A 102,673-nucleotide genomic window follows, 5' to 3' on the forward strand; every position below is an offset into this window, starting at 1 on the left:
TAGAATCAGCTGTCTGTATAGGGGATTTGGTCTCATGGGGCAAGGAGGTGCCTAGGGATAGGGATGAGAGTCCCTGTGGCCACAGTCTCCTCTGTAGCTTGAACTTGAAGGAAAGGCCACAAGACCATCTTACCCAGTCCCCTGCCTCCAAACCTTTAAAGGCAGGGACTTCTCTGTTTGACAAATCTCCAGGAAAGGAGATTCTCCAGCCTCCCTTATATGAATACCCTTGTGTCCTTATTCTAACACTGGTAAATTCCTTCTGGTGTCTAGCCCTAATTCATATCCCTGCAGTTTAAACTAATTTCTCTTGCCCAGAGCTCAGTGGAAGCGGAGACTTTGGGCCACCAAGAACACATATAGTTAATTCAACCTTGCAGATTTGTGGAGCCTCAGAGTAAAGGAGGAAAGGGCATCAAGTGGCCCCTCCCAAGTCCCCCCAGAGACAGGAGTTACTGGCAAAGAGGGGCCCGTCTGATGAGGGGAGCCGGTGGAGGATGGGAGGCGTTTCCCTGGAGAAAGGCGACCGAGGCAGCCCGGCCGCCCTCCTCAGCTCCTCTCCCTTCTTCTCAACCTCCACGAGGCCTCTGGGCCATATAAGGAGGTGCATGAGTCTCTGTTATCTGTTCACAATCAGTCCTTTCTCTGTGGAGGCCCCTTCCCCAGACAGAAGCAAGTAGACATTTAGATCTGCACACGTTACACACACACACACACACCCTTCCATGCTCACACCTCAGGGATATACACTCACAGGCACAGATTCATACACACAAACCCCAGCCGCGTCAGCACTCTCTCCCCAGTGCACTCAAATACACACGGCCTTCTTCCCTCCTCTTCTGCCTGGCCTCAGGGATGGCCGCCTCCATAAAGGAAGGCCAGGTAAACAGACGGGACGCTAAACTTCAGGCTGATGACGGTCCCTTGCCACCACCCAGCAGCTCTCCCCTGGCGTTACAGCAGCGGGAAAGGAGCACGGACAAGTGGAAGTCATTCCCGGGTGGCAAAGTCCCAGGCAAAGGGGCAGAGCCATCCGTACACCTAGGCCCCCGCTCTGGTCCTTCTGCGGTCGCGTCCCTCCACACAGAGCCAAGGGGATGAACGCACACAGATTGATGCCTTGGCCCTTGGAGATCACACTACGGGTACGTGCCCAGCTCTGACCGTGCTTCTAGGGCCTGTGGGTCTCTTACTCAGGTTCTTTCTCCTGTTCAGATAGCAGCACCGTGTATGGTGTGAGCACAGTAGGCCAAGGGGCTACAAGGGGCAGTCATGGGAAAGGGATGCACACAGCGGCGACAAGCTGCAGTGCCTGCACCCACACGCTGGAGGCCCTTTGTGGTGTGGGGGAGGCCAGGGCTGCGAAGGGGAGGGGAGATGGCCCGGGGCTGGGGGTCAGGGAGAAGTTTTCTGCAGGCTTCCATGTTCTGAGAAGGAGTCAGAAGTCTGAATGCCAGCCTGGCTTTCAGGTCACGGTGGAGGTATACTTGGCAAGGCGTATGTTTTTTTTGTTTTTTTTTTTAACAAAAGAACATTTATTCTTCTCTTCCTTATTACAAAACATGTTAAGTATAAAAAATGAAAAAGAATCAGCTATATTCCCATCATAGTTAAATAATCGCTGTTCATATTTTGTTGCGTATATTTCCAGCATTTTCTCTAAGCATTTTCACGTATCCATTTTTTCTTTTTTTTGGATTATAGTTGATTTACAATGTTGTGTTAGGTTCAGGTGTACAGCATAGTGATTCGGTTACACATATACATATATTCATTCTTCTTCAGATTCTTTTCTCATATAGGTTATCACAAAATTAGTAGAGTTCCCTGTGCTATACGGTAGGTCCTTGTTAGTAATAAGGTGTACCTTTGAACAGTTAGCTTGACTTGTAACTTATGTAGATCTATGTCTGTGCAACTCCGTTTGCACTGCTGCCCCTTTCCACTGCCCCTGGCATTTGGGTGAGGGGACTTGCTCAGGGTGACCCCTTCAGGCCTGGGGAGAGGACATTGGCTACAGAAGAGTCTCCCAAATGCTCTGGCTGGAGTGGGCCCAAGCATCGCCAGGAGTGGGAACAGGGCAGGACGGTGCAAGGCCCCAGAGGTGAGGGTGGGTGTGCTCCTGCCGTTTTTGCTCGCCTTTGTCCAAGGGGAGGAACCTCAAGGCCAGAGGCTGCCCACGGCCTGGCCCAGTGGGTGTGTGCCCAGCCGGCCTGGGGAGGGCTCTTAATAGCAGAGGTAGCTCCAGCCACACTTCCCAGCGAGGCGAGGTGTGTGGGCGGGGATGGAATGTCAAAGGGAAAACAGGGAGACAAGAAAACAGAGATAGGATGGGCCAGAAATAGCACGGGCCAGGGCGAGATACCAGGGGCCAGTGGTGGTGGACGGAAAGGCTGGAGGAGGGTCAGGACCTCTCCAGAGAATGTCCATCTCCGAGCGGCCCCCTCCTCCCCCCTCACCTACCTCAACCGTCCCAAAGTACGATTTCAGGGCTTCAGGAGCCCAAAAGGCAGGGCCCCAAGCACCAGGATTCTATTCTGGAGCTGGGTCTCCCTGGGTCTCTGAGCAACCTTCTCCCCGTCCTGAGTGGGTTGGGGGAAGGGAGGGGACGAGGCCTTGCCGCTTGAGTCACCCCGCTTCCAGTTCCTGGCCTGGGCGACTCCACTCACAGGCTTACACAGCTGGGGCCCCACCCGCCTTGCCAGCCTGCCTGCCTGCCCCTCCCTCCCCCAACAAGCCAGGGGCGACGCCTGCCCCGACAGGTACCCTTCCCACCGAGAGGCCACCCCTCCCCGGCCCGCATGCGTGCATGCGTGTCAGCGCGCGCGCGCGCGCGCGCGCACACGCACACACGGCAGGAGTTTCTCTCCCACCTGTTGAGAATCCTTGGGAAGAGGGAGGAGTACTCATTAATAAGAGTCCCCTTCCTTGTATATTTGGGGACACTGAATTTGGAGCTAGGAGAGGAACTTCCCCAAGGTCACACAAGCAAACTGCTGGCAGTTGTGGGGAGGGGGGCAGATGAGAACCAACCTTGGGAGAAGTCAGCTGGAGGTGTGACTTCAGGCAAACCTCCGGATTAGAGAGCCAAGGCTGGGGGAGGGGTGGGGCAGCCCGGGGCCGGCCGGCCCTCCTCAGGGACTAAATCAGTACCTTCCCTCACTTCCTCTAAACCGTCTAAGCCGGCGAGGGCCCTACACAGACCCACTGCCATCGATTATGCAAAGAGACCCTTCCCCCACCTCCTCCCGCGCATTGGCCTTCCCGGTCTCCCTGACCTGGACTCCACCTCGGTGGGAACTAGGGCCAAGGTTTGGAGGCCCCTAGCCTTGTACATTAATCCCAGCTTCCCTAGTCCCATCCTGCGGCCACCAGGGAATTTGAGAGTTGAGATCCTTGAATATTTCATCAGCACTTCAGCCTGCAGTTGAAGAAGCAGCCAACGTACAGCTCATGGATAATTTATGGCCCCAGCAGAGAACCTGGAAGTAGTGAGGGGGAGGGGCAGGGAGAGTGGGGGCTGTTGAAGCCTGGACCCGGCTGTGAAGCCAGCTCTATCCAAAGTATGTGCTGGGGGCCGGGGAGGAGCTCCAAGGCCAGGGACATTTCCATTTTTGAGGATATCAGGGTATTACCAAAAACAAACGGTTATCAAAATAATTATGCTAAAGGTTAAAGTTACATGACAAGCATTTTCTGACTTCATTCCTGTGTCTCTGTAACTGTGTGCATAACCTCACTTGGAGATAACAAAAAATTTATGTTATCTCCTTCATGGCTGTGAAACCTCCAGAAAGACCCCCTGCTTCCCACACCCACCCAGGGCCAGGGAAAGAGGCCACACTCCCCAGTTAGACTGTCTGAACCTCACTCCTTCCTAGCCTCCTCCTCCAGGAAAGCCACCAGGATTTAGCCAAATGCTCAAAAGAAAAGAATCTCAAATGGCCACCACTTACTTTGCTCCAGGAACATAACACAGCGCTCTTCTTGTTAAAGGAAAGCTGAAAAGATGACCCCAAATAGAAAATGTCAAGTTCTCTTGGCCTCTTCTTTTTTTTTTTTTTTTTGGCCTCTTCTTTACCAAGGGACATACCTTAGTGAGTTCTTCCACAGATTCAGAAGATCAAGTATATGGGGCGGGGGAGGGGGGTAAACAAGCAGCCATGTCCCCCTTTTACCTCAGTTCCTCCACCTGAGTTATGGGCATGAAAGGTGCTCCCACCACAAGGGCTTTTTGGGGGTCAGAAGAGATGCTATGCGGGCACCCCGGCGCCAGCTGGCACCCAGGCAGGTGGTGATTATGGGGTGATGTGTCCCCAGTGTGGGCTCGGGCTGGCTCCAGTGGGCAGCCCCAGTACTCAGCATACTCCCATCTAATCCCCAAGTCATCTTGGAGTTTTATCATGCAGCCCTGGGAGCCCAATCTAGTCTCTCTGGGCCTCAGTTTCCCCATCCATGAATTTGGGGCCATCTGCTGGAGCCATCCTTGGAGAGAAGCTGCAAGAGGAGGCCTGGATGAAGGCCCCTGAGTGGGGAAGCTGCACAGGGCTTGGGCCCTGTGGCTGCCAGGACTCCTCCAGTAAGCTTATGAGGTTGGCCCCAGTGCCAAGTGGACACAGCTTTCTGACACAGGAGCGCGAGTCAGGGGGACCGTACTCTCCCTGAGGAGGACACTAGGGTGAGACTTCAAGAACTAGTTCTCAAACCTAAGCGGGGACTTTCTTCCTCTGGAATTTACAAGAATTTGGGGGAATCCCATGGGACCCTCCCTCCCCTGCCTCTATTGGCCATCACCTCTCAGGATTCAAGAAAAGGCTGGTCTAAATGACCCCAGCGAGTCTGTCCCCAGGCCCTCTAACATCTGGTCCAATCCCAGGGAGCCAAGAGCAGGAAGTGGGACTGGGCTATGGAATCAGGCCTGAGAGTGAGGCTTGACTGCCTGCCCTTCCTCCCCTTCCTGCTTTCCTCCCTTCCTCCCTACCCTTCCTCCTTCCCCCTCTCCCTTCTGGAACTCTCTGCCTCCCTTGGTGAGCTGTGGCAATGTGTGGGCTTTGTCTCCACATCTGGTCCTCACCTTCCTCTCCCCAGCCCCAGCTGACAGCGTAAAGGGACAAAGCCAGCTCCGGGGACCAGAGAGAGGAGACCACGATGTTCTCTGCTCTCTCCCTTCTCTGAGTATCATGGATTTAGGGAGAAATGTTTCAAACCCAGCTCAGGCACCCCCCGCCTTGAGGGACCTTGGACAGGTTGCTGTCATTCCTCAGCCTCACCTGTGGCAGAAGGGAATTGATATCTATGTTGCAAGACTGTTTTTTGTTTGTTTTGGCCGCGTGGCATGCGGGACCTTAGTTCCCGGACCAGGGATCGAACCCTTGCCCCCTGCAGTGGAAGCAAGGAGTGTTAACCACCGGACCGCCAGGGAAGTCCAGGAACCGGAAGACTGTTTTGAAGGCTGTAAAGCACCTGAAAAGTGCCCGGCACACAGTAGGTATTCAATACATCGTAGCAGTGATGCTTTGCTTGGGACGGGGTCTTTCTGGATCCAGAACACCTCTGTGACATCTGAGTCTGGCTCTATTGTGTGAGGTCATCATCCCCAGTGCCCTTTTGGCTGTCTCTAACCTTCTAGCCATTTTGCTACAGATGCTAGGGCTGCTGAGGTGCTGGGTGGGTAGCTGGGAGCGGGGTAAGGAGAGGACCGAGTGAGACAGAGACGTGGAGGAGGTAAAGGCGTCTGGGCTGGGTGGGCTTGGGAGAATGGGCTGGAGGGCCCCAGAGGGCCCACGCTGGGACTCGCTGGGACTCGCTAGAACTCGATCTCACCGGTTTGGGGAGCTGGCCGGGCAATGGGGAGACACTGACATCAGAGACAGGTGGGAGTGGCTGGTGTCTGCCAGGGATGGAGAAGCTGAGTAAGGCCCACTGGAAGGGGAGGGCCTGGGCTAACGCCGGGGTGAGTACCTAGAGAGGGGCGGCCTTCTGTTCCCAGGACACACGCGCGCACGCGCACACATACACACACACACCCTCACCCTCAGATGCCACCCTCAGATGCACACTTGGACACACACATCAACACACTTCTTTTTTTTTTAACACACTTTTTTAAATTTTTTATTATTTTTTTGGTACGCGGGCCTCTCACTATTGTGGCCTCTCCTGTTGCGGAGCACAGGCTCCGGGGGCCCAGCCGCTCTGCGGCATGTGGGATCTTCCCGGACTGGGGCACGACCCCGTGTCCCCTGCATCGGCAGGCGGACTCTCAACCACTGTGCCACCAGGGAAGCCCTAACACACTTCTTAAACCGTACCCCCATTCCTGCCCTGTTCTCCCGATCCTCTCACCCTGCTCTATTTTTCCAACGCACTTATGTTAACATAGCCAGATAACTCATTCATTATAACATTTGTTTATTGCCTGTCTCCCCGCTGGAATGCAAGCTCCAGGAAGGCAGGGGGTGCTTGGCTTGCTTTGCCCACTATTGTATGCCCAACACCTGCGACGTACCCGGCTCGTAGGTGCCCAATACATAAGCGTTGAGTACAATCACATATTCTAGGGTTAGGGTCACGAATGCGCGCACCCTCAGGGACGCATGCGCAAACCCGCACTTTCGCCCACGACGCTGCCACGGACATTCTCAGACACGTGCACGCAGACACTCGCTCACATCCACACCAACACACAAGCACACAGGCCTTCTCGCTCCCGCACACAGGCGCTTTCAGACTCAAACCCAGCGGTCCAGATTCCAGAGCTCCTACTCACGCAGGCATGCTGGAGCGCGTCCCCACGCCTCACCCTTAGGAGGGCCAGCCCCGGAGGGCAGCCCCTCCCAGAAACAGGGGGCGGGGCCTCGGTGAAAGCTGACAACACAGCAGCTTGAGAGGGGTGGGGTGGGGCAGGGCCGCCCTGGTACCTGGGAGCTCTTTGGAGACGCTGCCACTGCAGACCCACCTACGGGAGGAAGGGAGCAGTGAGGTCACCGGCGTCCCCAGCTTTGACCCCGCCCGTGCTCCACACTCCGCCTCTGTCCTTCCTTTCTTCATCTTCACCAAAGGCCCAGGAGAAGGGCATGAGGTGGGGCAGGGAGTCCTCCTGGACACAGTGATGGGCAGGGCCCAGGCCACGTCAGCTGGCACATCTGGGCAGGGGTGTGGACGGTGAGAACTGGGCTTACCAGCTTTCGCTCCACCTTCCAGTAAGAGGAGAAAGGTCCTCCACCACCCTACCGCTGGGAGAACAGAAATGTGGGCAGTGGGCCAGAACTGTCACCTGGCTGGCCCTAGCCCGGTGTCCCTCCCCAGACAGACCCCTTTTGCCCCTACTTCCCTGCTCGGGAACATGAAGTGGGGGGGAAATCACAGGGTGGGTGGTAGCCACCTCCAAACTCTCTGCCCCCCCAGAGCCAATGCAAGATTGGGCAAGATGGTCTGGCAGTCCCACTGCCACCACAAAGTCTCATGTTATCAAGCCGTATCCCTAGGGTTCCTCTGGCCACTAAGAGGGTCTGTTCCCTGCCGTGGAATGAATGGGAGAATGGACAGAGAGGGCAGCGCAGGGCATGCTTGCTCTCAGTAAACGCTTGGAAAGCAAAAACCGGAAGTAAGTGTCCTTGCCCCCCCCCCACATTCCCTGAGGGAAGCGATGCTGAACTAGGAAAATACAGGACATACCACCTTAGAAATCTGAAACCACCATCTTGCCAGGACTCAGGCAGAACTGCATCCTCACGCCCCCTAGTGGCAGATTGCAATGGCAGGCTGATGCTCCTCGTGGTTGCAAACACCCAGGGTCCATCCACAGAGGCCAAACTGTGGCCCCTCACCTGTCTCCACATTTACTGATGAGGGGAGATGGGTGCAGAGGGAGGGAGGGAAGGACCTGCCCAGGGGAGTCTGGACCCCAATGCTGTGATTCATTCAACAAGAAATGTTTATTGAGCACTAACGGCCAATGTGCCAGGAACCGCTGGACTCCTGGTCCAGTGCTCTTCGCGATGCCAGCTGCCCCTCTGCTGTGTCTGCAATTCAGCTTGAGACCCCGACTAGGAAGAGCTAGCATCTTCTCCTCCAGGAGACTGTCCCACTGGGTGGGGAGGACACTGGGAGGAGGACAGGCCGGCAGCGGCTGCGGCACCATCATCCAGTGGTCCAGAGACCCAGAGAGGAGGCAAGAGGGGTCTGGGGAGCAGTGCTCACAGTTGGGACAGGACGGGGCCTGGTCAGCTATGTCCATTTACATGTTTAATAAATAGTTGTTGTTGCTGCCCAGGCTGGTGGGGGTGGTGCCACTGGGCCCGGGATTCCCAAAGCTCTTGAGGGGTGCCGGGGGCCCTCTTCTTATGCTAGTTCAGGCTCCGGCTCTGAAAAATGAAAGGAGAGAGCATTGGGGTTAGCTGCCCATCCCCAACAGGTTTCTGGGTGCTGTCCTCGGGGAGGTGGCGCAGGCAGGAGTGAGGGTCCCCAGGAACAGGTCTCAGCTGGTCCCTGCTCCAGGAAGGATGTCACCCCCACCCCTCTACCAGGTGGGACAGGGGTTGCTAACAGGCCGGAAGCCCCCAGAAGAGGGGTGCCAGCACCCAGCACAGCTACTCCACAGCCTCTGCAGCCCAGTGCTTAGATCCTCCTGTCCCTAACGTCCAGCCCAGGCTGCATCCCCGCCCCTCCACCAGGACTCAAGTCGCTGACCGGCCTCAGCCTCGTCGCCCTTGGCATCTGGCTCCTGCCACCAGTCGGCATAGATGCTTTCCTCGTAGTCGCCCTCCCCTTCAAACTCGGCATCAGACGGGGGCTCCTCAGGCTCCACGGGCGGTTCTGTCTCCTTCAGCTCCATCTAGAGCAGCCCCAGGATGGGAGGATAAACCAGGTCATAGCAGGCACAAACCCAGATCGGCTCCCTTCCTGGCCAAGGGGCCCTCCCATCCCATCTTGGTCCCAAACCCCTCCTTCCCAGTCACACTCAAGACCTCACACAGGAATAACTGGAGGGTTTCTCCCTAAGTCCTGTTCCCAAACTGCCCCTCAATGAACTGATGCATGGGGCTCCACCAGCAGAGCTTCAGGGTTGGTGTAACGTTCTTCCTCTCCACAGCCCACCTTTTAAGCGTAAATACACAGGCAACACTGCTAGTCCATGAATACTGTCTGCTCATGCTGCTTCCTGGCCAGGAACACCTTTACTCCCCTGTGCTTGGATAGCTTTTGTTTATCCCTCCAACATCAGCCATCAGCTCCAGGATGCGGCCCTTGCTGATGACCCTAGCTGGGTCTGGAGGCCTCGTCCAGTGCCCCATGCTGACTTCTCCCATTGCACTGAACTAACGGTGATCTGATTGGGCGAGGGACTGTGCCTTTCATCAATTTACCACAGCCCCAAGCACGGTGTCTGGCAAACAGCAAGCAACAAATAACAGTAATCAAAATGGCTACCACCCCCTGAGCACCTACATGCGCCAGCTCTACACTAAGTGATTTACATACTAGATCTCATTGAATTCCCACCACAGCAGTGTAAGATGGCCATTATTCTCTCCATCCCATGGATGAAGAAATGGAAGTTAGAGGGTTACCTAACACTTGCCTGGAGGCTATCCAACTGGGAAATGGTGGAGCCAAGTCTGGTAAGCACCAAAGCCTGGGGGCTCACTGTGCAGACCTGGCCCCCTGTTTGATGAGGGGGGGCATGGGTGCATGAACAATGGAGGGGATGGATAAATAAGCACTGGGCGGCAACACCTCAGAGAATTCAGGCTCTCAAACCCTCATTTAGAATCAATGTAATAACACACTGTGGTCCTTCCTTCCTGGCGTCCTGTGTTCATTCATTCACTCACTGGTTCATTCAAGCCCAGTTTCTGAGGGCCAGCTCTGTGCCAGGTGCTATGGGAGAGCTGGGAATAACCTGGTCCCTGTCCTGGAGCCCAGTCCTCTAGGAGACTGGCTGGAGAAAGGGGTGGGGTGAGACAGACAGGGCTGTAAGTAACTCCGGTCCAGGGAGGTGCAGACGGTCAGAGTAGGCACTGCAAGCCCAGAAGACAGAGCCAGGACGTACAGCAAGGGCTTCTGGAGGAGGCGCCACCAGAGCTGGGCCCAGGAGAAGCGAGATTCAGACATGTAGAGAAGGGGGGTGTGAGGACACGGAGTGGGGAGAGGGCAGGTGTAAACAAGGGACAGGTGAAATCCCTCTGCTTCCCAATGGCTGCCTGCCACGAGCAGAGGCTGAGATTTGGCACAGCGGCCCCAGGAAGAGGATCAAGGGGTGTCCATCACCACCCAAGCCAGGAGGGCAAGGGGCCACTTACCTCGTCATCTGACTGCAGGTACATGTGCGCAAACTCCAGCAGCTCCCGAAGCTCAGCTGTCTGGTTGTGGTAGAGCATGGCCTCCTGGGAGGAGGGAAGGAAAGTGAGGTGAGCCAGGCCCTGCTGCCAGATGGTGGAGGAGCCAGAGCTCCTAGGATCTGGGCCCTCTGGCCCTTTCACGGCTCGAGGAGCAGGGAACAGGTATCAGTTCCCATGCTGGTCGAAAAATCACAGCTGCTTGAAGCGCCGGGTTAAGAAGGATTCTGAGGGCTCAGCGAGAATGAGTGCCTAAATCGATTCGCAATGTCTGCTACTGACAAGGAAGTCGGGAGTGGTACCACGTGTCCCATATTTGCCAGTCTTGCCCTAGAATTCCAAGGGGTTCCTCAGTTGGTCCAGGTTATGGGGTCCCTGAGGAAGGAGGGCAAAGGCCAGCAGTGAGCATGGTGAGAGTGGGTTAGGGAGCAGGCAGGGACAGATATTTTTTACCTCCCACATGCCAGGCACTGTGCTGGAGACGTAGGCTGTTCCACCCCCATTTTGCAGGTGAGGCAACAGATTCAGAAAAGGCCAGTAGTGTTCCCAGGACCACACAGCTGCTAGGTTTGAACCTAGGACTCCAACTACAACCCAAATTCTTTCTCTTTATTTCTCACCCTGCCTTTGGAGGAAGCCAGGTTTGTTTGTTTTAATCAAATCGCATATCCTGAGAATGCCTCGGCAATGCCCACCTCCCTGGGCTGGAAGTCCTCCTCCTCCAGGCCCCAGCGGGCCCTGTGGAAGCGATAATACACCAGGTTTTGCTGCATGACATTGTCTTCGGGGTCAAAGAGCATGTAGCTGGCGGCACTGCGGGCGGCCTGGCGCACGTCGTTCACTGCAGGCAAGACAGGAGTGAGTAGTGGCCCTGGCACTTCCCCACCTTCAGGGATAACCCTCAACTAACCCACCCCTATCTCCCAATTTAGTCCAGTGCCCCTGGTTCCCCAGCTGCCTCCCAGAATACCTGTTGGGCGCCTCACCCCACCCAATAATAATACAAGCTAGAATGTATTGGGCACTTACCTTATGCCCCATGTAACTCATTTAAGCCTCACTGTTACTGTCATCCCCATTTTACAGATAAGAAATCTGAGGCACAGAGAGGTCAGGTAAACTGCTTGAGCTCACACAGCTGGAGAATGATGGCACTGGGGAACCAGAAGCCGGTGGCCCAGCCCTCAACCTGTTTGCCAACTAGAACACAAAGGGTCTCCTGGCCCTTGGTCTTCAGCTCCTCCTCTCCAACTCCAGCCTGTCTGAATCTTGGCATCTCTGCATTGCAGAAACCCTGGAGATTGACCATCTTAGCCCCGGCTGATGCCAGAATCCCCCGTAAGTGAGGACAGCCTTAAGTGCTAGTGCTACTTTTTATTAGCCACGTTAACTAATGGCCCCTTACCCTCTGTGAGCCTCGGCTTCCTCATCTGAAAAATGGGTCCAGTAACGCCAGCTACCGGTTGCTTGTGAGAGGCTCAAGTGAGATAAACAGATGTGGCAAGGCTTTGTAAACTGTCAAGTGCTGTGCAGTTGTTGACTATCTAGTCATTTACCCAAGAGGCCCTGGCATTCTCCCCCGAGGCTGCTCTCTGTTCCCCGCCACAAGCTTCTCACCTGCCTCACCACCCGCAGCCTTCCCTCCCATCACCAAGGGTCCTCAGTTCTGGCTCGGCTTCATTCCCAGTGCAGTGCTCTCCCCCACCACAAGCCCCCCAGGAGGCTCACACTTGTAGTAGGCAAACTGCAGGTAGTGATACATGGTGGCCACGAACTTCTCCACGAAGTAGCCGCCCACGTTGGGGGTCAAGTTGGCCTCACAGTCCACCTTGCACTGCAGGGATTCTGCAAAGAGATCTGGGGGTGGGGGTGGCAGCGGTGAGGAGCTGGTGTACTGAAGAGCTCCATCCCGCTGACGGGGATGACGGCCGATGGCTTCCAGTCCCAGCTCTGCCTGCTGATCCCACGAGACAGTTGAGGGACAAGGGATGCTGCGGAAGCCTACAGTGGCCCGGGCTGACTTATCACCCCCACAGCTCACCCACCACCCCAAAGCCAGAGGAAGCCAGGGCACACTGGGAGGTTGGCAGGTGAGGCCTGGAGGTGGGACTGAAGCCCAAAGAGAGAAGCTCAGGACAGTCCCTTCTGCCCCTGCTGAGGGACTCCGACCTTAGGGATCCCCAGACTAGATGTGATTTCTGGCCACAAACTGCTATCTGCACACACATGCTGGGTCGTTTCCCACCTCAGCAACTTTGCACCTGCGTTGCCCTCTGCCTGGAAGGCCCATGAACCCAACCTCCCCAGACCCTTTTGGGATGTCACCTCCTCTCTGCACTGATGCCCAGCACCTTGGACACTCCCTACCGCAGCCCCCTGCACCCAGCGGCAGGTGTTCTGTTGGTTCCTCTCAGCCAACGCCGACTGAAGGGTCTGAGGGTAGGGATAACACCTCATGCCTGTCCGCCTCCCAAGCACTTAGCAGGCGCTCCATAAATGTGTATGGAATGAATATTTGTGTTAAGGTGCCTTAGAAGTTCTGGGAAGCAGGGCCCTGCGGATGAAAGGGATGCCCACCGGGGTAGATACCTGCTATGGCTGGATAGAAGTCCTTGAAGTCCACCTGCTCGTGGGCCCCCTCGCAGCCAGCCAGACACCGGGCAAAGACGGCCATGTACTCGGCCAGGGCCCGCTCCATGTCCTCGGTGCTGCTACGGAAATCTCCGCTGTTGTAGAGCTTCACAGCCCGGAGGAACACGGCCTAGGGGGAGGGGACGCGCGGCACAGGGGTCAAGGGGACCCCCACACCTCCCCTCCCCCACGGGCCCTATGGGGGACTCAGAGAATTGCGTCAGGGCTGGCCCTACCCTGGCACCCCACCTCATAGGGCTGGGCCTCCAAGTCCGTGAGGGGCTCGTCGGCGGCGTCCAGCAGCCCGCGATAGTAGTTGAGATACTTGGCGGTGAGCTCGTGCTTCGGGTTCCTCTGAAGGAAGGTGTAGGCCGCGGCCACCGCTTTCTCCAGCCGGTTCGCCTGCGGCGTGGGGACAGGGCCGGTCAGCAGGGCCAGAGCCCGCAGCCCCGAGCACACGCGAGGAGCCGCGCTCCCCCAGACCCGACTAGGAGGCGCCGCCGGCTGCGCGCACCTTGAACTGCGCGTAGTGCAGGTACTGGTAGGGCAGGCGGCTCTGGAAGTCGCGCAGCAGCTGGCGCGGCGGGTAGGGCACCTGGAAGGCGGGCAGCGAACGCTTGCAGCGCCGCAAGCAGGCGGCACGCTCCAGGACGTGGCCGAAGAGCCGCAGCTCGCGGGCCCACTCGTCGCCGCGGCCGCCGTCGGGGCCGGGGGGCGCGGGCCCGGGGGGCGCGGCGGCGGGCGGCGCGGGGCCGCTGCAGTTGGCGTGGCAGAAGGCCTCGCTGTCCCGCAGCAGCCGGTGCAGCCGCAGCGCGGCCTCGAGGTAGCGCGCGCTCTCGCGCCAGCTCTCGCCCTCGTACTGCTCCAGCGCGTGCCCGTAGGCCGCGGCCAGGGGCATCAGGTCCTCGGGCGGGAAGCCCCGGAAGCTGTACTTCTCGTACTGTGCCCCAGCGCTGCCCAGCAGCAGCCACAGCAGCCCCCACGCCGCCCGACCCATAGCCCCCTCCGCGCCGCTGTCTCTTCCCTCCGCGAGCTGGCGTCCCGGCCCAGCTGCCGGGCCGGCTGGCGGGCTCAGGGGCCCGGGACTGGCCGGCGCGCCCGCTGGGTCTTAGCGCCTGGTACCGGGGGCAGCGAGGCGGGGTCGTGGCTTGAGTCAGATCCCCCGAGGGGCCGAGGGCTGTGTCTCCACTCTTTTAAGAAAGCCAACACTATCCTGAGTCTCCGATCTCCTGCCCTTGGGGGTCCTCCCCTTGGCAGATGGTGAGAGGGTGGAGGAACAGTTCCCGCAGGGATGCGGAGCCCAGAAAGCCCCTCCCACACAAAGACAGTCCCCCCCGCCCCCGAGACCTTAATATAGAGAAATTGAGGGAAATGCCACCTCACTCTACTTTACCCAAGCCCTGGAACCTGCTCTTCCATCAGAGCGGTCCTTCTGCTCACTCCCCACTCCCAGCCCCGAAAAGGTTCCTGCAAGTGTCCCCCCAGCCCGCGACGGGGAGGCACACCCCCGGTTTTACCCCGCACATCCTCCACTCTCACCACCTCCCACTCGATCTCCATCCCCACGTCAGAAAGTCCTCTGGCAGTCCAGCTTTTGCAGGACAAAGCAGCCCGTCCCTGGAGAGGCCGTCCCTGGGGCAGAAGGGGTGGGAGGGAGCACTGAGATACCCCTCCGATTCTGGAGCCTCACCAGCCACCTGGAGAGACCTAGATTTGGGGTTGCCAGCCAAAGAAACAAGGGATGCTTCAGTCCGGCTTTAGGACCCGGGGGGCTCCAGAAAAAAGACTGAACTTTTTTTTTAAGTCGGCTCCGACTTTCCCAACTTTCCGGAACTTCCCTACCCCTCCCAGGTCTCTCAGCCCCAGGGTACGGGTGGGGGAAAATCTGGAGGGCTTTGTGGTGCTTTCCTCGTACTCTAAAGCTATCAGCCTGGCCCTCCTCCTCCAATTCCACACCCCTTCCCCCCACTCCCACCCCGCCAGCTCAGCCTCCCCAGCCCCCATTCCACGTGGACCAGCCAGGGCGGGGGTGAAGATGGAGGACAGGAAGAGGGGGAGCCAGCTCTGGGAGGAGGGGGGCCAAGGAGTCTGGCGGCGGCGGCGGCTCTCTCGCACGCCCTCACTGCCGGCCGTCCCAGCTCCAGGCACCATGTTCCGCGCGGGGCGCCCCAGCCACATCGTCCTCCGGTCGCTGCTGCTGCTACTGCTGCAGGCCGTGGGGAGGGGGCTGGGCCGCGCCAGCCCGGCCGGGAGCCCCCTGGAAGATGTGGTTATCGAGAGGTACCACATCCCCAGGGCCTGTCCCCGGGAAGTGCAGATGGGGGATTTTGTGCGCTACCACTACAACGGTACTTTCGAGGACGGCAAGAAGTTTGACTCGAGGTAATGGCTTGGGTGCCCCCAGACTCACCATTTCCTTTCCCGGAGCCCGGGACCAAGCTCTCTCAGTCCTGGGGTTCCCTCGTTGCTGCTTTTAAGCTGTGTCTGCATGCTCCCTACTCACACCGTGATCCCCTAACCTCAAACACAGCACCCTGGGTGGGGGGACTCCTAGACGTCCATCTCCCCAGACATCCCTGCCCTCAATTTCAAACCTTCGCCTCTCAGAAGACCCCTGTTTCTTTCACACAAACTCCCTCTGTCTCTCAGAGTGCTTGAGAATCAAGGTGAACTGCTCTATTTACTTACCAGTGCTCTATTTAAAGACATAGAGGGGGTTTTCTGGTCCACAGAGTTGGGGGGAAGGGCATGGTCCCTGCTGCATGTGAATCCTCCAGTGGTCTCAGCCCAGCACCCTCTACCTTTCCATCCACCCTGACTCCCTTTCTGGTTCCAGCCACAGGTTTCAGTGCCTTTGTGTTTAGAGAAGAAGAAGTAAGTAGAGTTTGGGGGGGAGGGGGAGGGGGGTTTAGCAGCCAGTGGGGTAAAGCAGGTGGGCACTCTAAGACAGCAGGATGGATCAGGGAGTGCAGGGCATAGCTTGGTGTAAGGACCCTGTCTGCCTTCATGTCACACAGTCACACATGCCACCCTGGGCTCCTCCGAGGGTTTTCATGCCTCCCTCTCCCCGTGATCCCGCACCCTCATCTCCCTCCATCTTAGCTCGACCAAGTCAGTGCTGCCGCCCATCTTGCCAGCCTTGGGGTTTGAGAGATGGGTTTCTGGTCTGTGTCCAGGCTTTCCGTCTGCTCTGGCAAGTCCATTTCTCTCGGTGGGGGCAGGGCTGTACGCCAGGCCAGCCTCAGTTAAACCTTGGGTCCAGGTCGCACACACAACTCGGCCTATAGAAATTAGTGGCTTTGGAGGCAGGAAGTTTATTGGGTAAGAACACGAACTCCTGAGACCAAGACCCTGGACTCAAACCCAGGCTGTGATCATGGACAAGGAGTTTTGCCTCTTTAAGCTTTACTTTCCTCATCTGAAAAAAAGGAGATTAAAAAACAGTCTGGACAACTGCATCCCTACTTCCTATGGACAACTGCGTCCCTACTTCCTATGGACAACTGCATCCCTACTTCCTAAGGCTGATGTTAGGACTCAAGATGATGAATGAAAGTGAACGTCACACAGTACCTTACGGTCTGCAAGCGGGCTCAGTACACATTAATTAGCCTTGACTCTGGGGAGAACTTTGGTAGTGTTTAACTGGTAGAAGCTTCTTGCCATGCTTGGGCTCTCACAACGGCACTGTGGAGGAAGCAGGCCGTACAACCAGCTCAGTGGGCAAAATGCGGCATAGGCAGTAGACAGGAGTACAGCTGTGAGCCTGTGGCCACCAAGGAGTGGAGGAGGGGTTGGGAGTTGGAGAATGACCTCCCTATCGGGGATTCTGATGGGGACTCTTGGATCCAGGTTGGATCCAAGCAGTGCTGAGCTTGGAAAACTTTCACAACCCATGACACCTTCCATCAAAATAATAATCTCCCATCTTTCCTTAACTGCTTAAACTTAAAACTAACTAAATCAAGTAAAAGCCATGGCGATTTCAGAGTAGCCTTTTTCAAAATTGAAAACCAATCCCTATCCCCAGCCAGCTCTGCTTTCCCTTCCTTTTTTCTGTGAATTGATGGTGCAGTGGCCCAAACATGGGCTTTGGAGTTCAACAGACCAAACATTAGCTGTGTGACCTTGGCCAAATCATTTGGTCTCTCAAGTCTCAATTTTTCTCGTAAGAAAAATGAAATCAATAATGCCCGTTTCGGGAATTCCCTGGTGGTCCAGTGGTTAGGACTCGGCACTTTCACTGCTGTGGCCCGGCTTGGCCCGGCTTTGATCCCTGGTGGGGGAACTAAGATCTCACAAGCTGCATGGTGCGGCAAATAATAATAATAATGCCCACCTCACAGGGGAGAGAATTAAATAAGATAATGAATGCAGGGACTTCCCTGATGGTCCAACGGTTAAGGCTCCGCGCTCCCAATGCAGGGGGCCCGGGTTCGATCCCTGGTCAGGGAACTAGATTCCGCATGCCACAACTAAGAGCCCACATGCCGCAACTAAAAGATCCCGCATGCCGCAACGAAGATCCCAAGTGCCACAACTAAAGATGCGGCGCAGCCAAATAAGTAAATATTTTTAAAAAGATAATGAATGCAAAATGCCAAGAATTTCTTCGGCCTTATCATTTAAGTGCTGGATAGCTGGTCTCCCCACACCCCTCCCCCCACCCCGCCCTGGGTCTGCACTTCCCACTCCTTTTCTGTCAGCAGATAGCAGCAGCAGAAAGGACTGCTGGCACCATCCCCCCCACCCCAGGGTAGATAAAAGCCCCTGGCCTCCTGGAGGACTTCCTTTTGTAACAGCCCATCCTATTAAGGTGGGAGTCACGGCCCACCTAGGAGGGAGGCTTGAAGAGTTGAGAAGCCTGTGGATCTACACCTTTGTGTAGGGAGGGGGATGGTGTGGGTGTGTGTGTGTGTGCACTTGTGTGCACCTGTGCATGTATGGGACCATGGGCAGAGGCCACTGTATCCCATCTGTCCCCTCCCTCCCCAGCTATGACCGCCACACCTTGGTGGCCATCGTGGTGGGCGTGGGGCGCCTCATCACCGGCATGGACCGAGGCCTCATGGGCATGTGCGTCAATGAGCGGCGACGCCTCATTGTGCCTCCGCACCTTGGCTATGGCAGCATCGGCGTGGGTGAGGAGAGCTGGGGCCCAGGCATGGGGGTGGAGGAGACCAGGAGGCAGAAGCAAGGGCCCAGGGCCAGAAAACTGAAGCTCAGAGAGGGAGAGCGGCTTTCCAAGGTCACACTGCATGCGCAGCAGAATGAATAGCGCGGCAGGTCTGGGACTAAACTTTTCCGTCTCCTGCCCCTGGGGCGGGAGGAAGGGCAATAACAGGGCCCTGGGTAGGATCCTAGCTTGACCTGGGAGAAGGGGAACTAAGAATGGTGGAGCGGGAGGCCAAGCAGGATGCTCAGACCTCCACTCCACCCCCCACTCCGGGGGGCTGCACCAAACACAGCGGGGCTTATTCCCCCGGATGCCACCCTCTACTTCGATGTGGTCCTGCTGGATGTGTGGAACAAGGCGGACACTGTGCAGGTGAGCACCTTGCTGCGCCCGCCCCACTGCCCCCGCATGGTCCAGGACAGCGACTTTGTCCGCTACCACTACAACGGCACGCTGCTGGATGGCACTGCCTTCGACACCAGGTAAGGGCTGGAAGGAGCCCTGGGGCGCCAGGGACTGTGGCATGCAGCGGAGAGTCGGGGGCCTTCCTGCCTCTCCCACCAACAGCAGCCTCACCCCTCCCTCATTCTCTGCAGCTACAGTAGAGGTGGCACTTACGACACCTACGTGGGCTCTGGCTGGCTGATCAAGGGCATGGACCAGGGGCTGCTGGGCATGTGTCCTGGAGAGAGAAGGAAGATCGTCATCCCTCCATTCCTGGCCTATGGCGAGAAAGGCTATGGTGAGGGCGAGCAGGGACTTGGGGATTCTCTAGAAGTGGGCTGCCACATATAGTTGTTCAGCCCTTGGTGATCACCTCACTAAGAAGGGGTGCTTGGGTGGTTAGGACTCGGCACTATCACTGCTGGGGTCCGGGTTCAATCCCTGGTTGGGGAACTGAGATTCCGCAAGCCTCGAAGCACAGCCAAAAAAAAAAAAGGTGCTTTATTCGGATTCACACAAAGGCTCATATGGGCTGGTGCTGGCCCGGGGGAAAGCTCAGCTCAGGCCTCACAGGGGAAGAACCGGGGCTGCTGATGGGCGTCAAAGGCTCTGGAAAGCAGGGTTAGCACCTTTTTGCACGGTGCTCACGTAGGCCTTCCTGAGTGGAGAAGAGCCCTGCTTTGCTCTCCACGTGTATGGTTCAAGCCTATCCCTTCCCCAGGGACTGTGATCCCCCCGCAGGCCTCCCTGGTCTTCCAAGTCCTACTGATTGACGTCCACAACCCAAAGGACGCGGTCCAGCTGGAGACACTGGAGCTGCCACCTGGCTGCGTCCGGAGAGCCGTGGCTGGGGACTTCATGCGTTACCACTACAATGGCTCCCTGATGGATGGCACCCTCTTTGACTCCAGGTCCGGGGGGTCCTGAGGACGACGGTGGGGGCCGGGGGCGGCTCTGTGCTGCGGGAAGGGCGGGGCCGCTGTGACTCTCTTGCCCGCCTCCCCGCCTTGTATTGCAGCTACTCCCGAAACCGCACCTACAATACCTATGTGGGGCAGGGCTATGTCATCCCAGGGATGGACCAGGGGCTGCAGGGCTCGTGCATGGGGGAGCGCCGGAGAATCACCATCCCCCCGCACCTTGCCTATGGGGAGAACGGGACTGGTAGGCATGCTCCCTGTTCCCCAAGCCAACACCTCAGTTCCTCCTGACCTTCCCCCTGATGGGCAGGGGCGAAGGGGGTGGGTTCCAGCCATTGCTCTGCCCCTCCCGTCGAAAAAACTGGTCCCCCACCCAACTCCTGCCACAAGGACTCCATCCTTTTCTCCAGGGGGCAGTCCCCCACTTCTCCCCTTCCACACTGGAGAAAGGCAGCCGACTCCTGAGCTTGGGGAGGGAGGGTGGTTATGGAAGAACAGAAACAGCATAGCCCTGGGAAGCAAAGAGACCTGGATTTGAGTCCCAGCTTTGCTGGAAGCCTTTGTGTGCTCACCTGTAAAATGGAACTAATCACATCGATCAGCAGGGTGAGTTATTGGGAGGTTGCAAGATACATATGGAAAAGGCCTTCCAGCTGGCGTGCCCCTCCCCTCGCCTGCCTCCTCACCACCACAGAGTATATTACAAGAGTTGACTATGTGGACAAACATCCCATCCCATCCTTGTTTAAAACCCCAGGATGGGGAAGGTCTGGGGCCTCCATGGAGACCTAGAGCAGCCCCTCCTAGACTCCAGCTGATCCACGCCCCCATTCTGGCCCCAGGAGACAAGATCCCTGGCTCTGCTGTGCTGATCTTCGACGTCCACATCATCGACTTCCACAACCCTGCAGATCCAGTGGAAATCAAGACACTGTCCCGGCCCCCGGAGACCTGCAATGAGACGGCCAAGCTTGGGGACTTTGTTCGCTACCACTACAACTGCTCTCTGCTGGATGGCACCAAACTCTTCTCCTCGTGGGTCCGGGGCAGGGCCAGGGCTGGGCAGGTGGGGGGGCCCAGGCGTGGGGAGTCCTCCTAGCGGCACCCCTGACCCTTCCTCCCTAAGTTCCCATCTAAGCTGAAATTCTTAAGTCCACAAGCAGAGGGAGGGTGAAGTAAGCAGTAGGGGAGCTGCTCGTTCCACTCAGTGGAGGGAAACGAGCAGGGAGAGATGAGCCCCCGGCCACATGGCAGGGCAGTTACGAGATAAGGGGATTGATCCTATCTCTGCACTGCTGGGTCCCCGCCCCCTGCCCTGGACCTGCCAGGGACCAGGATGAGCACTGACCCGGGAATCTGCTCTCCCCCCAGCCACGACTACGGGGCCCCTCAGGAGGCGACTCTGGGCGCCCACAAGGTGATCGAAGGCCTGGACACGGGCCTGCAGGGCATGTGTGTGGGAGAGAGGCGGCAGCTGGTGGTCCCCCCGCACCTGGCACATGGAGAGAGCGGAGGTGAGCAGAGGCTGGCCTGATGGCTTTCCTCCTCCCCTCTGCCCCTGCCCCCTGGAGCCTGGATGGCTGCTGGCAGGAGTGAGGCCTTCCCGATGCTTCCCATTCCATGCCCCACTCTCCAGCTCCCAAGGCAGGAGCCGAGGCCTGTAGGCTGGAAGCGCACTGGGCAGGCAGTGAAGCCGGGCCCAGACCCTTCCCTCTCTCTACTCCTCTCCTCCCTCCAGCCCGGGGGGTTCCTGGAAGTGCTGTGCTCCTGTTTGAGGTGGAGCTGATGTCCCGGGAGGATGGGCTGCCCACAGGCTACCTGTTTGTGTGGCACGAAGACCCTCCTGCCAACCTGTTTGAAGACATGGACCTCAACAAGGATGGCGAGGTGCCCCCGGAGGAGGTGGGTGAGGAGTTCGCTCCTAGTAATCCTTCCCACGCTGTCACCTGGCAGGAGCCACCTTGCACGGTGGCATCTAACGAGAACACAGTGTGTGTCCGCCATCCTGTCTGCACCCGTGTTGCTGCCCCTCTGCGGGTCCGTGTGCCTTAAGCCCCTCATCCCGCCTTCGCCTCTGGCACATGCAGCCCACTGCCCCGTGGCTGCCCGACGCTGGGCACGCCCTCCGCCCCCACCCCCCTCAGGACGCAGCCCCAACCAGCTCCTCTCCTCAGTCCTCGCTGGAAGGCCTCCGCCTGGGGACCCGTCCCAAGGTGAGCACAGCTGCTCAGGCAGGATGCTCTCTCCCCCTCCCCTTGGCTCTCCTCGCTGCAGTTCTCCACCTTCATCAAGGCTCAAGTCAGTGAGGGCAAAGGACGCCTCCTGCCTGGCCAGGACCCTGAGAAAACCATAGGAGACATGTTCCAGAATCAGGATCGCAACCAGGATGGCAACATCACCGCCGAGGAACTCAAGCTGAAGTCGGATGAAGACCAAGAGCGGGTCCATGAGGAGCTCTGAAGGGCAGAGGCCTGGGCCCAACTGCAAAGGTCGTCGAGGGGGACAGCGGGCAGTGGGGCTGACTTCCCAACAGTCACCCTCCCCTCTGCTGGCATGAGGTCTGGAAGTTTCTAGAAAGTGGTCAGAGGGGACAACTCTGGTTTTCCCATTGCCCGAGAGTAAAATCCACAGCACAGATCTCTATTTGGTTTTTCTCTCCCAGCCCCAAACCCCTTCCTTAAAAGTTTTGGAATTACAAAGCCAATCTGGGGATTGGTGGAGTTTGGGGGTTGGCTGGGGTCATTGCTGGCCCCTTGCTCAGACCTCCCCTCCGTGTCACCAGACACTGAGGAAGGCCAAGCTCATAATTTCCTTCTCTCCCCAAACTTCCCCTTTACCTGTACTTTTCCTCACCATCCTCAACCCACACACCCCCCCCGCCCCTGCCCACAGCCCCCATTCCTCTGTCCTGGCAGCTCCCCAGGAACATGAACCCCCAGCTTTCCTCCCTCGGCTCCAGCTGGTTCCTAGGGAAGGGGACGGTTCCGGGGGGGCAGCCCTACCTTACCTGTCCGGTTCCCTTCACCTGTCCCACGCCCCCTCGCTGCCGTCCAGTGGTGGCTGAAGAGCCCCTAGGGTGCTGCACTTCAGGGCTGGGCTTTGTGTCTCCTTTTATCCCTAAAGAAGGCTGCCTTCTCTAGGGACCAAAGAACAAGAGAAAAATGAAGGGGGGTGGTATGAGGAAACCTACTTGGATGGATCTTAGGGCTATGAAATCCTTGGTTCGGGGCTGAGATAAATGTGGAAAAGGGGCTCATTATTGAGGGGGTGGGGGGGGGTGGGCAGAGCTCTGCACACTCAAAAGGCTAAACTGGTGTCAGACCCCCTTCTCCTTTGTGCCAAATAAAACACGTCCGAAACCAAAGTCCTCGGGATGCAGTCTTTCTTGATTGGGGGCGGGAAGCTTAGACCTAAGTGTTGGGAGGAAGGGGAGCAAAGCAGGCCATCTCCATGGCCCTTCTGCTCAAGACCCTGTGTCCCTAGGTCTCAGCCTCCTGCCTCCATGAGGCCCTCACCATGGAGGGAGGCTGGGGGGTAAGTGTCCACAGAGAGAGGCCTGCAGGGGAGGCCTGGAGACATGATCCTGATCTCCTAAGGGTCCCAGTTGAATGGAAAAACAAGTTCCCTGAACTCAAACACAACATGCAAAGCTCAAGGGTTAAATTAAACCACACAGGTCAGATTCCCCTTTCACACAGATCGTTTCTAATATGGCGATGTTCCCACCTCTCCCTGCTCCTGGCCGCCAGCTGTTACCACCTGCCTGGTGCTTCTCCCTCCTGCCAGAAAGAAAGGTAATGGAGTTCAAACCTCTGGTGTCTTGAGGAAGGAGTTGCTTCAGCCACTAATCAGGCCATCTGCCCTCACCTGCCTGGCTGGACTCTGGCCTGTGCGACAGAGATGACCCAAGCCATCCAAGGAGGTGGGGTGGGGGGGATGCTTGGGAGAGAAAATGACTGGATTCACACCCCAAACTGCCCCCACAAGCACCGAGCTCTTGCCCAAGATCCCCCGAGAGACGGAGCTGCTCCCCACGGTCGCCAGCGTCTGATACTCCCTGGTCCCAAAGCACAGAAAGCACCTCGGGGTCGACAGAGGTGACAGCCTCAGATGATAACCACCCTCCCCCAAGCCTAACAGGACAGCCTGAACTAAGTCTGTGTGGAGGCAGCGTGATGCAGAAGAGAAGGCTGGCTCTGTCGGAAACACTGCAACCCCAGCTTGAGCTCCCAGCTCTGGCCTTTGGGCAAAGGACTGGTCCTTTCTAAGTGGACCCATACCTCCTGCAGGATCCCTGTGAGGATGAAGCGGCACCTGCAGCACCTGGGTGCACACAGCTGGCCCTCAGTCAACACTCCCATCACTTTCTCCGCTGAGCTGCAGACAAACACAACTTACCAGCCACCAGGCAGGCGGATGAGGGAATGAATCCGACTACCCTGAGCACCGGCTCCCTTCAGGTCCCGACTCAACCGCCCTTAAGTCATGCACTTTAGTGGCCGTGGAGGAGGAGGAAGGACAGGAGCCAAGGGCCCCAGTGAAAATCCACACTCATATGGATCACTTTAGGGACCCATAAAGAGGGGGCTCTGCATACAGGGCCGGCCAGATTCAGCTGATCCCAGCTGAATTTCAAGTTTAACGGCTGCAATGAGAATCAAGTCAAACCATTCCAGGTCAGAAACACACCCTTCCAACCCTGCCTGCCCACCGTGATGCCCACAGACACACTAGGCTGTGCTCGCTGTGCTCAGAGTCTCCTGGGCTAATTCAGGGGTTTTCAAACTGTGTTCCATGGAGCTCTAGCAGCTTCTCGGAGGTTCCTGAGCCTCCAGAACCAGGAGGTACAGGCTCTGCCCCACCCCAATCGGAACAGCTCTGTGTTTTCCTTTTTTTATTTTGATCTGTTTCACATATTAGATTTGTTTGAAGAGCAGCTTCCCATGTTAAAAAATACTGGAAAAAAGATTCCCAGGACCAAATGATTCCTAAAGTGCTAACACTGTGTAGGTCCACAGTTCATCTGGAATGGCTTTTGCTGCCCTCTGGGCTGGCAGGGCTCCCTCAAGGCTCTGGAGAACACAAACCACGAAGCCGGGGGAAGGGGGAGGGAGGGGCGTGGGCCAGCAGCTCCCGGCCGCCCGGACTCTTCTCTGCAGCACAGGCAGGAGCAGTGCTCAGAGCAGAGTAGCCTTCCGGTGAAGCCCGTCCGCACCACAGCCCGCGGGGCCTGACCCCGGCCGCCCTCAGGAGCCCTGCATCTCTGTCCAGTCCCTCTGCCGCAGGACGTGCTGCAGCAGCCCGTTGACCACGTCCAGCGTCTCATCCTTCTCCAGCACGATGTCATACGAGTCCATGTAGCGCTCCCGCCGCTCCTCCACCTGCCGGGGGAGCAGAGACCGAGAGTCCCCCAGCGCCCTGCCCTCCGCGTTGCCCACCCGGGGCTGGGGAAGAGGACATTCAAGCTGCGACTCCCCGGGAGGAGTTCAAGGTTACCGGGACCTGCCCTTTGGAGACACAGATGGCCATGGATGCAGGCTGCCACAATTAACCCTTGGGTCAGTGCCAAAAGGACCATCACAACGATTAGAAACAAAAACTATCAGACGTTACCTCCAATCTACCTGGATCGAATCTTCACGAGGCTTCAGCACCTGCTGGCTGAGGGTGAGAACTGGAGGCCTTCTAGCCTGATGCCATACTGTGCCCCTCTGTGACCTTATGTTTTCACCCCTGTTAACCTCTGGTCTGCTCCTATGCTTTCCTTCTCTAAATTATAAACCCACATCCTGAATACCAACATCTCCCATCTCAGTCATGCCTTACTGGTATGATTTAGGAGGACCGGTAATCAGCCCAACCACTTTCTAAACTATGTCACCTTGGGCAAGTTACTTAACCCCCTTGCCTCAGTTTCCTCATTTGTAAACTGGGTATAACAGTCACTACCTCAGAGTATGACTGTACAGATGAACTGGGTTAATGTGCGCGGCACTCGGTAAGTGTGGGCTCTGATGACGTGCTCTGACCTCTGGGTCACGCCGTGTGCTTCGTGCACAGCTGTAACCACTGGGTATTTCTTTTGTTTCCTATGAGACTATGGCTTGTGTCTGACCTCTGTGCCTCTCATACTTCACACAGGGTCTAGCCCACAGAAGGTGTTCAATAAGCACTCGTTAACAGGAATGAAGGAGAAGCCGGCCATGAAGAACCCGGGTCTCCTACCTACCTTGTCATTTAGGAAGCCAATCTTGAGAATGTTCTCCACGCCAGGAACCCCATCAGCCATAGTGAGGTCCCCCATGGAGTCTCCCAGCAGGAGGATGTTGGTTTTGCCCTGAAGCTGCTCGAAGTAACCAGAGTTCTCGCACACGGAGCTGTTCTTGTTGTAGGTGTGTATGAGCTGGCCCTTGAATCCCTTTAGGAAGCCCTAAATAATCAAGACAAGAGACAGACAGAAGGACTACAAAGACCCATTCAGGACCAGTGTTCCACTGTCTCTGCCACAGAGGAAAGGGAATCCTGAAAGCCACAGACAATGCCAAAATTTCATTGTGATCCAACTAGGGCTCAGCAAGCTAAGGCCCGTGGACTAGATTTGGCCTATTTTTGTAAATTGCTTTGCTGGAACACAGCCAGGTCCATTTGTTTACATCTTGTTTACCGGCGCTTTTTAGTGTGACAGAGTAGCTGCGACAGGGATCATATTGCCCGCAAAGCCCGAGATACTTACTACCTGGTCTTTCACAGAAAAAGTTTACAACCCCTGGTTTAAATTAACAGGAACCATCAAATATTGTTGATCACCTACTCTGGTGAAAGCATGAAGCCCGTGATACAAGCGCTGCCTGGCTACATGTGCGCTAACCTCAGCTGTGGGCCACACCCTAACCACAGGTCAAAGGGATGAAAATTCCAGCCTTGGTTTTAAGGGGAAGAAGTCAGAACACGGGTGAGTCAGAGCAGCCCACCTCTGGCTCAAGAAAAACAAGTCCAAGTCCAAGCCCTTGAGTACCTAGGATGGCACACGAGCCATGACAGTGACACGGGGCCTGGCTGAGCCCTAAACTCAGTCCTCCCTGGCAGAGTCGACTGTCAGCCAAACACCCAAGAGTGGGTCCTTCAAAAGCGACTGTCTTTAGCTGGCACTAATAAATAAATAACTGCTGAGGGCAAAGAAGCTGGCATGCCTTCCCTCCCCCCTCCCCCATCAGGGTTAACATTTAGGGTGAAACACCCTGGCTGGCGGTCCCCACGCCTCTTCCAGCCCCAGCTCACATCTTCATCAAACTCCATGTAGTTAGAGACGATGTGGATGTTCGGGTGGAACACTTTCCTCTGCCGCATGATTTCTTCCAGGATATCCCCAACGCCCGCGGAGAAGATGAAAAGGGGAACGCTGTTCTGGGAGAGGGTGTTGAAGAACGTCTTGTATCCATCCCTGAAGTGACATGAACGGTTCTGAAATGGCACTGCCTCTGCGACTGTTCTTTATTTTCTATTTGGGTTACATCTTTAACATTTTTAAAAAACATTTTAAATTGTGGTATAAAATACATACAGTAAATTATTAAAGTGAACTAATCTTAAGTGTTCAGCTCAGTTAATATTTACATATGTTCACACACATGTACTTACTAATCAGGTCAAGATTCCCTCATGTTCCTTCCCAGTCGATGCCATCGCCCCCATTTTGACTTCACATCACCATTGATTTGCTCTCTCTGCCCCTGAACTTCATATACACCATATAACCACATTTTTTGTTTGTTTGTTTGTTTGTTTCTGTATTATTTTGCCTGAGCAAAATACCACCAGGCAGCTATCCTGAGGCAGCTTCACTGGGGAACACCTCCAACCCACCCAGGCACTTACTGGGTCTGCACGTGTCTACTCTCCTGGCTTTCCACGAGCTAGCCTCTCTCGCCAATCAGGACACACAATCCTTGAGGGAAGGCACCCGTGTTGACTCCTTCCTCTACGTGCCCTCATCCCTCCTCCAGTAAAGAACGCTCCAGCAGACAGCTGCACTGTGAAGGCCACGGATGATCAAGGGCCCTAGGTCAGCCAACTCCCACGTCTGGATAAAGAACACCAGTCACCATGGGGACCCCAAAAGTCTTTTTATCATTGGGAAGAATGAGCTAGACGCTGTTTGCTCTAGGAGATGGAGCCCTGGTCATATTCACACCACATCCACTACCAGCAGACTGCATCCTAGGACACACCCAAGGATAGAAAATTCTCTGGCTGTGTCCAGAGAGGAAAAGCAAGACCTTCTCCACGTCATCTACTCATGGTGCTACATCGCTTCTGACTCTCCCAGCAACTGACTCCTCTTCGATTCTTCCCAGCCTCTCTTTTGTGACCAAACCCATCGCAAACAGTCTGGCGGAAACATTTTCCAGAGCAGGCAGCTCACCTAAGCATTGCGTTGGACTCTCTCACCACCTGGGCTATCTGAAACTTCTGAATCTTCTGCTGGCACAGGAGCTCATGCGCTTTGGTCCACCTGGAAACAGACACCCCACGAAACCCCAAATTCAAACCACTAAGTAAAGTGACCTTTCCCATCTCAGGGCCGAGTCTCCTCTGGAAGTACTGACAGCGGAGGCCTCATCCTTTTCCCCAGAGCCATTTCCTGAAGGACCCTGCTTGTCCCTAAAGGAAGAGGGTGAGACAGCAACACAGCAGCAACACAAGAGCTGGGCAAGTTGCTGCTGATGTCAAAGCTCTTCTGAATCCCTTCCTCTGTGACCCCACTCTATGGAGAACTGGGGCTTTGCCCAGTGATACTGGTTTCCTTAGGAGGGTTATTGCCCCAAAGCACTTATTGCCCCAAACTAAGGGGCTTCTAACTCATTCCAAGGATACTTGGTGAGCCCTCTACTCTAGCAGTAGCCACACGTAGCCTGGCTTTATCTGGACAATTTGTTCTAGCAGCTGCGCTTGTGGCCTTCAGTTAAGCATTCAGTAAGGTAAAGGAGCCTGCATCTGACCAAAGCTCAGGAAAAATACGCCCCCGTCCAGACCAAGCATCGTGAGGGCCAGGGGCGTTTCACCACCACCATCACTTACCATTCCACCATGTCAGGTAACTTCTCTTTGATGGTCCGGTGTGGGTCAATCTCAATTGGGTAATAGTGGTGGAGGAGCGCTTTGAGCTGTGACATCGAAATGAAGAGAAAAGCCGTTTAGTCCACATCAAGTTTTCCCCAGCAGAGTCCTACAGTCCAGCATGAGAAAAAAGTCACCTAGAAGATGCAACTCCAGGTAAGGGAGTGACTGGAGCTGCAGAGCCGGCCATCCCTCTGCACTCCCGCTTAATCAGTAAGAACTGATTTAACGCTGTATTTCCCAAAATGTGGTACATTCTCTCAGGTGGTAGGCAAGATAACTTTGGCGGGGGGCGTACATGGATAAAAACACTTTTCATTTTAGTGGTTTGGGATTCATTTTAATGTATGTCGGAAAAAAAGAAAACTAGAATAGCACACTCATGCTTTCATAAAGATTGCTCCTTTCTTTTGCAAGTTAAATGCATTCAGATCTTTAAAGGCAGGGTAATTTACACAGATCTGGCAAAAATCATTCAAGTGAACTAGAAGACTGGAGCTTGGGACACAGCATGTTAGGGGATAACTCCATCGCACTGCCAACGTCAGGTGGACAACCTCACGGGGAGCATCTCTGTGCACCTCCTCTGGCTAAGGTCACCTTCCACATGCCAGGACCTTCCACAATCTAGGGAGGCTGCTTCAGGGATCATGTGTCACATGGGCTCAGTCAGTAACAGTGCCCAATAAAAATGAGAATTGACTGAGTAAAACATTTTAATACGTGCATGGTCTTGGAATATTATGAGATCAAATGGAGTCCCTGACCATCAGTCCAAAAGAGGGTTAAATACAAAGAGTGACAGAGACAGAAAGCTCCTAAAATGTGTTAAGATTCTCAATGTTTCCTTGAGTGTGAGAACATTTTTCTGAAAGTATAACAGAATTCAACAGAATATACATTTCTTTTCTTTTTTTAATTTATTTATTTTATTTTTGGCTGTGTTGGGTCTTCGTTTCTGTGCGAGGGCTTTCTCTAGTTGTGGCAAGCAGGGGCCACTCTTCATAGCGGTGGGTGGGCCTCTCACTATCGCTGCCTCTCTCGTTGCGGAGCACAGGCTCCAGACGCGCAGGCTCAGTAGCTGTGGCACACGGGCCTAGTTGCTCCGCGGCATGTGGGATCCTCCCAGACCAGGGCTCGAACTCGTGTCCCCTGCATTGGCAGGCAGATTCTGAACCACTGCGCCACCAGGGAAGCCCCCAGAATATAAATTTTTAAAAAGAAAAAAGATTTCTTACATAAATTTTGCTTTGTTAATTTCTTCAGGAACCCATCAACGCCACAAATCTTAATGTTCTCTAGCTTCTTTATCCTAGAGAGGGCATCCAAACCTATTGTCTTATTTGTGGACGTAGCTCTCTGGAAGCTGCTATGATCAGGGATGTGAGGAACCAAAAAAAGTGACCTGCCAAAGGTAATCAGTGGTGGAGCCAGAATCTACCTTAAGCTGCAAGTGGCATCACCAGAGAGACAGGTGTAGAAACAGAAGAGCTGTCTATAATTCACTGTCCATCTTAATAACCAGTAATCATGACAGAGTATTAGAAGATCTGACCAATATGGCAGACCAACAGACCACCTAGTAACCAATTTGGTGAACTTCATAATCAAGTGGAACTAAATGATATAGCTATTTAGCAGAAAGAGCTCAGCAACCTGCAGAGAAACGAGGGGCTAGCACAGCTCTGCTCTGGCAAAGAGGACACTGACGGGAAGAACGCGTAGCGAAGTAAAATGAACTCCAAGGCTACAGGGATTGCTTTACAGTATCTGTATGCATCTTATGGAAACGGGAGTTTCATACACAGACATTAATTCAGAAGTCTTTCTTGGTACCTGCTGCCTTACCAAGAAAATTTATACTATCAAGGAAAGAGCATAATATAGAGGAAAGAGTTCGGGAACAGAATCAGATCTATGGGAAAACCAAGCTCTGCATCTTGCTGTATGACCTCGGGTAAGTTGCTCAAACCTCTCCAAGCCTCTGTTTTCCCATCTGCTAAATGGAGACAGTAATGATTCTAGCCACCTCTCGGAGTTGTGGGAGGCTTAAACAGCAAACATCGCAGTCTCCTATTAAGTTCTACAGATAGCAGTAAGCATATTCCAACCATCTATCATCACGTGTCTTGGCCAATAAGGAAAAGCTGTTTCAGTGTATTAAGACTAGGTCCACCTGAGCATAACAACAATTTTTTTAAAAATTCATCTTCTAAGGTCTCAACCCTGGAATCTTTGGTCCTAACCAAGAACCACCGGAAGTCGTATATGATAGCCATTTCTGAGCAAAGAAGGGAGTAACCCACCTCTTTCCGGCACTCCTCACTGATGATCTTGCTGTTATCCAGAATGTCTGCAAAAACACAGAACTCCTTTTACTTGCCCCTTATAAGCCATCGTCCCGTGCAGCCCAATAAAGCTAGTATGTGACTTACTGTAAGAAGAAGGGCATTGCTTTCCATTATATGCAAACCTGCTCAAGGTCATGTCAAAATCAGAAATGACCTAAAATGCAAAAGAGAGATGAAGCCTAGACAGGCTCCTTCCAGGGTGGCCCTGTGCCAGCCAGGGAGGATGATTATGGAAGTCCAAACAGCTCAGTGCCCGTCTGCGGGCAAAGCCCTGGGGGCAGTCAGGAAGCGCCGAAGGAAGAACTAATCCTAGTTAGTACCTGTGCTAACCCAGAGAAGACCCAGCCTCTCTGAGGATAGGGGTGGGGACTGCAGAATCAGGACCCCTTCCACTCTGTCAATAGCACCCATCTCAATGCCCTGGTCCTTCGTAAGATGCCCCCACCTTTTGGCCCATCTACACATCTGCGCCTTCTTGGGGAGCCCACCAACCTCGGCTAGTGAGGACAAGACCCGGAGGCCTGGTGTGGGGTGCGTTCTGTCTACAGCACGACCTTACTGAGAAATTTGAAATCTAGGTTTCTGGGTAGGTGGGCTCTCCCCCAAGGCAAAACAGGCTTGCCCTCGGGCAGCCGGCCATTTCTAGGGGCTGAAGGCATGCTTGCCGGTGTCCGCAGCAAAGCGGGAAGGCGCACTGGGCAGGCCACATCCCCAGCCCCCCCCCCCGCGGTACCTGTAAGCGGTCTCCCCCGCCCTTGCGGAGGGCGCCCACGATCTCCTGCACCCGCCCGGGCTGCCGCATCAGAACCGTGGCCTTCATCAGGGTGCTCACCTGTCCCGAGACCCGAGAGAACCACTGACCCCGGCACCGCGCTGCGCCCAAGGGGAGGCCGGCGAGGCCGGGCCGGGGGCGCGGGGGACGAGCGGGGGCTCCGGCCGGGCCTGGGCGCCTACGGGCCGCAGTGGCGCGGCGAGGCCCAGGAGGCCCGGTGGGGGTCTCGGAGCGCCCGGGGGTTCGGGGCCCGCCCCACGCCGGTCTCCTCCTCCCGCCTCACCTCCTCCGCCATGGCGCTCGCCGGCCTGTTGGCGGCGTGGGCACAACGACCGCCCCGCGGCCCGACTGCGCAGGCGTCGCTTCCGCGGGGCGGGGTGGGGGTGAGGTGCGGGGATGGGGAACGGGTCCGGGGCGGGGGGTGGGGGGGAGAACGGGGAGTGTCCCAAGAGGCTGGGGTTACGTGGGTGGGTGCCAGTCTTTTTAGAACAAAAACCCTAACCGGAATGGACGTTTCCAGGCTTAAGGTTTGCATGACCAAAAGGCCGCAGATGGGAGGGGGTGTGAAGGAGCCATAAGTGAGTTCTGTTGAAGATCCAGAAGTTGCTTCCTTCACGGGCCTCGCTCCTCATCACAGAAGATGAGTGACTCAGTCCAGAGGGCAGGAGGGCCCTGGACATCTGGGCCAGAATGAAAACCCATCAGCTTTACTTCTCCCTTCTGCCTCCTCTGACTCGGTTTCCTTGAACTCCGTGTCTCGGGAGCCAAGGGCCAAGCTGCGGAAGAAGGTAGATGGTTGCTACAGAGACGCCAAACTGAGCACCGGCAGTGGGCAGCAGGAGCTAAAGTGAATCAAAAGTCTTATGTGATGTTAGTGGTCACGTCCTGCTCCTGGTTGGTTGCGGAAGATGTGGGGTGGTCTTCAGCCTGAGTGATGCCATGGGGGAGGTGGGCGGCGGGGAGGAATGAGGACAGGGACAGGAGAGAGTTCCAGAGCCTGAGATCACAATCCTGAGAGTGATGTCACAGCGGGCCCAGGATTCTGGAACTTGGGCTGCCTGCTGGGCCCTATGTGAAAGGTGTAGTAGGAAGAAGGAGTGACAGCTGGCTGAAGGGCCCCTACAATCCTCCCCGACACCCTAGGAAAGCAGCCTGGCTCCACTTGTCCCAGGGTGCCATGGAGTTGGAGAGCGCGGCGGCCTCCACAGGTTTCCACCAGCCTCACATGGAGAGGAAGATGAGTGCGATGACCTGCGAGATCTTCAACGAGCTTAGGCTAGAGGGCAAGCTCTGCGACGTGGTCATCAAGGTCAATGGTTTTGAGTTCAATGCCCACAAGAACATCCTCTGTAGCTGCAGTTCCTACTTCAGGTATAACAGGGTTGCTGGACTAAGCCAAAAGGGGGAATGGGGCTCATTCTGAGACATTTTGGTTCATTTCATATCTCCCAGCCCATTATCTTAAGTTTAGGGACACTGTCAAAGCCCTGGGCTCCTGTAGACTGGCTCCTTTGTCTTCTGAAGAGGCACAGCTAGGGGCAGAGCCTCTTCTGTCTCATTTTCAACTAGATTTCAACCAACTATTGGTGGGCCAGATGCTTTTTTTCTTTGATTTTCACCCAAACCAACCTTTGGGAAGGTTGGACACCTGTAGTGGGTTTCCTACTTAAACCTAGATGACAGTGCCACTTCAGCCACCCCTTAAGCCCCTATCTGAGACTATCTCAAATAGTGGGTGACAAATTAACAAGGACTGAGAGGGTGGGAAGGGGGATGAGGGGAAAGAACCAAGGAAATATTTTTCAGAAGAAAAAAGGAGTTTGAGCCAAAACTATTGGAACCCAGGAAGTAAAAGACCTATTTTGTTCATGAGCTGAAAATATTTGAGTACTCGGTTCCAATGAAGATATGATAAGTGCGTGCCACCCGTTGCTAAAAATTCTCACTCATCTAGACCTAGAGCAGGGTATACAAAAAGACCAAATAGTGACTATTTTAAGCTTTGCAGGCCATACAGTCTCTGTCACAACTACTCCACTCTGCTTTTAGTAGGAAAGCAGCCATAGACAATACTAAATGAAAGGGCATGGCTGTGTTCCAATAAAATTATTTATGGATACCGAAATTTGAATTTAATTTCCAGGTGTCACAAAATATTTTTCCCCCAAAAGGAAAGAAAAGAATTTTTTCCCCATTTAAAAATGTAAAAAATATTCTTAGCTCACGTGCAGTACAAAAACAAGAGTTGGCCTGAATTTGGCCGAGAGGCTGTAGGTTTTCAGACCTCTTCTCTAGAGAATTTGACCTCTGAGCCCACATTCCCTTAAACTTCCTAGAGAAAGGAAGGAAAAATATATTAGGGCAGGGACTTCTGTCCTCTGCAACACCTAGAGAAGTACCTAGCTACATAGTAGGGACCCAATAAGTTGTTGTGGAATAGTAGTCATTTTACTCATTCAATAAGTATTTATTGAGTGCCTATTTTGTGACAGGTACTGGAAATAAAACAATGTATAAACATTCCTGTTCTCGTAAAGTTTACCTTCCAGTAGGGGGAACAGGCATTTAATAAATAGAATACATATTAGGTCATAAGTGCTAGGGAAAAAAAGGAAGACAGAGAGTGGTCAGTGGTAATTTTAAATAGGATTATCACTTTGCTGACAAAGTGACATTTGAGCAAAGACTTCAAGGGGCTGCGGTCTTGGGAAATAACGGAGATCTTGGGGGAGCCTTCCAGGCAGAGTACAAAGCAAAGTGCACAGATGGAAGCATCTCTGGTGTATTCAAGGAAAGCAAGGCCAGCAGGGCTGGAGCAAGGTGAGGAGGAAGGTGAGAGGAAATATGGTTAGAGAGGTATTCATGGTCCAGATCTCAGAGGTCTTTTGTAGTCCCTGGTAAGGACTTTGTATTTTACTCTGAGTAACAAGGGAAGTCAGTGGAAGGTTCTGAGCGGAAGAGGAGCATAAACTCATAAGGATCATGCTGGTGTCTGGGATAAGACTATAAACTCTGGAGGTGTCAAAAGCAGAAGCAGAGAGATCAGTTGGGAGGTTTACTTCCAATAATCTAGGCAAGAGCTGGTGGTGGCTCACACCAAGAAGGTAGCAATGAGAGAGGTGAGAAGCGATCAGATTCTGGATATGTGTTGATTGAACAATACTTGGTTTTTTTTGTTTTGTTTTTTTGCGGTACGCGGGCCTCTCACTGGTGCGGCCTCTCCCGTTGCGGAGCACAGGCTCCGGACGCGCAGGCTCAGTGGCCATGGCTCACGGGCCCAGCCGCTCGGCGGCATGTGGGATCTTCCCAGACCGGGGCACGAACCCGTGTCCCCCCAATCGGCAGGCGGACTCTCAACCACTGAGCCACCAGGGAAGCCCAATAATACTTGTTTTAAAAGCGTATTTGCTCAAGTTTAATTTCCTTAATTAAGATAGAATTTGGTGGGCAATGGGCTGAGACAGAAAAAGACCTGGGTCTTACTCCCAGCTGTAGATACCAGTTTCTCCATCCACCAAATGGGAAAAGGCCTACTTATCATGAAGATAGGAATAAAAGTGACCAAAGTCAAAGTTCTTGGAAAGGTTCTCTTGACCACTGTATAAAACCTACCCTCCTTCCCCCGCTTCCTCACGCCAATTTATTTCCAATTCACTGATCGTGCACACTATTTGGAAAATGTCCAGATTTTCCACAACAAGAGAAGGTGGCGGGGGTAGGGAACATGGCAAACTAGAGAGAAATATTTCAGTGACTGCTAGTTTCTTTCTTTCTTCCAGAGCTTTGTTTACAAGTGGCTGGAACAACATTGAAAAGAAGGTATACAACATCCCTGGCATTACCCCCGACATGATGAAGCTAATTATCGAATATGCGTACACCCGGACCGTCCCCATCACACCAGACAACATGGAGAACCTGCTGGTTGCTGCAGACCAATTTAACATCATGGGTATTGTCAGGGCTTGCTGTGAGTTCCTCGAGTCGGAGCTGTGTTTGGATAATTGTATCGGCATCTGCAAGTTCACAGACTACATCTACTGCCCTGAGCTGCGGCGGAAGACCTACACGTTCATACTGCACAACTTTGAGGAGATGGTGAAAGTCTCAGAAGAGTTTTTAGAGCTCTCAGTCACTGAACTTAAGGATATCATTGAGAAAGATGAGCTCAACGTCAAACAAGAAGATGCTGTATTTGAGGCCATTGTAAAATGGACTTCTTATGACCCCCAAAATAGGAAGCAGCATATTTCAGTCTTGCTTCCCAAGGTCGTTTAGTTATTCTTTTGTGGGATGCTTAACTGCTTTTTTTTTTTTTGCCTGTGCCACATGGTTTGTGGGATCTTAGTTCCACAACCGGGGATCGAACCCATGCCCCTGCAGTGGAAGCTCGGAGTCCTAACCACTGGACTGCCAGAGAATTCCCTTAATTGCTCACTTTTGATTCATTTATCCCAGAGGGATTGTCCCAAGAGCCATACTCAGATGTTTGACAGATTCCGAGGCTGTAGTTATACTTACATATACTTACATATGTACATCTACAGAAGGCATCCCCTGCTATTCTCTGGAATTTTGCAATTTTCTTTGCCCTTGACATTGCTAGTTCCTTCTGCTCCAGTTATATTCTTTGACCAAGATCCTCCCTGGTAGTGGGGGAAGGAGAGGGCAGGCCTTCAAAAGAATTCTAAAGGGTCCTCCTCTCACCCCTTTCCTTCTGTGAGTTTCCCCAACCAACCAAAACAGGAGTTGGACAAGAAACCAGATCATGAGTATTGCACTCAATTGTAGCCATTTGGTGCTAATTCATGTTATTTTACATATAGAGACATAGATATCCAATTACTGAACAATGACCACAGCTTTTTCTGGTCTAATAGTCCTGTCCAGGGGCCAAGGAATGGACTAGCTCTGTGACCATTTGAGGTGGCTTCTATCTCGCTCATTCTCAGCATCCAATGTATACCACCTCCAAAACACAAATATTTAAACTGTGAGCTGTAAATTACAAAAACAAAACAAAACATGGTCCTACTGCGTTCAGAGGAGACTGTAAAACTGCGGGCTTAAGGACGTGGGTTTTCCAGACACCATACCTCATCTGAATGACTTTCTCTATTTCCTTCTTAGGTTCGCCTGGGTCTAATGCATGCTGAATACTTCATGACCAATGTTAAGATGAATGACTATGTCAAAGACAGCGAGGAATGCAAGCCAGTCATCATTAATGCACTGAAGGCCATGTATGACCTAAACATGAACGGATCTTCTAATTCTGACTTCACCAACCCACTCACCAGGCCCCGCCTGCCCTACGCCATCCTATTTGCAATTGGTGGCTGGAGTGGTGGGAGCCCCACCAATACCATTGAGGCATATGATGCTCGGGCAGACAGATGGCTGAATGTCACTTGTGAGGAAGAGAGTCCTCGTGCCTACCACGGGACAGCTTATTTGAAAGGCTATGTTTATATCATTGGGGGGTTCGATAGTATAGACTATTTCAATAGTGTCAAGCGTTTTAACCCAGTCAAGAAAACATGGCACCAGGTATCCCCGATGCACTCCAAGCGTTGCTATGTCAGCGTGACAGTCCTCGGTAATTTTATTTATGCCATGGGAGGATTTGATGGCTATGTGCGTCTCAACACTGCTGAACGTTATGAGCCAGAGACCAACCAATGGACACTCATTGCCCCCATGCATGAACAGAGGAGTGATGCGAGTGCCACAACACTCCATGGAAAGGTAAGACCCCGGGGGAAGCTGGGGTTAGGAGATGTGAAAGCAAACAGGCCTGGAAATAATGGATGGAAAACAGAAGTGGCAGTATTGGCAGTATTCACTTTGCAAATACTAACTCCTTCATCAAATGACTATCTTTTCTGATTTTACTTATTAAAAAGCGATGCATGCACATGTGGAAAAAAGAAACTCAGACTGAAGACTGGCATCAGAAGTGTCCCCTGCCCCCAGCCACCACCATATACACACCCTTTCTTTCTACTCCCCAGTTTTAATAATCTTGGAACTCTCTTCACACAGGTCTACATATGTGGCGGGTTTAACGGAAATGAATGCCTGTCAACGGCAGAAGTGTACAACGCTGAGAGTAATCAGTGGACAGTCATAGCACCCATGAGAAGCAGGAGGAGTGGAATAGGCGTAATTGCTTATGGAGAACACGTATATGCGGTGAGTTCCTTTTGTACAACAAAAATTATAGCCCTAGATTTCCTATTAGCAAATAGGTTTACACTACCACTGGGAAGAATCTGAAAGCTTCTTTCCATGGAAGATAGTGGAAGAGGGAGGTATGAAATGACTGGTGCCCCGCCAAGCCCCGAAGAGGGCATCCTCAGCCAACAGAAGCGATGGTTAACAGCCAGCTGTGTTTCCTCTGCTGTCCACAGGTAGGCGGCTTTGATGGAGCTAATCGACTTAGGAGTGCAGAAGTCTACAGCCCAGCGGCTAACATCTGGCGCACAATCCCCACCATGTTTACTCCTCGTAGCAATTTTGGTATCGGGGTGGTAGACGACCTCTTGTTTGTGGCGGGTGGCTTTAATGGCTTTACCACCACCTTTAATGTTGAGTGCTATGATGAAAAGACCGAAGAGTGGTATGATGCTCATGACATGAGTATATACCGCAGTGCTCTGAGCTGCTGTGTGGTACCAGGGCTGGCCAATGTTGAGGAATACGCAGCTAGACGAGGCAACTTCACAGGATCAGCACTGCGTGACGAAGTAAGGCATTCCGCCTCGACAAGTACCCTACCTGTATGAGCCTCTTCACTTAGCTAATAAAAAGTCTAAGCAAGCAATAAGAATTCTTTCTTTTAAATAAATGCAGTGTTTAAACTTGTAAGAGTATTGGAAAATGTCCAACTTAAGGGAGCCAAGGGTTGCATGACTGAAGGGAATAAGAGGGGAGGAAGAAAGCAATTATATTCAATGGTGCAGAGTTAAGAAGGAAAAATCACAGTGCAAATCAGCTCTAAAGAAATACATTTATTTAAAACTTACATTGAGATGATTAGTAGCTATAACACAGAACAAGATAGCTTTAGGAACATAAAACAAGCTATTTTACAATGTAATGTCTCAAAGTGTCCTAAATTCTACATCTCCTCTGACTTAAGGGGGGGGCAGTCAAGATTATACTTGCAGTAGATAGGGGCTTGATACTGTCAGCCCAGAAAACTCACTATATCAACTGGAACTAAATATTTATTTTACAAATAACTCAAAGAACCCCAGCACATGGATCATAAGATCTTCAACCATGTAGCAAGCACTACTTTTCAGGAGTGCATTATGCAGGAGGATTAAGTTAACAAGTGCTCTATTGTATGTGCTTCACTGTCAGACATTTCCAGTAATGGTCATGGAGAGTAAGACAAAAGCCCTACGAAGGTAATCAACAAAGAGTGGTTATTTGGCTATCTAATTAAATTCCTTGAAGCAAAATGACGATTATGTTATTGTATTACATCACGACTATGAGCTGTTTTGTTTCCAATGACCAAAACATATTATAATAGTAAGCATTATAACAAAAACAAAAATGGACTATTCTCAAGAAAGTAACAAACTGGAGTGATGAACTGTGACAGAATGTTTAACAGTTTAAAAAAAGGAGAGACTGAATTGTTTCTCCAAATATTCTACACTTAAATGACAACCTATACACACCCTATGTTTCTAGTGTAGGCAGAGAACTTGCTTCACAATTCTACATATTTGGAAAAGATGTGAAATGTGGCCGATACACTTAGTTTGAGGCAAGTACAAAAAAACCTCCCTTTGGTTATGCTCGATTAGGCCAAGTAACTAAAATATACAATTCAGCTTATGTGTCTACCAATAGTATAGTGTTCATATTAGAATTATGAAGCAGAGAATGAAGTATTTACACATACCACGTCTACACTAGCAAGAAACATAAAGACGGAAAAAAAGTGTGCCCTAGAAACTGCCTTACCAGCAGCCTGAGGAGTTTAATATACAGAAGAACAGAAATCTGCCATAAACACTATCTTTCTATCTCTTCAAACTTCTGTCCTACATAAAAAAAGATTTCAAAATTTTTTTGGTCCCAGAAATACAATACAAAATCAAGTAATCAAGACAAAACTGATGTCAATGAATTTTGAGGGTTTTTTTTTTTTTTTTTTTTTTAGCAAAGTAGTTTTGAGTTGGCACAGCAAAAGCAAAGTTGGGTATCAAGATACACAAGACATCATGCAAACAACTGCAAGTGAGATGTATTACTTAAACACTAAGCTCATGACTGACATTCTCAATATATACACTGATTTTTTTTTTTTTAAACCGTGGTGGGGTAGGTATAGTTAAAGGATATCCATTCTAAGATCTAAGCAGCCTCACTCATAGAGTTATTACTTTTTGGTATAATCAATTCCTCTCTTTTCCTTCTACAAAACAAAAACAAAAGCAAAAAAGGTTTGCTTGAATACATATTAAGCTGTCTTTTTAAAGCTGTATTTTTAACTTCTTAAGTTATCAAACACCATCTTTAAGTTTTCATCGAAAAGGAAATTTCTTTCCCAGAGAGCCATTTTAGGCTGGTCACCATAATCAGAACCTTTCCAAATACTGTAGGAAGTTATTTCCAGTTTAGAATTTCAGAATGTCAGCCTTGAACAGATTTAAGCAAATCTGGTTTCTTTCCTTATTAACAAGTTAGTTAGGATATTTCAGAAACACAAGTTACTGATGTGAAATCACACATGTGAATTCAAATATGAAAATTAGGAATTCAGTAGTCAGGAACCCTGCACACATCATCATGCAAGGAAGGAAGGACTTACCCTCTCTTTCCAGCCAAGGCCTAGGCTGCCTGCCGAGTTAAAAAACAACAGTTTCAATCACGTTTTCAAAACCAGATTATACCTAAATCTTATGAGTTATGACTTCCGCCACATCATGTGAAAAAAAGATAACCCTACAAATAACTTGGTAATGACTGTCTCAGAAGACAACTCTGAGACAAAAAAAAAAAAAAAAAAAAAAGGCAATCAAAAACCTTACACCCTTCTGGAGAGAAACTGGCACCTTAGTGAGCTACTAAATTATTTCAACAGCACCAAGAAAAGGCAGTTTGCTAGCACAGTCTATCAGAGAGAAATGAGAACTTCATTCAATGAGCTTTTCTGTCTTACTTGCATAGACCTCTCACAACTACTTAGCACTTCTCAGAATCCAAATAGCTTTTATTAAAATAACTACAAATAAATGGAAATTAAGAAACCAGTAGAGGTGGGGTAGGATAATATATCCTCATATAGAAATAGACTTGCAGGGCTTCCCTGGTGGCGCAGTGGTTGAGGGTCCGCCTGCCGATGCAGGGGACACGGGTTCGTGCCCCGGTCCGGGAAGGTCCCACATGCCGCGGAGCGGCTGTGCCCGTGAGCCATGGCCGCTAGACTTGCAGTCTCCCATCCCTACCCCAGCCTAAATTAAATGGTTTTAAAGCAGATTTCCAACACATTATTGAAAAACTTTGTCCTAGGCAGGGATACCAATTCAGAAATTTCAGTTAAGTTCTTAGTATAGAGTCTAAGGGCTAAACATCAATAGTCTCACAGCACACTGAGAGCCAAAATTCCTGGTTGTGCTTTTTTTCCTTTTGATGTTTGATCCAACTAATAAGATTAACTATAATGGACTAGGGGAAAAAAAAAAAAATCACTGTACTTGGAATTCACCTTCTAGAATGGTATTCCAGAATGTCTAAGAAGGTAGAGACATTCTGAAAGAAACAAGAAAAGTATACTGGACCCACACTTCAAACCGTTAGAGCAGGAGTCCCTTATGTTAACTGAGTGCTAAAAGTCAACCTAAGTGCTAATTTGCATAAAGCCTGGGCGCAGATAAGAATATCAGAAGAATGCATAAAAATAAATAAAAGATAACCACAGTGATAAATTTTTAAGAGCCATAATTATGCGCCCAAATGTAGTGTTCTAGGCTCAGGCAAAGTTCCAATGAAAGTCTAGGGCAACTGGATAAAACATTGTAATAATCCAGGCTGAGAAATAATAAGGCTTCTCTTCAGCAACATTTCTCTAAATTGTTACTGCCTTCCCATTTTGAAAAAAGTTTCTTTTAGAAAGGAATGGTAAGGATTCCATACAATATGCATCACAGCAAAATTTAAAATTGAAGGCATTGTGTCGATTGTCCTTGGCATTATTTACACTCATTAATTTATCTTCAAATAAGCCTGCAACTCCCGAAAAAAGCGTTTTTAAATTTTTCGGTGCCTTTGATTTCTTACTCTAGACTAATAATACATTTCTTCTTAGAGAAATAAATTTCACAGATATAACTTCCTCTGTATTCAATCAGTCAGCTAAAGATCAGTACTCTTGCCAACTACCACTGTCTCAGAGTGATGACTTGAAGCTGCTAAAGAAATGAAAAATACTCAAAAAATGCATGAGCCAATCACAAATTTCTTATCAATCATCTCTTCTAGAAATAAACAAGACAGCTTTTGTAGATAAACAAATATAAAAAAGTATCAATGCAAACATTCTGAAATCACCTTGCTGAAATATTGTGCTTTTTCCTTCAAATTTCAATCTCACTATTGCACATACCTCCTGTAGATGACGGCTCAATGCATAAATTCTGATCTTGTCAAAACCAACCATTCGGGAAAAGAATGAAAAAGATTATCAAAGTAAATGTGCAAATATAACTGGTGCTTAAAGCATGTTCAAAACATAAGACCCTAAGACAAAGGAGTTAAAACTTGCTGGCAGACAAACAGTCAAGTAACCACACCTGGTTTTTCCACTTATCTTTAGTAAGATCTTATTCAGCTAATACACACACAAACCAAAGATGGATAAAGACTGCAAACTAACAAAAATTACCATGTATTGAATTGATCTTCCCATTCTTCAGTTTTTGACTATATTTCCTTTATATGGGGCGATAATCAGTTCATGTAGAAAATAAGTTATTGACATACTTTTTCAAGTAACAGTCTGCGTATCTTCAGCCTCATGAACAGGTATAACTGTTTTGAGCTGCGCATATCAGAGAACCTAGCATTCTATCTGAGAGCTTGGCACTCGTCGCATGTTTAGGGCGTGTCGATGTATTTCTTGCATCTGTCTGATCCGGTCCTTCTGCCACATTAAGTTCTGAGGCATAGGATATCTCTGAGTGCCATGCAAGTACCGGTATGGGATTCTCACATGGCAGGCAGTGGCTCTACAACGAGGCTGTGGCATGGGAGGAAGAAGCATCCACCTCTTTCTCTCGGCACAATATCGGTAAGCTTCTTTCCGATACTGTTTGTCAATATCATCACTGTTTTTCCAGCCTCCAATAATGAAAACGTCATCTTTGTAATAGCAAATGGCCGCTCCTTCGATGCTTAGGACTTCTGGAGGTAAGCTTTCAAGGATCTCATCGGAAACCTGGCTGGCAATTTTTCTTACTGCCTCTTCATTTTCTAAAGAATAACTCTTGGGACAGCATGAGGCTGTCTGATAAAAGTTTGAATTGACCACAGACATTTGGAAAAAGCAGTAATTGTCAATAAGTGGCAAAGATTCCACATCTTGCCACTGTCGAGTCTCCGTATCATAACAAGTGATGACAGCCTTTAATCCATCTTCAGTGTCCCGGTCCACAGGAGTGCGGGCAGCGATGTACACAAACCGGTCTTCAATGGCTAGTGCTTTAACATCTCGAAGAATCTTTGGTGCTGATTCCAAGTTGTGCCATTTATCAAGCTCGGGATTATAAACAGTCACATCTTTAAAACCAGGACTGAAGTTGCCATGTCCTCCAATGCTGTATAGCTTCCCTTTGACTTCTGTTAGTCCAAAAGAATGCTTCCTTGTCATCAGACTACAAACGTGTTCCCAGGTATTCAAGTTTGGGTTATACCTTTCCACAGTTTTAGCAAACCCTGGTTCCATTGACCCAGCAACATACACGTAGGATTCTGTTACTGCAACAGCATGTCCATCAAGGTGATTATGAATATGGGGTAGGTTTACCCATCTGTCCTCATCGACAAAATATCCCACACATTCACTTAAATAGTCCCCTCCTTCTGACACGCCTCCAATAACCATGATCACGTCCATGTTCTGCCCATAGCGAGGTAATAATGAGACATGAGAAGCAGGATGCTGGAACGTGCCAGACTGTATATTCTCGGCTCTAAGAGCATGCCTCTCCACTGCATCGGCCACTAACTTGACACAAACTTCATTATTGGCCACCAGCCTCTCTGGTTTGACATGACGAGTAAGGTAAGTAGGTTTCATCTGGGACAATCTGAGCAATTTAAAGAGTTCTTCAAAGTATCTCTCTCTCTCTTCAGCATTTCTCTGAACCCATTTCAAAACTGTTTCAAATAGAACCTCTTCAGAATCAACTGTAATCTCCAAGTCTGACAGCCAGTCTCGAATGAGGTGGAAAGGTAAAGTATAAAATTCCTCATCCTGAATTACTTTGTGGAAGTTTCTCCGTATCATATCCGCAGCTTTCAGAGCAAGTTGGCTTAGAGTATACATGTGAGCTAAACTATGAATGGCCACACAATTAGACAGATGAAGTTTTTTCTTGAGAAATTCTCCACAAAATTCTTTTAAACGAATTAATAGGAACCTAAAATCAAGAAAAAGAGAAAGAATTTTCAAATGTGCATATTTTATGTGGCTGTACTTTCGAGAGCATCTGAATTATAAACTGAAATGTAAGCTTCATCTCACTTCATGCACAACACCTGAAAAAAGCATAGCCTCCCAAATTAAAAAGGATTGTGCTGAAAAGTAGGTTTAAAAGCATATATAAAAATCATCTTCATATATTTTAAATTATTACCATTAGATAGTTTATATGTATTATATATTACACAAAGTATGTATAATACACACACACACAGAATTTTTGATTATGTAAGGTGTTTCAGAACATATCCTTCAATAAAGTACAACAGTCCCATACTTTATTTCCACTTTAACTTGCCCTTGGCAAAGGCAAATCCCTATCCAAACTTGTCTCTGCCATCCCGCCCTAGTCCTTTGCCAGCAACCAGCCTCTTCTTAGATGAGGCTGGGTCTCAGTGAAGAGAATTTCTTTAGCATCAGCTACATGGTACAGGAACTGTGACTCCTGGGAGGCTGTTTGGTCAGCTCTCAGAGGGAATGGCGGTGCAGGCTTTGTGTCAGAGGTTTTAATCTTCTCTTCACCAGAGCTTTCTCCTTGAGTAGCCCAGGGGTGGGGGCGGGGGTGGTGCTCAGGGGTTTGTCCTGAGCTGGGTTCTCATTAAAGCAGGTGAGGCAAGGCAAACGAAAACATCTGAAGAAGCCAGGAACTAAAACAACAACAGAAAACGTGTAGGATGGTCCACGTTACAAAAGTAAAGAAAGTAGTTTGGCATGTAGCTGACTAGATGTTGTTTGCTCACATAAATTAATCTGGCAGAATTCAGCCCCAAGGGTGGCCAATTTGAGACCACTGCTAAAGAGTAAGTCCCCAGGACTGAGAACATTAAATAATGTAAGAACGACTTCATCGGGACTTCCCTGGGGTCCAGTGGTTGAGACTCCGTGCTTCCACTGCAGGGGGCGCGGGTTCCATCCCCGGTTGGGGAACCAAGATCCCACAGGCCGCTTGGCACGGCCAAAAAAGAAAAAAAAAAAAGGAATGACTTCATCAGTCCAGGCCTCTCTCACTTCAGTAACCATTTGCTATTGTGATTATTGTACTTAATAACTGACTGCAATATGAAGATGAATCTCAAGACAGGCTCCCTTCACCCTCTCCAGAGAACACACCATCTCAGACATAAAACAAAGACAAGGTTGAGCGGTAAGAGCTCTAGTGGCTCTCAAACATGTCGGTACCAGGGTCACTCACTCCTGGGCTGCCCCACCCCCTACTTCTGATTTTTGGCAGGCACTCCAGGTAAGCCGACACGTATCCCCTTGGACAGGTATTTGGAAACACTGCTCTAGGAAAATAATAGCTACTGTATACTGGGCATGTGCCATGTGACAGGCATCATGCTGGGCACTTCCTACTATCTCTTCAGGTTGTAAGTGCCTGCGAGGTAGGTATGATCAACAGAAAGAGTATATGGGGGGAGGTGGGGCGGTAGTAAAGGAATCCTGCCTCAGAGCTGATGGGTGAGATTGGATGTGATGGTTGCAGGACGCTTAGTGCCAAACACAAGGCAGCTGCTCAGCAACTGAAATATGGAGAGAAGTTAAAGTTTTAAGTCAGCTGTCTGGGGTGTTCTCTCCTCTCCTCACCCCAATTCTCCAGTAAAGCAGCAGTAAATCTGAAAGAACACAAGCTCACAGGACAGAAGCAAACGTGGCTTGAATGAGTGCAATGACCCTTCTCTATCCATCTGCATTCAACAAACCTCCCTCTCTTCTCTCAGACCTACATCCACCCACCCAACCCCATCCTCATATAGATGACCCAGTCTCATGCTTTGAGAAAACAGAAGCAGCCAGGCAAAAACTTCATTTTCCCACTACCTTTTTTTTTTTTTTGGCCACACCTCGCAGCTTGTGGGATCTTAGTTCCCCGACCAGGGATTGAACCCGGGCCCCGGCAGTGAGAGCACCTAGTCCTAACCACTGGACTGCCGGGGAATTCTCTCCCACTATCCAATCTGTCTGCCTAACAGCTGTACGCTATACTCTGCCTTCCCAGTCCAACTTCTCCACTTTTAATATGGATTCTATCCCCTTCTTGGTTTCAAGGACTTTGGTCCTATAACATCAATTTCTCCTCTTCCACAGATTCATTTTCCATCAGCACACAAACACGCTCCACTATCTCCTATCTTGGGGGTGGGGGGGAAGACCTTCCTGGACTTCTCTCCACACATGTCCATGTGTATCATTTCTCTGAGCCTCTTGACAGTCAGACTTAAATGGCTCTTGTCAGTGCCATCAGGGACCTCTATTATCACCAAATCCAATGATCACTTACAGTTGACAGAGCTGACATGATCGGCTACTCCCTCCTTGACACACTTTAGGCTTCCATGGGATCAGTCTCCTCTGCTGGTTCCCCTTTACCATTCTGGAGAACCCCAGGGCTCAGTCCCGCTGTTTCTCTTTTCTATCTAGACTCTCTTCCTAAGTAATTTCATCCAGTCCCGAGGCTTTAATTACCACCTATGTGCTAATTTCCTTCCAGTCCGTAGCTCCCAGTGCTCTTCTATACAACTGCCTACTAGACATTTCCTGGACCAAAAACCAAACTCCTGATTTTCCTCCCAAACACTTTCCTGCAGTCTTCCACATCTTAATAAATAATGAACGAACTCCATCTTTCCAGTGGGTCAAAAAACTAGCAGTCTTTTCCCTAACCCCCCACATCAAATCCACCAGCAAATTCATCTCCTCTGCCTTCAAAATATGTCTAGAATCAAAGAATTTCTCATCACTCTTCCTTCTCCCTCCTCAATCCAAACCTCCACCACCATTGCCACAACCTCCTAAACTAGTCTCTCTGCTTCTGCCCTTGCAGCCCCTTCCCTACCACCTCATCCTTTTTCTCAACACAGCAGCATTCTCCAAAGCAGACTGCATCATTCCTCTAGCCCAAACCTTCCCATGTCATTCAGAGTAAGAGTCCAAGTCCTTCCACAGGCTGACAAGGCCCTGTGGGATCCGGATCCATCCCCATTACCACCTTCAGGCCTCTCCTACTCCTCTCACCCTGCATCCCTTTGATTCAGCCACACTGGCCTCCTGCTATTCTCTAACACCCAGACAAGCACCATCTCAGGACAAGCACCTGTGTCCCCAACCTGAAACACCCTTAACCTCACTTCCTTCGGTTCTTTGCAAAATGTCTTCTTCACAAGGATTTCTCTATCCATCCAATTGTAAAAACAGCTCCTTTACACCAGCACTTTCTATATGCCCCACCATCCTTCATTTTTCAAAACAGCTCTAGCAATCACCTAACATGCTGTTTTGTTTATTGTCCATCTACCAATGTAAGTGCAATGTGGAAAGGGACTTTCGTCTGTTTTGTTCACTGCTGAATTCCCAGCAGCTTAGAACCCAGTGTCTGAACTGGTGCATAATAGGTACTCAATAGGTATTTGTTCAAATAACGAATGTGTAACATAATACTGCCCCAAAAGACTCCGCCCCATCTCCAAACTGCATTCACCTGCCTCCTACCTAGTCTCTGGAACATCCATCTGGGCCCCCTACAATCCATCTTCCCCAGCAGCAGAATCATCTTTAAAAATATTTAAATCAGATCATTTCTTTAGCCAGCTTCCCATCACCCAGTAAAATCCAAACTCCTTTTTCCAACGCATTTCACACACCCTTCTCCCCTTCACCCACTAGATCACTGAGTTTTCCTTTTTTACTTCTTCTCTAAGCCAAATGAGATCCCGCCCAAGGGCCTTTGCGCTATCTGCCAGAAATGGTCATTCCCCATGTTTGCATGGCCAGTACTCCGTTGCCGTTTAAAGGTCTGTTTAAATGTCACCTCCTCAGAAAGGTCTTTTCTCTACGCAATCACTATCCTTTCATCCTTTTTATTTTATTTTTATTTATTTATTTTTTTTGCGGTACGCGGGCCTCTCACTGTTGTGGCCTCTCCCGTTGCGGAGCACAGGCTCCGGACACGCAGGCTCAGCGGCCATGGCTCACGGGCCCAGCCGCTCCGCGGCATGTGGGATCTTCCCGGACCGGGGCACGAACCCGTGTCCCCTGCATCGGCAGGCGGACTCCCAACCACTGCGCCACCAGGGAAGCCCCCTTTCATCCTTTTTAAATGTCAACACAGTACTTATTACACGCGGACCTTCTTCTTCATTGCCTTTGTCCCTTCACCTGGAGTCTGACAGGGTGCCCTCGCCGGACTGGCAGGCTGCAACCTCAGCACCCAGCGCAGGGGCGGCCCCACAGCACACAGCAGGCGCTCAATAAGTATCAAACGAATGCACTTCGTCAGGGCTCACTCGAGCCCACCCTGGACACTGCCCTCCCCGCCTTCTCCTGCGCCCTCCCTGGATGCGGCCCTCGGTCGGCGAGCATCCCCACGCCCGCCCTGCACATCCCGCCTTCGCCACCTACCTGTCGGCCAACTCCAGCACCTCGTGCACACTGCCCGTGCTGACGCGGATGCGCCCGGTGTACATGTATTCGATAACAGCTTCCACCGTGTCGGGTTCGGGCCCGGGCTCGGAGCTCCACTTGCGCATCTCCACCCGGCCCGAGCGGGACTCGGAGAACTGGCCCGAGAGCAGGGGCGTGAAGTACTCGGTGGCGGCGGCCAGCACCGAGCGATGGGCCCGGAACTCGCGGCCTCCCGCACCGCCGAAGCACAAGGTAATGTCGCAGAAGAGGCCCTGGCGCCGCTGCTCGTTCTGCCTCCATGACAGCTCCGAGCAGTGAGAGCTGCACTCGAAATCCTCGGCCTCCGGGCCCGGGTCGCCCCCGCTCGCCTCCATTGCAGACAAGCCAGGCCCAGGCCCGAAGTCCACCGTGCCGCTGCCTCTGACTTCGGCGGCCAGCCCCGCCGAGCCGGCGGCGGCCGTCTCCATGCTCTCCATCTCTAGCACCTGCAGAGATGCAGCCGCAGCCGCCGCTGCTGCTGCCGCCACCGCCGCCGCCGCCATCTTGACGCCGCCGCCCCCGACCCCGCAGTCCCCGAAGGATCCGGCAGTCCTGGTGCGACACAGAGGGATTCTGGGAATAAATAGTGGGCGCGGGGCGGAGCCGGCCGCCGCTGGGTCTGCGCATGCGCCCCCCACCCGCCCTAACGCGTCCCCCTCAGGTAAGGTGCAAACGTACTGCTCCCCAGTTATGACTGTCTCCCCGGGGGCCGCCCATCCACACGCCCTTGGGAGGATGGCTGTTTCCATCCCCTTAGAGAGCAGCGTGCTCTTCGTGATCGTTTTGTAAAACAAAAGTCCCCTTAGACCCTCACCCAGTGTTGTCTTGGGTGGCAACGCTGGATTTTTATTTAAAAGTTTAGAATGGCCTTGGAGTAAAAATTGAAAAAGAAAAAAAAGACTCGAGACTGAGCCCCAGTTAAGTGGATGCGGGTGAGCAAGTTACTTATTATCTCCGAACTAATTTATCTAAAAAATGGGATACTATCTAGATTGGAAGATCGCTGTGAGGATTAAATGAGATGCTTGTCAGGTGTTTTACATAGTGCTTGGTCCACAGTTACTGTTCCATACATACTTGTTAAAAAGATAAATAAAAGCCACTTTGGGGCTTTAAGCAAGGGAGTGGCTCAATCAGATGCCTGTTTTAAAATGTCGCTGGTGGCTGTGTGGAGAATGGACTGTAAGGGGACAAAAGTGGAACTAAGGGCACTAAGTTATCAGACCAGATATGGGTAGATCAGAGGGGTAAATCGACAGGACTTGGCAACCAGAGAAGTGAAGGCAGGCTTTTGGCTTGAGTATCTATGTAAAGCTTTGGTTCCCATTCACTGAGAAATGGAACGTACAGATTCACGGGAGAAGATAGTGGGGGTTTTTTGAAGATAGTATTTTGATTCTTTTTTTTTTTAAGAGATGGATGAACATTTTTAAAACTACATGTAGTAAAACTATTAGAAAGTACACTTCAAAGGAATGCAGATGAAAGGAAATGGATGACATGAGATAGCAGTATGTTTTCATTGTTACTATATAGTTTATTTAAACCAAGCTATGATAATACAGAGGAGAGACTGAGGTGGCAGCTGCCCAGAATCTTTGTGGATTACAGATGCAAACTGAGGACAAGTCGATAACAGACAAGGCAGTTGCATAAATACAGAGAATGTTAAGACACAAGACATTTCACAGCTTTTTGCTTTGCGCTTCCATTTTAAACATATGTATGTTACGACTTTACATTTTAAATTACTGCTCCACATATTCTGTAACAATGGCTAAGGATGCAATGGTCCTGTCCCCCCGACACTGGTCTGCAACATGGAACATTTCAGGGGGATACCAAACAAACTCTTAACACACAACACACGAAAAGATCCTAAAAAAAAAAACAATCAGATTAATACAATGCTCTTCAGGTTATATGAGGAGGGCGAAAAGGAAAAACAACATATTAGGGGTCCTTTAAGTGGAGAGTATCTTGAGGTCTTAAAAGTGTCATTCCCTTCCTTCAAGGGGAAAACATTTTTTTAACTAATGGAAAAAAGAAAGCAACATTGTAACACCCTACAATGAGGAAAAACACTATCCTGACAGTGCTTAGATGCTTCCATATAATAAATACAGCAGGTAGCAAAGCAAATGTTACAAGTATTGGCTGGGTTCTTATTTCTATGCTTATAAAAAAAATATTAAGCTTCTTTGTGTAGACTGAACAGTGTTAGCCTGTGGGTGTTGGTCTTCGGTGCCTGTACACTGGTGGCCGTTTACATTCCAGGCCCACCCTTTAAGCAAGCTCCAGTGCCAGCTGTCTGTGGCTGTTTCCCGGGGGTGGGGGGAGGCGTTCTCGTCTTCACTTTACTGTGGCAGGGCTCCTGGCTCCATTACATGCTCATGTGTTCCGGAAGAACGTAGGAGATATCGTCCCATGGGTGACGGTACAGCCCCTGCTTCAGCCTCTTCTGATCAAGATAGTGTCCTAACATGAAGCAAACGCATCTCTTTGTTAAGAGTTGGTGAGTTTTTAAGATTCTGGTGAGGGGGAGGAGATAAGGAAGGGAAATCTTAACTAACACAAAAAAAACGGGGAAGGACATCCCGATCCACCCCACAGGCAGATGCCAGCCTTGGTAAAAGGGAACTATTGGACTTCATTCTGTTTTCCTGGGCTAGCAATCAAACTCATTTCCAAGAACAAAGGAACAAAGGTAAAGATAAGGCAGAAGTTTAAGGAAGGAAGGATTAGGAACAATGATTAAGACAACGTGTCATCCCTCTCACAGAAACTGGCCACATAGGTTAAGCGGTATACCTGAACCATGGGGTAAAACAAACAAAAACAGAAACAGAAACAAAAAACACAAAAACAAACACACAGAACTCTTACTGCCAACTCACCAATGAAGCCCATACTCCTTCCCAGCACAAAGATGCCATTGAGGGCTCCAATGTCAATATATTCATCAGCTTCCTCCCTGCAACACACAGTCCGCTTGTAGTTGTACAATGGCTCACATGACTGCCCTCCTCCCCAAAGAAAGGACAATTTCTGCCCAGGAATGAGAAGCTAGCTCTCTTTGAACTCAAAGTAGAAAAAAGGGATGTTCTGGATGGTAGGTGTAGAGGCACTTTTTTTCTTCTTTATGCCTCTCCATATTTTCTAAATCCTCTCTAATGAGCATGCATTGCTTTTAGAGTTGGGAGGAAACAAGAAAAATCAGTAGGCATCAGGAAGAAGAAAATAGCTGCAAGCTCACCGAGTGAAGGACCCACAGTTTCTGAGCATGTCTACAAAGGCAACTCCAATTAAACCGTCTACATTCAGGATAAGGTTTGGTTTCTGGGAAGGCAAAAAAAAATTCCAAGTATTTATCATTATTACTCATTTTTGTTCCTCGTAATGTTCCACTATTACCATGACAACTATTACTACGAATTCCTGACCGCCATTTAAAAGGCTCCCGCCAAAACATCCCAGTTGATGAGGAGAGACAGTGTCTTACTTAATTCCCAATGTCTAGCAAAGGACCCAACCCCTCGTTGACACTTAGTACGCCTGTTGAACTTAGTTAAGCAACAGAAACAAAAGTTTCCAGAAAACCAGGTTCAATTTTAGCTGCACAGTCAAAATGTAACCTGGCTCTCATTTTCCCCAAGAAATTCAGCCAAAACTCTGATTCGGGCATTAGGGACATTTTCTTTTTTACCTTCGAGGTGGTAATCTTCTCTACTTCCAGGGCGTAGTCAAGCAGGGGTGTGGCAGGGAAGTGCTGTCTGACGTAATCTTTGAGGATCTGCACGCGCATGTCTGGGTTGTTTATCTAGGAAGTGACCCAAAGTTACAGAGGAACCCACTCTAACACTGCTGTTAAAAGACACGTTCCTGGGAATACCCTGGTGGTCCAGTGGTTAGTACTCTGCGCTTTCATTGCTGGGGCCTGGATCCCTGGTTGGGGAACTAAGATTCTGCATGCTGTGTGGCACGGCCAAAGGGGGGTAAAAAAAAAGATATGTTCATGCTTGTGTCTCACACAGGTGGACACAACTGTACGTGTCATATCCAGGAGGTGTGTTTCAGGGACTTGATCCACATGTATGATTCCATGTAGCACAGATCACGACACTGCTGTGGGGCTTAAGGTTTTCTGACATCCTCTCATATCTTATTTGAGCCTCAAAACCACCTGAGATGTGGCGATGTTGGGTAAGTCAGCCATAGGGTCAGGCAGCAGGGCTGGGGCGCCTACCCTCAATGGGAAGTCTGAGGTTCTAGCCGCTAGCCACACTGCCCACCAGCTCGGCAACGTAGTCAAGCTGTAACCAAGTTCTAGGTTTTTAACTAAGCAAGCACGTGTTGGCAGTGGAGCAGCAAAGCATCCCTGAAATTCCAGGAAAACGTCTGGACCTGAGATGAATGGAGATGAACCTTCTGTTCAGAGACCCACACTAAGCAATCACCTGTTGGGGGTGGGGGTGGGGGTTAGTGAGACAGGTTAGGCGCCCGCCAAGTCCCGATACCACAGGGATCTCCTCCCTTGGCCAAGACACGCAAGGTCAGGATGGAGCCCAGGAAGGACGGCGCTGGCAGCACAGGCCTGCCGCTAGCTGGGGAAGATGCCCTGTGCTGTGTGTGTGCCGTCTGCCTGGGAGGTGGCGATGGCTGAGCCAAGTTCTGTGAGCCCAGATGCAACATCCCTCAGAAGGAACCACTGTCCCTGGTTCAGTCTTTGCCATCCAGCTGCCTCTGGATCTACCCTGAGCTGGCCCAGCATGGGGATGCCTGGATCACATGCATGACCCTCTTGTATTAATGTGAGTCATACAGCCCGCTCAGAGCAGCAGAGTGAGGGTTCTGGAGCTACGGAGCCAAGGACCCCGAGCAGCTCCCCTTCTCTCGTTGCCTTTGATTTCTAAACACAGCTCACACAGGACACACAGAGGACTACCTGCCCTATGAGAGACTCTCTTAATTACTTAGAATAGTCACGCTGGCCTCTCCCAATCGGGCTGGCCCTGATTTTATTACTCTTCCTGCCCCAGTGGTGTCAGGCTTAACCACACTGACTTGCTTTGGCCGATGAAATGTCAGTGAAAAAAAAGGGGCTGTGCAACATCCAAGCAGAAGCTTCAAGAGCTTTCTGGTGGTTCTGCCATAGCTGTTTTCCTTCTGACATGAGACCAGCACCTCCTGGATAGCGGCTGCTCCTTCAGTGGAGATGACAGAGCCGTCGCCGTAGCCAACCCACAGTGGATGGAGGATGAGTGAGAAACAACCCTTTGCTGCTGTGAGCCACTGAGATTTCCGGAGTTGTTTGTTACCGCAACCTGCAACATTATGTAGCCTAAGGTGACCAATATGTCCCCTTAACCCTGACCTTAGTCCTTTCTCCTATTAAGGTTCACCTGGGAAGCTAAAGTTACCAAGTTTCCAGCTCATCGTATTTTCACACCACAACTGAACACAGTAAAAACTGTTTAAGGGCAGTCTGTATTATAATGGAAAAAACAGCTGCCTTGGGCTTCCCTGGTGGCGCAGTCGTTGAGAGTCCGCCTGCCGATGCAGGGGACACGGGTTCGTGCCCCGGTCCGGGAAGATCCCACATGCCGCGGAGCGGCTGGGCCCGTGAGCCATGGCCGCTGAGCCTGCGCGTCCGGAGCCTGTGCTCCACAACTGGAGAGGCCACAGCAGTGAGAGGCCCGCGTACCACAAAACAAACAAACAAACAAAAAAACCAGCTGCCTCAGTGCTGGCATCTGTCAACAAAGCTTTTCATGTTGGGAGCCGAGAGCCCGGCTGTGCCCAACTAGATCAGCGCTCTCTCATCCTCACCCACCCTGTAGATCCAATGCCTCGAGGGCGACAACTTACCGATTTCACTCGGTGACCAATGCCCATGATGAGTTTTCCTTCCTTCTTCATCTTGTTCACAAACTCCATGGGGATGATGCCACTGTCAAAGGCCTTGCTGAACATCTTGGCTGCTGCATCAAGGGCACCCCCAAACCGGTCGCCCTATAGGAGAAGCCAGCCCATGTCGCCTCAAGCTGTCGGAGTGCCCTTCAGCTTCGCAGGCCAATCCGGCATGCCCCGAACAGCCCCCAGCACGGGGTGTCACACTCCACGGCTCTCTCTACGACCCCGCTGCAGCCAAGCGGCATGATGCTAAGGCCTGGTGTCCCTGCTGTTCACCTCCCAGGATGACGGTACTCACGATGGTGAGCAGTCCCGAGGTGAGGCTGGAAACCAGGTCCTTCCCGGCCCGAGCACAGATGATGGTGTTGTGAGCCCCAGAGACGGCTGGCCCGTGATCAGCCGTCACCATCAGGCACATCTCAATGAACTGGCAGGAGTACTTGGGCAACCTGCAGCGGGGCGTAAAGGAGTAAAGGGGAGAGGACAGGAGAGCTGGAACAAAGGCAAGAGGCTGAACGGGAGATACGCTGACAAGGCCACGGTGCTCCTGGCTCCCGTCTCCTTGAACAAGTCACTCAAACTCAAGGAAGGCAGCAACCTCCCAATCCAGGCCTAATACTATCTTACAACTCCAGGGCAGCACCCTCTGATTCCTGAGTGGCTCTGGATGCTGCCCAGGTCAAATACTGCTTTTAGAACTGAGGTCAGCAAGCAGGGTTTGAAATCTCTTCTTTAGGCAGTTTTCAGCCTGAGTTGCTGTGACAGGATGCGACGTTTCTGTGGTTCCTACTGTCCACGTGCCAGACAGAGAGGAGGTGCGACCCCTGTCCCTTCCACAGCGCACAGCGATCAACCTCCCAGCTGATTATTAAGAATGCAGTCTGGGGACTTCCCCGGCGGTCCAGTGGTTAGGACTCCACGCTTTCACTGCCGAGGGCACGGGTTCGATCCCTGGTCGGGGAACTAAGATCCCGCAAGCCGTGCGGCGCAGTCAAAAAACCCCCCAAAAAACAAGATCTCACATGCTGAGCGGTGCAGCCAAAAAAACATCCCAAAAAACAAAAAAACAAACAAAAACCAAAGTCTGGAGCCGTGGGGACGTAAGAGCACACACAGTAAAACCTGCTCGGGTGTTATAACCCTTGAACTTTGCCCAGGAAGGGTCCAAAGCAGGACCGAGACCCGTCTCTCTTCAGGTGAGGGCAGGACACAAACCAAGACTTCCACCTGGCTTTCTGCCCAGAGCCACTCCAAGCCAGGGCTCTGTGAACATGTATTCATCGGCCTCCCTGCCCAACTGTCAGTCCCAGGGGAGGGCTAAGCTTGGGAGCTGCAGAGAAAACCAATTTTTCTCTCCATGCAGGCTGATGAGACACAAATTTACACAGGACACAATACAAGGTACTTTAACTGTGCCGGTTCAGCAACTCCAGCAGGCCTGCACTCCTTAAGCTACTGGACGCCTCTAGACCTCCTTTGCTAACCCCTACCTTTCTCTCAAAGAGGCCTGCATTCAACTCTGGCCCGTTTCTTCAAAAGTTCCCATGGGAAAGGGGCTGATCCAAGATCCCTGATGAGGTCATTGCTTTCTACTTCTCTTGGTTAAGGCTGGCCTTTCTGTCCTTGGAAGACCTAGGAACAGCCTTTATCTCTTTTCTCTGACCTTTCAATTGATCTGTGGCCATAAAGAGTGGACCTGGACATGGTCCCCAAGGCTGCCCACTCCCACTCCCTTGTCAGGGGAAGAAAATTAACTCTGAGTCACGGGGCCCTGCCATCTTCTGCCCTCCACGCCTCACCTTTTCTGGAACCAGAGGAGGCCGAGGACCCCGCCGATGCCCATCTCCTCCTTGAAGACCTCAGTGATGGGCATGCCCGCGTAGATGAGCTCCTGTCCTCGCTCATCACAGATGCTGGTCATGAACGAGGCAGGTTTGCGGATCAAGCCCAGCTCCTGAGCAGAGATGGGGGCAGAGGCAAGCAGGGCTGTGGTGACCACAGAGATTTTCCCACAACAGCCCCACTGTCTGTGCCCAGAACCAGTGTCCCAGGCAGGTCTCAAATTCTGGCGGCCAAGCAACGGCTCTCAAAGTCCTCCCAAGAAGGAAACGCAAAAGCCCTTTTATTAGATCATGTGGGGCATAGAAAACAGAAGCAGTCACGCCATGGCACCCACTCAGCCTGGGCACTGTTGCTGGTCTTTACCAAGCGTTTGCGGGCCCAGGCAGTTCGCTAAGCTGTTGAAATCCAGGGGTTCATTTTAACCTCACAAACAGAGTAACCAGCCCCAAGTCGCCTGGCTAAGAAATGGAAGAATGAATCCCAAGGGACAATTTTTAAAATACTCTACACACAGCTACCAGTCCCCCAGCAAAACAATGAGGAGCATGGCTGGGAAAATGGGGAATCCCCTCAACACGTCCTTTCCCTGGGGGAGGGGACTGAGCTCCTGAATCCTCCGTTTCCAGAGTTGGGGCACAACAGGGGTAGCATCAGCTAACTCTGTCCAAGCCCATTTCTTCAATTATCCCTTGTGAACTTAAGAAATGCTTTTAAGTTATGTTTTAATAGAAGCAACATGAATACATCCTCCTTTTTAAAGATCCACACTAGAACAGCTAAAATCATGTTGCCTTTGACCTCCACCCCATCTTGGTTTTCTGCCTTCGTGTTTCTTAGTTTAGTGGACATCTTTCTGGACCTTTCTTTCTCCACTTTTATTTACACGCATAGACACGTGGAGAAGAGACAACGGTGTTCTGCGTGCCTACATTTTTCATAATCATAATATAAATACTGTCCTATAATGTGCTGGTCACTCAATGAATCTGAGCTCTGCACATGTCAGCACATATGTAGATCTAGTTCATTCCTTTTAACTACTGTAGAGTATCCCCTCGTATGACAATCCTACAGGTTGGCCATTCCTCCACTGATGACCATCAACTAGAAAAATATTCTTGAACAAGTGTGTGTACGCAAGCATTTCCTTGAAGGAGCTTTCCAGACTTGGAACAGCCGGGCCATAAGGTAGGAGTGCTGTTAAATTGGATTGACATTACCCAACTGCCTTTCACAAAGGCTGTGTCAATTCCACTCTCGCCACCAATGAATGAATGTAGCAGCCTCCTCACGCCCATACAAACAACGTATCAGAGAACTGTTTTTTTTTTTTCTCTTTGCTGACCTGTAGAGCAAAATTGGTGTCACAGCTTCTACTTTGGTTTTTTTATAGAGTGAAGTTGAGCATCTCTTTATGTTGAAAGGACATCTCCTATCCATTTTTCTAATGGGTACTGGTCTTTTAAAAATTGATTTTCTAGGGACTTCCCTGGTGGCACAGTGGTTAAGAATCCACCTGTCAGTGCAGGGGACACGGGTTCCATCCCAGGTCCAGGAAGATCCCACATGCTGCAGAGCAAGTAAGCCCGTGTGCCACAGCTACTGAGCCTGCGCTCTAGAGCCCGCGAGCCACAACCACTGAGCCCGTGTGCCACAACTACTGAAGCCCGTGCGCCTAGAGCCTGTGCTCCACAAGAGAAGCCACCGCAATGAGAAGCTCGCGCACTGCAACGAAGAGTAGCCCCCGCTCGCCGCAATTAGAGAAAGCCCGCGTGCAGCAACGAAGACCCAACGCAGCCAAAATAAGTAAATAATTTGTAAATTATTTTTTTTTAAAAATTGATTTCTAAGAGTTCTTGTATATAAGAAAATTTGCTCTTTACCTATGCCCCCGCCTTAGACAAGTAGCCTGAAATCTCTTAGCAGGTGCAAACAGCTCTAGAGGACATCGTCTGTCCCCAGCCCCCGTTCCCAGGTCAGGCCACACAGCTGTGGGGGATACACGCCGCCCCTTGCCCTCCTGGGCCCTGCATTTGTTTCACCTGCTGGTCAAAAGGGGCCACCTCACAAGCTCCAGTGCACCTTGCCCACACAGTCAGGGACACACGTGGCACCTACCCTGGCCCAAGAGTAGTCCATGGGCACCGTCGGAGGCGGCACCTCCTGAGCAGGTATGATGACCCCTCTGGCCACGAGATCCTCGTACACGGACCTGGAAGGCAGGGGAAGGGGAGAAGAAAAGACCATGTGGATTTTATTCTTCTGGGCTCTTTAAGCTGCCCCACGAACGCTCCTCCCTCTTACCCCAGAGTTTCCCAGCTCTGTATCCCCTCCTGTCGGCAGTTACCAGGTGGATTCCCGAGAACTAAACGAAAACAGGTTCTAGCCAAGGCCTGCCCCACCGTCTCTGAATGGGGCTTTAGAGAAGGCTGAGAATCTGGAGGCCATGGAAGGCCAGAGGGAAGGAACAGGAAGAGACAATAGCTTATCTAGCAGCTCTTTATCAATTGGTTTGAGATGACATTTTCTAATGTTTCTATGCCCTTCTCTCATTTATGGCCCGCCAACTAGGTAGGCTCAGAAACCGAATGTTTTTAACACCAGTCTGAACAGCACGTAACTGCTGCTTCTAGAAACAAAACAAAATGAAAGCCAAAAAGAAAGGATTTTGCACCATCCGTAGAGCTGCCTTAGACACCTGAGAGGGTCCAGGAATATCAGACACCTATATTTTGGAGAGGGTGCTGTCCTCGGGAGGGAATGGGAAAGGGACAGGGAGGTGGCATGCTCCACCAGCTCCGCGTACTGGATGATCTCTCCAAGCTCATCGAAGCTCCGGGGCACAAACACTCCAGCCTCCTTCAAAGCCTGGTTTTTGGCTACTGCAGTTTCAGAAGCCTGGTTGGCACAAGCTCCAGCGTGGCCGAACTGTACCTGGAAGGCAAAGGAGAACGGCTTTACCAGGCCTGTTAATCCCCCGAAAGAGAGGACAAAGGCTCCATGGACCATCGGCACTGATTATAGGCCGGACCCCACTCAGTGCTCTATGTGGATCACGTCAAGCCTCCAGAAGGCTCACTAAATAGGCACGATGGCTGACTCTCATTCACAGATGAGAACCTGAGGCAGCAAGCAGTTCAAGGGCTTACTCAAGGTCACACAGCTGGTGCACTACAGCCAGGACACCAAGCCTGGCGCCCAACTCCACAAACACCTTCATCTGGCTTCCCGTGGGGCACTTGTTGGGGTGGGGGTAGGGAGACAGAGAATAGCCATTAGTTTCGAGCAACTGTGAGAAGTTACAAACCGCCAACCTTAGCTAAGCTGAGCTTATAGGCATGATCTGACTGTCCTGCGCATACTTTGTATAAAGGATGTGCCCTTATTAAGCAAAACAGAACACCAGAAGGTATCATTAAAAATACAAATGGGGCTTCCCTGGTGGCGCAGTGGTTACGAATCCGCCTGCCAATGCAGGGGACACGGGTTCGAGCCCTGGTCCAGGAAGATCCCACATGCCGCAGAACAACTAAGCCCGTGCGCCACAGCTACTGAGCCTGCGTGCCACAACTACTGAAGCCCGCGCGCCTAGTGCCCATGCCCAGCAACAGGAGAAGCCACCACAATGAGAAGCCCGCGCACCGCCACGAAGAGTAGCCCCCGTTCGCCGCAACTAGAGAAAGTCTGTGTGCAGCAACGAGTACCCAACGCAGCCAAAAACAAGTAAATAAATTAATTAACAACAACAACAAATTTCCAGCTTCTTTTAAAAAGTCAGATTTTGGGCTTCCCTGGTGGTGCAGTGGTTGAGAGTCCGCCTGCCGATGCAGGGGACACGGGTTCGTGCCCCAGTCTGGGAGGATCCCACGTGCCGTGAAGCGGCTGGGCCCGTGAGCCATGGCCGCTGAGCCTGCGCGTCCGGAGCCTGTGCTCCGCAACGGGAGAGGCCGCAGCAGTGAGAGGCCCGCGTACCGCAAAAAAAAAAGTCAGATTTTGCACCATTTGGCCTGTACTGTATTCCTACTTAGCACCAATCACAGGGAGCCCATTAGCGATTGCCCCTTCCACCTGAGCACGAACTAAGATTAAACTATAAACTCAATAGAATATGGAGGGGTAACTGGTTATGGGGAGTGAGAGGGAAGAGAAAACCAATCAGAAGAGCTACGTGTTACCTGTTGTCTCTGATTAAGCAACAAGGAAAAGGAATTAACCTAATGAAACGTGGTATAAAACCCTGATTAGGGCAGGTGTGGTGGGTAATCATAACAATACCTTCCCTGTTTAAATAACACTGTGTCCAGGCACTTTTCTAAGAGCTTTACAAATGTCATCATTCAGTAGCTACGACTGTTTCCTCTCAACAAGGAAATGGAAGCACAGAGGGGTAGAGTCACTTGCCCAAAGTCACACAGGTAGTACGTGGTAGCATTTGAACAAGGCAATGTGGCCTCTCACCGTGCTCTTTAGCACGATATAGAACAAAAGGGGCTGAAGTGTTGAAAAGGTTAGGAGCCGCTGCTCCAGTTAGCGAGGCTTGAAGACACATGCTTCAAAGTGGGTTCCCAATGCCTTGTTTGTAGGATTTAATCTGCATGGGTGGACGGGGTGGGAAGGAGGTTCCGTACTCACATAAACTTAGAAAACACTGTGTCCAAGGAAGTTGAGCAAGTGTAACTCAGGTTTCTCAAAGCTAACACTAAAGCTTTTAGAAGGGAGAGAGATGATATTGCATGTTCATAATTTACAGAAGCTTCCCGCTGTTTGCTTTTGTTCTGGGGACCACTGCTACAGGACCAGTGTTGTGTGAAAATGCCACCTTACCACTGTCCCCTTGTCTCTACCCCCATAGCCCAGTTCTCAGTTCAGTTTCCCCGAGGCACTGAACAGAGGATGTTACCTATCTCACCTCCTCTATAGGGCAGAAAGCTCTGCAAGGTCATATGACCTGTTCAAGAAATCAAAAAGCACTTACTAGCTGGCCTGTCAAGGTACTATTCTACATTTGTATATCCTTGAAACTACACAAAGAAAGTTGTTAAAAAAACGAATCAAAAAGCAAAAGTAAAACACCTTGAGGACCTGCCCTACCCACGGGGAGATGATGAGCACCTGGCCAGAAACAGAAGAGCAGGGTCCTTGCCCTCTAGGAGGTGCCCTCAGCATAATGGGAGTGGGGAGGTGGGGGGCTCTTGTAAAGCAGAGCTGGTGAAGAGAAACCCTGGAGGGAAGGGGGGAATTATTTTTGGCTGTTGTGGTGGAGGGGAGAGCAGCCATGAAGAAAGAGAATCAGGAAGAGCTTCATGGAACAGGTGTGTTGAAGAATGGAAATGAGTATTTGCTAAGACCTGTATGTGGCAGACCTTTACAATTACCTTCTTATGTAAGTCAGGCAACAATCCCGAATCATCCCCTTTTTACAGCTCAGGAAACTGAGGTACAGAGAGGCTAAACGACTTGCCCCAGTCACACAGATCCACCAAGAGCTGATTCTCAAGCCTGTGAGAGTGGAGCTCAGCCCTGGACGATGGGCAGGATTCCGTGACCCGCTCCCTCCCGTTTCACTTACTTAGAAAACAGATACACACACGTACACAGTTCATAGTTACACCAGATGGATCCTATGATGAGCATTTATCGCACCCTGCCCCTTCTTAGAGTCAACATAACCTGAACTCTATGTCGACATCTCAAAATCCACCTCATTCTTCTCCTGCTTGGTTTCCAATTACGTGACCGTGCCATGAGGACACAGTCCCCTCCCGACCAGCATTTAGGGTGTTTCCTTTTCTTGCCATCACAACACTGCAGTGAGCATCCTTGTACACATACCTTGAAATACTTTTGCACGCAGACCCACAGAGTAAATTTGCAGGAATGGAACTGCTGGTTCAAAAGAGAGGTGCATTTTACAACCGGACAAAATACTGCCACTTGGAGGTGGGCAGGACTCTGAAGGGGAAAGGCAAGCCATCCAGGGGGAAAGGATAGGGTGACAGGCTAACTCGAAGAATTGAGGGTTTAAGCATGGGGATTATCATTGCTGCAGGAATCCTTGATGGCCAAGTTTTATTTCATATACACAGAGCAGAGGTCAAGGCCTTACACTCAGAGCCTGCTCAGCTACTGATGAACTGATGGGTGACAGGTGGTTGTTTCCTCGGTTTCATCCTCACCGGGTGGGCCATCTTCGAGATAGAGGATTGTCTAAGCTGGACCACAGGGGCTGAGGTCTGGCCGATCCCTCCCAGCAGGAGTCCGACAGCTCAGAGCTTTTCTATCTAACATCCACTACAGGCTGTACTTACTTCTGCCCACAGGCACTGTCACAGGCATCCGGTCATGTTAACACATACAGAGGTTTTCTTCTACAGCTTCTCCGCGTGCAGAACTTCCCACCACTGCCCTCCCCAGCTCTGAGCCTAGGGTGTGTCCTCTCCCTCCCAGGCCTCCCTCTCGCTCAGCAAACTCCTCCTTATTCCTTAAGGAGCGGTTCATCTTCTCCAGGAAGCCACCTCAACTTCTCCAGGCAGTAAATTGCTCCTACTCTGAGAAGGGACTCAGAGCCTTGTTCTGGCCTTAATCTGGCTATGAGTTTGTCTCTTCCAACTGGATTTTAGCTTCTAGAGAGCAGGGCCCCAGCTGGACCTTGTAGGAACCAAGCAGGTAATAAACGTTTATCGAAGGAACCAGCTGCTTCATAAGACGACCACACGGCTCCCCGCAGACGCCCCCTCTCTCGGCCTCCCTGCCCAGCAGGTATCTGTCATGGCTATACCTCGGAGGAGAACATGGTGGCACAGGTCCCGATGCACCAGGAGACCACGGGCTTGGTGATGCGGCCCTCCTTGATGCCCCGGCAGATCTTATATTCCTCTGTGCCTCCTATCTGCCAGAGAACAGGGAACAAGAAAAAGCCCCCAAGTCAGTGGAGCCCATTCTGAGTTGCACCTAGAGCAGCAATGCAGCAGGAAATCTGTCCCACATCAGGTAGGGGCCAAGGTCATCAGGTGTCCCGAGTTAGAACTTGGCTAGAAAATGAGGGGACATGGGCTTTGGCCTGGAAGATTGAGATTAGATGCAAGGAGGAATTTTTAAAGGGCAGTGGGTATCCTCGGAGAGTCCCCGGAACTCCCCTTTCCTGATCTAAGGGTATGAGATAATTTAGGACCAGACCAGATCAGGGGCACAAGTAAGAGAGGCTCTTTGACTCCAGCTATCCACTGCCCACCAGGGACAGACTGGGGCCAGCCAGTGAAAGCTTCTCCTCTGCTGGCACTGAAATATCTTGTGCCACCGAGAGGCAAGAACTTCTCTCCTAGGAACAAACACGGCAGTGTTAACAGTGGCAGCCTCTAAGCCCCAGTGTCTAGGGAGTAGGATTACCAGGGACTGTCACTTTCAGTTACAGATAACCAAAATGCGTGAATTTTTTAAAAACTAAAATCATCGTTACTTTTATAATGAGAAAAAAAAATTTTTTTTACTTTAATAATCAAGTAACCTTTTCTTTTTTAATTGAAGTATAGCTGATTTACGATGTTGTGTCAATCTCCGCTGTAAAACCATTTTTTAAAAATAACTCACCTCTCCAAGAACCACAATCATTTTGACTCCTGGAGTGTCCTGGTAACGTAACACGTGATCCATGAACGTTGAGCCAGGGTACCTGGTGAGAGCAGGGAGGATATTCATGATCAGGAGACTCGGTGAGGTGAGGTGTGTGTACCTGTGTGGGAAGCACACCTGTACTAAGAACACTGTGGGGTTTTTTGTGGGTGTGGATGCCCAGTGAGGGGCCAGAGATGCCTTAGGAGTAACGGGGGAGGGGGAGGTAGTAAATGGGGCACAAGGGAAGGGAAGGAAGAGGAAGTAGTGAGCCCAGAGGAGTTCATACGGCAGTAAGAGATGCCTCGAGAGCACATGTGGGGTGATTTTAAAATATGTCCACAAGTTCTTTGAAAAAGGTGGAAACTCATGCCTCTCCTCCTGAATTTGGGTCGAGTTTAATGATTAGCTTCTAAGGAACAAAATATGGAGGAAGTCATTCTGTAACATTGACTTCCAAGGCGGGGTCATAAAAAAATTGCTTCTGGCCAGCGCTCTCCCCTGAATCGCTCGCTCTAGGGGAAGCCAGCCGCCGAGTCTTGAGGACTCCCAGCAGCCTGTGCAGAAGCCCACAGAGAAGAACCAGCTGCCAGCCACGTGGATGGGCCACCTCCAGCGTGCCACATCTGACCGCCTCAACGGAGAGCCCACCTGCCAGAACTACCCAACTGAGCCCTGAATCCTACCGCACAAGAACCAGGAGGATACACGTTTATTGTTGTTTGTAGCCACTTTGTTTTGGGGTGACTTTTTCCATACAAAGCAAAAGATAATTAATACAATGTACCAAGCTATATCCTAGGCGATTGCCAGAAGGTCTATGTATAAGCCAAAATATTTTTTTAAATTTTCTACTGTCACATGAGTTTGCAAAAGAGTTGTTTAAGGCCAAGTAGGCTTCAGAACTACAAGGTCCTTGTAGATCTTCGAGTGCTTCTGATATGCTCAGGGGCATTTAAATCCCAAGAGGACGGTATAACTGGCAGCAGTGCCCGGACTCGTCTGACCCAGAGCCTTTTGTCAGGGAGCAACTGGGGACTAGAGGTCCCAAGACCACCTCCCTGAAGACCTCAGTGAAAGTCCCTTCTCACGCAGTTGTTCCATGTGAAATGACTTGGCGGAGCCAGAAAGGCTTGACAAGGTGACTCACCCTCCCAACAGCTTTTGCTTTCTGAGCCGAGCAGTTGCAGTACTGACAGCAGTAGGAACGGTAAACAGTAATGGCTAACATTTATTATGGCAGTTAAGTGCCAGGCATTGCTCTAAGACATTACTCAACTGATGACCTACTGATTACTGTTCCTACTAACAAAAATAACGAGGACACTACCTGTGAAATAATAAGAAATATGTACATGTCTCTGCTCCCAGTTACTGACACGGAGCTCTGAAAACCCTTGTAATCTCCTGAGTGACCAGGGGTGCTAGGAGCATCGTTTGTTCTGATATTTGGTCTTTGACACCGGTTCCTGACACAGCCCTCCTAAAAACTTTGTAATTTCCTTAGTCATGGGGATGATAGGAGTGTCTTTTGTTCTCATGAGGCAACTCTTGGAGGGCTCCTGCGGTGTGTTCACCAGAGAAGGCGGGGAAGCTCCTCGCACCCAACATGCCTTGCCCTATGCACCTCTTCCATCTGGCTGTTCCTGAGTTGCATCCTTTTGTAATAAGCCGGTAAGCTAGTGAGCAGAGTTTTCCTGAGTTCTGTGAGCCCTTCTAGCAAATTATCGAACTCGAGGAGGGGGTCATGGGAGCCTCTGATTTATAGCCGGTGGTCAGAAGTACCAGAGGGCTGGACTTGTGACTGACATATGAAGTTGGGGGCACTCCTGTGGGACTGAGCCCTGAACCTGTGGGACCTGGCGCTATGATGCCATCTCGAAGTAGAGTGTCAGAATTGAACTGAATTGTAGGACCTCCAGTTGCTATCTGCAGAGAATCAGAGAACTGCTTGGTGTGGGAAAATCTGGCCACAATGTGGCCAGAAGTATGAGTATGGTAGTGAGTAAAGGAACAGTTTTTCCTTTCACTCTTATTAACTACAACTAGCACTGAATACTAACTAAGCACCAGGCCCTGTGTTAGTCTCATGTAATCCTCCAACAACCCCAGGAGGTAGAGATTATGACCTTACCCGTTTGCTACGTAAGGCTGATGGCGGTCTAGGGAGGGTCGGAAACCTGCCCAGGATTGCCCCCACCCTGCCCCCCCAAACAGGGAAACTGGGATTTGAACCCCCAGGGTCTGATTTCAGAATGAGCCCTGCTAAGCACCACACCCTGCTGCCACCCTCCGGCCACAGCTCAGACAACAAAGGGAATTACCCGCAAAGCCCGAACACCTTTTAAAACACCTTCCTGTGTTTTTCTCTGTATTTTCTGATCTTATGCTCATGTTGGTCCTGAGACAGAGAAGAGATGCCCCACTTTATGGACTTAAGCAACATCCCTGTGTGCATGGAGCTCAGCGGTGGGCGGTGAGCAGAGATAGAGGACCTAGAGCCCTGTCCCTCAGCTGATCACCTGTCCCCGCCGATGGCCACGCCCTCGTAGACGCCATCCGTGGTCCGAGAGATGATATTGTTGAGCTCGTTGGACATGCCGCCCGAACGCGAGACATAGGCCACGCTGCCGGGGCGGTACAGCTTGGAGGCCAGGATGTTGTCCAGCATCCCGCCCGTGTTCCCAATCTTAAAGCACCCGGGCTTGATGCCACCAACCTGCAGGGGCGGAAACCGCGGTCAGGGAGGAGGGCGGGCTGATTGACCATAGAGCTCGGGGGGTGGTCACAGAGCCCGGGCTTACCTGCCCAGCCCACCCTGGCCAGCACCTGCATGTCGGGGTTCCTACTGAGGAAGACTCTCTTCTCCCCATCAAGAGACATCACACAGAAAAAAGGGAGCCTTATTGGTAAAACGTGGCTTACGACTGCAGATTTGGAGGTGTACACTCAGGGTTAGGTCGCCTCTTCTGCTCCAAAAGGGCAACAGCACCCAGTAAAAGTGTCTGATGCAAGTGTGCACCTCTGCTCAAGATCACCCTCTGTCTCCAAGATGAAAGGTCCCTTGCTTAGCTCAAAAAGCTTACACTTGAGGACATGGGGAGGGGGAAGGGTAAGCTGGGACGAAGTGAGAGAGTGGCATGGACATATATACACTACTAAATGTAAAACAGACAGCTAGTGGGAAGCAGCCGCATAGCACAGGGAGATCAGCTCGGTGCTTTGTGTCCACCTAGAGGGGTGGGATAGGGAGGGTGGGAGGGAGATGCAAGAGGGAGGGGATATGGGGATATATGTATACGTACAGCTGATTCACTTTGTGAAACAGCAGAAACACACCATTGTAAAGCAAGTATACTCCAATAAAGATGTTAAAAAAAATTCTTAGCTTCAGCCAAATTTTTAAGGCAACAACTAAATAAAAACAAACAACAAAAACAAAAAAACATTCACGGGGCCATTTTTTCTTATGTAAAGGCCTTTGGGTCAAAAGTAAGGTCCCTAGGTAGATTTTTCTTTGGTTTACAGTTGAAGGAATAATCAAAGACCATGCTATGGTTGTCTGAGGGTGGACACTTAAAAAAATCTTGTTAGCCCCTCGAAAAAACTGTAAAGGTGATATGGTCTGCGGAGAGAGCCCTTTAAAAAATTAACTAGAAGCGGACAGGGAATTCCCTTGCGGTCCAGTGGTTAGGACTCAGCACTTCCACTGCCAGGGCCTGGGCTCGATTCCTGGTTGGGGCACTAGGATCCTGTAGGCCGCAAGGCACAGCCAGAAAAAAATATTTAACTGGAAATGGACAGCCTGACTTTCAACAGGTACTCTCAATCTTTTCAAACTAGATGGGAGACAGAAGAGTCAGCAATGAGCTTCCTACGGGCCCAGAAGTGGAAGGGACGCTCACGGTGGCAGGTCCAATGATGGTCACTCCCTTCTGCTCTGCCTTCTTGATCAGCTTCCTCGTGAGGGCCTCGGGGATGCCTTCAGCTATGATGGCGATGGTCCGGATCTAGGGCACGAGGATAGTCCCTTCCCGTTATCATTTCACCATCTGAGATGTCGAGGCAGTGACCATTCCAGAACCCATCTCCCAGGAGTAATGATAACAATATGCACCCCCTTCTTCCCACAGGCCTCTGTTCCTACCCTGCTCATTCAACCCTCCCCACAAAGAGAGGCACCCAAAACTGCGCTCCATTGGTTAACACCACAGTGAGTCAGTAACCAAGTGGAACAAATGTTTCTGAAAACTTGCTGTAGTCAAAACTGTTATATTCTCACCTATCCAAAAACTCATGAGACTCAGCCCCACCTGTTTCCCACCTGTCCAGGTGCCGGATCATAAAGCAGCTATCTAGGGCTATCCCTGCTGTGCCCTCTGAGGCTCTGACTCTACATCCCCACAGGACAAAACCCTGATAGAAACAAGCTGCTTCCACACTTGGACCAGAGAGTGGGCTGAGGGAGAAGCCAGAGGGGGTGGGGGTGGGGGGGTGGGAAATATCCAAGGCAAACTTTTTCTATAAAGGACCAGATAGTGTTTTGGGGTCTGTTGGTCATGTGGTCTCTGTGGTAACGACTAAATTTTGCCTCTGCAGCATAGAAGCAGCCACGGACAATATGTAAATGAGTGAGCACGGCTGTGTTCCAATAAAACTTTATTTACAATAGGCAGGGGGCTGGGTTTGGCCCTTGCACTGTAGTTCACCAACCTCTGTTCTAAACTAGAAAAGCCACTCATTTTTAGCAGGTGTGTTTTCTTTTTTGCTTCATCGAGATATCAAAACAAGTTTACTCCAGTCATAAACTGAAGTAAGCCAGTCTGGGATCGGACAATAATTTTGAACAGAAAAGTCAGTATCTTAATCCCTAAGGGCTCTTACAAATCAGTAACAAAAAAGATAAACACCTCAACAGAGAAAAAGGAGGTGAGGCCATGTCACAGAATGCAAATGGCCAATACATATTTTCGAAGCTCATCTTAGTTAATAATCAAAGATATGCAAATTAAATAGAGTGCCTATCATTTTGTCAAGTATATACGTCCTTTACGTCCAAGCGTTCAATGTTGGCAAGGGTACAGAGAAACAGGCATTCTCAAACTAGTGATGGGAGTTTACGTCCCCAGTTCTGGACTTTTCTGGAGGGCCCCTGGGCAGGATGGATCAAAGGCTTTCAAATCTGCGCATTCTGATGTAGCAGTTTTACGCTGGGGAAACAATTAAGGATATATGCTCATCATGAGACTTGAAAAAGCAAAAATGATGTTGCTGGTAAGTATTGACGTGGAAAGAGTCGCTGAAGGATTATAAAATAGATACAGCGTTATTCCATTTGTTCAAACCTAGAAAAAGGTGTGAATAAGGATGTACTCAAACGTCAGCAACCATATTTCTGGGAAATGAGACCTGAGGTATTTACCCTCTTCTTCTTACTATCAGGATTTAATTCTTTTCTATAATAAATACGTAACAATTTTACAATAAGTAAAAAAAGTGCTTTTGATCCTGTTTTGAAAGCCAGTCTCAGCACAGAGAGGACCTGGTGGAGGCAGACGACCCCGGACTGACTCTCTGCCAGCCCGGGTAAGCAGCCCACCAGCCCTTGGTGACCACCTTGCCTCCTGAAGATCAGGTCTCCAACCACCATCCCCCAAATCACTGGCCAGTCCCGAGTCCCAAGGCCTTTGTCGCAGCGGACGCCATTCAGGGTGCCCCTGCCTCCCGTCCCAGGGCGCAGTGAGCTACCTGTGCGTGATTCATGGTCTCGATGGTGCTGTCATAGGCTGAGCGCAGGGAGGCAAAGCTGATCAGCACATCCACCTCCGGGTGCTTCTTCATGGCATCAGCCATGTTCTTGAAGACGGGGATCAGGATCTCCTTGTGACCCCAGTAAAACTTCTGTTTGTGGTCCCCGCTGTGAGGAAGGCAGAGGAGGGGTCAGGACACTCTTAACCTGCCAGGGCTCGGGAGGGGCTTCACCCAGAAAGCGGAAAGGCAGGGTCTGCCTTCAAAGAGTTTAGTCTGTGGGGGAAAAAGATCCCCCAGGAACATCGACCGCCCCGTCTGGGGTGGGCAGATGCTTCTCGGGCAAAGGGGACAATCCAGGGCTCGCCCAGCTCTGTGCTGCTGCTGGAGGAGATGGGATGAGGACATCCCGCTCGGTGGCCGTGTCCAGCCTCCCTGCCGTGCGCGACTCACGTGAAAGGGTAGACCATGGCAGCCACCGAGGGCTCGTCGCGGGAGCAGACGTAGTCAAAGTCCAGCATGCCCTGCACGGCCCGGGTCTGCATGCCCCACACGATGGCCTTGGTATGGCGGCTGAAGAGGGTGGCGCTCTTTCCTGGGGGGCAGAGACAGAGCGAGTACACCCAGAACACACCCCCGGGGGCTGCCTGCCAGACCCCTCCACGCCCCACGTCCCGCGAGGTGAGGCGTCAAAACTGCAAAGGAATGTCAAGAAGACGGAACTCTGAGAACGTGGGGGAGGAGGCGCCTAGATTTCTTCTGGAAAGAGGTGGCAGAGAGCGCAAAATGAACTGAGGGAACCTGCCTGGCTGGCAAAGGGCTCAGCAGGGAACAGACAGCAGAATTCCTACAGGACCTGCTCAACTTCACAGGAAAGGTATGTATATGCAAATGAGGGCTTGATCAATTATTTTTAAAGTCACCAGAAAAAAATGTTAAGCTCTCCCAATTTGGGTGACCGAGAAAGTTTTTTTTTTTTTTCGGGGGCGTGGGCATGCGGGATCTTAGTTCCCCAACCAGGGATTGATTGAACCTGTACCCCCTGCAGTGGAAGCACGGAGTCTTTTTGTTTTTTTTTTAATTTTTAATTTTATTTATTTGTTATACAGCAGGTTCTTGTTAGTTATCTATTTTATACATATTAGTGTATACATGTCAATCCCAATCTCCCAATTCATCCCGCCACCACCCCGCCGCTGCTTTCCCCCCTTGGTGTCCATACGTTTGTTCTCTACATGTGTCTCTATTTCTGCCCTGCAAACAGGTTCATCTGTACCATTTTTCTAGGTTCCACATATATGCGTTAACATACGATATTTGTTTTTCTCTTTCTGACTTAGGAAGCATGGAGTCTTAACCACTGGACCACCAGGGAAGTCCCTTGGACTTTTTAAAATTAAAGTATAGTTGATTTACAATGTTGTATTAATTTCTGCTGTACAGCAGTGGCTCAGTTATACTTCTATATATTCTTTTCTATATTCTTTTCCACTATGGTTTATAAAAGGACACTGAATATAGTTCCCTGTGCTATACAGTAGGACCCTGTTGTCTACCACAAGACTTCACACAGCTCCCCAACAATCCTTATCACCTGTGAATTTGGACATAAGGCAGCTCGGGACAGGATTTGAATCCTCTTGATTCTAGGTCAGCGTAGGTCCAATGAAGAGGTCTGCTGTAGCCTGATCCTAACTGACCTTCCACCTGACCTTCTCCCCACAGCCTCCTCCCAGGTGGCTCTTTCCTGCTCAGAACAATGCTCTTGGACAGGCCGGCAGGAAAGGGGCGGAAAGGGGCGTCAGGAAAGGGGTGAGGGGAACAAGAGCTGGCGGAAGTGCATTCCTCCTGAGCTGTCGCCCCAGACAGGCAGGTCACCTGACCCTCCTGCTTTCTGCTGGAGAAAAGGAGCCCACAGGGGACGTTCTCAGCTCCCCCAAGGAAAATAACGCAGAGAGCTCAGGGGCATTGGTATTAATTAACCTACTGTACTAGCACAGGCTTGGCTAAAAGAGACCAGTTTCCCAAGGCATGTAAGATTCTCATCCCTACGCAGGCTTGCCTCTTCCATCACAGCCATAAGCTTCTCATGACAGAAGGCTCCTGCTGGTGCAAACACCCGGGATTTACTGTGCCCTGGACCCATCTGGGTTCCAATGAGACGTGCGATCACAGAACAAGGGAGGCCACCTAATCCAGTTCCCTCACTTTCCAGTCCCAGAAAACTGAAGGCCAGAGTTGCCAAATGACGAAGATTGAAGGTTATCTAGCATCAGAGCCAGGATTCTGTCCTAAGCTGAGATGCAGCTCAACTGTGCAACTGAGGAGGGATATAAAGCCAGCACGGCCCCACCACTCCCCATCCTCGGGGAGCCCACATCCCCAAGAGTCAGCATGCACGCAAGTGCACATACACCCATCTGTCCACCCGAGAGGCTACAGAAATCAGGACAAGGCCTGGAATCTCTACGAACCCACCCGCACTTCCAGCTCGAAGGGGGGGCAGAACTGGAGCTCTCAGAGCACAGAGAAGGCAAAGCTGAAGGTGGCAATCCTCAGCCCCGCAGCAGCACAGATGGAGGCCCCAGAGAGAACCTGTGCTCCGGGGCTAAGCCCCCACCAGGCTCCTCCACCGGCTCTGCTGTCCTGGCCCAATCTACCCTCCCTTCCTGATCCACCGCCATCCTTCCTCTCCCACGTCTCAACACCGCCCAGGACAGTAAGACTAAACCCCACCTCCACCCTCCACAGCCAAGAGCTCTCACTGAGAGTCTGCCCCCGTTCCTTCTGTCCTTCTGCGCAGGGCTCAGCCTCAGGTCTGGTCTTTTAGGTAACAGCGGAGGCTGCCAGAGGTAAGGCGGGAAGGGCTACTTGACCTTGCCTAGTTACCCCTTTCCTCTTCTCAGCAAGGAGTCAGAGGTCATCATTACGAAACCCCCCTTCACCAGAAACTCCCCTTCCCCAGAGCGGGGGATCTCTCACAGCTGTCAATGTCAAAAAGGTAAATGAAGGCGCTGACGCTTTGAACTGATTCACCTATTCACCTCGGTCAACAGATGAACGTGTACAAGTCTGTGTGAACACACACAGAAAATGTCCCTGCTGAACAGTGACCTCACACACCAGACAAAGCCCAGTCCCTCCTCCAGATTTACTGCACACCCTTCCGGGTCTCTCTCTCTCCTTCTCCATTCTGTCTTCCACCCAAATCCCAGAGAAATCTAAACTTGTCCCTGGTGCTGGGAGTCTGGGCTGAAGTCAGCGGTGGTGAGGCTGAGGTGGGAAAAGAAAACGAGGACATCATGGGATGTAGATGAAAATCAGGTGGTCAGTGGCTCCCCTCCTGGCCCGCTGGCTCTGCCACGCCCCCTTCAGTTTCCATGGCTCCCTCTTTCCCAGGAGGACCCTCCCTCCTCGGCTCCACCCACTGCCCAAGGCTGTGGGCCTGGCTCTTGCCCGTCCTGCGCTCTCCACCCCCTCCCACGTATGGAGTCACAGCCCCACGGCAAGGAAAGCAGGGGTGTGAAATAAGCAGGGGTGGGAAAGAAAGGAGAGCGAAGACTAGGACTTGGGGCAGGCCACACCAAGGCAGGGACAGAAAGTATACCAGACAACACTGCAACCCACCGGGGACGGGGAGACAAAGCACACCGTAAGACTGTAACCCGCTAACAAGCCACACGCGGAGCTGGGGGCATCCTACCTTGCAGGGATCTTGGACCTGGGACTGAATCTGTCAAAGAAAATGACCAAGGCAACTGAGTGACCCGCTGATGGCTGGAGGCTTTGGAGGGAGCGGGTGGGAACAGGGAGGGGTCCATGGACAAGCCTTGCAGGGCTGCTGTGCTCACCGTCTCTTGTCTATTCACAACAGACAGGAGCAAGGCCAACAGAAGAGAGACCCCCGATCAGCAGAGTGGAGGCAAGAAGGGGAGAAGGACCACAGAGCACAGAGAGGAGCAAAAGCACCAAGGCTTGGAGGGTGTGCTGAGCACCAAAGGCCCAGGCCCTCCAGAGGGACAGCAGGCCTGGCCCCACCCTCTTGATCTGTTTTGTCCCCATGAAGCACAACGAGGTGATTAGGCCGAGGGACTGGACCTGTCATTCTGTGCTGTGGACAAAGCTGCCGGTTTGGGGACTGCAGGGCGGCGGCTTCCAATCTTGAGTGCCTGGAGCCAGTGTCACTATTTCACAAGATGCCTTAAGCACGCTCCGTCCATCCCAAGAGGCCACACAGGCCATGTCAGCCCAGAGGTAACTAACACAGGTTACCTAGTGCTGGTCGCAAGGGCTGGCTGGCAGGGATCATGTCTCTCATGAATCACAGGAGGGATAGACGAGCAGGCAAAGCACAGACGGGCTGGGAGACAATGTGCGCCCTTGCGGTGGGCTCACCGGAAGGGAATGTCCTGGTAAGAGCCCCAGGATGGTTGGGGGCGTGGGCGCGGGAGTTCTCTGCCGTTCTGAGCTTTGGGCTCCTGCCGTCCACTCAGGAGGGGAGTCTGAGGGACCCTGCCCCCAGCTGGTATTTCTGTAACCCTGTCTCCTACGCAGCCTCCCTGCCCAGCTCACACACCCCACAGAAGGGGGCGGAGGGGAAGACAATGGGGAGTGGGGTGACCCAGGCGCAGCGTGGGCCCTCAGCACCAGGAGAGCCCACGCGGAAGGCTCCAGCCACCACTTCCTCGTGTCTGTTCCCATCCCATGCACCATGCCCAAAAGCAAAGCCCAAACCGCTTTCCATCCACCTCTGCTGGCCCAGCGGGGCCCAGGAAGGGAAGGGGGACAGGAGGGTCCTGAAACTGCTGGGAGTTACCTAGTGGCATGGCGGGCTTGGCCTTCTTTGCAGGTGCCACTTCATCAGCCCTGGACTCAGAAAAAGACGCCGTCCTGCTGGGGGCTGGAGTCTGGGGGGACAAGGAGAGAGAAACAGTCGCAGGGAACAGCTGGAAAGAAAGCTACCGGTCACTAAGGCCCCAAAGAACTCAGGTAACAAGAACTATGCACAGCTCTGTTCTCTACAAGCTGCTTCCAAAAGAACTATTTAACAAGCCTCTGAGATAGGAATTAGTATTGTCCCCAAGCTACAGGTGAGCAAACTGAGGTTCTTGGCGATACCCACCAAGGTCCCTCCCTTGAACTCAGGTCTGATTAAAAAATCCCTGGTCTTTCCATTACACTACCTTGATAGGGCAGAAAAAACTGGCAGAGATACAGAAACCAACCACATACTACCTTCTCCCCATACCTCCCCACTGCCCCCAAAAAGCTGGGGACCGTGCCCAGGATGGGATGGGATATGAGGGGCGACAAAGACGACCCTGCAGGCTTTACGGCAGAGGAAGACTGGCACCTACCGACGTGCTCCCGCTGGCGTTGAGGAGGAAGTTTGCAGTGTGGGCCGCTGTGGGTGGCTGATTGGGGATGGGCCGATGGCCCAGGGCCATGCCCACAATGGCCGTCATGTGAGTCTCAGTGCCAAACACATGGATGGGGATCCCAGTGGTCTTCCCTGTGAGGGACGGAAAAGCATCCATGGTTCAAGTCTCCTAATAAGTGCCTTGCAAGGAAGGCCACATGACTCTGGCAAGGCCCCTTTAGAGCCCGCCCGATGTCTGGTGCTTTCTGTGCAAGAGCAATTATCCCAGGAGAAGTTGGTGGTCGTTATCTTCACCATCAGACAAAACTCTGTAAAGGTTACCTGCCAATAAGAGCAAGAAAGAGCCTTGCAGACACACTCCAGTGACCACAGGCAGCATGAGAGCCTGCGCTCCTCACGTTCCCCGGCTCTCCGACCCCCTCCAGATTTGTCACCCGTGGCCAACACGCTGCAGCCACCCAGGCCCGGCCTCTGTTCCTCAACAGCCGGGCTCCTTTCCCCAGGGCTCTGGCCCTGTTCCTTCCTCTGCATGGAGCTGTCACCTGGCTGTCACTCAGCTCAGCTCAAGTGCCACCTCTTGGGAAAGGCCTTCTCTGACCTTGACAGTCGCTCCCCTCCACACCGCCCTGCCTGTAGATCCCCACCAAACAGCCTCTTGTTCCAGCCGCTGTTTACTTGTTCATTGTCCCGTGAGTTGAACGTCCCAGGCACGACTGAGTAACATTCACTGTGCTGTTCCGAGGGCTACGTCCATGGCAGGTCCACACTTTCAGGTGAAAACTAGGACTTGGTACCACTTCAAGTGACCTAGGTGGGTTAGTGTTTGCCATGGATATCAGATTTGGGAAAATGGGAAGGTGGAAAGGTTCTGTCTCTCCAGTTAGAGGGCATGATCACCGAGCAGGAGTGTCTCATATCCTCACCCCCCCCCGCCCCACACATAACTGCTCTTAGCAACGGGGCTGCGCTGCACTCAAGACCAAAGCTGCTGGTTCTATCAGGTCAACTCAGGGAGACCCAGTCTTAGTCCTCACTGACGTCACATGGTCCCCAAGTTCTTGATGGCTCTGAGTCTGAGGTCTCAGGAGCCTGCAGGAGACGCCCAAAATGCAGAAGGAAGAAAGGAAAAAAAAATGGACCCACATCCTCTCTACCCTCAGCTCAGCGAGGGGCAACTCCCTCCGGTTCTATCAATTACCAGACCCCTCCCGTCATCCAGGTCACCAGCAGTCGGGGCCTGGACACTTACCACTGTCTCCCTCCTCCGCCCCCCAGTCCAGGCCACCACTCTGCCCTAGAGGCTGCCGCAGCCTCCTAGGTGGTCCCCCTGCTTCGACCTGGCTGTCCTCTGGTCTTGTATCCACCCAGCAGCCTAAACAACCTTCTCAAACCTAAGTCAAATGGTGTCACTCCTCTGCTCAGTCTTCCAGCAGCTGCCAGGGTCACAGCCAAGTGCCCACGGGACCTGTTCTAGCCCCACGCATATCTGCTCCCTCGGCCTCTCTGCCTCCATCCCCGGACTCCCTGCCTTCGCTCTCCCGACCCCAGTCCCTCAGCCCTCCCAGCTGATCCTACCCCAGGGCCTTGGGACTTGCCCTTCCCTCGGCAGACAGTCACCACTGACTGCTCCCTCCTCCAGGTCTCTGCTCAAATGCCACCTTTCTGGTCAAGCGTTCTCCGATTGCCTCATTTAAAACTGCCCTGTCCCCTCCCACAGATGCTAGAGGCACAGATGTCCCGCCCCTTCCCCCTGCTCGTCTTCCTTCATGCCGCCTGACACTGCAGTCACTGTTCTCAACGGCACGAGGGCTTGCTGCCCGTCATCTGTCGCACGTGGCTGTGACCCCAGGGTTCAGCACAGGGCCCGGCACACAGCAGGCCTTCCACAATTACTTGTTAAGTGAACAGCTGAATGAAAATGCCTTCCTGCCCATTGAGTTTAGGTTTCGGTCAGGTGCTCTGTGTCAGGAGGACACAGAACAGCAGCAGAAGCAAGCTGCACCTCCAGAGGCGGAGGGGAGGGCACGGAGGCACTGGAAGACTGACTCTTGCAGGAATCCCAAGGAGGCGTGACACTCAGGGTGGGAGAGACAGAAAAGGTTCCCCATCTTACCGACTTCTCCCATCACCCGTAAGCCCTCCTGGTAGTTGGGGCCACCTCTTCGGACAAAGATCGTGACCTCGTGCTCCTTCAGGGGGCCCTGGTAATCTCGAATCGCTCTCACGATGCCCTGGAAGCACCAAGGGACAACAGACATGTGACTAGAATGAACGCAGCCATAAAGCAAGCATTTATAACCATGGGAAACAAATGTCCCAGGGCGTAGATTACAAGGGCTGCTGGGAGTTCCCTCGTGGTCCAGTGGTTAGGATTCAGCGCCTTCACTGCCGCGGCCCAGGTTCAATCCCTGGTCGAGGAACTGAGATTCCACAAGCCGTGCGGCACAGCCAGAAACAAAACAAAACGAAAAAAACAGGGCGGCTTCTCACAAAGCACGGCAGGCCCTGGCACTCAAGAATTTTACACGTGTTGCACACACAAGTGACCCAAAGGCCTAGGACAAGCAACCACTGTTAATGGTGCTGAGGTGAGAACATGGGGCACCTAGCGGTGACACCCTTCGATGCGCGGGGTGCTGGGCCTCCAACGCCAGTGGGGCTTTGCTGGTCTCTCTTATCCCAATCTATAGTCGTTCTTGTTCTCTTACTGCAATTTTGGGGGAAACTCTATACCGAGGTCCTATGCAAGAGTTGTCAGGGTGATCAGGACATTGTCTACTTAAATGTCAAAGTCCTACAAAAGCTTCTTCAAGTGATTTGGGGGAAAAGCATTGCAACGGGTATCAACTTTGGAAACGTGGGAGCATGTACAGGTGTGGACCAGTTTTGTCTCTCCAGATGGAGGGCAAGTTTACTGAGTCTAAGTTCTGTCGCTCATGGCATTTCACGGGAAGCTCTACACACAGTTCCTGCTCCAGACATAACCGCCCTTATCGACAGCACTGCCTTTATTACAGGCTGCTCAGAAGTTAAAACAAAGCTGTCGAGATTCACCTGTGTCAGATTTGTTTGTTGAATCAGGTCCAATTAGGGACCTGTTTTAGGCAGGACTGGCGAGGCCTGGTCCCCACCTTCTCGAGAGCTCAGACTTTCAAGACTGACATTTATTTATGCATTATTTTCTTTCTTTCTTTTCTTTTTTTTTTTTTTTTTTGCGGTACGCAGGCCTCTCCCGTTGCGGAGCACAGGCTCCGGACGCGCAAGCTCAGCAGCCATGGCACACGGGCTTAGTTGCTCCGCGGCATGTGGGATCTTCCCGGACCGGGACACGAACCCACGTCCCCTGCATCGGCAGGCAGACTCTCAACCACTGCGCCACCAGGGAAGCCCTATGCATTATTTTCAAAGCTTATGTGGAACTACCAGATGGAAGACACTCTTTTGAAGGGCTTCAGCGAGCACCTGACAGGATGGGATAAGTGGCCTCCTGAGGCGGCCCCCTTGAAGGGGAGGAGTCTCGAGACACGTTAGCTGTCATCCTTCTTGACCGGCAGTCACACTTTCTTTAAACTGGGGCCCACGCCCCTGACTTGTGCACAGGGACCCAGGCTGACGGGCCTCTGGCTGGAAGAGCAGGAGCCCCAGGGCATCAGACACTTCCTCATGCCAACCTTTTGGAGAAGGGGCAGATGGTTGGGAAACAGAAACACTGGGAGGTGCAGAGAACCCAGAGTCTTACAATGGAGTGTTGGAAATGAGATCAGTCAAGCCAGTTATAGAAGAATTGGTCCTGAAAGGGGGGAAGACAGAAATTCCCCTTCTCCCCACACTTCAGATGGGAGAATTATGGCCCAGCGAGGGTCGGCTGCTTGGCCAGAGACACACAGGTTCGGATCCAGATCCATCCCAGTGTCTTGTGCATCCCTAGGTCAAAAGCCCCTCCCCCGGACTGGGTAACTCATGGGAACCTGCTTCTGTCTCAAACCTACTTGCGCAGAAACTTCCCTTCCCTGCTCCCAACCCACCCACATTCCCCTGCAGCTGGTTACCTTGAATGTGGCGGCCACATTGGTGAAGTTGGCGATGCTGCCTCCGATAATGAGGATCTTGCCTGGGTTTGGAGCAAGAGAAGTCAAAAAAAGGCTAGAAAGGTAGACTTGGGCATCATAGAAATCCAACTGAGAGAGTGCTCTCTCCTGAGTGAGCGTCCCCCAGCTGTTAGGAGATACCAGTGCAGAGGCGGGGGGAGCAAGCTGGTCTCTCCTGATGCCTGTTCAGTGTCGTCAGCTCAACTCTCCATAACCTATGCCACCAAGCAGGCGGCTGATCCAAGCCCAGAAAATCTCAATTTCTTTTCCTGGCTGCGTCGTGCAGCTTGTGGGATCCTACTTCCTGACCAGAGATCAAACCCGGGCCCTTGGCATTGAGAGTGCGGAGTCCCAACCACTGGGCGGCCAGGGAATTCTCGAACCCACAGAATCTCTACATCATTCCTAGCTGGCATCTAGAAACCCAGCTTGGTTTTTGGATACCCCGGTGGGAATCTCTATCTGGCTCAAGGGAAGGGGAATTGGTATGTGTGGTCCCAAAACACAGGACAGGTGATATAGGAAAGCTGGGAATCACACAGCCCAGACAATAAATGTGTAAGTGAGTCGCTAAGAACCGCGTTATAGCAGTCAGCAAAAGCATGCCACCACCGCCTCCCCGCTTGCATCTACTCATAGGGCTGTATACATCCATCCATTCCTCGCCCCCTCGGAGCCCCCAGTCTGACAGACCCTGTCACTGCCCATTGTGCAGTCAGGGAAACTGAGGTCCAGAAGTTAAATAACTAGCCCCAGGTTGCAAAGGACCAGGAAAACCTTGGTGCCTCACAGCCCAGCCATAGCTGTTCCCACCGAGGACGCTGGGCTGTCCTGGGGAAGGAACGCGTGTCTCACCATCAGGGTGCTTCTCGCGGGTCATGAGGGAGAGGATCGTCTTGGCGTAGTCATAGGTCTGCTGCTCGCTGGGGGCTCCCGAGTACTCCCCGTAGTTCGCTAGCTCGTTGACACCCCCTAGGTCGCAGATGGTATCGCTGCCAGGGAAACAAGGAAGTCAGTGCTGGCTCCAGCTTGAGTGGCAGAGGGTGGCGGCCCGGTGCCTGGGAGGCCACGCAGACGCCCCTGAAGCCTTGAGGCCGGGCAGCCTATGGACCTCAGACCCTCAAGGCCCAAACAAGTCATACTTGAAGGTTAACTGTCCTGCATCATACTCTCCCGGGGGGGGGGCATCCTCCCAGCCCTACCCAACACTTCTATGAAGTGTAGAAGTGTGACTATTCATACAGGCACTACAACACCTGGAAGGACACCCAACGTGGTGACCTGGTAGGGGGAGGGGTGGTGACACAGCCAAGCAAAATTCACTTTCTGGTTCATTTTCCGTATTTGTTGTACTTTTGCATGGAGCACATATCACTAATGATAAGAATTATAACTAATAACTTCATTTTGAAGCAAAGAAAAAGGTTGCAGAGACGCTGTGTAGGCCCCTCTGGGATGCCCCACGAGTTCTGCTCTGCACCAAGCGGGGGGAAACTGGAGACCCCGAGGTGAAGCGACTTGATCCAGGCCACATGTGGGAAGCCTAGGTGGACCTGGCTGCCATCCCCTCAGCAGCCCTCTCAGTCACCTGTACACGACAGAGGCGCCACCTCCGGCCACCATGGTCCAGATCCTCCCCTTGGGGTTCAGCAAGGTCAGCTTCAAGCTTGCCCCACTTTTGGCATCCAGGTCTGCGATGTAGGCTTCCTAGGGGCCAGACAGCAACAGGTGGGCCCTGGGGGCACGCCCTTCACCAGGTCACAGATCCCAGGACCCTTCCCCTTCTCCTGGAGTCGTATGAAGAGGTCCTCCATTGCCTTCACAGCGTCAGGGAGAAGGGGTTGTGCAGGGCCTCATGGGCCTGGGACAAAACGTGATGCCGTCTCCAAGTACCAAAACCACCCACAGCCAGTCACCACCTGGAGACAAACTTCCCAAGTCCTTTCTCTCAGACTTCAAGTCCTTGGCTCTCTGCCCAAGTCCCAGGCCTCGCTATGTCACTCTGCTTCTAGCATGGCCCCCACTCCCAGCATCTACCTGCCTAGCTCATCCCGTGCTGTGCCCCCCAGGCCCCATCCCTCCCCCCAGCCCAGCCTCTTCCCTTGACCTGGGTTCTGTCACACATGCCTGATGCTGTGGCGAGGACCTCTCAGAGGATGGGGTGGGAAGGAGCAATTAAAATTCTCAGCAAGTGGCTGAGAGAACTACCTTCCTGGCAGGATTCGGGGAGCCACTCAGAATTACTGAGAAACAACAAATCACGTCACGAGCCCAGGGAGGTTGATTGAGAGGGGAGTCTAAAAGGATCTCCAGCCGGGATTCAGAGGTTTGGCTGACCCCCACACCCTTCTCCTCCAGGGTTTTTAAAAAATTAAATGGCTCCTGGCCTTCCTTTCCTGCCAAATACATAGCCCACAAGGGTTGCCAAATGCTCATAGGAGATCAGTCACTCCCCCGCCCCGCCGGTCCCCCTCACTCTCCATCTCCTCCCCAAACCAGCCTTACCTCTGGATAAGCCTCCCGCCCGAAGGGGGGAGGGAACTCTATATCACCCCACTTCACTTTGCAGATGTAGTCGGCAGTGGCATCCACCTTGGCTGCCAAGTCAAGGACGTAGACGCCATCTTTGGTCACAACTTTAAGAAGAAAAAAAAAAAAAGAAAAGAAGAGGCAATCAGACATGGGCCCTAGCCAAGGTGACCATCAACCTCCAACCCCCTCCAGACTTCCCCACACACCACTCCCATGGGGGACCACCCAGGCCTAACGACTCTCCAGCTCAACAAGAAACCAGATTGGTCCTTATGGAGACACAGCTTTTTCCCCATTCAAGGAAAAGCAAATTCTACAAAACCAGTCCCAGCTCCCTAACCTGTAGGTAATAGGGCAGGAACGTCTGTTTCAGTTGCCATGGCAATTTTTAAGCATTTTTACAAAATGCTATACTCCATGCCTTAAATGTTTAACTATTCATCCACCACAACCCCGCTATTTACAAAAAAAAGTGTCTAAGGCACAGTCTCTAAGGCCCCCGGGTACACACACCAGGTTCTCCTCGGGTCCAGCGAGAAGTGGGAAGCCGTGGGTGCACTGGGTCCCCAGCCAGCAGGATTCATTTACTGCCGCCTCACTGGAGTCCATTTCCCTTTCCCCCAGGGCCATTTAGCTAATTAAGTCAGCACAGAGCCATCTGGTCCATTAGAGGGGCTACATCCCTAGTTGGAATCTGAATCAGGACTTTGCCCTATGAAACCCTGGCCAGAGCCAGCCCACGCCATCTGCCTCCTTCACAGCGTGAGAGGCTTCGCAGCGATCTTTCCAGCCTTGGGGGTCAATGATGGACCAACTCCTGGAGGGGGAGGCGGGGAGGGGGTCTCCGAGGCACCAAGAGGAAGGAAGGGTCTGACCGGTCAGGCGGATACAGGGGCGGCTCAGCTCCTGGTAGAACAGCCTAACCCACTGGCAGCAAGAGCCACAGGGCAGAGTCAGATCACAACCAGGACTTCCCCATCACAGAAGAAAGAAAGAAACTGGAGTTGGCGAAAAGAGGAATGACTGTGGCCTCCTGAGAGCTCAGGAACAGGAGCCTGGAGATCCCTCCGCCCACGCACAGCTGTCTGCACTGCCCCCTGCAAGTGGGGGTCTGGTCCTCCGAACGTCAAGGCCAGGGTTACCATAAGTACTCAGACTCTGCCCTGTCCCACCCCAGCAGAGATAGTTACCAAGGGGGTTGATCTCGAGGTAGGTGAAGTACAGATCCTCATAGAAATTGAAGAGGCCGGAGATAAAGCTGGCTAGAATCCTACAGGGGGAGGCAGAGAGGGACTGTCAATCCGTGGCGGAGCGGGCTCAGAAGCAATCTCTCACTGCCTCTGACAGCTCCACTTGCCAACAGCCACCCCGTTGACCCCTCACTTTCCGCTCCAAACCCCGCTCCCCAGACATCGCTCTTCAGCCGCTGAGGCGGAAGGGAGCTGTCAGGCATGCAGCAGGAGGGGGACACGCGCCAGACAGAAGGGGCACAGAGGTGAGGGACACTGACGCACGTTTCAGTCTGAGCCGGCCTCCCCTCCACCCTCAGCAGCCCTCCTGGGGACGGGGAGTGGCGGTGCCTGCCTTTTGCTCCCCACCTTCCGGCCAGATGCTGGGGCGGCGCAGTGGGTGCCCAGACGGGGATAGACCACTCTGCGCCCAGAGCTGTTGGCCTTCCCCGTTCCTCCACTGCCACCTCCCTGCCATCCCTCTCACTCAACTCTTTCTTGTCTTCGGGGGCGTGGACCAACAGGTGTTTCTTGATGCCCTCAGGATTCAGCTTCTCGTCCACACCAACGAGCAGTTTCTGGGCTTTGGTGTCCACGTCACCCACATCCACCCCGCCTTCGTGGTGGAACAGGACGTAGTCCCCTTCTCGGGTAGCATAGATGCAGACATAGAACTCCTCCTCCTTACGGGGGAAGAGAGCACCACGTGGGTGAGGGGCCCAACCCCGGTGGTATCATTTTTAAAACCCCATAGACACCTCTCACAAGGTAAGAGCAGGTCACCATCTTCCCCTTGAGGACAAGAGACAAGAGGCCACTGCCTTGCTGGCTGACAGTCCAGACTGAGCCAACGTGACCTGCTCTGGGGGAAGAGGTCCTGCCTTCAAGTCCTTCTCATCCTAGCACTGGGAAGTCCCTTCTGTTACCAACCTTGATTCCTTCCTGCTGCAAACTAAGCCCTTTCCTTCATCTCTGGACTCCCTGCTCCGTAGCACCCTCAAACCCTTAGCACCGCTTCAGAGACTCTGGTCCCTTTGGTTTTTCTCCAGCAGCTTGATTTCTCCTTCATCATTTTAGGGTCAACAGGCACAAAGCTCCCAGAGGGAGAAGACCCAGCTTGGAGCCACTTCACACATACCTGAGTGTGGGGGACAAAGGGTTCGATCAGAAAGTTCTTGAGGAAGCCTCTGGCCTTGCCAACCTACAGAGATTGAGGGAGGTAAAGCTTAGACCAGAAGGCATGTCTTGCTCGCAGGGCAGGAGGAAGGATCGCCCTCTGGTCCCTCCACCTTGCCCTCCCATCAGAGGCGGGGCCCAAGCACTACTGCCACAACACCTGCCAGAAAGAGATATTTCCAGAAACCAGGGCAATGGGCTCAAGAAGTCTTCATGAGATCTCCTCTTCCATCCACCACCTCGTGCCAGCTACACTTCAACACTGACCTCACACATTCTTTCCTGCCTCCTCTGGAGGAGGATAAATGAGCTGCAGCAACACCCCGCCCCCAGAAGCAGAGATCAGGAGCATCTCCCCCTCTGCTGTGCCACAAATTAAAGCGCTCAGACAAATCAAGGCTATCTATCCCAGAGCTCAGGCAGGGAGACCCAGCCCCAGAACATGAGTCTAGGCGCAGGGAATGGCTCGGAGCGGGGAGAGAGGGGAGCCGGAGCCTGACAGGGAAAACTTTTCCACACAGACCTTCCCGGCTGAGGACAACAGGCCTGCAGAGCTAATCAGTTTGAGTGGGTCCCTGGCAGCAGCCGAGGCGAGACAGCCCTCATCCCTCCCAGCATGTCCCGAAGCCCCCGCCCACCCATGCGTGCGTCATTGCTGAGTCAGGACCAGACAGTGATCCATCAGAGGTAATGAGCTGCTCCCACTGGGGTCAACGCTGCTGCCAGCTCAGAGGTCCCTGACATCCCCCTCCCAACAGACAGCTGAGGAGAAGGAAGCATGAGGACCTCCCTGGGGACACTGCTCAGCCCCCAACCCTGCTGTCCTCTCCCCAAAGGCCTGGGGGCACAAAGGTCAAGATCCCTCTGCCCCCAGGCCTGTGTGTAACTTCAAGGATCCCTCTTTACCCAGGACAGCCAGAAACCGGGAAATTAACGTGAAGAGCTTAATTTGAGGAAGGCCAGTAAAAAGGAAGATGGCTCCATCACCATCTTCATCCTACTCCCGGGCAACCAAGTTAGAGAACAGCTCAACCCTGGTCCATGGTCACCCCAGATGTGACAAAGCCAGGTATGGACAGCACATCCTCCCCAGTGTAAGCCAAGCCTCAGCTTACTCCCTCCCTTCAGTTCTCCAGCTCCTTTTGGGAGAAGAAAAACAAATGCAGTTTTATTTCTGGGCATCACTTAGCCTTCCTAAGCCATATTTCACTTTAACTATCTCACCTACAGAGTTGAAATGGATCAATGAGCTGGAAGAAGGCAAGAATTAAGTTTACTCTTCAGTATTATTGTTTCCTCCTCCTAGGTTCTTGGCCCAAGAACGTTTCTGCCTAAATGATTCTGCATCTCCCTTCAAGTTTTTTTTTTTTTACCCACCCGCTTATATATGCAGGTCATGACAAGCTACCCTACCCTTTCTGGAAACTAAAAAGAAAGGAGTTCCCAGAATAGTTCTCAGAGTCCCATCTCCACGACTGTTGTTAAAGAAACAGACCATTTCCACCTGGCTCTCTAATTGTACTGGGGTTACCTGTACAGCACATCTTGCCGTTCCCTGATAGGGGAGCTGGGAACGAGCACCAAGGCAGCCCTGCTGCCTAAGGCAGCTCTGCTGGGCCCCTGCCTTCCCCAGGCTGCAATCTGACCAGCTGTGGGGGTGACCCACAGTGCTGATCTGGAGGCGACCACATTTGCTTCTGTTACCACAGCACATCCACCCCGATCCTACACCCAGACTCACTGTGGCCTCCTGTCCCAGCCGTGGCTTCAACCAGGACTTGACTCCGTCCAGAGTGAGGTTGACCCCAACTAGGCCCAGCTTTCCACGCCGTTTGATCAGCTGGTCTGGCTTAACCACCAAGCTCTGGAATAAGAGGGGTTTGTATTTACAGCAAGGAAAGATAGGGTAGAGTAAGAGGTGACAGTTTGGGGACCCAAAGCACAGCGTAGCCTGGTGGCTTCCAATCCACCCCACCCCCAGAGCGAATTCCACCCAACCTTCAAGGTCAACTCCCAGAAGCTTCCCTCACCTACTCCAGCCAACATCTTTCTTTTAACAACAAGGAATCTAAAGCCATCCTCACCCAGGAAGGGGTCTGGCAGAGCAGGTGCTCACTGAATACGTGCTGAATGAGTAAGTGATTCCCTACCCTCCCTATGTGGTATCTTAGCTTCATTCAACGCCTCAGAATATCGACTAGCACCTGTGTTTCAAAAGAAAGAACGGAGACAGAGCCTTGGGGTGACAAAGGACCTTTGAGGACATCTGGTCAACCCGATCCCAGGGTTTGAACCCTGTCTATAAGACCAACAAGCAGCCCCTAGCCACTGCTCACACACCTCTAGGACCAGGAAGTTCACCGCCTCCGGAGGCAGCTCGCTTTGTGGTTTGGGCTGCCTCATGGTGGGAGGAAACCTGCATCCCTGAATGCCTCCCCCTACTGGTCCCAGTCCCGCCCTCTGGGGCCTGCCAAAGAAGTCTAAGCTTCCAGACACCATCCCAACAATAGCCCTGCAGAGATCTACAGAGCGAAGCCTCTACTCCAGGGTGGATCCCATCAGCCATTCTACCCAAAGTACAACGTCACACTTCCTCATGCCCTGACATATTCCTGACAGGGTGGGTGTTTGTCAGTGAGCAACTACCAAGTGCCAGGCAGCACACTGAATACTTTCCAGACATTGTTACTAATCCTTAAACTCACAGGGTGAGTGTTATGCCCATTTGACAGATGGGGAATCTAAAACTCTAGAGAGGTGAAATGGCTTGCCCCAGGCCACATGGTTAATATGCAGAGAGCTGCCATCTGAACTCCGGTTTGTCCAGCTCCAGTCCAGGCTCTGTACGCCGTGCCAGGGGACCTCAGCATGCCAAACACAAAACGTGCTCAGCCCCCTGCACCCTGCCCACCCATGCAGACCGTCTGCCATCACATGCCCCGGGGGGACATCTCCAGCAAACCAACTGCTTTCTCTTCCTGGGACTCTGGGCCTGGAGGAGGGGCTCAGGCCGGGGGGTGGGCTCACCTGGCTGAGCAGCCACGGGTGGTCCTGCAGCAGGTGGGCCCAGTCAGTGTCAGGGGTGACCCGGGCATACTTGAACCGGTTCTGGATGGCCGAGGTGGTGCAGATGTACTTGTAGAGGAGTTCTTTGCCTGTCTGCTCGGAGATCGCCTTGGCCGACATGGCTGCGGAGGGCCCTGCTCTACCTGGTGGGGTGAGAGGGGCTGGTCAGAGGAGGTGGGGAGATGGAGGTGCTATCTTCTCCAGCAGGGCAGACCTATGCCCAGCTGCCCCCAGACGATAAAACCAGATCTCAGCGCTTCTCTGAGGGAGAAGAGGGCTGCCCCAGGAGGAGGGATGGAAGGGAGATCTCAAACAGCACTTCTAACATCATAGAAGGAGGATCGGGAAATGATGGATGAGGAAAGATGGTGGAGAAAAACAAAGGTGGCATTTTTTTCCCCCAGGGACTCTTGGCCTCCACTCCCTCTAGGAAAACTAGCTCACCCAAGACCACATTCATCTTGGCACAAAGGAAGCCGGATGGGGAGGCCAGGAATAGCAGGGATGTGACCCACACCTGAATGCTAGTCTCAGCCGAGGTGGGCATACAGACACTGAAACACACCCTTTGGTTCTGTGACCTGTGGGGAACACGGCCAAATGTCAATGCTGGCCTTACACCCCCTCCACGTTTGGTCTTTCCCACACCCAGACTCACCCACTTCACACTCATACACATCACCAGCCTGAAGGCTGGGTGAGCAAGTCTACTTAGCCTCACGCAGGACCAAGCCCCCAAGGAGCAAAGAGGAAGAGTCACGTCAAAGCCCATTTCTCCTAGGACACTAGACTCCCACCGAAGCTCAGAGCAGAAACAGGCTGGCGGAACTGTGACTTTCAGTGCATCCCACCCACCCCACTGAGTCATCCAGCTACTAATTTAGAGCAAAACAGAGGCCTCTCTGGGGACCACCCATACTGGTCACTTCTAACTGAGCCAGAGTTGGGAGAAGAGGCAGAAACCATCCTCGGTCACATGTATGTGAGCCCTGGGAGGGACATGGAGATTTATGGCCTTGTTTCTTAGATGAGGAATAAAGCCTCAGAGGGGTTAAGATAACTTGTCCAAGAAGCCTAATTAATAAGCGGGTTGGGCGGGGAGGACTTCCCTGGTGGTGCAGTGGTTAAGGATCCGCCCGCTAATGCAGGGGACACGGGTTCGAGCCCTGGTCTGGGAAGATCCCACATGCCACGGAGCAACTAAGCCCGTGCACCACAACTACTGAGCCTGTGCTCTAGAGACCGTGAGCCACAACTACCGAGCCTGAGCCCTAGAGCCCGTGCTCCGCAACACGAGAAGCCACTGCAATGAGAAGCCCGCGGGCCACAACTAGAGAAAGCCCACACGCAGCAATGAAGACCCAATGCAGCCAAAAAAAAAAAAAAAAAAAAAAAAGCAGGGGACCTAAGGCTTTTTTTTTTTTTTGGCTGTGTTGGGTCTTCGTTGCTGCACGCAGGCTTTCTCTAGTTGTGGCCAACGGGAGTTACTCTTTGTTGTGGTGCGTGGGCTTCTCACTGTGGTGGCTTCTCTTGTTGCAGAGCATGGGCTCTAGGCGCATGGGCTTCAGTAGTTGTGGTGCACAGGCTTAGTTGCTCTGCGGCATGCGGGATCTTCCGGGACCAGGGCTAGAACCTGTGTCCCGTGCATTAGCAGGCGGATTCTTAACCACTTCCAAACCAGGGAAGTCCGGGACCCAAGGCTTGAACCCAAACCCTCTCACTCCTGGTCCCCAGAAAACCCACATCTCAGCCCTAGAGAAAAGAGCAGTTCTCCAAGAACCAGGCCATTTCCCCTACCTTCACCTCACAGAAGAGTCTCTGATGACAATTTCTTCATATTCCCTCCCCATCGCTTTGTCCTGACACACCCATTCTCCCTTGGGTAGTGCCAGGAGCGATTTGGGGAGAGAAAGGGTGGGGGAGACAGGGAGGGAAAGGAAACCAAGTCATTCATGCCAAGAGCTTGGCCAGATCAGGAAAAGTCACTCCTGCCTCTCCAACAAAGACCCAGAACTGAAGTTGTTGAATTTGCTGGGGGAGAAAAGTCAAGTGTAAATAAAGGAGGGTGGAACTGGAGGGCTGGCTGGTTTATACACTCAGGAAGGCTGGTCTCCATTCCCAGCTGAGGGAAGGCCAGAGTTCCAGGGGCCACTCTGCACCTCCCTCCCAAAAGCCAGGCTGGGCTTCAGGTTCTCACCCTGGCTTGGCTGGCTCCCTCAGCCTCCCAGCTAGTCTCCAGCTCGGCACAATGGGTGCATTCAGTCTGGTGTCTGGCCCAAAGTCGGGTAGCTGGGAAGGGGCTCAAAGGAGACGTTCCCTTTTCTCACCTTCCCCTGGGATGGCTTCCGGCTCCTTCTCAACATAAGTTTCCGAAGGAGGTACCTCAACCAGCCCCACTGCCTCACAGCCCTCCACCCCCCACCCACTCCAGCTCCATTTCCCAACCTCCTTGACTCAGACCAGAAAAACTGGTCCTGAAATCAGATGGGTACACGTGCCCCTACCCCCCTCCCAAACGGAGTGCAGCCCAGGGCAGATCAAGCAGAGAAAGGAGGGGGCAGCTGCTGACCACCCTTAGCGGTTCAGACACATCAGCCACCGGCTGATCACGGATTCCAGGAGAAAGGAAGCCCCTCGCGAAGCCTCTCCAGCAGAGGGCACTCCCAGAACAACAACCCCCCAAACCTGGCACCTCCCCAGACAGAGACCCAACTTTGGAAAGAACACGGATGAGAAACGAGACCTTCTGCAGCGGAAAAAAAATCTCAATTTTCTTGAGCCCTTGTTCAAATCTCAGATCCAAGAACTCATCTTCAACCAGTCCTCGGGAGGGGATGGGAGAGAAGACAACAGGGGATGATACAGGATAGAAAAGTTTTGCCAGTTCACCCACAGATCTGCCACTAGAGCACTGTGGCTTAGATGGCGAAGGCCCTCTCAAAGCCAAGACACGGAATTTACATGATAGAAAAAAAGCAGGGGAAGAATCTGGCCTCTGCATATTCAAGACAGGGTAAGAAGGTTCACAAAACCAGGGAGTGGACTGGGTGGAGATAAATCCGCAAGTTTAATCATTCAGTAGGGCCTCTCTAGGGCAGTGGCTCTTAACCTATCTGAGGTCTCAGACTCTTCTGAGCACCAGAAAAAAAGCCCAGAAAAATGTGCACATACCCAGTTGTGCATATCATTTCAAGGTGGTGACCTATGACCATGATCTGACAGCCCAGAGACCAATAGCTAAGAACATCTGCTCAAGTGACAATAGGACTTAACGTGTATACCAATCTGGGCTGGGAACACAACACACACACATACACACAAACACACACACTCCACTACGGAGTCTTGGGCTGCCTCCTCAGGAATTGAATAACTGAATGTGCTATCAAACTGGTGAGAGATGGTTTCAGGGCAGAGCGAAGACCCCAGGGGTCCACTCTGGGGCCCCAGAAACTGTTACTTAGCTAAATGTGGCAAATATCATGCCAAGGAACCTGAAAACACACACACACACACACACACACACACACACTCACACACTCTCTCTCTCTCTCTCTCTCTATCCAAAGGAGGGACCTTCTGAGCAGAATGGGGTCTTTTCTGCAGACAGGATAAGTGGCCCAGAACTGAGTTCACCCACAGCAGCCACCGAGGGCAGAAGCAGCCCACAGAGAAGGCTGAATGAAAGGAGCCTGTTCCCCAGGACTGTATCCCTGGGACACCGCCAGTGGAGAGGAACCACTGGGGACGCTACTTATGGTCTCTGTGGGAAGGCCAAAGAGCACTTATTTTAAGCTTAGTATCCGTAGGATTGGGATTTTTTTGAAACGACAGACAATCTCTGGAGTAAAAGGAGGGGCAGAATTCTGAGGGTCCTCTACTGCGGCAAACATAGTGGAGAGTGGGGGTGGAGGCACCAACCACCCAGCTCAGTGTCTGAGGGCTGTTCCTATCACCATCCTCCAAGCAGTTGAAGGAGCGCTTAAAAAAAAAAGAAGCAGCAGAAGCAGCAGCTCTTTCAGAGGTGAAAACAACCCTCTGGGCAACTGGGTCTACCAGTTGTCCTTCACCCAACATTTCAGAATCTCAGAAACCTAACGATCTGAGCTGGCTGGAACCCAGAGCAAAGTTAAAGGGAGGAGAGAGAAGCGGGCTGTGGGCTGGCTGACCAAACTGTGCTATGCACTGCTCCCCTCCCACCCCCCCAAAATCCTCTTCCCAGGCAGACTCCGGAGGACCACCTAATGGCAGAACTCCTTGGCCCTTCACCGTATCCGCCAAGGTTGGAGAGGGCAGCTGGCGCCGCGACTGGCCCTCTGCCAAGCCCAACAGGAGGGCGGCGGCAGCATCCTCCAGCCCCATGAGGACCTTGCCTCGACAAAGCTCGGCAGCAACGCCAAGGGTGGGGAGGGAGACGGGTACCCCGACCATCTGTCGCTTAGCGGCTGGGCCCGACGGCACCTCCAGGGCTAGGAGGGTCTTTCCTGCACCGCCGATCCAAGGCTAGGTCCTCGTGGCGAGGCCTGGGTCGGCCCAGCCCCATGTGGCCCGCAGCGGCTGCGTGCCCCGCTCGCTCCCTCCACTTCGGCGCGGGGCTCAGTCGACTCTCCACAGAACTAAGAGGAAGGGCCTGAGCCCGGCTTATGAGGGGTAGGAGTGGGGAAACTAGCCACTACTTCCCGTCCCCGGCATCCGGTGGGAGGAACCCAGATGGGGGCAAGAGGTGGCCGGATAAAGCCCGACGAGGCTCGATGACTGGCCCCGGGGTGGGGATGAGGGGCTCCAGTTAGGAGCAAATGCAATTCGGCGGAGAGAAGACAGCCAAGGACGGCGGCAAGCCCTGTGCAAACTCCCAGGAACTGGAATGTGGAGGAGTGGGGGAGGGGGCGACACGAGGCAACCAGCCGGGATCCCGGCGAAGGCTAACCTAAAGCTTAAGACCCTCAAAACTTCCAAGCAGGTGTAGGGAGCGCGCGTGAGCCCGAAGCCGGCGTCGGGGGAGGCGGTTCCGGGTTGGGGGAGGGAGGCAGGAAGCTCTGGACCAGGTGAGGTCCATCTCGCGAAAGCAGTCGCCCGCCACTCACCACTCTGCGAAAGCCTGTGCGCGGCGCTCGGTCTACAGGCCCCCAAACACCGCCACTACCGGGAGCGTTCCAGCCTCCCGCGGCCGCCCGTGATCCGGCTTTTGTCCCGGCCCTGGCGGGCTTCTCCCCGCCCCCAACGGCACTCTGCCCGAGCCGCCCGGCGATTGGCCATGCGCGTTCCCTAGCCTGAGCTCCAGGGCTCCTCCCAATTCGCTGCCCGGTATAGCCCCGCCCCCGAGGCCGGGCCCCAGTGGCTGCTGGGGCTTGTAGTCCCGGTGGTGCGTCTGTCCCTGACCGCTGGCCAGCACCGCCTCTCCGGAGCCTGCCAGGACAGGGAGGGGTCGGGGGCGGGGCCTCGGGTGGGGAGATAGGCCGGGCTACACTGGGAGGAGAACGTAGGAGGCTAGGGGCAGTGGCCTGATCGCTTAGGAGGTGGGCGGGCCGCCGCTGTGATGGGGGAGTTGGGGAGGGGGGCTGGGGTGTCAACCGAACGGGCTGTATAGCAGCTCTGGGGACCCGGAATCTCCTTCCTGTCTCCCCGGGGGAGAAACTGACGTCCGTATCCCCGCAGCCTGAAATCGGCGACAACGAACCCAGGTGCTTAGACCAGGTATTTAAGCAGCCGTGGTAGACTGCTTTCCCATTTGCACGTGGACCTTCTTCGTTGAGCTGGTGGGGCGAGGCAGAGAGCTGAGGCTTATAGATTAGACCTCCCAAAGTGGGTAGGATAGGGCGGAGGACCGGGTGAGCAGGTGGGGCTAGAAAGGTGTCAATCACACCACCTTGCGTCCTACTCACCTGCTCACCTCACCGCAGAGCTGAGAATTCAACGGGAGATTCTAGCACAGAGCTGGGCCCATCTCTGCTGGTCTCCTGCTCCCGCCCCTCCCCCCACAACCCCACGCTTAAACACGAATGAACGAACTGCTGCCTTCCCCCTTCTCCATTACCTGTGAGACAGACTATATTTTCCAAGTCAAAATCTGGGACACCCGGCCTGACAGGTGCTGGTGAACTTGTGGGGCAGTATTTTTGAAATCAGACAGTCCTGGAAACCAAGACATATATTTACTGCTGCGACATTCTGGAGCTTTCCAATGTCCACCCCAGTCCTCTAGGTCTCCCGAGCTGCTCCCTGACCCTGACAGCTGTCTAGCTCCAGGAAGGAGAATCATGCGCTGAGCAGCTCAGGTGAAGGGGTCAGCCCAGTGTGCAGAGAATCCGCATGGCCGTGTCCCTGCCAAGCACTGGGGTCATACACTGTAACGATGTTGACATTCTTGTGCACAAAAACTCTGCCAAACCCTTCTGCCTGCAATCCAGTCATAGCCAGGAGCGGGGCAGCTAAACTTGCTGCCCATGCCTGAACAAAGTGATCCCTGTTGATGTCACTTTCTGGCCCCTTCCCTTGGGCATCTTTTTGAAATAGCAGTTCCTCAACTCCCCTCTCCTCTTGGTCACAAAGAGTCTTCCACTCCTACATGGAGTGAGCTCCACCCCTACCAAGAATCTCCCCAAATAGCATCAATCTTGGAGAAAGATCACCTCATCACAGCTAAAGAAAGCATCTCCTATGAAGGTACTCCTTTTCTGGCCTTGGTGGATAGCAACTCAGGATCTTCGTGGGCTAGTGGGAAGATTTCAGTCAGGGGGAATCAACTGCGTAGCAATTATCCCTCTGGTTAGAAAGATACACTCATCCAAACAACAAGGCCCTACTGTATAGCACAGGGAACTATATTTAATATCCTGTGATAAACCATATGAAGGGCTTCCCTGGTGGCGCAGTGGTTGAGAGTCCACCTGCCGATGCAGGGGACACGGGTTCGTGCCCCAGTCCGGGAAGATCCCACATGCCGCGGAGCGGCTGGGCCCGTAAGCCATGGCCGCTGAGCCTGCGCCTCCGGAGCCTGTGCTCCGCAATGGGGGAGGCCACAACAGTGAGAGGCCTGCGTACCACAAAAAAAAAACAAACAACCATATGGAAAAGAATATGAAAAAGAATACATATATGTATAACAAACACTTTGCTGTACAGCAGAAATTAACACAACACTGTAAGTCAACTATACTTCAACAAAATAAAAAAAAAATACACTCATCCAGAAACAGGCATCCAAGTAGAACATAAACTATAACAAACTTTGTTTATCAACTTGACAATGTGGAGAAAAAATGTAAATGCACATGTCCTTTGCCCCAGCAATTCCACTTCTAACAATTTATCCTTCAGATATATTTGCAGATGTACATGTTTTCTTCATTGCTGTCTCTCCAGCCCTTTGAGTGGGGCCCGGTACATAGTAAATGCTCAATAAATATTTGCTGAGTGATTACGTTCCCCATCTAGATGTTGCTGGACCCAAGTCTGACTAGTCCTGGGTAGGACAACAAGAAAGTAACTGTCCAAGGAGTGAGGGAGGAGAGGTGCTGGCCAGAGTGTCCATGAGCCAATCACTGAGGTTTTTCAGTTCTCTCAGTAGTCCCATTCCGGGCCTCTACCCCGAACCTCGCCCAGGAAGACTCCCTCATTACCTCGCCATGCCCCCACAGAGGCTCCTCTGCTTCAAATTAATCAATCTGGGCCCCATCTTCTCATCTTTCTGTTCTGACTTAAAAGCTCTAAACTCTTTTGATTCTCCCTTTTGAATCACCTCCCTCCTCTTTTAGACTGGGCAGAGGACAGGTCCGTGTCACTGGGTACCATCTCTGAGCCCAGGCTTTGGGCATTCTATCTCAGTTTCAGAAGCCTTAGACTACCTAATGACTCCCTCCCAGATTTTAATCCATTTTGGCTAATATTCATTGAGCACGTACTACGTGAAAGGCATGGGTGCTAGCACATACTCCTCACAGCAAACCCTTGCGCTAAGTGTCATCATTATTTTGCAGATAAGCAACTGACCCTCTGCCACCAGGTCCCTTGCCTAGTCCGCTACAACCTGCTGCAGGTGAAGAGGAGGGAAAGATAATCATATCCAGTGCATCTCCCCATTGGACGATAAGCTCCTCAAGACACGGGAATGTGCCTTGTTCATTATGGCATCCCCAGTGCCTAGCATGGGGCTAGGCACATATTAGGCATTCACTGTATATACGCTGGAATGAATGTGTGAATGAAAGAAAGAAATCATAGGGGGACAGTAGGGGGAGGAGGGAGGAGATGCAGCCAGGAGGAGGGTCTATGGGAGTGTGCAGTTCTAAATCTACCTCTCTCTTGTGACAGCCAGAGACAGGGGCTTACAGCAGAGACCCATCGTCCTCCACCCTGTGGAGAACCAGGGGGAGTTCTCACTCCTGCAACACTCAATTTTTTCCCAACACCAATTGGAGCCAAGGGCCTGTGTGCCCTGGAGAAGTGCCCCAGGGAGGGTCCACCAGAGCCAGCATCTGTTCTCAGGAAGTATCTTCCAGCCAGACCAACCAATTCCTGGCTGGCCTCTTTCTAGTCATCTCCAACTTTACCCTCACCCTGTCTTAAAAATTGCTGCTGCAATAGTTTCCTGTGAAATTCCCCCTTCTTTCAGGAAACTTTCCCCTAGGAAGGCAGTTTACCACTTTCTGTTCCAAGACAGAGCCTGCATGACTCCTCCCTAACAGATCACTCAGGCTTGACCTTTACTTGCCATGTTTTACCTTATCTCTGAGTGAATTTGTCATTTTTGCCTCTTGTCTCTCTTTGCGTTCCATTTTGGGGAATTCTCTCAAGGGCAGGAAGAAGGTGTACAGATAAGAGCTGTCAGGCTCCACCAGGGCCAAAGTCTCTACCCTGACACCAATCTTTTTTTTTTTTAATATTTATTTATCTATTTAGCTGCACCTAGTCTTATTTGCAGCACACGGGATCTTTTAGTTGCAGCACATGGGATCTTATAGTTGAGGCATGCGGGATCTAGTTCCCTGACCAGGGATCGAACCCGGGCCCCCTGCATTGGAAGCGAGGAGTTTTAACCGCTGGACCACCAGGGAAGTCTCCCGACACCAATGTTAAGAGACATCCTGGGATGTTTGGAGGCCTCGTCCCAAGCACAGGTTGCATTCTCCTCTCTCCCTCACAACTTAGGTGTTGTTGCAAGGATGCACAGCCCCTAGTGCTGCTTATTCAGGGCTCCTTGATGACAGATTCATAGAAAGTCAGAACCAAAAGAGACCTCAGAAATACCCTAGTCCAATTCTCTAATTCTACAAAGGAAATACAGGGGAAACTGAGGTCCAAAGAGGTGACCTTACTGCAGATGGGAAGGCAGATTAATGCAACTACTTTGGGGGACTTCCTTGGTGGTGCAGTGGTTAAGAATCCGCCTGCCAATGCAGGGGACACGGGTTCAATCCCTGGTCCAGGAAGATCCCACATGCCGCGGAGCAACTAAGCCCATGCGCCACAATTACTGAGCCTGTGCTCTAGAGCCCGCAAGCCACAACTACTGAGCTCGTGTGCTAACACTACTAAAGCCCGCATGCCTAGAGCCCATGCTCCACAACAAGAGAAGCCACCGCAATGAGAAGCCCATGCACCACAACTAGAGAAAGCCCACACGCAGCAACGAAGACCCAACGCAGCGAAAAAAAAAAAAAAAAAAAAAAAACCTACTTTGGAAATCATTTGGCATTTATCTTATAAAATTAAAGAGTCACATACACTAAGACCCTGCAGCTTCACTCCTAGGTATGTACCCCGGAGACTCTCACACACATATGTGCGAGGACACACATGCAAGATTGTCCAAAAACTGGACAGAGCCCAGATGTCCATCAACAGTTGGACGGGTTGTGGTATATTCATACAAGGAAAAACTTGACAGCAGGGGAAAATGAATGAATTGCAGCTACCCACAGCAACATGAATGCGTCTCAAAAAACAAGTGTTGAGCAAAAGAAAGTAGACCAGGGGACATAGGTTCGTGCCCCGGTCCGGGAAGATCCCACATGCCGCAGAGCGGCTGGGCCCGTGAGCCATGGCCGCTGAGCCTGCGCGTCCGGAGCCTGCGCGTCTGGAGCCTGTGCTCCGCAACGGGAGAGGCCACAACAGTGAGAGGTCCGCGTACCGCAAAAAAAAACAAAAAAAAACCCAAAAATCCCCACACAGTTATAGTAGGATTCAACTCACATAGAGTTAAAACAAGCAAAACTAAATTGTATTATTTGGAATGGATACATAGGTGGAAAAACCACAGAGAAAAGCAAGGAAATGATTATTGAAAAAAAAAAGGACAGTGGTTCTTTCATTTCATATGTGTTTACTGAACTCCTGCTATGTGCCACATGCTATTCTGGGCACGGGAGCAACAACAGTGAATGAAACAAGCAAAGATTCTCACCCTGTGGAGCTCACATTTTATCAGCAATAAACAATTCATAAAATAAATAAAGAAGTGATAGTAGTATATTGGAAGGTGGTGCTATGGAAAAAAGAAAAGCACGGAGGCTCAAGAATTCCCAAATCAGGGAGGGATAAATTAGGAGGTTGAGATTAACATATACACACTACTATATATATAGAACAGATAACCAACAAGAACCTACTGTATATAGCACAGGGAACTCTACTCAATATTTTGTAATAACCTGTAAGGGAAGAGAATCTGAAATATATATATATATATATATATATATGTATGTATGTATAACTGAATCGCTGTGCTGTACACCTGAAACTAACACAATTTTATAATCAACATACTTCCATAAAAAAATTAATTAGTTAAAAAAAAATGAATAAACAATTCCCGCATTGGAAGTTGAGGGCAAGTAGGTTGCAGTATTATAGAGGATGGGCAGGGTTAGCCTCATTGCAAAGGAGAGATTTGAGCAAATGCATGAAGGAGGGGAAAGTGTCAGTTAAGTGGTGGGGAGGCAGTATTGCAGCCCAGTCCCAGGCCCTTTGGAGCTGAGAGAACAGGCCAAGAGAAGGCCCTAAGGAAGGAGTCTAGCTGGTGTCTTCCTGCATGAGGAACAGTAAGGAGGCCAGGCGGCTGGAGCACAGGGCGTGATGGGGAGAGTAGCTTTTATTCTGAGTGAAATAGGGGACCATTACAGGGTTTTAAACAGAGTGCCATGATCTGAGTTATAATTTAGAAGGAATATTCTGACTCCTGTGTTAAGAAAGAAGGGGGCAAGGGTAGAACGTGGAGACCTAGTTGGAAGGATCTTGCATTAATCCAAGAGAGAGACCATGGGGGCTCCGACCAGAGCAGTAACTGGAAAGGTGGTGGTTACCTGGGTAGGGGTGGCAGTGCACGAGTGGGGTTGTGATTGGGGAGGGGCCTCACAGGGAGCCCCCTGTTGGTAATATGTTTCTTGACTTACCTGTGTGATGAATGCATGGGTGTTCATTTTATAATTATCTATTAAACTGTACATGTTTCATTGATGTTTCTGTACCTATGTTTTAATTCACAGTAAATGAGGAAATAAAGAAGTAACATAAGGAGACAAGCTAGTAAATGGCTGGGACAGGTTGGGATCCAATTCCAGTGCCTTTTACCCTACCAATCCAACCCAAGACACGCGTCCCAGCTCAGTTCCCCTATATCCTGGTGCTGTGGCTTGGGGCAAACCCTGTCACCTCTCTCAGGCCCAGTGTTTCATCTGGGAAACCAGGAAAGTACTGCCTGGCTCCCTCCCTCCCTTGGGTGCTGTGAATATCACAAAGTGTTTTGTAAACTGCCAAAAAAGCACACTTTACTGTTGCTGTTTTATTGATTTTTTTTTTTTTTTTTTTGCGGTACACAGGCCTCTCACTGTTGTGGCCTCTCCCATTGCGGAGCACAGGCTCCAGATGCGCAGGCTCAGCGGCCATGGCTCACGGGCCCAGCTGCTCCACGGCATGTGGGATCTTCCCAGATCGGGGCACAAACCCGCGTCTCCTGCATCGGCAGGCGGACTCTCAACCACTGTGCCACCAGGGAAGCCTGTTTTATTGAATTTAAAAAACCATCTTTACTGATATATAATTGAAGTACAATAAACTGTACATATTTAAAGTGTACCATTTGATGAGTTTTAACACATGCATACACAATGAAAATGTTACCACAATCAAGATAATACACATATCCTTTACCCCCCAAAAGTCTCCTTCTACTCCTTTGTAATCTATCCCTCCCTGCCCTATACCTCCAAGTTCCCAGGAGACACTGTTTTGCTTTTGGGCAATACAGATTAAGTTTGCATTTTCTAGAATTTTATATAAATGGAATTATATAGTCTTTTTTGTACAAATTCTTTCATTCAGCATCATTACTTTGAGATGTATCCATGTTATGCATGTATCAATAGTTCTTTCCTGGGCTTCCCTGGTGGCGCAGTGGTTGAGAATCTGCCTGCTAATGCAGGGGACATGGGTTCAAGCCCTGGTCTGGGAGGATCCCACATGCCGCGGAGCAACCAGGCCTGTGAGCCACAACTACTGAGCTTGCGCGTCTGGAGCCTGTGCTCTGCAACAAGAGAGGCTGCGATAGTGAGAGGCCTGCGCACCGAGATGAAGAGTGGCCCCCGCTTGCCACAACTAGAGAAAGCCCTCGCACAGAAACAAAGACGCACACTGCAAAAATTAATTAATAAACTCCTACCCCCAACATCTTCTTTAAAAAAACAAAAGTTCTTTCCTTTTAATAGCTGAGCAGTATTCCATTACATGGATAAACTACAATTTGTTTATCCATTGACCGGTTGATGGATATGTTTCCAGTTTGGGGCTATTACAACTAAAGCTGCTATGAATGTTCCCATAGAGCTTTGATTTCTCTTGGGTAGATTTCTAGGAGTAGAATGGCTGCGTCATATGGTAAGTGTGTTGAACTTTTTTAGAAGCTGCCAAACCGTTTCCTAAAGTGGTTAAACCATTTTACATTCTCACCAGCAGCGTGTGAGAGTTCTGGTTGCTTAACGACCTCATCAACACCTGGTAAAATCAGTCTTTTTCACTTTAACCATTATAGCGGGTGTGTAGTGGTGTCTACCTGTAGTTCTTTTTATTTATTCATTTATTTGTTTGTTTATTTATTTATTTTTGGCTATGTTGGGTCTTCACTGCTGCACACAGGCTTTCTCTAGTTGCGGTGAGCAGGCGGTGGTTTCTTTTGTTGCGGAGCACGGGCTCTAGGCGCGCGGACTTCAGTAGTTGTGGCACACAGGCTCAGTAGCTGTGGTGCACGGGCTTAGTCGCCACGCAGCATGTGGGATCTTCCCGGACCAAGGTTCGAACCCGTGTCCCCTGCCTTGGCAGACGGATTCTCAACCACTGCGCCACCAGGGGAGCCCCGTACCTGTGGTTCTTAATTTGTATTTTCCTAATGACATCGAGCATCTTTTCATGTGCTAATTGACCTTCCACATATCTTCTTCAATGAAATAACTATTAAAATCTTTTGGTCATTTTTTAATTTATTTGTCTTACTATGGAGTTGTAAGAGCTCTTTACTTATTGTACTTACAAGTTCTTTGTCAGATAGATGTTTTGCAAATATTTTATCCCAGTCTGTGGCTTGCCTTTTAATTTTCTTAACAGTGTCTTTTTGAAGAGCAAAGAATTTTCATTTTGATGATATCAAATTTATTTTTTTTCATGTTTTTTTGCTCTATTATTTTCATCTATTTTTTTACAGTTTTATAATTCGACCTCTTATATTTAAGTCTTTTGAGTTAATTTTTGTATGTAGTATGAGGTAAGTGTCAGATTTTTGCTTATTTTGCTTTGTTTTGGCATATGGTCATCCAATTGTTCCAGCATCATTTGTCAAAAAGATTATTCTTTCCCCAGTGAGTTTCCTTAGCAACATTAATTGATCATATATGTGTGGATCTATTTATGGACTCTATTCTGTTCCATTGATTTATATATTGATCTTTATGCTAATGCCATTACTGTAGCTCTAAAGTACGTGTGTCCTCATCTCCCTCACAGGCACACAGAACTTTGAATAACAATATCACTTTGTGTAGTCATTTTTTTTTTAAAATTTATTTAGTTATTTAGTTATTTTTGGCTGTGTTGGGTCTTTGTTTCTGTGCGAGGGCTTTCTCTGGTTGCGGCGAGCGGGAGCCACTCTTCATCGCAGTGCGAGGACCTCTCACTGTCGCGGCCTCTCTTATGGAGCACAGGCTCCAGACGTGCGGGCTCAGTAGTTGTGGCTCACGGGCCTAGTTTATCCACGGCATATGGGATCTTCCCAGACTAGGGCTCGAACCCGTGTCCCCTGCACTGGCAGGCAGATTCTCAACCACTGCACCACCAGGGAAGCCCCGTCATTATTGTTTTATGCAACTCTCTCCCTGGTTAGACAGAACTCTTCCAGGAAAGAAATCACGTTATTTTTTTATATTGGTACTAACGGTATTCTTTTTTAAAATTAAACTTATTTTGAGATAATTACAGATTCATATGCAGTTTTAAGAAATAATACAAAGACATCCCATGTACCCTTTACCCAGTTTCCCCGAATGGTAACATTTTGAAAAACTTTAGTGCAATAACTCAACTAGAAAATAGACGCAGATCTTATTCAGGTTTCGCCACCTTTACATGTACTCATTGGTGTATAGTTGTGCGTAGTTAAGGGTATCTTTTTGCTATTTAAACCTTAACAGTGATTTTTGTTTGTTTGTTTTTAGCTCCCCCTATGAATACAAGGCTAAGCCCTCATAATCTCGTTGGTGTTGGAAGTTGACGTTCCAGAGTAATGTAGTAGAGACTTCCCTGGTAGCGCAATGGTTAGGAATCCGCTTGCCAATGCAGGGCACACAGGTTCAATTCCTGGTCTGGGAGGATCCCACGTGCCGTGGAGCAACTAAGCCCGCGAGCCACAACTACTGAGCCTTTGTGCCACAACTACTGAAGCCCGCGCACCAGAAGCCCCTGCTCCGCAACAAGAGAAGCCACAGAAACGAGAAGCCCACACACGGCAACTAGAGAAAGCACCCCCCCGCAGCCAAAAATAAATAAATCTTAAAAAAAAATATGTAGTAAAGGCAGAGTGTTTATTGGAACCTAGAAGAACCTAGTCCACCTTTTTTGGGGGGAAGTGGTGGTACGGGGAAGGATATCAGGAAACGCCTGGAGGGGGTAAGGGCCTGCCAGGTTGTCAC

General features: G+C 51.5%; 6 protein-coding genes across 11 annotated transcripts; 2 read left to right on the forward strand and 4 right to left on the reverse strand.

The window, feature by feature from the left end:
• Positions 1 to 7,934: 7,934 nt before the first annotated feature.
• On the reverse strand, positions 7,935 to 13,995 carry P3H4 (prolyl 3-hydroxylase family member 4 (inactive)). Of its 3 annotated transcripts, XM_022557949.2 has the most exons (8): positions 13,489 to 13,986; positions 13,224 to 13,376; positions 12,933 to 13,104; positions 12,072 to 12,200; positions 11,039 to 11,184; positions 10,308 to 10,391; positions 8,695 to 8,839; positions 7,935 to 8,369 (listed from the first exon to the last, which is right to left on the reverse strand). In XM_022557949.2, exons 1-8 carry the CDS (start codon positions 13,969 to 13,971, stop codon positions 8,347 to 8,349), a joined length of 1,335 nt encoding a protein of 444 aa, XP_022413657.1. In that variant the 5' UTR covers positions 13,972 to 13,986; the 3' UTR covers positions 7,935 to 8,346. The 3 variants fall into 3 exon arrangements, with proteins under 3 accessions (XP_022413657.1, XP_089757390.1, XP_089757391.1); XM_089901264.1 differs by lacking the exon at positions 7,935 to 8,369 and having other exon boundaries at positions 8,624 to 8,839; positions 13,489 to 13,995; XM_089901265.1 differs by lacking the exons at positions 7,935 to 8,369; positions 8,695 to 8,839 and having other exon boundaries at positions 10,336 to 10,391; positions 10,964 to 11,184; positions 13,489 to 13,993.
• A 507-nt stretch (positions 13,996 to 14,502) lies between these two features.
• Positions 14,503 to 22,891, forward strand: FKBP10 (FKBP prolyl isomerase 10). Its single transcript, XM_022558135.2, has 10 exons — positions 14,503 to 15,356; positions 17,970 to 18,115; positions 18,443 to 18,632; positions 18,747 to 18,892; positions 19,316 to 19,505; positions 19,613 to 19,758; positions 20,357 to 20,549; positions 20,886 to 21,028; positions 21,253 to 21,416; positions 21,789 to 22,891. Exons 1-10 carry the CDS (start codon positions 14,716 to 14,718, stop codon positions 21,972 to 21,974), a joined length of 2,145 nt encoding a protein of 714 aa, XP_022413843.2. The 5' UTR covers positions 14,503 to 14,715; the 3' UTR covers positions 21,975 to 22,891.
• A 1,502-nt stretch (positions 22,892 to 24,393) lies between these two features.
• On the reverse strand, positions 24,394 to 32,094 carry NT5C3B (5'-nucleotidase, cytosolic IIIB). The gene is made up of 9 exons (XM_022558079.3): positions 32,038 to 32,094; positions 31,716 to 31,814; positions 31,067 to 31,136; positions 30,938 to 30,984; positions 28,593 to 28,678; positions 27,937 to 28,026; positions 26,793 to 26,955; positions 25,744 to 25,944; positions 24,394 to 24,895 (listed from the first exon to the last, which is right to left on the reverse strand). Exons 1-9 carry the CDS (start codon positions 32,047 to 32,049, stop codon positions 24,761 to 24,763), a joined length of 903 nt encoding a protein of 300 aa, XP_022413787.1. The 5' UTR covers positions 32,050 to 32,094; the 3' UTR covers positions 24,394 to 24,760.
• Positions 32,095 to 32,143: 49 nt separating this feature from the next.
• KLHL10 (kelch like family member 10) lies at positions 32,144 to 40,575 on the forward strand. The gene is made up of 5 exons (XM_089901267.1): positions 32,144 to 33,125; positions 35,516 to 36,023; positions 36,885 to 37,502; positions 37,800 to 37,949; positions 38,168 to 40,575. Exons 1-5 carry the CDS (start codon positions 32,932 to 32,934, stop codon positions 38,540 to 38,542), a joined length of 1,845 nt encoding a protein of 614 aa, XP_089757393.1. The 5' UTR covers positions 32,144 to 32,931; the 3' UTR covers positions 38,543 to 40,575.
• On the reverse strand, positions 39,914 to 49,439 carry KLHL11 (kelch like family member 11). Its single transcript, XM_022558009.3, has 2 exons — positions 48,880 to 49,439; positions 39,914 to 44,419 (listed from the first exon to the last, which is right to left on the reverse strand). Exons 1-2 carry the CDS (start codon positions 49,422 to 49,424, stop codon positions 42,838 to 42,840), a joined length of 2,127 nt encoding a protein of 708 aa, XP_022413717.2. The 5' UTR covers positions 49,425 to 49,439; the 3' UTR covers positions 39,914 to 42,837.
• A 998-nt stretch (positions 49,440 to 50,437) lies between these two features.
• On the reverse strand, positions 50,438 to 92,716 carry ACLY (ATP citrate lyase). Of its 4 annotated transcripts, none has more exons than XM_022557704.2 (29): positions 92,588 to 92,716; positions 87,465 to 87,646; positions 86,179 to 86,301; positions 84,400 to 84,462; positions 83,754 to 83,944; positions 83,223 to 83,302; positions 82,006 to 82,136; positions 81,089 to 81,207; positions 80,356 to 80,492; positions 79,462 to 79,523; positions 77,526 to 77,643; positions 75,390 to 75,544; positions 74,849 to 74,939; positions 73,736 to 73,765; positions 70,486 to 70,627; positions 70,033 to 70,201; positions 68,190 to 68,294; positions 66,807 to 67,003; positions 64,264 to 64,345; positions 63,455 to 63,565; positions 59,483 to 59,610; positions 58,795 to 58,888; positions 56,634 to 56,788; positions 55,133 to 55,283; positions 54,790 to 54,933; positions 52,628 to 52,741; positions 52,178 to 52,260; positions 51,819 to 51,895; positions 50,438 to 51,399 (listed from the first exon to the last, which is right to left on the reverse strand). In XM_022557704.2, the coding sequence occupies exons 2-29, from the start codon at positions 87,621 to 87,623 to the stop codon at positions 51,305 to 51,307; spliced, it is 3,306 nt and encodes a 1,101-aa protein (XP_022413412.1). In that variant the 5' UTR covers positions 87,624 to 87,646; positions 92,588 to 92,716; the 3' UTR covers positions 50,438 to 51,304. The 4 variants fall into 4 exon arrangements, with proteins under 4 accessions (XP_022413412.1, XP_022413414.1, XP_089757385.1 ...); XM_022557707.3 differs by having other exon boundaries at positions 51,360 to 51,452; XM_022557706.2 differs by lacking the exon at positions 73,736 to 73,765.
• Between the last annotated feature and the right edge of the window lie 9,957 nt (positions 92,717 to 102,673).

This window comes from Delphinapterus leucas, chromosome 19 (assembly GCF_059928025.1).
Source record: "Delphinapterus leucas isolate spDelLeu-1000000601 "Yukka" chromosome 19, BTC_Dleu_Yukka2, whole genome shotgun sequence".
Taxonomy (NCBI): Eukaryota; Metazoa; Chordata; class Mammalia; order Artiodactyla; family Monodontidae; genus Delphinapterus; species Delphinapterus leucas.

Bases quoted from the DNA above. Each gene is read 5' to 3' on its own strand.
- P3H4 (XM_089901264.1), bottom strand. From the start codon at position 13,971: ATGGGTCGGGCGGCGTGGGGGCTGCTGTGGCTGCTGCTGGGCAGCGCT. The intron at 13,105-13,223 runs GTGGGGTGCCAG...CCCTCCCCCTAG, and splicing joins TGGAGGCCCAGCCCTATGAG to GCCGTGTTCCTCCGGGCTGT. The intron at 8,840-10,307 runs GTAAGTGGCCCC...GGGCTGCTCTAG, and splicing joins ACCTGCAGTCAGATGACGAG to ATGGAGCTGAAGGAGACAGA.
- FKBP10 (XM_022558135.2), top strand. From the start codon at position 14,716: ATGCTTCAGTCCGGCTTTAGGACCCGGGGGGCTCCAGAAAAAAGACTG. The intron at 18,116-18,442 runs GTGAGGAGAGCT...CACCAAACACAG, and splicing joins CTATGGCAGCATCGGCGTGG to CGGGGCTTATTCCCCCGGAT. The intron at 19,506-19,612 runs GTCCGGGGGGTC...CTTGTATTGCAG, and splicing joins GGCACCCTCTTTGACTCCAG to CTACTCCCGAAACCGCACCT.
- NT5C3B (XM_022558079.3), bottom strand. The intron at 31,137-31,715 runs GTACCGCGGGGG...TTTGCATTTTAG, and splicing joins GCGGGGGAGACCGCTTACAG to GTCATTTCTGATTTTGACAT. The intron at 26,956-27,936 runs GTGAGCTGCCTG...ATGTCACTTCAG, and splicing joins GAGTCCAACGCAATGCTTAG to GGATGGATACAAGACGTTCT.
- KLHL10 (XM_089901267.1), top strand. From the start codon at position 32,932: ATGGAGTTGGAGAGCGCGGCGGCCTCCACAGGTTTCCACCAGCCTCAC. The intron at 33,126-35,515 runs GTATAACAGGGT...AGTGACTGCTAG, and splicing joins AGCTGCAGTTCCTACTTCAG to TTTCTTTCTTTCTTCCAGAG. The intron at 37,950-38,167 runs GTGAGTTCCTTT...TGCTGTCCACAG, and splicing joins ATGGAGAACACGTATATGCG to GTAGGCGGCTTTGATGGAGC.
- KLHL11 (XM_022558009.3), bottom strand. From the start codon at position 49,424: ATGGCGGCGGCGGCGGTGGCGGCAGCAGCAGCGGCGGCTGCGGCTGCA. The intron at 44,420-48,879 runs GTAGGTGGCGAA...TCTTGATTTTAG, and splicing joins GTGCTGGAGTTGGCCGACAG to GTTCCTATTAATTCGTTTAA.
- ACLY (XM_022557704.2), bottom strand. From the start codon at position 87,623: ATGTCGGCCAAGGCGATCTCCGAGCAGACAGGCAAAGAACTCCTCTAC. The intron at 75,545-77,525 runs GTAAGATGGGGA...CGTCCCTCACAG, and splicing joins ACGGGTGATGGGAGAAGTCG to GGAAGACCACTGGGATCCCC. The intron at 74,940-75,389 runs GTAGGTGCCAGT...TTGTCCCCCCAG, and splicing joins ACGCCAGCGGGAGCACGTCG to ACTCCAGCCCCCAGCAGGAC.